Consider the following 109,267-nt stretch of genomic DNA (forward strand, 5'->3'; position numbering starts at 1 on the left):
AATAATGACAATAACAACAACAACAACAACAACCGCAATAATAATTATAAAAATATCCTCAAGGTAGATCTGCACATTCAATTAGGCGTAACGTCGTTTATCTGGATAACGTAGAATAAAAGTCCTTGCTTGGCATACGGAAATGAACATCAGTTTGTGAATTAATGGTAACCCGTGAAACGACAATGTTACTATCTTTCTATGATAAAAAAGCTGACAAAATAAAGGTAAAACTGTGAAAATTAATTTCTGATGCCACGTAATGAAAATACTTTTAAATGTCTTGCCGGTCAAAACGAGACAATACGAATTTCAACATTGTGCAATTATTCTCATGACATTTAACAAAGCAACCATAGACTTTGTCATCTGCATGTGATAAATATTATTGTATTAATGGTTGTAGATGCAATCTGAGGCTAAAAGCTTTTGGCGGCAACGAGGTTCTACTACTGGAAAAAGTTATGACGTTACGAATAAAGGCACTGTCGGGACTGCAAAGTAAAACTTTTTTTTTCAATTAACGCTATTATTTGCAATCCTGTAGTATAACGTATATATTTCCGATATTATTATAATAATTTATGAGCTAAATTACAATTTTTCATCATATTGTTTGGTTTTTTTTTCCTCAAAAAAAAAAAAAAAAAAAAACAAAAAAAAACAAAGAAAAAAAAAACATACTAGGTGTAATACTGTTGTTGATAACTGAGCAATTATCATGATGTTGACGTAAAGTGCGTCAGTATGACTGAAAATCCCAACATGACAAAAACAACGGAACATCTGTTTAACATACTTACTTTAAGATATATTTTCCAGAGTAATCCTCAATGCACGTGAAGTTGTCTATTGGGAATGTGTCCACAGCGTACCCCGACAAGGATGTGGCAGCAAACTGGAGCTCATTTTTATCACTACTCAACCATAAACCACGTAAATAACTAGGGAAAGTGCATGTCCCTGATGAGAAAAGATATAAAGTAGTTGAAACTATGTTCAGAATGTGGAACACGTGAAACACGTGAAAGTAATATGCAGCTGAAACTCGAAATCTCGAATTCCAAGGGACAAACTTTTCACTTCGAGATACCCGAAATTCGGCTTAAGATAACACTTTGTGCGTGTATTTTCGGGACGGGACTTGAACAGTTCTTCGATATAGCCTGAATTATGAGATATGCGATTTCAAGAAATCTAGTTTCATCTGTAATTATGATTTTATTGTAAGAACAACTGAGATAGATTCTTCCATGTCCTACTTGTAAAAGGTTATTAATTACTGAAACAGATGGTAAAAGTTAGGAAATAATTGTAACTATGTTTCCTTTGTTAGACCAAAAGAAAACGTGATAGTCATGCTACTTTTGTGAATATTAAGGGAATGGTATACGACTGTGCTGCCTTCAGGTCATATGGGCATGCTTTACAAATAATGGATCGAGAACTTTTACCCATCAACCACTGTAAAAATGGCAGAACGCTCGACCGTGACGTTTTGTTACCTTTCTCCGTCCGTCTTGGCAGGTCGGTATTACCATAGAACTTTGTTTGAAAACAACAAAAAAAAAGCCGAAGTTTTCAAATACTATGATGTTATTGTTACATTTCTTTCTATGCTTAAAATGAAATGGATCACAGTTGCTAATCATTAAAAAAAAAGGTCTGTGAAAAATGTATGAATGGTGCCTGAAAAAATATCTTAATCAAAATCAAGTGTCCTGTCACAAATGGGAATACTGGCTGTTGTTTTTATTCATTAGGCTCGTGAATTTATATACATTAGAATTGAGCCGCATCATGAGAAAACCAACACAGCGCGTTTGCGACCGGCATGGATCCAGATCAGCCTGCGCACCCGCGCAGTCTGGTCAGGATCCATGTTGTTCGCTAACAGTTTCTCTAATTCTAATAGATTTCTCGTGGTGCGGCTCAAATGTCGAAATGTATCATTTCCTTTTTCTTTGAAGTGAATGGTGATACAGTTCAAAAGTATGCTATAGTAACAGATCTTTCAGGAGCAGGACGGTTCGCAAGGCGACCGGAAGTATGCATATCATTATGTTACTTGGCACACTGCGCCAATATCACTCGAGCAAGTCAACTGGCATTTGTGTAATGAAACTTCTTTTAGTAAAGTATATTATAAATAAATATTATAACCATGTTCATTATGAAAGTTATGACATTGCTATAAGAATAATTACATCGAAAGAAGAGAAAAAAAAAGAACACAATGGTAATAGCACGATTCCTTTTCAAAATATGAAACTTTTAAAGGCCATGTTCGTTCTTTAGCAAATAACGCCCGTCAGTATGAACAATACTAAGTAAACAATATTTTGGTTATATTCATAAGTACTAATTTAGAGATGTACATGTCAGTCGTTCAAGTTTGTATCAAATTATGGTGGTAAATATACAGTTTTTCTTACCTGAACATATAGCAAAAAGACTGCAGAAAATCACAACCAGAACATTGTGAAAGTTTGCCATCTTTAGACAAGACGACACTTTTCGCCATTGCTCATCGTTCCAAACGTAGATCCGCCATTTTTATTTCATGCAACTATGGTGACACGAAACGCCGGAAGTTACAGTTTAGAATGTGCGTTTTTTTTTTTTAAATATTATTAAAATAGGATGCTGTCTTGTTTAAAATTTCACATCCATTTCTTAGTCCATTTTAATATATTTTATCATATTTTTCATGAAATAAATTATTAAAATAAATTGTTTTGTCCTATTTGGAAAATATAGTAACTTAGCGATTAAAAACAGACATGTGTTAATCCGAGTTCAAATATACAAAACTTATGGGATTAACACAAAATTAATCACTGGCCACATTCTGATTATGGTTGCAATAGCCGCCATTGTTAAGATTTTGATCCCCGTTACGTAGGGTCATTTAAATCCCAACATGATCATATTTTTATTTGCATGATATGAAATAATTTGTACTTGCAGACCCGTACATGTAGAACTACGAAGACAGATTTAATAACGTTTCAAATGTTGAGGGTTCTGGGGATAAGGGATGGACAATTTCAATATTCCAAACATTATATAGATGATAATTGCAGATCATTATTATACCATATCATTTTTATGCGTATTCACGTTCAATGGTACTTTTAAAGGCAAGCCAAACTGGTAAGTTAGCGGAATTTATGAAAAATGTCAGTGTCTCGGCATCTCTTTTCTTGATCAGTAAAAAGTTCCATGCATAGAGAGCACTGTACACGCAAAACACATGTTGCCATACACCACGGACAAAGTCTCATGTATACGCTTTATAAATGTAAAAACGAAGTAGGCATTTGCATTTTACTTCTTATAATATGTTATAATTTCAAATAAAAACTATATTATTTATTTTTTTTACATCAGCATGTTTATCATTGCCCTTTTATAATTCCCTCCCAAAATCCTGTAAAAGACAGTCTTTAAAGTTTATAAGTTTAGCGGCGTCAGAGTCGCATTATATCGCACAATACATGACACTTCAGCATGTTATACAAGCGTGTATACAGGAACACTGAACTCTGTCACTCTTACTGATCATTTCGCGTTCTTCTCTTGTTTATTTTTTAAAAAAATAGAAAATTTAGCTCTACATCAGACTTTATTTTTGGTCTGCTAAAACCTTTACCATGCATGAGTTTAGTAAACCTAGCAAATCTCTTTAAAAGGTTATAACCTATAATGAATAGGGATTAAAAGTGTTTTAATTTTTGCTTTGCAGAGGTCATGTATTAAGAAATATATATTAAATTTCTAACTTACATTTAACATTAAAAAAAAACAACAAAAAAATATTTTTTTCACTCTGGAGAGTATTTCTGTAAATAATATTTTGACTTTTTTGCTTAACACTTCGGTATGAAAAATAATGAGTTCTAAATAGTTAAAACAAATATCATGAATGCACTTCCGGTCACGGATTAGTCTCCATAGCGGCTGTGATGTGAACAAAAGAAAATGGTGGAACGCTTAAATTAGCACAGAAATTGATGGTTTAAATTTTGAAGATGTAGATATGACATTCCGTAAAACAGAGAGGAAAAAAGCATGTTGAAAATGATAACAACAGCTAAAAATGTATTAAATGTTTTTATTTTTGTTCAATTTGGACTACATATATCAGGTATGTCAACTGAATCTTTACCTCACGCTTTCTAAATACCTAACTCTTAACATGGTGGACACGATTGATTCTGCCTTTGCGGCCAGTGCAGATCATGGTCAGCCTGCACATCCGTGCAGTCTGATCATGATCTGCACTGTTCGCCATTCAGTCAGTATTGTTTTGGTATGCACCCCTTTTAACAGTTAATGGTACTGTTCTAATTGAAAGATGGACAAGTTCATTAAAGAAATTTAGCAGGGTAAGGGTTAATGATCATGATGATGAATTAATGACAAATTTAGAATCATGATTCATGGAAATCTCTGTAACATATAATGGAGAATAGTTTTGGCGTTGTCATATCAACAGTTTAAAAATTGTATAGTGACATTCCAGCTCCAGATTTATTATTGAACAGCGACTCACTGGAACCTCTTGAGGTTAATTCAAATACGGGAAGGTTCGATCATTTGCAAGTACGAGGCCTCAATCGAGATTCGAACGTACTGTGGTGAAAAGCAAGTTATTCTAATAGACAACTTCTAACAAATAAGTGTGATGTATCAAACACTTCCTTTTGGCTAAGTGGAGGGCTCATAAATTTGAGCTTTGATCGGTCGCCATCAGAAATTGTGTGTAAACAAACACTGAACTTGGCATGTGTGTAAACACACAATGAACTCGGCATGTGCATAAACATACACTGAACTCGGTATAAAGTTTTTCAGAAATAAATGGTTATTGATAATTATCTCAATACTTGGATGAACAGAAATTCAAAAAATGTGTTTGAAAGAAAATGTAAGTGATGCGGAAATATTTGATAGATATGTTTTGAACTATGCTTTTAAAATCTTTACTCAGTACTTTATTAAACAAGAAAAGTACTATACTTTATAATGAAGATATGAGCCGCGCCATGAGAAAACCAACATAGTGGCTTTGCGACCAGCATGGATCCTGACCAGCCTGCGCATCCGCGCAGTCTGGTCAGGATCCATGCTGTTCGCTTTCAAAGCCTATAGCAATTAGAGAAACCGTAAGCGAACAGCATGGATCCTGACCAGACTGCGCGGATACGCAGGCTGGTCTGGATCCATGCTGGACGCAAAACCACTATGTTGATTTTCTCATGGCACGGCTCATATATTTCTGTATATTGGACAGATGGTGCTTGTACATTTCCAACAAACCTTCAAAATGGCACTTGGCAGTCGAGCGATATGGGTGACGTCACTTTCAACTCCACCCACTTTACAGTATCTCAGCTACTAGATTTTGGGTCTCTCACTTTCGAATGCATTTCAATAAACGACAATAGATACTACAGCGAGTAAGTGTATAAGGATGAGCTTGTTTTAAAGACATTAGCTGCTTATTTCTGAGTTTGTCAGAAGCATATTTACCATAATACCCTTGACTTCAGATACTTTTATGGCTCTTTACAAAAATCAAACAATGTTTACGAGCGACTGGAGTACACTATTACGTGAAATCACACTATACCAACCAAACCAATTCATTTTACATGAAGAAAGAAAAAATGTGTATGTATATACATGTATATTATCACAGAAGAATTTGAATAGCCCCGACTCGATGTCTCTAAAAAGTAAAAAAAAAAAATAAAAAAGTAACAGTTTGTTGGAACAAAAAATAGGCCAAACATCAGTCTTTGATGTATCTTCGTTTTTCATTCCCCATTTACCTTGATTTTTGTTAAGGGTTAATATTGGATCTATTTTTTCTGTTATATGTTTTTACAATGTTTTTACAGATCGGAATCTTTCTCCTACTTGGGGATTTCGAATCCGTTTAAAGTTTCATTATGCTTCGAGCTGAGTGAATTGTCTTCTACAAAGTTCATCTATTATCCCCAGACGTGTAAGTAATTAGTTCTACTATTTATTGATTTTAAACATATAAAATAGTGTTTATCGATGATAATTTTTTGTGTTACTTAATTAATACTAAGTACGTTGAAATAGGTACAGTTCTGATACAAAATCTAAGAGGTTTTTTTTAGAGTGTGACAATGGTAAATAATGTGTTTACAAAAGGTATAACGTACGCTCAGAATATGTTAAACATTTTTCATTTGTTATAAAAATTGAATGCATTGTTACATAACGATCGGTCGTTTCGTAGCGATTATTTTACCACAAAGTATTCGATTGTAACATATGCATCTTTGAAATGTGTGAATTTCCGAAAACTGCGGATTTGAAAATACTACTTTCTATAGTCATTTTAACAGGTTCAGAATGATGTTGTTAATATACAGTACAATAAAGGTCACCATTTGACTGCCCAATTTTTTGCTGATAACAAGACACTCTCGGAATGCACGGCCAACTCAGACACTGCTAATTTCTGATGGCTTTTCATACCGTACTGGTTATGTTCTTCTGACCTAAAGCAAGCTCGATGCTCTTTTGAACTGTTCTACTGACAGTCTATACCGTATTTTTACTGATTTTCCAAATAATTGCATGATGGTTTCGAAGTTTTTCCATGCATATTAGACGTTACTTCCTTGCTGACCTGTTCACAAAGGCTGACCTGTTCACAGAGCGTATCATTATCAACAATATTTTCATAAGCCACATGTTTTCATCAAGAAACATAATTATTTTGATCAAAACTTGCAGCTGTCCTAGCGAATACAGATGTGAACAGATTATATTTCAACCAAGCCGCGCATACATTCACTTCCGCTGAGACTTGTGACGATCAGTCAACTAAGATGGACCACGTGAGACTTCTTGTTAAATCAGGTAAGAAGTTTTAACAACAGACAAATATAGCTTTTCTAAGGAATATAATATGAGCCGCACCATGAGAAAACCAACATAGTGCATTTGCGACCAGCATCGATCCAGACCAGCCTGCGCATCCGCGAAGTCTGGTCAACATCCATGCAGATCGCTTTCAAAGCCTACTACAATTAGAGAAACTGTTAGCGAACAGCATGGATCTTGACGCAAGCTGGTCTGGATCAATGCTGGTCGCAAATGCACTGTGTTGGTTTTCTCATGGTGCGGCTCATTATTATAATATCAAGAACTTTGCGAGTTTTTATTGAATCCATGTAAAATTAATAGTTTATGATAGTTTAAAACATATTTTATTTCTCATTCAATATTTACAAGAATACATAACAATTTTACAATCACAAACAAATAAGCAAATGGGTCAGGCCACAAGTTCTTACATCAGATGACGGCCCTCCCCAACAGATATAATACGAAACAAATTGGCGGGAAAAATTGAAGCTTTTGTAAATTTGAAAATGAAATAAAGCAATATATCTTTTTATGAATGAGAGAGAGAGAGAGAGAGAGAGAGAGAGAGAGAGGGAGAGGGGGGGGGGGGGGGGGGGCTGCAGCTCCTTAAAATTAATGGGATATACACCTTTCTCACAGTGATAGTTTAAGTTATATTTCATGTATGTTTAAAGCAAGAAATAAAACAGTTGGGGAAAAAAAACACATTTGCATATTGTTTCTGTTCTAACCAAATCAGTGTATAATGATTTACCTTCGTTTTAGGTTATGCAAACGTTTCTACAGAAGACTGTGCAAACGCAATTTCCGGTATATATACGTATAACGTAACCGGAAGCACGTGCTCTGACACATCACTTGACGTGTGTACAGACAAAAACGAAATGATATTTAACTACACATATTGCTCTGACGTCATGGCATACTCAGGTAAATTTTACATCACTATTTAACACGCTTGTGGCGGACTGCTTCGGAATGTAATAATTTACACGGAAAGATGTATTGAAATTTAAATGCATAATGTAGATCTACATGCATATTTCTGTAGATATGCAGTGCATAACATAATAAACATATTGCGAATTAAATGTGCGTTTTTGCGTTTTACTAGTTTAAATTTCATAGACAACAGAATAGTTTACTTTTTTTCAAATAGGTCATAAAGTTAAGATCAAATCAACCCAAATGATGTCGGTATTATACCATTTTTTTGCAATTTTGAGTTTGCTATATTTGTAAATTTTTATGACGTCTTAGACCCTTATACATTGTGTTCAATCACTTTTTTTCGGGGCAAATGTTTAATAGATATACCCATATACACTATGTCAGAAGGGTTAAAATACTTTAGCAATAAATGGGCACTTTATGAATCGCATAGTTACATTTTGTATATTTTCGATTACCAGTTTTGTATTTCTGTCTTTACAGCTGGAGGTCAACTCAGTTGTTTGTATAACAAAGTCGAAGATGGCGCCACATATACAATACTCTATAACCAGGATGCCACCACGGACGAGACGACGTACTACAGATTTACATGCTTGGTAAGCAGGAAATGACGTATATAATACACGCATGCGCAGCTAATGAAAAATGAACAAGAATCACAAGAATCTTTATTTTCTTCTTCTTTGCCCAAATTCAGTAAACTTTATAAATAAATGTTTGTATATCGTGATGTCAATGTTGGCATTATTTGTTACATTTTTAGTATATGAAAGTAACAGAACTATGATTTTTTTAAAGGTGGCAGATGAACAGTCAGATGGTACAGTGTACGTGACAACATATCCAAGGGCTTGTTTGACCAGTCAGAATACGACTTCCATCGGGTCACCGGGCGTAGCCATTGTGTTTTCAGCTAACAGTGAGTTCAGTAAAATAGGGGAATTAGGTTAAAGTAACAAAGTAATGTCGGATTTTGAGACTATGACTAACTGCATGGAGTATGCACAAAAAGCATTAATCTTTTATGTAGTCGTCAGTACCAATAGATTGGATTTCAGATCAAAATACTAATGAGATATTAGGCAAATACAGTTTTCTTCATTTCAAGATGTTAAATCATTTATATACGAAATAAAAAGGTTGTTTTTTTTCTCAAAGAAATGACTTAAATATTACATCCTATATTTTATTTATTTCGTTGTTTCAGCGACATGTAAAACATCTAGCGAAGATAATGCGGAATCGACATTCAGTGCCGGAGCAGCTGTTGCCATAGTGGTTGCGCTTTTAATTCTCATTGGTGCAGCCATCGTAGTTGGAATCTGGTATTATATCAAAGTTCACAAGATGAAAAAAGTTAACCCTGACATGATTCCTGCCAAATCTCCGCCGTTAGACACAAAAGAAAGAAATCTCGACGGAAGAGTGTCGCCATTCTCACCTTATCCGACGGTAAGTGAACTGGCTGTGGGCAGATTTGGTCCGTCGGAAATTGACGATGACGATGGCGGGATGACTCTCGAAGCCACAACTCCGGGATTTACTGACGGGAGGAGAACGATGTATGGGAAAGATGCTGAGAGGGAATCTCAAGCAAGTTTGCCTGTGTATAGCGAGGTAGGTGGAGACACCCCAGAACCAACGAGACTAAGCGAGGTTCATACTAGAATGAGTGAGATATCTGAAGTCAATATCGCTGACCCAACGCCATTTACTATGACACGTGCCACAATGAATATTCCTGAAGAAACACGTGTTTCTCCGTTGCAAACCCCAGAAAACAGACCAAATGGAGCAGTGACGTCGCCAAGAGAAAATGGAGATGTGAACGATGTAACTCTCTGATAGACGGGCGTGATTTATAGACCTTAATCAAAATGATATTCGTGACGTCACAGTTACAGTTTTCAGATGTTTTATTGTCAATTTATTGATATTGTCACAAATTTATCCTTAAATCTAATTAGAAGGATAATTCGTAAATGTGACGTCAATAAATCAATTTATATTGAAAGCAACACTACTTAATTAATCGATTGCGCACAAAAGAGAAACATATAAAAAGTAGATAGGCCTTCGCTGTATTAAAAATTGTAGAATGTTAATCTATTTCATATTTTCCATTGAAATTATTTCTTCAACCTTATGGAGCGTCTTCGTCGTTTTGTTATTTGAAATTATGGTGTCTATTTTGTAAGAAAAATGTAATAAAAACGTATTTAAAGACCAACTTTAGGTGTATATATATGAAAAATGGTATATTTAATTAAATACTTGTTATTCTCGTACAGATATTATTGTTTCTGCAGCATGAAAAGGATCAAATAAACTGTGATTTTTTAGCGTGATGGCTTACTCGCAGTTTGTGTAGAATAATTGACTGAAACAGAACTAAGGCATTGTCAACGATATAACTGTTAATTAATCGTATGTTTTTTGGCACTTATTTATGCAAAGGGATCCCCTGATACATTAGCACAAAAGTAAATTTTCTGACAGGGTTTCGATGTAGTCCTTGCAAGGAGATGGTATGTGATATAGTACATATACAATAAATTTCATAACTATTTACTTTCTATTAATAGTCTTTGATAAAATATGGAGACTTGCAAAAATGTAGTGTCGCATTTTATTTTTAGAACGTTCTAGTGTGTGAGTGCACCTGTATTTGTTGAAACACAAAGTCATACTGTTTCATTTCATTTTGATATATAGCCGAATATTACATATGAGCCGCGCCATGAGAAAACTGGCATAGTGACTTTGCGAACAGCATAGATCCAGACCTGTTCGCTAACGGTTTCTCTAATTGCAATAGGCTTTGAAAGCGAACATCATGGATCCTTACCAGACTGCGCGGATGCACAGGCTGGTCTTGATCCATGCAGGTCGCAAAGCCACTATGTTGGTTTTATCATGGCGCGGCTCATATTATTGTAATGTGAATGTATTGCATGTGTAATTGTTTAGTTTGTTACTTTTGAAGCACGTTGTCCTTTTTTCTAAAAGAAATATTGAGGAATGTATATGTTACTTAATAAGAACAGTATATACTCGATTATAGCATACATTTTGTTAGATTATCTAATATCATATTAAATGCGTTGAAATTTTTATTTTTTGTTTGTTTTTCGATATTGTAAATCCCTAAAATACACGCTGTCTGACATTTTTATTTTTATTAGGTTTCGTTATAGAGAATAAACTTAATACTTGCATTCAAACCGCTTGCGAGTTAAATAATGTAACAGAGCAAAACTGTTAAACATACACTGTTATACATAAAGTATAAAATAAACACTGAAGTATTGAAAGACTAAAATGATTACATTTTCGGAACATTTTGATATTGCATGGGGTATACCAGTCAAACATACTAACAGATATCTCATGCACATAATTCCACATGTGTTACAAAGGGACTATGTAACATAATTTGCTGTGACGACTTGGCATTATACACCTGAAAAGCGATTACTTAAGTGATATGCGCGCCTGAAAATACAGTTGAAACTCGATATCTCGAATCCATTTATCTCAAAATTCTGGTTATCTCGAATACATTTTCAAGTCCCATCTCGAAAATATCATCGTAAATCGAATTTTTGTTATCTCGAAGTAAAATGCTCGATTCCTTGCAATTCGAGATACGAGTCATGCCATGAGAAAACCAACATAGGATGCGCAGGCTGGTCTGGATCCATGGTGATCGCAAACCCATTATGTTGGTTTTCCCATGGCGCGGCTCAATTATTACCAAGTTTCAACCTTTTTTTTCCAATAGGATAAAAGACTAAGAATATTTCAGTAGCAAACATGTTACGTGGACATATATTCACAAAGTATACCTGTTACCAAAAACTGTTATTTTTGACTCAATGGTTAGTCAGGTTTTGATCAAGTAACGGTTCTGTTCGAAACTTTAATATCTGGTCATTTACACTGGCGCCAGATCAGAAAGAAAATGCCTCTGTACATATTATACCCTACCCCTAGGTATTCTATAAGAACCATGGTCGTGAACGGGAAAATATACTAACCCGTTTCAATCGCGCATTTCATACCTAAAACACGCAGTGGGGTAAATGTGTACTATGGATATCAAACAAGTGGTAATTTATCTTCCATTGTGCACCGGTCACATTTTTCAATACATCTTATCTTAGAAAAACAACGCGTAGTTTATAGTAATTTCAACATTACACAAAAAACTTGCTTGAACTTCCCTGGTGAAGTTCCGTTCTAGATTACAAAACCATTCTGATTGGCTGTTGTAAAAATGTATGTCAATCGTCATTTTACTACACGTGTTCGCTAAAATGTGAAAATGCAGCAAAATGTGCAAAATGAATAAAATATACAGAACAGACGCAGACCAATGTACGATTTCAAATTAAAGATCATATACAAGATGAATTTCATTCATCATTTCGAGTTTTAGTGTAAAATTTTGATTTTTTTAAAATCTGTTTTTGTTTGTTTACGTTTCGCCAAACATGTGCGCACTGCCGTGACATCTAGACCGGATGTTCATTAGGGAAGTTCAAGCAAGTTTTTTCTGTAACGTTGACGAAAGCATAAAATATATTGATAATCTCAGCAATATGGAATATTGAGACAATGTGACTGGTGCACGATGGAAGATAAATTATCGCTTGTTCAATATACTAGGTACCCATTCACCGAACTGCGCGTTTAAGTTGAGAAATGTACAATTGAAACGGGTTAGTGCACTTTCCCGTTCATGACCATGGTTCTTATAGAATACCTAGGGGTAGGGTATAACATGTACAGAGGCATTTTCTTTCTGATCTGGCGCCAGTGGTCATTTAGACTTATTTGTGTTCACTTAGCGCATACTCTAAGTTCGATTTTCACTGGTGATGTTTTTAAAAAATGATTCTCTTATCCAGCCCGCCCGCTTAGCTCAGTAGGGAGAGCGTTGGTCTACGGATCGCAAGGTCGTGAGTTCGATCCTCGGGCGGGGCGTATGTTCTCCTAGACGATTTGTGTCTGAAATCATTCGTCCTCCACCTCTGATTCATGTGGGGAAGTTGGCAGTTACTTTCGGAGAACAGGTTTATACTGGAATAGAATCAAGGAATATTGGTTAGGTTAACTGCCCGCCGTTACATGACTGAAATACTGTTGAAAAACGGCGTTAAACCCAAAACAAACAAACAAAAAACAAACAGATTCTCTTATCCTGATTGGATGACTAAGATAGAGTTATTTTAGCATAAGTATAAATTTGATAAACATACTTTGGGATAGGAATGATATAAATATAAGACCTGTTGTATCATATTTATTAACGTTTCACTTAACAACTGTATATTCAACTGAAATTCATTAAAAATTCAAAAGAAAATTCATTATTACCTCCCTTTGCCTAACTTGGTTGCGTAACAATACAAATAACTAAGAGATCGAAAGTAGATAAACAAAGAAGCTAGACACAAATATAAATCTTGTTTTTATATCATATTGTTAGAATATCCGGGTATTTATCAAATATAAATATAAAATAATTTCAAATAAATTGGTGGCAATTGCACAATTTTAAAAAATTCAAAAGAACATACATTAATAATCGGAATCTAACACTATATAATGGGTCTTTTTTGTTCCTTAGATAAGTCTATAGCAGTATATACGAAATATGATAAATGTCATAATTATGTGACCGATCGCTTTAAAACATTCTTATGGATAATTTTGCTTACATTTTCATTTAACTATAACATCCACATACTTTTTCAATAGAAAGTGTATTGAAACCACCTATTTATATGCCAAACTTATTTCAGAAATGTCTTAAAATACAAAAGATCTAAGAAGTTAACGAATATGGCCCATAGTGTGCAAAAATATGCATTAGTTATTAGTAGGTGCAATATTTGGTGTAGTATTCCTTTCTTTATAATTCAATGACTTGCATGGTGTAAATTCCAAAATTATGCTCACTTGAATTGCACATTTCTTTCCCAATTTTGAGATACATCAGTTAAAATTTCCATACATCTTTGTATAAAAATACATGAAGATGTATTATAATAATTTTGTAGATACGCAAACATTGCAAAAGTCTTTGTCATTGTATGAAGATCCATTAAGTGAGCCGCGCCATGAGAAAACCAACATAGTGCATTTGCGACCAGCATGGATCCAGACCAGCCTGCGCATCCGCGCAGTCTGGTCAGGATCCATGCTGTTCGCTACCGGTTTCTCTAATTCCAATAGGCTTTGAAAGCGAACAGCACGGATCCTGATCTGGATCCATGCTGGTCGCAAATGCACTATGTTGGTTTTTTATGGTGCGGCTCATGGTTTAAAGGGGTGTGGGTGTCTTTAGCCGAATATTGCCCCAACATGAAACTTCTAGGAAAGGCAAAAACAAGTTATCGGGGTATAACACTTAATCCTCAACTGACTAAATCGCGGCATTTAGCAATGAAAAGTTTTGAATGCCTGAGAAATGTCTTCAAATTACATATATTATAGCTATTTGGTCATTTGTTTTTCAGAAACGAGGCGACGCAACGTTAATTTAGCAAAGATTTTCAATCCTTATCGTCTTATATTGTACTGTGCGTTTGCGACAAGCTTGGATCCAGACCAGCCTGCGCATCCGCGCAGTATGATCAGGATCCATGCTGTTCGCTTTCAAAGCTTGTTGCAATTAGAGAGACCGTTAGCGAACAGCATGGATCCTGACCAGACTGCGCGGATGCTGGTCGCAAATACACTATGTTGGTTTTCTCATGGCGCGGCTCATTTAAAAAGCGTATATCATGGATGAAACTAACGTCCTCATTAAACATTTAAAAGATTTTATCCAAACTTTGGAAAACTAGATGACATTTAGATAAATTATATAAAAGTGGTGAATATCTACACTTTTTAAATTTTTTTTTTTTTTTGGTGACATGTATGATATAATCGAAAACGATCAGTTTGATATTTTCACGTGTAGCTGATTAACATACTCCAGCAATATTTTGTACAGCTGATATTTTCGTCTGAATTCATGCCAAGATGGCGAAGACGTTTGCATTATAAGGCACAAACATTTTGAAGCGTTGATTAAGTTTTAGATTATGCATCCAGCTAAATGTATATAATCACTGCTGAATCTGCTTCCTGAGAATGTCACAAAGTACTAATTGCAACTGAGCCAACAGAAAATTTCAGATTACCACAGACATAACAGGAATTTGGCATTATACCAAATGGAACAGCCATGCTGAGGTAATGAGGCCAATATTCCATGCTCTTGTACAGTTAATTAATATTTCAGAGATCGAAATTGACAGCTGAATAAATGGGTATTCTTTTCACGCAGCATTTTATTCCTGCACAAGACAGCGGGATTATGTCAGTTTTTACCAATAAATGTTTGTTTATTTGTTTTGGGTTTCGTTTTTCAACAGTATTTCAGTTATGTAACGGCGGGCAGTTAACCTAACCAGTGTTCCTGGATTCTGTACCAGTACAAACCTGTTCTCTGCAAGTAACTGCCAACTTCCCCACATGAATCAGAGATGGAGGACTAATGATTTCAGACACGATGTCTTTTATCAAATCGTCACGGAGAACATACACCTTGTCCAGGCCTCGAACTCATGACCCCGCGATCCGAAGCTCCCTATTGAGCTAAGCGGGCGGGCTGTACCAATAAATGAGTTGCATGATAGTTGGTCATGTGTCCAAATGTAAATTTGTCATAAACTGTTTTAACATATCGTGCAAATGTAGTATAAATACATATATCTTTTGGCAAATGAAAGGTTTGCTCACGCAAATGCACTTAAACTAATGTAAAATGAATGGAAGTGAACTTTTGAGATCAATTCTTAGTTCAATATTAGGTTCACACTAATTATTGTAAAGTGTATAATTGATTTAACACAATCAAACACATCCTCTCCTGGTATGAATAATGTATATGAACACGTGTATTCGCTAAAAGTTGAAGTCTGCAGAGTTAGGTGTATCACTAATTATACTGTTTCTAGTTACTGGACTCGGTGTCCATGCAGAACTACATCGTAATGACGTCGGCGTCTCTGTCAACTGTATATATGACGTTGCTTCTGACGTAGTTATACTTTCGCTAGAAGTTCCGCGTTGCATAGATTTGCCACTTATTCCTTTTCGTCGTATATTCAGTTTTTGCTTAAAGTCAACTATTCTGGCCTCTACTGATCGTAGACGTTCCTTGTATATGAGCACAATAACTCCAATGAGAAAAGCCACACCCAAAATAGCACTGATGAACGTAAGTACATAGTTTATTGCCCCAAACTCGATCGGCTTTACGATCTCAACAGCTGAAATACAGAAAAAAATGGTGTGTTTATTGTATATATGTAGCATACTGTAAAAGCAGAAATTTCCGCAAGGGTTTAAATTTCGGTATATTCGCGAGGCCCTGTATATCGCAAAAATTAATCCTCGCGTAAATATTCACCATTAGTATAATTCAAATTCAAGTAGGATACCATTTTTACGATTTCGCGATAATAAACCTCGCGAACATATACTCAAAATGTCAAATTCGCGAAATTTTTACCCAACGAAAATATCTGCTTTTACAGTACAATTTCAAGGAGTTTATATAGAGGATATTTGTTTGTTTCAGTGAAATATCAATTTTATTTCACAAGTGAGCATCAAAAACTGATATTTTCACGAGTGGCGTAGCCACGAGTGAAAATGACTTTTTTGGTGTTCACGAGTGAAATAAAATTGATATTTCACTGACACAAACAAATTTTCTTTTTATTTCATGTGTAAAACTCTACTTTTGTTGTGTAATTTATAAATGTCGAAAACAACAGAAAGCATAACACAAATGACGTCATTTTAACGACGTCATTGTAATTATGATCCCCGGTATTCATAACGCTCGGTATACAATTTGACTTAAATCGGGACGGGGGACCGGAACTAGATCGGCAAAAACAGTGAAAAATAAAAATGATAATCTACTCTTTCAAAACGGTGGATTATCACTTTTATTTCGCTGAGAAAACTCTATAATTCACTGGAAAACATAAAATAAAAGAATATGCTGTATTATTCTAAAGATTCAATAAACTAATAAAAATAAGGTAGTTTAATGATAAAATTCAGTAGTTTTATTAAAGATATCTAATGGCTATCTTTCACCAAAATATTTTAAATTTAGAAATTTACTTCGGATGTATAAAATCCTCATCAAATATATTTAACTAAATTAAATATATAAATGAGCCGCACCATGTCTGCGACCAGCATGGATCCAGACCAGTCTGCGCATCCGCGCAGTCTGGTCAGGATCCATGCTGTTCGCTTTTAAACCCTATTGCAATTAGAGAAACTGTTAGCGAACAGTATGAATCCTGACCAGACTGCGCGGATGGTGTCGCAAACGCACTATGTTGGTTTTCTCATGGTGTGGCTCAAATAAGTTGTGTATGTAGAGCTATATTTATAATTAAATGTCATGCAGTAACAGTCGATTGTTAAAAAAAAAAACTTCCAGTTTTTAGTGGCAGTAGATATTCACACTGTGCTGTGCCAAATGCTACGGTGGCATAGAGGGGACATAGGAAATATTTTATTTATCACGTTCGCACGTGTTAGCTACCACGTGCGCACGTGATAAATAAAATATTTCCTATGTGAACGTGATAGTTATCACGTGCGCACGTGATAAATAAAATATTTCCTATGTCCCCTCTATGCCACCGTACAAATGTGTAAACAGCACGTACTATTTTAACCTAATGCATAGTACTGTTATTACACATAAACTTTTAATTTCATGTTTACATACACTGTATGTAGTATTTATTCATGTTTTCAAATATGAAATTTGCGTCTAGTATACCTTTAAAGGAGCAATACGTCTCCTGAAAGCATGCTTCACTGCGTTCGTAACCAGGTCTTGTTGAAAAAACAATCGATGTTATTCTCCTGTTTTTTTAAACTTTACAACGAACCAATATTAAGTTATTTTTCTAATCATCCTTAGATTTAGGACCTAAGTATTCTTTTCAATTCATCAAAGTTCAAGTCCCGAAAAAGCATTTTTTTTAACTTATTGTTGTATCACGATTTTGATGTACAATGTACACCGTAAGTGTTTTAAATGTCACAACATATCAAATGAATGAAGTTTCTGTTAATGGATCGAAATGTTAAATAAAATATTTCAAACTACCATCTGAATTTTTTTTATTAAACACTACTTACTTGGATCAGTAGTAGTTGTCATTCCGGCAAGCCCATATTCCCTGGAGAACTTTCCGCTGTATATTCTAATGATCCTGACAATTATGTAAAAGGCTCCATCACGTCTGATACATTAAACAAAACATTCAGTCTGATTCATAAAGCTATTTACATCCATTCAAAACAACAATTATTTGTTCATATCCTGTCTCACACGTTTTAGCAAAAAATATTAACGATTGTGATTCCGACAAGTGTCAAAATTTCGCAACATATTGACAAATAATATTCCATCACCGTCCGTTTCTATGAGACAGTAAATCACCGTTGGTAATATCATATCAGTTATCGGGATTAATCAATTAAGCACAAATAGAACCGCCCGAGCGCTTCGTTAAATTGTCATTTCAAATAGAGAACCCAGTACTTTATCGACAAAACACTTTCAATGAAGTTTGTACACCTCTTCAAAAGATATTTGCTCGAGCATTCGATCCGCAAAATGTTGGCATATTTGTAAACAGCGATGACAAATATTGTCATATAAATATACAATGCGGACAACCTTTAAAGGGCTTTTCTAACCGAAAATGATGAAGTAGGTTAAAAAGAGCAACCCCACTTCAATCAATCTAGAGCTAGTACGTGACAGTTGAATAAATTTTATAATTAGCTCTTTGTTGAGATACCTGTACTTTTCATTTCATTGGGTTGAAAATGTTTATTTATATAATAAAATGTGTGTTTATTTTTCATAAATTCTTACAATGTAAGGTCAATATTGGGGTTCTGATTAGCTTTGATTACCTATCACTAGATATTTCAAGAAGTACATGAACCCTCTGAGATATTCAACTGACATCAAATTAATACCTAACACAAAATAGAATTAATTCTAAAAGCATTACAATGCAGACTGGCCGATGAAAATCAGTGTGCATGAGTACTAGTATAAAATTCATTAAAGTAGAGAAATAATGAAACTATTCTGAAATCTGTTCATATTAAAGTTACACTATAAAAATAAGATAGCTTCAAGTAATCTTTTAACAGTTACTAAAATACCACATCGACAGACTCGATCCACTGTTTTAAAACAATAAAAAAAAACACGACACGGCTGGCAAGACACAGCTTAGAATGAGGCAGACATGCATGTATAAGGCGGCAAGTGATTTTGCCTTTGCGACCGGTGCAGACCTGCACATCCGTGCAGGCTGATCATGGTCTGCACTGGTCGCTTTTCAGTCAGTAAATTTTCAGTGAACTTCCCTTTGAATAATAAGTGGTACTGCCCAAACTGAATGACGGACCAGTCAATTTTAGAAATATAGCAGGGTAAAGGTTAAGTAACAGTCATTTTTGTAATAAAAACGTTTTAAATACTATTCGCCAAAACCAGTAAAAAGAGTAAGACCATATTAATTATTGAAATTATTGAAATTACTGACTGATTGTAATTTCCGGTTTTAGGAATGTATCATACATTTGTATTGATCGTATCAATTATCAGAAAAAAATAGGGACAATACGGCATATCCGGAACATGCTACAGATTCCCTTCAACCGTACCGAGTTAGATCATTGAACTATAGTGGTATTCAATGACATTTGGAAGTGGAAGCAGAATAGATTTGAGCATTTCTATAGCGCATGTGAATAGTACTTTTCCAAATGAAACTTTGGACTTTAACTTAAACTTATTTATTTATTCAATTATTTGTGTGTTCCCCAAAATACCTTTACAAGATTAAGTTCGAACAAGATAAGCAGGAAGGGATAAGAATGAAAGACTTATAGTCTTATAGTATTTTTTTCATTCGCGGACAAAAAACTTTGTGCAAATATTTGAGCTCGAATTTTGCAGTCCTCTTGTATTTTTTTTAATTGGCTTCACAACTTGCAATAAACATTTTCAAAATTGTTGCGCAAGAATATTGACAACTGTCACCACTAATCAATGGATGCAATCAATAACTAATCAATGATAAAAAAGACTCATAAAACACAATATGATAACTTAGTAACACTCAAATAAATCAATAATGACCGAGAAAGGAAACAAAAATTCTAGTAGAACATGAACTTTCTTAGTAGGCAAGTTTTATCCCTAGTTTCCAATGGGATTAAATTTTCCCATTATTTACGTTTTCCCATGGGAAAAAATCTTAAGCAAGTAATTCCACTACCGTCCGTGAACAGGCCTAGTCTGCAACATTTTCATTTTGTTTTCGTGTTTTGCGACGTACGGAGCTTCCGTTTTCTTCTGTTTTGCACAACTGGCAAGTACGTGACCTTTGTTGTAATTTATGGTGAAAAAAAGAACTGTGGTGGAAAATGGGAAATAAAATATGGAAATGATCTTTGTTTATTTCAGTTTATGATCGAGATATCTTCCAGTGAATAAACAAACAGGACGCAATATGTTCACGAGTAGTATAGCCGCTAATGTAAGATATGGTGTCCCACGTATTAAAGATATTTTATCTTATATGTAGAACAAACAAATATTCTTTTTTTTTATTTAATGTTTTAACGTAATTTTATCCATTTCATTGTTTCTTAACAGTGAAAAGTATGTTTGATGATTTCGCTGTTAAAATAACTTTCACTCTAACACAATAAAGTAAAACTAAAATACACACATAAAGGGGGAGTAAAAGAAAAAAAAATAAAGATTTATTCATGATTGTGTTTCTTCCCAATCGATTTCTCTATAATACTGCAAACTTAACAAATATCTACCTAACTCGGGTATATCTTAAACTGACTTTCAATGGTTCTTTTGTTCTTAATATCTGGACGAGCAGGTATGAATAGGTTCTTCAAATAATAGAAGTCTGTCGTAAACAGTTGACTTTTTATAAATTATTACCTGCACAAATGAGATTTATTGTCAGTACGGTAAGTTTATTTTAAATTCTTACTGTTTTTCATAATTAAAAAGCAATGCAATATTTTGATAATGGCTGAGACGGGTACTTTAACGATATATGGCCTAATGATCGATAACAGGCATCTTTCAAAGAAGAAATGCGTGAGGTCAATGCGGTGCTTCCTGTAACAAAGTATACATGCGTGGTATTTCCTTAATTTCCTTTTTATTCAACTACATTGTCTCTGCGTCTTTAAATATTATTAGAAACCCTTCCACTGAGGCTATTTGCGACCGAAATGGGAAAGAAAAAACTCATAGACGTGGTAACAATTGCTGTTGAAGACAAACTAGATTCTAATGGAGCGCTGCGTAACGTTGCGGTAAAAGATGCATGGCAAAGACTCAGGCAAAATATTGATGTGGTAACAACGTATTCTAACATAATTTCTTGATTTTTATTTATGAAATGGTAGATCTTTTCTGATTATCACGCAGATAACATAAGACTCATTTTGGTATTGATATCTTCCACTTTGTGCATTTTACCGAATAACTGTGTGCACCCGTTGTTCTGCTCTTAAAATTAAAAAAAAAACAAAAAAAAAAAAACATTCGACATGTCCTGGATTGTTTTTCGATTTTCATAAGAAGTACTCGCAAAATGCTATTTAAGATTTTTTTGACCTGAGATTATTTATCAATCATTATTGTATTTCAAGAGTACAGTACGTTGCCTTGTAACGAAAAAGAAACCGTGAAAATTTGATTTTTCTAAATTTAAATTCCGGTTGCATGCCTGTTAACCCAACTAATTCGCAGTTTTCTTTTTTTTACAGAGAGAATGGAAAGATGCAGAGAGCGTTCTGAAAGAATTATCTGATAATCTACAAAAGATAAATATGTTAAAATCTATGACGAGTACATTCGGTAAACTTAAATCAGCCGTTAGTATCTTTTATATATATTTTTTGGTATCGAATTACATCTTTACCTTAAAATTAAACAATGACATTGTTTCTATTGATTTATATTCAGTCATCTTAGATATCACTAAAGTTATGTATATACGTAGTTCAAAATAAAATATAAATTAGTTCTTCCTATGTCTTTCTCACGTGCTCTGTGCCTATCTTCCTCTTCTCGTGTTTCTGTGTGTTGAAGGTTGATTTATGTCATATAAGGGACGAAATATCCTTATAATTATAAATAACTGTACAATATCAATGCCACCATTTCATGAATCTCGTCATCATTGATTTGTACAACTTACGATTCTCTATCAAACATTCAGTTTCAGAATCCAGACCAAATGGTAGAAGAGAATGACTATCTCAGTGCTAAAGATACTCCTCGTGACGACAAACGCCAGACCTTGCAAATGGCAAAGTAAGACACGTAATTCTTACTTAAATATTCTTATTCTAAACATATTTCACTTTCACTTTTCTCTTTGCAATTTGACGCTGTATCAGTGACAGTACACTCCCTTCAGTAGAATCAAACTAATTGCCTTAAAAGTTTCGGGACAGACTGATTGTGTACCCTAGTTGGATACAGACAAACGGACAGCCAGACAGATAAGACAAACTTATTCCAATACACCCCTTCCCACAAAAACACACATTTGATGGGAGGGAGTATAGCTAATGTACTATTGTGTGTCCTTACTTCAAGACATAGAATGTTTTATAGATCTTTCACTGACAAAAGTTTTTATATACCAAAAATAATAAGCGTATTAAATACTATTAGAAATGTTTAGTTTTCATATATTTCCATTTACAACTACACAGCTTTCAAGTTTTCCATGTTACTTATATCACTTGGATTACATTTGCAAATTCTCTGTTTAAGTGACCTAAAGAAGGCACGAGAAGACGTCGATGAGTTTTGTGCGTGCTTACAGAGGGTCAAGGAAACTCTAGACAAAAACAACGATGTTCCTGGAAGAATTGACGTTCCAGGTGGCGCGTCTGCAGAAATACAATCCTGCTATAAATCGTTGTTATTTATTTGCGAGAAATGTAAAAAGAGTCTAAGGTATTCATTTTGATCAAATAATTAATGCTTTACAAATAGTTTAATGCGAAGATTTTACTGTCACTATTCAGTCAATATATAAGGATAACTGTGGTAATAATGTTCTTGGTAATATACACTGAAAGTCTTCTTGGATCAAATTTTCAAATGCATAGATAGGGTGTTTTTAAAGTGATCGAGTGTATAGTATATTAATGAGCCGTGCCGTGAGAAAACCAACATAGTGGGTTTGCGACCAGCATGGATCCAGACCAGCCTGTGCATCCGCGCAGTCTGGTCAGGATCCATGCTGTTCGCTTTCAAAGCCTATTGGAATTGGACAAACCGTTGGCGAACAGCATGGATCCTGACCAGACTGCGCGGATGCGCAGGCTGGTCTGGCTCCATGCTGGTCGCAAACCCACTATGTTGATTTTCTCACATGCACTGCTCATTTAATTGTTTAAGATCTTTCTATTTGCAGTATATAAGACGCAGACGACTGAAAGTAAGTGGGCATTGGTATCTCATTATTTATTAAGCAGCAATCTCACTTGTAATCGCGACTATAATGGCGACTTAGACAATAAAGATTTGTGTGTTTCAAATATAGCTGTATTTTTATCCATTAAAGCACAATAACAATGAATAATGAATTACATGTTTCAGAGAAAATGAGCATCTGAAGAAACGTATTGAAAATACAGAAACACGCAGTAAAGACATGGAAAAGCAAATAAATGAAAAAGAAGATCAAGTAAACAAGTATGTTTTCCATTGTGATATAAGATATAAAAGTGTATATGTACCTCTTAATTACTTTCTTTCCTTCATCAACCATAGTATCATTTATCGAGCTCAATAACCCTTAGCCTGCTAAACTTCTAGAATGGACTGGCCCATCATTCAATACCAGGGGTGTTCACTGAAACTGAAAATTTACTGACTGAATAGCGAACAGTGCAGACCATGACCAGCCTGCACGGACGTGCAGGCTGATCTTGGTCTGCACTGGTCGCAAAGGCAGAATCACTTACCGCCAGCAGGCTAAACGTTAAAGACAGTACCCATATGATATTTACATTTAAGATTCATTCCTTTCGTTCAATGAATTAAATATGTATATCCATGTTTTCACAAAACTGTAACCACACGTTCAAACCTTGATCAGTTGAATTTTAGAATTTGCCAGTAATGGCAGAAGCATATTTCACTGATGTCTGATGGCAAGACTACTGATGGTCTATGAATCATGTTACCATTCCTCAAACAATAGTTTCTTTTGATATAATTTATTTGTATTATTATTTCGTCTGTTAAAAGGCTGACTCAAACGGTCGATCTTTTGGAAAAGAAGCACAGCAGCATGAAAGAAGAGAAAATGGACAATATGAAGGAACAACTGAAAGTTAAAAGTCTAGAAAGACAGGTGGAAATGAAAGATGCGGAAATGGATAAGCTGAAGCAAGATAACGAAAACCTGAAGAAACGGTAATGAATTGTTTATCATAAACGTATCTTGCAGTATAGTTTAGATCGGTGACAGTTATCAGATGTAACGATTTATGAATATATGTAACTGTATTTTCTTAAACAATGCAAATATTTGCCATAGGCTATAGGAAGTTACGAAATACTCATTATACTGTAAGGAAACATAAAGAGTAAGAAAAGAATATTTTTGTCAAAAATATGGGCCATTGCTCGCATTTTGATGCCAGTTGCGATCTTTCATCGTAAGGGTACGTTTGTATATTAGAAACCATCCACGAATATCCATAAATTCAACTCTTTTGCTTCAAAAAGAGTAAAGTCCATTACCATACTTAAATGCAATGGTTTCTGTTGAACAAGAAAAAGTGAAAAAGAAGTAGGTATAGCACAGACCTGTTTTGATGACATTAATTTGTGAACAAGATAAACCATTTTATCAAATTGTAGAATATCTCAAGCTTTCTTGTTTTGGCAGATAAGTGAGAAAATGAATTTTTAAAAAGATACTCCCAAAGAATAAAAACAAATCAAAATAATTCCAGTCTGTTTGTTTCTGTTCATGAGAGGTAATGAAAAGTATAATACACAATACCTCCAACTGAAGCGTATTTGGCGGAGTTCTTTTATAAAAATATTGATTGAAAAATAAACATCATGTACTTAAAAATATGTCAAAAATAATAATAAATGCATAACATTTCTCACACACCTTGTTTCAGAATAAACGAAATAATGGATGAGAGGTAATGAAAAGTATAATACACAATACCTCCAACTGAAGCGTATTTGGCGGAGTTCTTTTATAAAAATATTGATTGAAAAATAAACATCATGTACTTAAAAATATGTCAAAAAATAATAATAAATGCATAACATTTCTCACACACCTTGTTTCAGAATAAACGAAATAATGGATGAGAAGGGATCGGAACTAGCGGACTTATATAATCCATTTCCTCCTGAAAAATTATCAGAACAGTTTAAAGACTTGTTTAACACTCTCTGGAAAGAATCCTTTGAATTCTATAAATCCAAACTGAAGAAGACAGAAAGAGAGTCAGCGGGAAGACTTCTACAAATACTCTGTGTACGATGTTTCACTGTAACATTATAACTCTTAACCTAATCAAGCACCGATAATTACTTTTTAAATATTATGGTTTGAATTATATGAGCCGTGCCATGAGAAATCCAACAAAGTGGCTTTGCAACCAGCATGGATCAGGTCAGGATCCATGCTGTTCGCTTTTAAAGCCTATTGCAATTAGAGAAACCGTAAGCGAACAGCATAGATCCTGACCAAACTGCGCGGATGCGCATGCTGGTCTGGATCCATGCTGGTCGCAAAGCCACTATGTTGGTTTTCTCATGGCGCGGCTCATATAGCTTCAATACAAACAAGACAAAATTGTAAACTATCTTTAAATAATATTATTGCCTTTTCTAAACTAACATTACACGCGTATTTACGACTTATAACTAAATGAATCATGTAATCATATATCTGTTTAATTATCTTGTTGTTGTTGTTTTTTTTTGTTTTTTTTGCAGGATGCTTGTTTATTTTGCACGGAATCTAGTGCAAATCAAATGCAGAAGCTTCTGAGTGAATTCATTTATCCAGGCGATACCCCGGAGGCAATGCATGTAAATGATACTATGTACTACTATTCATATATTTAACTGTTAAATTCATCACGATTATTTCGTATAAATCTTAATAACATTTCTTGGTAATTTTCTTGTAATAGTATTTTTGGTTTCTGGAAATAACATTGAAAAAAAAGTCTTTCATGGATTTGTTTTCCAGCTACTCATGGCTTTAAACATTTTATTCTTTAGGATCTTTCAAAAGTGGAGGAATCTGATGTTAAACAATTGCAGAATCTACGGAAGCAGACATGTCGATTGTCTTGTGAGTTTGTGAAAAATGTGAGTTTTACTTGACACACTGTACATGTATATCGTGAAAAGCTTAGGGACATGACAAAAATCTCATAATGAATTATATAAAAAAGGACGTACTGCCTGCTATATTACAAAATGTTTAACATGCATTTTAAAAAGAAAACTGACCTGTTTTTACTTACTTACGAATAAAAGTACTTGAAAAATTTCGAAAATTTAGACATAAACTTTGGAGCAAGGCTCATTGGTATAGCTATAAAGAATTATGCTGTGGAAAATGACTACTTAAAATAATTCTAATACTGTGTATAACATTTAATATTATTATTATCTAAATAAGGCAACACTGTTTCATATGGCATTGGTTTTAGAAATGTACCAATATCTTTGTCTGCAGACAGTATCATTTTACTGTTTGGAGTGTAGCTAAATTGCTTACTAAACACTTACCTGAGAGTCATCGAAAGTTTATCGTATTGATACTCTTTCTATAAAACACGGGAATGGAATGAAAATATTTGCTTACTTGAACAGATAAGAAACACCGAAATCGCCAACTTTGATGCACTCCCGACCAAAAATGAAAATATTTTTCACTCATTTCTTTTTTTCTACTATTTCATTCAGTCATTTGTGACGAAACTTGAATCTGCAAACGGAGAGACTTACACATTTGATGAACTTACCGTCTGTATGCCATACATAGAACGGTGTATCGAAATATGCTGGTTCCTTAATTTACAAACACCTCCAATGCACATTGGGTTCGAGGACAACGCCTTGCAAGACATTGCTGTGGATAAAGCTAAATATGAAATCACATCCGGAAAAGGAGCTAAAGTTGACATCGTGATGTGGCCACCGTTATACAGAGCTAAAGAAGGACTGTTGATGTCCAAAGGTTGCATCAAGACTAAATAATGTGTCAATTGTATAGGAATATTTTTATATCCATATAAAATAGACACTTCGATTTCATTAAAGTCTTCCATAAAGATGCTTGCATGCTTTATGAATGTTTCAGCAAAATTTGTTCAAAGGTTTGTTCTAAGAATAAGTCGGCTATTTTCGGAACTTTGTCAAACAGTTTTGTCTTTAAAACTAGAAACTGTTTGTTAAATGTTTTTCTAACTGATGTAGATAGAGTTGCCATGTTAACCTGTTCATGTTTGAAGGGTGTTTTAAAATTCTAAGCTAATAAATCAAAACTAATTGCATTGCTTATGACTGAAAATATTTAGTCCAAAAGCTTTTTAAATGTCTTGTTCATAATCAATTTGAGCAAGGCTTACGCCGTTTAAGCACTATAGTTAAGTTGGTTCTATTCGCTTAGACATTTGAGCCGCGCCATGAGAAAACCAACATAGTGGCTTTGCGACCAGCATGGATCCAGACCAGCCTGCGCATCCGCGCAGTCTGGTCAGGATCCATGCTGTTCGCTAACAGTTTCTCTAATTCCAATAGGCTTTGAAAGCGAACAGCATGGACCCTGACCAGACTGCGCGGATGCGCAGGCTGGTCTGGATCCATGCTGGTCGCAAATCCACTATGTTGATTTTCTCATGGCACGGCTCATTTCAACATTTTAATTTTTATGAAAATGATTAAATTATAAAAACCTTTGAAGATTTTAGCCGAATATATTTAGCTACCTTCATGTCATTCTTTCTCTACTTCTGATTCATAAGACACTAACAATTTAATATGTATAAAAATACTCAAAACACACTACTAGTAGTATTTCTAAGAGATATGCACAAAAAGAATGTTTTGCAGAAATTTTGTGTGCACCAAACAGTATTATTGTAATAGATATGTAAAACAGGTATTTACTTTAATAATATTTCATCCCTGCCTTCTTTAAATGTTCTTTCTTGTAAAATTTGTTTAGTTTAAACACATGACTAAGTCAGTGGTTTAATCATCAAAAAGGGCGCTATATAAATCTGGTATAATAATGATAATAATAATAATAACAATCTGCTATTATATTTGCTACTTATCAGTGTATCTCATTACCAGTAACGTGACATGGATGCATGACCGTTTCCTTTCTGACTGCAATCCGACACCTGAGGAAATATTTTACACCCGTCCGCCTTTAAGGAGCTAAGAAAATCGATTCAAGCATTTATTTATGTTACAAAATAAATAATTACTCATTCGTAGAAACGCTTAGCTCTATACACATAATGAATCACTAATTGAATACAAAGGCATATACATATCAAAGCCTTGAGATGTCTGGTGGTTGCGGGTTTTGCTAGAATTATTTTCATTTAAAATGCAAATCTATAAATATACATGTATAAGAAACAAATACTAATGTGCCTCATATCTAAGATAAACTCTGCCTGACCTTACATGAACAGCTGGAAGTCAGAGATGTAACCGTGGGCTGGAATACCTAATCATTGACAGATCTTATATAATCTAAATGGCCAGTGTGAATGGATAGAGGATGAATAAGAACTACTTGATCATTGATAATTCATCCGCATTGTTCATGAATGGGACTACTTTGTGTAGCACATGAACATCCTTCCTTTGGATGTGATTTGGAATCAAATAAAGATACTACATGATTGTCAGAAATACACTTAACTGTGGTAGCGGGATAAATCCCGCAACCAATACCATTCTCTGTTATTCAGAAAACGCTAAAATTCGCTTTATTTAATATGATATAGCCCACGAATGCAAATCTGCATTTTAATGCAAAAAGTGTCGTTGAAAAGAGCATAGGACAAGATCGGTGGGAAGTGAGCAGTTACCAGTTGCAGCAGTTACAGCAGTTAACTGTTAGAACTGCTAGCGGTTACAGCAATTAACTGCTAGAACTTATAGCGTCCAGCCCCGCAACAGTAGAAGAAATTGGGGGGCTACCGGGTGGGCGTTGTAAAGAGGGTGGCCGCCCACCACGCCAAGGTGGTGGCCATCCTGGGAAGGGTCTGGTTTCCGAGCAAGGGTGGACTTGTGTGTTTGGTCAAGAACGCTTGAAAACGCCATTTCGCCTCCAGCAGTAGATTGCCTGGCCGTAGAAGAAACTGGGGTCCCATCGGGTGGCCGTTGTAGAGGGGGTCCGTGCATGCGGATCCGGCATAGCGGCCACCCCGGAGAAGGTCTGGTGTTTTCGTGAGCATGCGTCAAAGTCGGTCCTGAACGGAAAATTGCGAATTTGGGTGTCGGAGTCCAGTTCCGCATCAGTAGAAGAAACTGGGGTGCCACCGGGTGGGCGTTGTAAAGAGGGCGGACGCCCACCACGCCCGGTAGGTGGCCATCCTGGGAAGGGTCTGGTTTCCTCTATAGCTGGTATCAAATATGTGTATGCAATTATTTTTAGTTGATATTAATAATGGAATAGATTCTACTGGAATGATCTTCAGTTATTAGTAAAGGCTATTTATTGTATAAATAATAATTACTTCCCGACATGTATTACCTAAAGTGCAATAAAACAAGGTATCTAACTAAATCATAACTTTTTCATGCATATAGGTAACTTGAACATTCAAAATAAAATTGAGACGAAAAAAAAAAGAAAATATTGAAATCTTGCCCTAAGAGGTAAAGTCGAGTCAATCTGAATTGATTTGGAAGAAAATAAAAAAAATTGCATATTTTTACAGGCTCTTTAAAGAGTACTTACTGTTTCTGTTTTGTTTTTTTCAAAACAATGTGTATGTACAACATAAAGAGGGCGCAATGCAGCCTTCACATGGGAGATTATGATTTATATATGAAACATTAATTATTTTGCTCTGCAAATATATAATTTTACTCCGAATTGATACCGTCACCATGCCCTAACTAATGCACCGAATCGACAATGTAACCCCTCAAATTGTAAATCACAATCTTAACTTCAAAGATATACCTTCAGTGACAGGGAGGGATAAACACATAAGTCACTGTAGGCCGAGATTAAAACAGGCTTGTAATGCGATTTTCGGTCCTGCGTTGAGTCGTATACGGATGCGTTTTGTGAAAGCTGAAAAAAATTAACTAGTGACATGTATCTTAGGTCACAGTAGCATGAATTACTAAGGCTTTTGATATCTTGTGAGGTCCTCATTTACGTTGAGCCCTTTACGGATAAGTTTTGTGAAAGCTCAAAGTAATCACCCGGTACCATATATTTTTTTTATATGCAACGTATAGAAAACATTTGTTCTACAAATATATAATTTTACTCCGAATTTATACTGTCACCCTGCCCTAACAAATGCACCGGATCGGCAATGTAACCCCTCAAATTGTAAATCACAGTCTTAACTTCAAAGATATACCTTCAATGACAGGGAGGGACAAACACATAAGTCACTGTAGCCCGAGATTAAAAGAGGTTTGTAATGCAATTTTCTTTTCTGCGTTTAGTCGTATACGGATGCGTTTGTGAAAGCTGAAAAAAAATTAACTAGTGACATATATCTTAGGTGGTCACAGTAGCATGAATTACTAAGGCGTTTAATATCGTGTGAGGTCCTCATTTACGTTGAGCCCTATACGAGTAAGTTTTGTGAAATCTCAAAGTAATCACCCGGTACCATATATTTTTTCATATGCTACGTATAGAAAACATTTGCTCAGCAAATATATAATTTTACTCCGGATTGATACCGTCACCATGCCCTAACCAATGCACCGAATCGGCAATGTAACCCCTCAAATTGTAAATCACAATCTTAACTTCAAAGATATACCTTCAGTGACAGGGAGGGACAAACACATAAGTCACTGTAGCCCGAGATTAAAACAGACTTGTAATGCGATTTTCGTTCCTGCGTTGAGTCGTATACGGATGCGTTTTGTGAAAGCTGAAAAAAATTAACTAGTGACATGTATCTTAGGTCACAGTAGCATGAATTACTATGGCTTTAATATCGTGTGAGGTCCTCATTTACGTTGAGCCCTTTACGGATAAGTTTTGTGAAAGCTCAAACTAATCACCCGGTACCATATATTTCGAGAATGCACTAGATTGCACCATTTAAAGACACTCGCTGCAGCTTTTTGTTTGAGGGATGGGGTAAAAACTTTCCAGTAACAGAATTTGTACATATTGTATATGGACACAGTTTCATGTTAGAAACAGAAAAATGCAAAAGCAATCATAGATCGCCGTGCATGTTTAGGAGTTATCTGCCTTTAAAACTGAATTCTTCTTCAAATTTGAATATTTAAGGGCAGATAACTCCTGAACAAGCATGGTGACCTATGATTGTTATTTTTTTTCATAATTCTGTTCCTAACATGACACTGTGTTCATATACAAAGTTTGATCAGATTCTGTATGCTACATTCGACCGAAATGGTTGATGTCGCAACAATTAATATTAGAAAAATCGTGTTAGATATGAACCAACATGATTCTTTAAAATTTTACGCTTTTATTGCTGTGCAAAGTTTGTAATTAGGCCTTCTTTGGACATATGTCGCCGGCTGAAAATCCGTCGGCGAAGCAATATGTAATACATATACATATCTAATATGAAAAATCCATGCGAATATTGGGATAACGCATACATTTGCAGAATTCCGAGGGATTGGTTGGTGCCAGAGCCCGGTAGGGTGAGGGTAGCAACGTATCCCGAGGGATTCTATGGTGTTATAATACGAAATGAACATGCGCTAGCGCTATTCTAGCATAAAAACATGTAAAAACTAATATTCTAGCATAAAACTGTTGTTCTTGACACTTTTTGGGGGTGTTTTAACAGGAGAGAAAACGTGTGTTAACAGAAAGATTCTCGCGCTCGCGTGCTGTTATAACACCTTTTTATATATGCGCGTTCTCTGGCAAAGCGTAAACGTCATTCGGCCCCAAAACGGATAATTCAAAACGAAATGACGTCAACGTAAAAAAACAACTCATACATTCCCGCGCATTTCGTGGAAATTAAATGACGTTGTGTGACATTCTAGCATAAAACTGCTGTTATTGTCACTTTTCGGGGGTGTTTTAACAGGAGAGAAAACGTGTGTTAACAAGGAGATTCTCGCGCTCGCGTGCTGTTATAACACCTTTTTATATATGCGCGTTCCGTGGCAAAGCGTAAACGCCATTCGGCCCCAAAACGGATAATTCAAAACGAAATGACGTCAACGTAAAAAACAACTCAGACATTCCCGCGCATTTCGTGGAAATTTAATGACGTTGAGTGACAATGTATTCATTTATCAGTCTTTTTACGCGTTTTATGCTAGAATAGCGTTAGCGCATGTTGATTTCGTGTTATAACATCTGCAGAATTCCTCGGGATACGTTGGTACCCTCGCCCTAACGGGCTCGGGCACCAACCAATCCCTCGGGATTCTGCAGATGTTATAACACGAAAAAACATGCGTTATCCCTACATTGTATTCATTTATCAGTTTTTACGTGTTTTATGCTAGAATAGCGTTAGCGCATGTTCATTTCGTGTTATAACATGTGCAGAATCCCTCGGGATTCTGCAGATGTTATAACACAAAAAAACATGTGTTATCTCTACAAATGAATATTTTATCCCTGAACGCCATTCCATGAAATGCGCGGGGATGTCTACGTTGTTTTGTCATGCTGACGTTATTTCCTTTTGATTTATCCATTTTGGGGCCGTAATACGTTTACGCTCAGCCACGGAAAGGAACGGCAGTTTTATGCTAGAATTTTCGTTCACTTTGAGGTCACGTCGACATATTACAGGCGCCGAAAAAGAATGCTACTATATATATAGAGTATGAGAAAAAATATATGTTCAAACAGTGTCAAAAGTTTAATTATAAACCCGAGCGCTTTCGGCTTTTTAAAAAAGCCTTTTTCAAGGGTAGCATAAATCAAAACAACACAGCAACGGCGTAAATACCGCCTGTATAGTTCGATATATAAATGCTCATTTGAGCATTTATATATCGAACTATACAGGCGGCATTTATATAGAGAATAATAGGTTAGTGCCGTAGATGAGAAAGTTTATCTGGCGTGGTGGAGGAGGTTATCGGGTGAGCCGAAGGCGAACCTGATAACGTCCGGTGCCGAGCCAGATAAATTTCCTCCATCGTAGGCACTAACCTATTATTCTATTTATCTTGTCATTACTTCATTTTCCGATATTTGGCAATTTATTTTACAAAAATAAGTGTGCGACAACCACTTTAATGACGTCATATTCGTAATGACGTCACCTATATAATGACGTGATTACCGGCAAAATCGCAATAACTTCTTCGTTTTTGAATAAAAACTCATTATTTGACCACTCATTTTCTTAGTTCGGACATTTCCAACACAATGATGATGGTTTCGTTGCAAAATTTCTTATGACAACAATATCGATCATAAGGTCACATGATCAACTGACCGTATATCACTGGTCACATGATCAACTGACGGTATATCAAAAAAGATATACGGCACCCTGATATCGGGTCGAAAATACTGCAAGTGACAGGATAAATATCGAACTATACAGGCGGTATTTACGCCGTTGCTGTGTTGTTTTGATTTATGCTACCCTTGAAAAAGGCTTTTTTAAAAAGCCGAAAGCGCTCGGGTTTATAATTAAACTTTTGACACTGTTTGAACATATATATTTTCTCATACTCTATAATTTTATCTTTATGTTCTTGTATCCTTCTGGGATCCAGTGTGTTTGAAAGGCATTTCGTTGATGTTTTTTCTTTAATATCTCTCTTATATATATATATATATATATATATATATATATATATATATATATATATATATATATATATATATATATTATACATTTGATCTATTTCATGTGAAAGACGTGTTACACTTAATTTACTCACAATGAATTAATTATTAGGCACTGTCACACAATAACTCACTAGACATCTACAGTACGCATTCCTAAGTTATACCGCGGGACGTGTTACTTCCCGTATTTTGACGTTGTTAGCATAGTTACACGTCGGCGACATCGACCTTCAGTCGTGATTTGGCGCCGTACATGTGCAATGAAATAGTGCTTACATAAAAGACGTATTAGAATAGATAATATGATATATTGTAGCAGAACCATGTCTCACATATATCCCAACAATACGAATTCGTTACACGCTGCGTGTATAATTCACTCGGGCTACACTCTCATGAAATTCTTCCGCAGGTGTATATACTTTGCGTATTGTTTCGACATATCGAATAAATATATCATTTCTAAAATAAAACAAACAAAAAAAACCAGCTATTTATATGGTTCAATGCATGCCCAAACCGTTGCGAATTACAGTAGTAACATGGATTCTGTTAATGATATAGTTAGTGTTCGTTGTTGCGACATGTGTAGTAATAGAAGAAATAATATATTTTACTGCAGTAATAACAGGAAAACTGCTGTTAATACTCCAGTGCAAACTTCACTCTGGTCCGTAGCTATTACTTGAATCCAGCTTCAAATTGTCTGTAGATGTCACATTACTACTAAAAGTTTTGATATTTTTCAGCTTTGTTGTTGTTCCTATTGACATTTCGTTCATTAGCAATGTTTAACTGCTGTAACTGCTGCAACTGCTAACTGCCAACTTCCTACCGGTTAGGACAAGCTAAACGGAAATACCTATGATTTATCGCTAAGCGAAAAAAAAAAGACCTGGACATTGATGATTGTAATCTTCCAAATATAAAGGAATTTTGCTTTATGAAAAAACAAACTCTTATAAGGCCTAATTCACAAAAACAGTCTATAGACAGACTGGAACTATTAACAGAACGTTTGAATATACGAGGGATGCCGTTACTATGGAAATCAAAGATTGAAAGCTTCGTACGAATATTACAATATAAGTTTACACTTATATATCGAAATCTACATTGACAGTTGTCGTTCTAGTTTGTTGGATTAACATGACGATGCTCACTAGGGCAAACATGCAGAACATTAAAATGCAAGATGGACACCGTCAGCAAAACATACAGGAAAATCTAAATTTAAAACCACGGGGTCAAAGTATCGTAAATTTGAAAATTACGCAACAGGCGTTGACACCATTGTTGATGGGGGAAAATCATAAAATAAATCCAAAATTGAATAATGTCACATAATGTAATCACATACACTTTTCACTTGATCTTATGGCAATTTCAAGTAATTGTTTAGATAAAATCTACTAAAATATTCGTTTCAGGTGACCAAATTGTGAATTGGCTCATATTGCACAATCATTAAGACTTGCAAGTAATTGATCTGTAACGTATATATAATAAAATAGCATAAGCTTTAGATGTTACGAAAAACAATGGCGTTAAGACAAGTGCCTCATAACGATAACGTGCGCTTAATCGAGAATGATGGGTGACCGTTTTCTTTCTGGTGGCATTCCAATACCCGAGAAAATATTTTACATCCGTCCGCCTTTAAGGAGCTAGGGAAATCGATTCAAGCATTTATTTATTTTACACAGTATTTACTCATTCGTAGAAATCCTAAGCTCTATTCACATCATAATTCACAAAATGAATACAATACAATACCTATCTCTTCTATTCAGAAAGGGCCAACATTTGCATTATTTAATATGATATAGCCCACGAATGCAAATGTGCATTTTGATACAAATGGTGTTGTTGGAAAGAGCAAAGATCAGGCTAAATGGAGGCACCTTTGATGTGTCGCTTAGCGAAAAAGAAAGACCAGGACAGACTTATGAGTATAACGCTCTCATAATCTTGGCCGTGTATTGATGATTGTAATCTTCCAAATATGGAGGAATTTTGCTTTATGAAAAACAAACTCTTATAAGGCCTACTTCACAAAGACAGTTCAGAGACCGACTGGAACTATTAACAGACGTTTGAGTATACGAGGGATACCGTTACTAAAGTGGAAGTCAAAAGGCTATATTCATAGATCTTTCTCCAACTCCACTCATTGAGTGCACTCAATTAAATTTCTAAAATATCAAAATGCAAGTTAAGATGATAAATTAACAATCTTTAATTCATTTGGAGGTATGATAACAGTGTCGTGCGAAAATACATATTCGAGAAAGTTTTTTTTTAGTGGGGGAGGGGGTGGGGGAATGTTCTTTTTAATACATGTACATTTTGTTGAGGACGACAAAAACGCAACAAAAAATAACAGACAGTAAATTGATGCAAACTATTTAAAAATGGATATAGGCGAATTAAATATAGATCTAATAAACACCGCCTTACGGGCTCATCAGTCGCTCACGGCCTAGTAACAAGTATTTAAATTGAAAAAAAAAATCAAACTGAAAATTATAAGCATTCCCTCCAATCTCCAATTTAATGTGTCATTAAGAATCCCTTATTAATCAAATCTCATTTTTAATTGGCATCGAGCATATTTATTTTATAAATGTTATATTTGTAATAATTGAAATTTACACGGACTGACTTTCGGAAAACACCAACATACAATTAAAGGCACGTGTATCATTCAGTTGTCATAAAAAATTAAATTCAGCGAAAAATAAACTCGTGTATTTTTAAGGAAAAATTTTCTTTCTACTAATATCATAGCCATTTTTTCATGAAGGTAAAATGAAAATTGTTAGAGTTTTACGATTTTTATCGAATTCATAAAAAATATTCAATTTTTATTACTTATACTTTATACAAATACTTATAGACACATCTTTTATGCCATAGTGAACATCATTTGTCTAATTTCATGTACAGTGACGTTTCCACTATTATATATTTCTGCCAGCCATATAACCAAGTCTACAAGAAGATCTTTTGCAAGCACAGAACAAACACACAAGCAATATAATAGCAGACACGGTTCAACTGAGTCTGTTCATGAGAGGCAAAACCATGTGAAACACATCTCAATTCCCATAGCAACGACTCAAGCAGAACTGTTTTACGACATGCCATTGAAAAAAAAAATCAATGACCCCAAAGGACATGGAATGATAACAACACAGAGTCCAAAACAAAGTCATTTATGGACTTATTACATTGACAGGCATTCAAAAATTTCCTTGTCTATAACTCATCTCGCTCAAGGAAGTTCGGTGGTTCTGCCAACGTGCCTGTCCGTGATGAAATAATTCACATAGGGGCATCTGAGGTCTTCTTCCACCATCAAATCTGGATGGTCTCCACATGACCTATGATTGTGTCGGTGTGACGTTAAACCAAAACATATCACTCATCATTGTAAGACTGAATTGAATTTAAATGCGTGACTACTTCGAATATTAATTATAGCTTTACATGTTTAATGTTTATCCTGCTAAATTTCTAACATGGACTGGTCCATCATTTAATTTGGGCAATACTATTTATTATTCAAAGGGATGTTCAATGAAAATTTGCTGACTGAATAGCGAACAGTGCAGACCGTGATCAGCCTGCATTGATGTGCAGGCTTATCTTGGTCTGTTCTGGTCGCAAAGGCAAAATTAATTGCCGCCAGCAGGCTAAAGGTTAACACAGACTATGCCTCTGAACAATTATCATCTAATGTAAGTCACTAGTAGTAGATTTATCTTGCATACAAAAGATGTAAAATAGCACGAAATGATTTTAAAAAACATTATGAAAATATTAAATATGACCAATACTTATCAAGTAATCTTATAATGGCTCGAGCTTCAAAGAATCTTTCACTGTTTGAAGATGCGGATTAAAATATTCTGGCTAGAAGGTAACTGTTTATACGGTAACGAGACTCTGCCCGAGAGCCAGATATTTCCATATGCACATTCCACCAGTGATAGGTTATTTTTCTTGCATACTGTACTCTTCAAAAAAATAAAAGTAAAATAAAGCGAATACATTTCTTTTAAGCTCTGTTTTATTATAGTAACGTATGAATTTACGCATTCATCTATAAATTACATCACGTGAGTCGTCCTACACCCCGGGATGTACGACGTTTTTTCTTGTATACCAGACAGGATTTTCCTGTGCTTTTGTCGGTACTAGAAAAACTCGTCTTACACCCCGGGATGTACGACGTTTTTTCTTGTATACCAGACAGGATTTCCCTGTGCTTTTGTCGGTACTAGAAAAACTCGTCTTACACCCCGGGATGTACGACGTTTTTTCTTGTATACCAGACAGGATTTTCCTGTGCTTTTGTCGGTGCTAGAAAAACACGTTTTACATCCCGGGATATAAGATGACCCGCGTGCTGCAATTTATGAATGAATGCGTAAATTCTTACGCTACTATAACAAAAAAGTGCTTAAAAGAAAAACACTCATTTGATTTTATTTCTCCTATTTTAAAGAATACGGTATGCAAGAAAAAATATCACTGGTAGAAGGTGCTGATGGAAACATCTTGCTCTCGGGTAACTGTTTTGCAGTAATTCGAAGGAGTTCGTCACCGCCTAAACAGTTACATTCTAGCCAGAAATTTCAATCTGCATCTTCAAACTGTGAAAGATTCTTAGAAGCTCGAGCCATTATAAAATTACTTGATAAGGATTGCACTGGATCGGCGGGTCATATTTAGTATTTTCATAATGTATATATTTTACCGCCTAAACAGTTACTCTTTAGCCAGATGGAAATATCTCCGTACCTTCAACCAGAGAAAGATTTTTATATTCTAGCACCGGCAAAAGCAGGGGAAAATCCTGACAACGGTTCTATATGTCGTACATCTGTTTAGCCGAAAACAAAGTTAGTCTGTTCAATCTTGATGTCAATGGTCTTTCAAAAGCATACTGTTGTATCGATGTAGACTCAATAGTCTTTCAAATTAAGCATCAGTTAAATACAAAACTTGAGGAGCATAAAACGAAATCAAGCGAGGTAAAACTTGAGTCAATGAAAACGGAACTCTGTAATAAGGTAAAATGAAAAGGACTACCACACTGTGACGAAGAATGTCGTTAGACTACTGTTAGCCTTTTTTAATTTCAGTGAATTTTAGATTATTACGAACAAACCTTAATCATAAACTCTTCAGACATTATTTGTTTGTTATTTATATACGGCGAATGCTTTTATGTTAAAATAGAAAGGGGTAATATAGTTCCGTTATCAATAGATCAAAGTTTAAACAAAAGAATGAAGTTTTCAAGCTTTCAGACAATCGTTTGTATTCATTCAAATGAACTAACTATAAAATATTGAAACAATGGTCTTTACATATTGTTTTCAGTTATTCTATTGCTAGTTTAAGCCAGTTTATATGGCCCATTTAGTAAACTAAAAACAAGCGTGTATTACATGTTTATATTTACTATTAATATTAATAAATGATACATGTAAATGATTTTCTGGCATTACTCAGTCGATTTAAATCTTTAAACTTTATAAAATTGTGAGAAGATACCATGGCATATTAATACTGATATAAGATAATACATTGGCAATTTATTTTAAAAATGACGTTCAATGCAAGAAGATTGGAGATAGTATTAAAGGAGGTGAACGCAGATCTTGAACATGAAGGTGTACTTACGGAAAGGTTGACGCAAGATATATGGACTAAGTTGATGTCAAACTTGATGCAGGTAATTCTTTTACGTAACTATGTCAATAAGATGTCGAAATGTTTTATAGAATCAGTTTGAAATATGAAAGAATTATAATTGAGCCGCGCCATGGGAAAACCAGCATAGTGGGTTTGCGGCCAGCATGGATCCAGACCAACCTGCGCATCCGCGCAGTCTGGTCAGGATCCATGCTGTTCGCTAACGGTTTCTCTAATTGCAGTACTAGTAGGCTTTAAAAGCGAACAGCATGGATCCTGACCAGACTGCGCGGATGCGCAGGCTGGTCTGGATCCATGCTGGTCGCAAACCCACTATGTTGGTTTTTTCATGGCGCGGCTCATAGTTTTTAACATAATTACTGCGCATATGTAGAAACTGGCATCTTCACACGGGTGAAGTTGATTGAGGTTGAATTTTTCCACTATAGCTTAAAAGCTTATAATTGACTATACGGACAGAAAGAAAGATAATACTACATCGTGCTTAAATATTATTCTGACTTAGATATACAAAATTAAAAAGACAATTTGGGCACAATTATCGTTGTAAAACACTAATTAATATGTGAAAGCGAAATGAAAGTTTCCGTCTCCTCTAGGTTTTAATATAACATCTAGAAAAAAATTGTAAGCGAGTGTAACCATGAATTCCAAGGTCATCATTCCAAATAATGAAAGATTCCAATGTATTCTTATTACAAATTCATGCATGAGAACATCATGATTAATTACAAAAGTTCAGCGAGGTGTAACAAAGCTTGAAATGCACCTAGTGAAACATTTCAGGCTATTTTGTGTTTCAAAATAATGATATCTGCATACTTACATCTGAAGATAATTACAGGGCGAATATATGATGGCTGTTCCGATAAGACAAGAGCTGCAGATACATATAAGGAAGAAACGACCAGACAAAATCTACACGTTCAATCAAATTATACACAGGCTTGATGAAATCTTAGACAGATATGTAAGTAAATACAAATACGATAAACAAGATAATTGAGCCGTGCCATGAGAAAACCAACATAGTGGCTTTGCGACCAGCATAGATCCTGACCAGTTTGGTCAGGATCCATGCTGTTCGCTTTTAAAGCCTATTGTAATTAGAGAAACCGTTAACGAACAGCATTGATCCTGACCAGACTGCGCGGATGCACAGGCTGGTCTGGATCCATGCTGGCCGCAAAGCCACTATGTTGGTTTTCTCATTGCACGGCTCATTTTTGAGTTGATTATACATACTGACTTAGTGATAAAATCCATAAGATCATTGTTGAAAGTTTAACATAGAACGCAGCCAAATAGAATAAAAGCAGACCAGGTTTGAATGAATCTGTTCATAAGAGGCAATGACTGACTTGTGTAATACTCTTCACTGCCCAACCACCTGTTTTATATGAAACTGAATGGTTCCCATTACTCCAGTGGACCGAAAGGGAAAACGACATTAATTACAAGTAAGGGGAGACATTTTATGGCCAATTTGATTGCAAGTGCGTTTCCTAAAAACACACCAATGTATTTCATACTAGTGCCCAAATGGTAATTACTAATAAGCATCATATTTTATCAGGTATACGTTTCGCACATAAAAAAAAACTCTTCGCAAGAAGAATACGGAGCATTGATATTGTAGAAAGAAATATAATTAGCAGTGTTTACATCCATGTAAATATTGGTTCTGTCCTGTTATGTTGAATGAACACTATACTGCCTTAAATCAGTTGAATATTTAAGATAATTCCAGATCCCTCCACCTGATCTGACAGATAGGAAAAGGGAGAAGAAAGGAAAACAGAAACAAGTACAAATAAAAGAACCAGTAGAACATCTCCCTACTGTGTATGTATAAGTTACACATAACTATGGATACACTTACGGTATGACAGTTGGACAAAAGAAAGTGGTTTTGCTGTAGAGAAATTACAATTACCTAGCTTTCTGCTTTTCTTTTAATTAAAAGGTTACGAATCTCCACAATCAACGCGAAAGACAATATGTTTTACTTCTTATTAATTATAAAATTTCTAAATAATTTGCTAACGGTTTCTCTAATTGCAATAGGGGTTGAAAGCGAACAGTATGGATCCTGACCAGACTGCTGGATCCATGCTAGTCGCAAATGCACTATGTTAGTTTTCTCATGGGGCGGCTCATTATGTTTTATTTTCACATTTACTGTTTGGAGATTGCTTCGCTTGATTTATACCTTTATATGCTGTCCGCTAACGGTTTCTCTAATTGCAATAGGGTTTGAAAGCGGACAGCATGGATCCTGACCAGACTGCCCGGATGCGCAGACTGGTCTGGATCCATGCTGGTCGCAAATGCACTATGTTGGTTTTTTCTCATGGTACGGCTCATTAATTTTTCTTGTTTCACTTGAAGCTTCAGAATAACAATGAGATTTTTTATCCTGTTCAAACTATTTATCTAATTAATGTGCATTTTTGCAGTGAAAAGGCTCCAGAGGCAATGCATGTGGTGGGTCAGAAATCTCAATGGCTTCACACGTTTACCCGGAATATGAATGTACAGATAGAGAGGTAATGCATCTGACTGATCTTAGATGATACATGCAACATTATTTAACAAGTGAATATCCTTTGGAAGCATAGAATGCAACCGAGAAAAAATAATAGCAGGCTAGGTTGAACTGGGTCTATTCGTGAGAGTAATGGATAAGAAACACCTGCCATGACTCCTCTCCTAACATCGGTTTCAGAGGAGGTCTGTTATTCAGATACATTGTATATTAAATAGGATTCATGGTCCCAATAGGCCGGAATATAATATCAGTACCTAGTCCAAATTAAGGCCACCACATGGTTATAATTAATTAACCTGTAATTAGATGCTTTTTTTGAAACATAGAATGCAGCCAAGTAAAGATGTAGTTGACCCAGTTTGATTCAGTCTATTCATGAGAGGTTATGAAATGTGCTTAGTTCTCACTCCCACTAACACCAGCATAAGCGGAACACTACAATATATATATTGCATAGACTCCATGCTCCAAGTTGACCAGAAAATATGACAGCACTGAATTACATATTTTATAAAAGTCACCACGTATTCGGAACTATCCTTAATTTACATAAAACTTTTTATTACATACCCATATAAATTCTGTAAAAATATCGGCTTGCATTTCTCAACTAAATATGAAAAGGCAGAAAAAATCCGTATTGTACCTTCCGTATTGTACCTGCTGGACTACTTTCATTAATATGCATGACCTGACACAATTCTATAAACAGCGCACATAAAAACTTCACTTAGTTCCATTTTGATATCGATAAACATTGAAGATTTCGTTCAATAACAAAACAACAAGCAAAAAGGTAGAGCCATATAATAAAAGGGTCATTATAACAGTAGATCAATCTGGGGTTTTGTATCCGGCTGTCATGGATTTTGCAAGGTCGGATCACACTCGGCGCTTGCGCGCCTCGTGAGATCCGATCTGGCAAAATCCACTCGAGCCAAATACAGCATCCCAGATCGATCTACTGTTATAATAACCCTATTAAAGCATATGTATATCGAATATGTAACGAACATTTGGCACTTCTTTTGTTCTTTGTGTGTGTGTATTTCCAGGCCATTGTTGCGACATTTGCTTCGATTATGAAAAGCATATTTAATCATTTTAGACAAGACGAAAGAACAAAATCAAATAGAGAAATGGCAATCCAAACTTCGAAGTAAGTAACAACATTAGGTCCAAGGTGTACATGTATGTGTTTATCTTTCATATAATAGATTAGGTCATCTGGTATATTTCGCCATTTAAATGACAAAAAAGCATAATTGCGTTGTTAAGAATTAGTGATTCTTGGCTTTTCATTCTTTCGATAGTATATCTTCTCAATTTTTACGATTGTCTGCATTTAAATGTCTCTCTACCAGCGAATATTACCAACCAATTATTTATGCAAGTAAAATCTATGAAGAGGAAATAACCTTATTGCCTGTGCCCTAGTAATCTGCATCCATGTAGTTAAACAATATTAACATTTCTAATCATTCGTCTAGAACAGTCTTAAACGAAGCCACCACACAGATTAAAGGAGACACATTCATCGCCACATCTAGGAAAGATGAATCTGTCGAGGCAGATAAGTAAGTTACATCCAACATAATTATCTTATACTGAAAACTGTTTTTAGAATGTGGGTTGCCTATCTAAATTTTTATCTTTTGATTTGTTTCAATCTAGTGTGGGTGTTTTTGCCGTAGATGTCAGATTAAAATAATTGGAAATAGTCCCCAGAACAAGATATTTGATCGCTATTTAGCGTAAACGAAAACGCTCTCTATGTGAAGCTTCATAGGATAGGAAAAATAGACATGTGCGGTTATTTCAGAAGTTAGAACTCTTGAATAAATGCTTTGGCTCAAACATGGTTGCGTTTGTAGCAGTATCCGTGAATGTTGTCATCCATGAACTTAACTGCAAATGATTAAAATATCTTCAAGTTGTCTCCATTGATGAGAAAACGAAAAACGAAATACTTAAATGTCGCAGTGGTAATATGTATTTTTTTTTTGTTTTAATTCATGTAATATTCCCGTTACTCTCCTGTCCAAGGAAGAAAAATGTCTTTTAAATGATATTTTTTCATTCTCTCTTTTCCGATGCACCCTCAAAATTAAGAGAGGAGAAGTACGAAGAAGACGAGATTTCACGAGAACAGTATTTTACGATGCAAGCAAACGAAAGTGTTCTCAGGACAACAATTGACGACCAGCAGATGAAAATTAAGATGTAAGTGTTTATTCTGTAGTTCAATATCATAGATAGATAGTATACGTGCCTGCCGTTTAGTTGATTTAATGTTATGTACTGTGTCCATGCCTGTCATTTAATAGATTTACTGTTATATACTGTGTCTGTGTACACCGTTTAATTGATTTACTGTTATATACCGTGTCTGTGTCCATCGTTTAATTGATTTACTGTTATATACTATGTCTGTGTCCACCGTTTAATTGATTTACTGTTATATAGTTGTCTGTGTCCACCGTTTAATTGATTTACTGTTATAGACTATGTCCGTTCCTGCCATTTAATTGATTTAATATTATAGATTGTGTCCGTGCTGAACGTTTAATTGATTTAATTCCATGCCTGCCATTTAATTGATTTACTGTTATGTACTGTGTCAGTGTCTACCGTTTAATTGATTTTATGTTGTTAATGTTAAACAGAATGTGACCGTGTACGCCTTTTATATAATATAATGTTATAGACTGTGTCCGTGCTCAACGTTTAATTGATTTGATGCTATTTGGATCGTTTTTTTGCAGTAGGTTTAATTATGTAATTCTTGCGCAAGTAATTTTTGAATTAATTAAAACATTTGTAACTTAACATAATGAATTCTCCCGTTCAAATAAGTTATTTAACGAAGTTTACGTGTGCTTGCAAAGTAATAAGCAAAGTTATTTGTTTCCTCGTTTTACGTTGGCAACAGACGTCTTCTTTTTTTTTTAGAAATGAAAAAGCTATATCCAGAGTGAAACTATAACCGCCCCATCAGTAACGTGTATAGTTTGAGGTAATGAGTACTAGTAATTAAACTTGCATATAAATTTGAATAACAAATTGACTGTACCACTAACCTAATGCTCATTTATTCAACATCTTTAATTCTAATTTCTAGTTTGGAAGAATCTGTAACTCAGCTTGAACGAAAGAATATGACTTTAATGGGCGAAATACAATCTATCGGAACTGAAAAGGGTGAGAAGATCGACGTGTATAATAAGGCGGAGAGGGAAATAAAGTTTCTCAGAAATGAGTTGAAGATAAAGGAGAGAACATTGCAACTGAGTTTGATTGAGAGAAACGAGCTTCTTGATAGGTATACAAGCACGACCACACTTGCTTCATAATGTTTTAATGTCATAGTGATTAAAGAAAAGAAAAAAGAATTTCCAGAACTAACCAAAGTTGAAAGTTACTTTTCAAAGTTATTTCGTATCCTTGTTCGTCCATCGCAGATGCGAAGATGACCGTGACTTCTTCTAGGTGGTTGATTGGATTCTGTGTGTCCGGCGATAACTGATGAGGCCAATCCGGGCACGAAAGTACCTCCCGCACGTCTCATATCTGTGGTCTGTACGTTCGGTTTCAGCTATGGATGAGCTCACTGCCCTCTCTTTGCGAATAGCACGCTTCCTCCTACACTCCTCCATGCGTAACGTTTCTGAGAGTGAGGCCCCTTTAGTAATGTGTGCTCGCCAAGCTGAACGATCTTGCGCAAGACTCTCCAAGGAGTCTGTACACATGCCAAGTGCCTTCAGTGAGGCTTTCACGGTATCTTTGAATCGCTTTCGTTGGCCCCCTGTCGATCTTGCTCCGTTAAGCAGCTCTCCATATAATACCTACTTCGGGATCCTATCATCTGGCATTCGACATATGTGGCCTGTCCATCTAACTTGCGAGCGTTGTAGCATGACGTAAATAGACGTGAGTTTGGCTCGGGCAAGGACATCGGTGTCTGGTATTTTGTCTTGCCACTTAATCTTGAGCAGCTGGCGTAGAGAGGTCATATGGAAGTGATTGGGCTTCTTGGCATGTCTGGCGTAGATAGTCCATGTTTCGCAAGCATACAGGAGTGTTGTTAGTACGACTGCCCTGTAGACACTTATCTTTGTATGAAGTAGGATGCCTCTGCGTTCCCAGACTGTAGCGCGGATTTCGTATATTGTTAGTGCAAGAATAGAATATTTTCAAATCTCCTGCCCAAATGTTAAAGCTATTTCCAATCTTATTGATTACTATTTACTGCGAGAACACAGTTAATGTTTAAAAGAACATGTGTTTTATATCATTATGAATCTCTAAGTGTATATATATATATTAAGGTTAAGCGCTGTAACGTCCACAAAAATGGCAAATGGAAACTCTAACACGACAGAACTTGGTGAGGTACTGCGTCCAACCCAAATTGCTGACAAATACTCAAAACTGTTTGACAGTGAATGGACAGACGCGTTCCATCTTCTAACACTGGAAATGAAAGAAGAAAAAACTGTTATACAATGGTTGCTCGAGATTCTACAGGTAAGCAGTTTTGCAATATCTCGCAGTTTTGCAATATCTCGCAGTTTGCACTACCTCGCAGTTTTGCAACACCTCGCAGTTTTGCAATACAGTTTGCAATACCTCGCAGTTTTGCAACAGCTCGCAGTTTTGCAATACAGTTTGCAATACCTCGTAGTTTTGCAATACCTCGTAGTTTTGCAGTATCTCGTAGAATGAGTTAAAGATAAGCTTACTGGAGATAATAATTTCGACATGAGCTTCTACTTTTTGATCACGTCAAAATATTGCAAGATACTTTTGAAGGAATAAATGGACTGAACATGCGCGTATGTGTGTAGGATATTTGTGTCGGGATTTCATTTTTTTTTTCATTGTTAATTGTAAGAGATACTCTGTACTACAGACTATAAGTATATGATAATTTTTATATTTGTTATCGAAAGTGTACTCGAATATCTTTGTACTAGCAAACCTGTGTTACATGGATACAACATTGAATGTGTAAAATTTAGCCTGCAATATTTCTAAAATGGACTGGTCCATCATTCAATTTAGGCAGTACCATTTAATATTCGAAGGGGTGTTCACCGAAAATTTACTGACTGAATAGCGAACAGTGCAGACCATGATCAGACTGCACGGATGCACTGGTCGCAAAGGCAGAATCACTTGCCGCCAGCAAGCTAAGGGTTAAAAGAAAATGCTCGCTAAGTTCATCTTTCTTTCAAGCTTTGACAAAATAATGATGTAACTGTAAATGATTCCTTTATGGGTTAAAAAAATGTCTACATAATGCAATACATTTATTTGTTTCTTATGACATTTTAGCAATGGGCTGTACCTCTAAAATTAGTGAAATTTGTTTTCGATTTATTTTATTAAAATCACTAAAATCACAGCTCCAGGCAAACGTACACAAAATGTATGATCAGCAGTATAAATCTCAAGCAAACAATTAAGAGACGACATTTACATGTTCGCTTGACATTTTTTTCTTTTTAAAAGTCTAGATAATTGTGTAGTGTTTCTTTTCAGGATTCATACTGGTTTTGTGTCAACACAAACGAGTCACATACGAAACTGCTTATTGACAGTTTGCTTCATCCTTTCAGACGGACGTCTGAAACAAAGGTAAGAACCATGTTTACAAAAATTTATTCATGGTATTTTAACTCATTAAAATTATATGTTTCACCATTCAGACGGACATCTGAAACAAAGATAAAAACATCAAATTTATAAAAATTTACTCATGGTTTCCTTATTCATCAAAACTTTCAATAAAGTATATTTATGAATGATTTTCGTATATGACCATTGGAAAAAAAAGATCCTCAAATAGAGGAATATAATTTTAACTTGAAGAAAATCATATTTTTGTATTGAAATGTATATATATATTTGTGCAGTGCAATTTGCTGGCAATGAAATTATACATTATGTTTACCTTTTACTTGTGTCAGAGAAGTTTATGATTAATATTCATTTTGTATCATAAATTATGCACCATTTTGTATACAAAAAGGTTAATTATTTGTACATATTATATGTATGGTCAAATATCATACAGATCGAATTATATAATATAGGATATCCATTACAAAATTTGATCTTAAAGAAAAGCTCTTTTTGCAAAACAGGCTGCTGACCCGCATTGGCTAGATGATTGTTCGAGGAATCTTCTCACTAATTTGAAGAGATCGGCCGCAAAGGATGTCGTGCCGCAGGTGCAAGTGGTATGTTATTGTTTAAATCCGGTGAAAATCCTTAATAACAGTTCGTGAATTTCATTTCAATCTATTTGCAATAACATCTTGGGTAATTTATGAGCAGTTAGCTATTATGCGAAACAATTTAATTGGCTGGGTTGCGCGATATCATTGATTCAAAAAAACACAACATAATATTATATCATAATTATAATAATTTTTAATGCTTGATAACTGAGTATCATACGGGTTTGTGCTTGTCATTTGCATCTAAAATATGTATTGTTTTTACGACTTGATAAACACTTTGTTACTTTTTAAACACTTGACGGTTGTTACTGAAAACAACAATAGAAATATTTAGATAGATGACCCGTAATGCCGGTCAACCGGCAATTTCAGTTCGATAACTCAATCTCCGTATGCGTTTTCGGCAAACTTCGGAATTACAGTCGGAAAAAGCCGAAATCACATATGGAAAATACTTAAAGGAATGACACTTTTCGATCGTCATTCATTGCGGGGCTCACGTCTTTAATATTTAGCCTGCTGTCGGCAAGTGATTATGCGACCAGTGCAGACCAAGATCAGCCTGCACTCATGGTCTGCACTGCTGGCTATTCAGTCAGTAAATTTTCAGTGAACACCCCTTCGAATAATAAGTGGTATTGCCCATTTTAGAAATTTAGCGGGAAAAGGTTAAGTCTAAATATTTCTGATGTTCAATATTCATGAATTACATCTAGCGGTTTTCAAATATTCACATATATTTTCAGCAATTTTTCCAAACTATGCAAAAAACAAAGAAGATATACTACGAGGACAAAACTGCAAAGAAACTGATGTCATACATAGACAAATGTGTAGAGTTATCCTGGTTTATGGTGAATCAAGATCCGCCTGTGTTTCTTGATGATAAACCTCCAAAAGCAGGTGACGAGTTGGACAGAGATATTTATAGATTTTACACAAAATCTGGTTCAAAAGTAGACTTTTTGGTGTGGCCAGCATTGTACCTTGCCAAAGGAGGATATTTATTACTGCAAGGTGTTGCCCAACCCAAACAAGAGGGCATTGCCTTGAGAATTGCTTCATCAAAGTCAGTTAGATCATATAACCATTTAAACTACGCGTAAAACGAGAAAAATATGTATTATCATAAATTATTGTTAAATAAAAAATGTATATGTTGATAGCAAGCATGGCGAAATCTACACCAGTAATAAAGTTTTGTGATGTCATTTCTATTGCGAATTGTGCCTTTCACGGATATGTAAATGACTTTTAGTGAAATAATGTATGGCTTAGACAGTATATTGGATTCTTGAAGATTAGAAACTGCAATAAAAGTTGAATTATTTAAACTAAGTACATGTAAAAAGGTAATGTACAAATAATATGACAAAGGGTCTGTCAGACTCCCTTACAAAGGGTCTGTCAGACTCCCTTTTGCTTCGAAGATAAAATCTATGTGCTTGATAAAGACTACTGTTTGTGAATTTTATTTATGACATCTGTCTATTACCAATCCTACCTTCTTTCAAATAAGTTTGAACGGTTATGTCTTGTCTTTCCTTTAAGGTCTGTCTATACGCATTCAAAAATACCAAAAATATAGGGTGGCCATAATGCAAGGACACCATGGCCACGTGACTGGGTCACGTGATAAATACACAAATTATCGCATTAGTAGCTACGTCTTGATTTAAAAGTAAATGATACTTAAAGTGGAATTACGGGCATTTTTCAAGTAAAAATCCAACTGAAATAGATGTGTGTGTAAAAAAGGTGGAGGAAATTATAGCTTTTTACCCAATATACCTAACCCTTCCTGTTACCAGTACGAAAAAATAACTTTCCAAATATGACTTTTCTTATTTTGACTGGGGCAGTCTTTTTGAGAAAAGTCAAACTGCACGCAGGAGTTGCTTCCCTTCAACTTCAGAAATCTCTACTTATAGGTAAGGGAGATCACTGCGTAGAAGATTGAAGAAAAGACTATTATTCTATTAGTCCGATTTCTTTATTTATAAAGCACCAACTTCAAATGCTTATGCGGCATCATCGTTAATTTAACACATTTAAATGCACAGCAACCGAAAATTGCTTCTATAGAACATTCACCAAAAACACACTGTGTGCAATAAGATGCGCATAATGCCACTTTAAACGATTTTCACTCTATAACTTAAATCCAGTACTTAAATTCTATCGTATATCATTTTCATAAAGAGCAAAAATGCACCCAATATAAATAGCCTTTTAATTGTGAACTTTGCTCCGGACTGCTCGACACTAACAGCTGAAAAGTGTTTACTGCCTCCTTTGTGTGTGTCTTTTGTATGCAGGGGGAGGGGTGCACGATTCATGACTATAATTCATGACTATAACATGAAGTAATGAAAAACATAAAGATTGTTCATCCGTTCTGTATGTATGAGCATGAACACATATGGGCAGACGATATCAAGTTTATCTTCTTCTGTACAACTGTCTGACCTTGAAAGCGATAAACAAATTTCGACTGTGTGAAATTATATAGGCTAAAGATTTTTAGGTAAGCAGACATTACTAGTTATACAATAAATCTTTGGGTCTGTAATGTTGATAGAATCTTTGTTTATTTGTTTTATATTTGATAAATGATATTACAGTATATTTTAATTTAACACAACTCTAGACCTCATAAGCAAATTTCAGTATATTTTGTTTAACACATTTAGTTGTTTCTAGAGCTCGTGAGTAAATTTTAGAATATTTTAGTTTAACACAGCTTTAAACCACATGAGTAAACTTCAAAATACAAAATGTGTGGGTTTGTAGATATGTATACTGTAAATGTTCAAAAAAATATATAAGCAAAAACAGCAATATTGAAAATGTTTTCTTTTTCTTTTCATTATTAGATTATTTCCCTTTGTTCATTTGACAGGTACCTGTGTATGACCAACAATTGACACCAATATGGTTGAAAGTAAGTGTTTCATGATACACTACATATCATGTATTCTTTCTGTTTATATTTGTTAATTCATTTCGAATCCATATCAAAAGTATTTCAATTAAAATGAACATTTGGGCGTTTTTATGTAGAACTTTTTGAGTCGATGAAACTCTACACGTTTGTCTATGTATGAATCAAAAACAAGTATTTTCAGTCTACACACAAACGTCTTGAAGATCGTGCGTATTATAACTTTATATCACGAATTCTAACACATTTCTTATCAGGCTTAAGGTTTTTTGGTGACCGAATGGTTAAGATTGCAGACTTCGAATTACTTGCCCCTTACCTCTGTGGGTTCGTAACCGTGCTTGTATTGCAGAATTCTTTAATGTGAGGAAGCCATCTCACTTGTTGTAGAATTCTTTAAGCTATCCAGCTTGCTTACGGAAGGTCTGAGGGTTCTACCCAGGTGCCTGTCCATGATGAAATAATGCCCGGGGAAGCAGGTGGGGGGGGGGGGGGAAGCAACTAACGTCTTCCTCTGTCACACTATTTTAATGGAATCGATCATTTCTTCCATGCAAATCATATTAAATATACTCTTTTTCCAATATGTTTTGAATTACTTTTTCGTCACTTACAAATTTTACACACATTTTAAAGATCAGATGTAATCAAGTATTCAAAATTACAGCAAAACTGAATTATGCAATCATATAACTTTATTTATCTTAATACGTCAACCAGTTTTGAAAAGGTCGCAATGTATACTGCATTCATTTAAGTAACTAACGCTTCTGTTTAGTTCATCGAGTATTAATTGCACGATTTTACTTTTACTTCGAAATACTTTCTAGATAAAAAAGATAATCACCGAAAGTGTATGTGAGTATCATAAATGAGCGGAAATTTTATAAACAATGGTGTTATTGTACTCTTTATGTTAAAATAAAATTTACTTGTATATAAGTTTTAAAACACTTTACTTATTTTGTTTTTTGTTTTTTTTTTATAAATGGGATGTGGTAGTTAAACGAATAAAATATCAAATCAATTTTCTTTATGATATTAACAAAATAAATTGTCTAAACGTATGCTTGTGCTACATTTAGTATTGAAGATATTGGCAGACAATTAGATGTTGAATTCTCGCTTGCTTTCACCAAAAGTAACCTTAAATTGGAACCGAATGCCAAATATATCGTTTAAGTCTATGTATGAATGTAACTGGGCTGTCTGTGATGTCCAATGATATCCCATTGTAAAGATTTGTTCAGATATTGAAGAAAGCAGTGTTTGTATTTTCAGTGTTAAAGTTTGATGGTGAATTTAAAATTACCGATGAGATTCAGAAACGTTTCGATGAAGACGGCTTTATAGTTGTCAAGTAAGTGTTTTCCGTTCTGTTTTATCCAATGGCATGTAAACGTAAAACATACATTGACGATATTGCATTGCATTTAAACACATAACAATGTACTTCACATGTACATAGGTAACAAACGTATGACTGCACTGATAACTACATGTGTAACCTTAGTTATACAAACTTGACCACTTCACCTGATATAATGATGTTTAAAGTATTATAGATAAAATGTACGAGTTTCTGGGAATTCAATGACCGATATCACTGGTCACATGATCAACTGACGGTATAATCAAAAAGATATACGGCACCCTGATATCGGGTCGAAAATACTGCAAGTGACAGGATAAATATCGAACTATACAGGCGGTATTTACGCCGTTGTTTGTGTTGTTTTGATTTATGCTACCCTTGAAAAAGGTTTTTTTAAAAAGCCGAAAGCGCTCGGGTTTATAATTAAACTTTTGACACTGTTTGAACATATATATTTTCTCATACTCTATAATTTTATCTTTATGTTCTTGTATCCTTCTGGGATCCAGTGTGTTTGAAAGGCATTTCGTTGATGTTTTTTTCTTTAATATCTCTCTTATATATATATATATATATATATTAATATATATATATATATATATATTATATATATATATATATATATATTATACATTTGATCTATTTCATGTGAAAGACGTGTTACACTTAATTTACTCACAATGAATTAATTATTAGGCACTGTCACACAATAACTCACTAGACATCTACAGTACGCATTCCTAAGTTATACCGCGGGACTGTTACTTCCCGTATTTTGACGTTGTTAGCATATTTTACACGTCGGCGACATCGACCTTCAGTCGTGATTTGCGCCGTACATGTGCAATGAAATAGTGCTTACATAAAACGTATTAGAATAGATAATATGATATATTGTAGCAGAACCATGTCTCACATATATCCCAACAATACGAATTCGTTACACGCTGCGTGTATAATTCACTCGGGCTACACTCTCATGAAATTCTTCCGCAGGTGTATATACTTTGCGTATTGTTTCGACATATCGATAAAATATCATTTCTAAAATAAAACAAACAAAAAAAACCAGCTATTTATATGGTTCAATGCATGCCCAAACCGTTGCGAATTACAGTAGTAACATGGATTCTGTTAATGATATAGTTAGTGTTCGTTGTTGCGACATGTGTAGTAATAGAAGAAATAATATTTTTTAAACTGCAGTAATAACAGGGAAAAATGCTGTTAATACTCCAGTGCAAACTTCACTCTGGTCCGTAGCTATTACTTGAATCCAGCTTCAAATTTTTTTGTAGATGTCACATTACTACTAAAAGCTTGATATTTTTCAGCTTTGTTGTTGTTCCTATTGACATTTCGTTCATTAGCAATGTTTAAACTGCTGTAACTGCTGCAACTGCTAATTACCAACTTCCTACCGGTTAGGACAAGCTAAACGGAAATACCTATGATTTATCGCTAAGCGAAAAAAAAAGACCTGGACATTGATGATTGTAATCTTCCAAATATAAAGGAATTTTGCTTTATGAAAAAACAAACTCTTATAAGGCCTAATTCACAAAACAGTCCATAGACAGACTGGAACTATTAACAGAACGTTTGAATATACGAGGGATGCCGTTACTAAAGTGGAAATCAAAGATTGAAAGCTTCGTACGAATATTACAATATAAGTTTACACTTATATATCGAAATCTACATTGACAGTTGTCGTTCTAGTTTGTTGGATTAACATGACGATGCTCACTAGGGCAAACATGCAGAACATTAAAATGCAAGATGGACACCGTCAGCAAAACATACAGGAAAATCTAAATTTAAAACCATGGGGTCAAAGTATCGTAAATTTGAAAATTACGCAACAGGCGTTGACACCATTGTTGATGGGGGAAAATCATAAAATAAATCCAAATTGAATAATGTCACATAATGTAATCACATACACTTTTCACTTGATCTTATGGCAATTTCAAGTAATTGTTTAGATAAAATCTACTAAAATATTCGTTCAGGTGACCAAATTGTGAATTGGCTCATATTGCACAATCATTAAGACTTGCAAGTAATTGATCTGTAACGTATACTAGTAATAAGATAGCATAAGCTTTAGATGTTACGAAAACAATGGCGTTAAGACAAGTGCCTCATAACGATAACGTGCGCTTAATCGAGAATGATGGGTGACCGTTTTCTTCTGGTGGCATTGCAATACCCGAGAAAATATTTTACATCCGTCCGCCTTTAAGGAGCTAGGGAAATCGATTCAAGCATTTATTTATTTTACACAGTATTTACTCATTCGTAGAAATCCTAAGCTCTATTCACATTAAATTCACAAAATGAATACAATACAATACCTATCTCTTCTATTCAGAAAGGGCCAAAATTTGCATTATTTAATATGATATAGCCCACGAATGCAAATGTGCATTTTGATATAAATGGTGTTGTTGGAAAGAGCAAAGATCAGGCTAGACGGGGACACCTTTGATTTGTCGCTAAGCGAAAAAAGAAAGACCAGGACAGACTTATGAGTATAAACGCCTCATAATCATGGACCGTGTATTGATGATTGTAATCTTCCAAATATGGAGGAATTTTGCTTTATGAAAAACAACTCTTATAAGGCCTAATTCACAAGACAGTTCAGAGACCGACTGAACTATTAACAGACGTTTGAGTATACGAGGGATACCGTTACTAAAGTGGAAGTCAAAAGGCTATATTCATAGATCTTTCTCCAACTCCACTCATTGAGTGCACTCAATTAAATTTCTAAAATATCAAAATGCAAGTTAAGATGATAAATTTACAATCTTTAATTCATTTGGAGGTATGATAACAGTGTCGTGCGAAAATACATATTCGAGAAAGTTTTTCAAAGTTTAGTGGGGGAGGGGGTGGGGGAATGTTCTTTTTAATACATGTACATTTTGTTGAGGACGACAAAAACGCAACAAAAAATAACAGACAGTTAATTGATGCAAACTATTTAAAAATGGATATAGGCGAATTAAATATAGATCTAATAAACACCGCCTTACGGGCTCATCAGTCGCTCACGGCCTAGTAACAAGTATTTAAATTGAAAAAAAATTCAAACTGAAAATTATAAGCATTCCCTCCAATCTCCAATTTAATGTGTCATTAAGAATCCCTTATTAATCAAATCTCATTTTTAATTGGCATCGAGCATATTTATTTTATAAATGTTATATTTGTAATAATTGAAATTTACACGGACTGACTTTCGGAAAACACCAACATACAATTAAAGGCACGTGTATCATTCAGTTGTCATAAAAAATTAAATTCAGCGAAAAATAAACTCGTGTATTTTTAAGGAAAAATTTTCTTTCTCTAATATCATAGCCATTTTTTTCATGAAGGTAAAATGAAAATTGTTAGAGTTTTACGATTTTATCCGAATTCATAAAAAATATTCAATTTTTATTACTTATACTTTATACAAATACTTATAGACACATCTTTTATGCCATAGTGAACATCATTTGTCTAATTTCATGTACAGTGACGTTTCCACTATTATATATTTCTGCCAGCCATATAACCAAGTCTACAAGAAGATCTTTTGCAAGCACAGAACAAACACACAAGCAATATAATAGCAGACACGGTTCAACTGAGTCTGTTCATGAGAGGCAAAACCATGTGAAACACATCTCAATCCCCATAGCAACGACTCAAGCAGAACTGTTTTTACGACATGCCATTGAAAAAAAATCAATGACCCAAAAGGACATGAAATGATAACAACATAGAGTCCAAAACAAAGTCATTTATGGACATATTACAGTGACAGGCATTCAAAAATTCCTTGTCTATAACCTCATCTCGCTCAAGGAAGTTCGGTGGTTCTGCCAACTGCCTGTCCGTGATGAAAATTCACATAGGGCATCTGAGGTCTTCTTTCCACCATCAAATCTGGATGGTCTCCACATGACCTATGATTGTGTCGGTGTGACGTTAAACCAAAACATATCACTCATCATTGTAAGACTGAATGAATTTAAATGCGTGACTACTTCGAAATTAATTATAGCTTTACATGTTTAATGTTATTCCTGCTAAATTTCAAACATGGACTGGTCCATCATTCAATTTTGGGCAATACTATTTATTATTCAAAGGGATGTTCAATGAAAATTTGCTGACTGAATAGCGAACAGTGCAGACCGTGATCAGCCTGCATTGATGTGCAGGCTTATCTTGTCTTTTCTGGTCGCAAAGGCAAAATTAATTGCCGCCAGCAGGCTAAAGGTTAACACAGACTATGCCTCTAAACAATTATCATCTTAGTAAGTCAATAGTGAGTAGTAGATTTATCTTGCATACAAAAGATGTAAAGTAGCACGAAATGATTTTAAAATACATTATGAAAATATTAAATATGACCAATACTTATCAAATAATCTTATAATGGCTCGAGCTTCTAAGAAATCTTCACTGTTTGAAGATGCGGATTAAAATATCTGGCTAGAAGGTAACTGTTTATACGGTAACGAGACTCTGCCCGAGAGCCAGATATTTCCATATGCACATTCCACCAGTGATAGGTTATTTTTCTTGCATACTGTACTCTTCAAAAAATAAAAGTAAAATAAAGCGAATACATTCTTTAAGCTCTGTTTTATTATAGTAACATATGAATATACGCATTCATTCATAAATTACATCACGTGAGTCGTCTTACACCCCGGGATGTACGACGTTTTTTCTGTATACCAGACAGGATTTTCCTGTGCTTTGTCGGTACTAGAAAAACTCGTCTTACAACCCCGGATGTACGACGTTTTTTCTTGTATACCAGACAGGATTTCCCTGTGCTTTTGTCGGTACTAGAAAAACTCGTCTTACACCCCGGGATGTACGACGTTTTTTTCTTGTATACCAGACAGGATTTTCCTGTGCTTTGTCGGTGCTAGAAAAACACGTTTTACTCACCGGGATATAAGATGACCCGCGTGCTGCAATTTATGAATGAATGCGTAAATTCTTACGCTACTATAACAAAAAAGTGCTTAAAAAAAACACTCATTTGATTTTATTTCTCCTATTTTAAAGAATACGGTATGCAAGAAAAATATCACTGGTAGAAGGTGCTGATGGAAACATCTTGCTCTCGGGTAACTGTTTTGCAGTAATTCGAAGGAGTTCGTCACCGCCTAAACAGTTACATTCTAGCCAGAAATTTCAATCTGCATCTTCAAACTGTGAAAGATTCTTAGAAGCTCGAGCCATTAAAAATTACTTGATAAGGATTGCACTGGATCGGCGGGTCATAATTTAGTATTTTCATAATGTATTATTTTACCGCCTAAACAGTTACTCTTTAGCCAGATGGAAATATCTCCGTACCTTCAACCAGTGAAAGATTTTTATATTCTATCACCGGCAAAAGCAGGGGAAAATCCTGACAACGGTTCTATATGTCGTACATCTGTTTAGCCGAAAACAAAGTTAGTCTGTTCAATATTGATGTCAATGGTCTTTTAAATGCATAATATTTTATCGACTGATTGTTTTGGAATTAGACTTACTAGTCTTTCAAATTAAGCATCAGGTAAATACAAAACTTGAGGAGCATAATAAGAAATCAAGCGAAGTGAAACTTGAGTCAATGAAAACGGAACTCTGTAATAAGGTAAAATGGAAAGGACTACATGACCTGAAGGAAAATAGCTACCACACTGTGACGAAGAATGTCGTTAGACTACTGTTAGCTTTTTAATATCAGTGAATTTAGATTATTACGAACAAACCTTAATCATAAACTCTTCAGACATTATTTGTTTGTTTTTATATACACGGCGAATGCTTTATGTTAAAATAGTAAGGGGTAATACAGTTCCGTTATCAATAGATCAAAGTTTAAACAAAAGAATGAAGTTTTCAAGCTTTCAGACAATCGTTTATATTCATCAAATGAATTAACTATAAAATATTGAAACAATGGTCTTTACGAATTGTTTTCAGTTATTCTATTGCTAGTTTAAACCAGTTTATGGCCTATTTGGTAAACAAAAACAAGCGTGTATTACATGTGTATATTTACAATAATATTAATAAATGATATATGTATATGATTTTCTGGCATTACTCATCGATTTAAATCTTTAAACTTTATAAAATTGTGAGAAGATACAAGGGCATATTATTACTGATAAAAGATAAAACATTAGTAATTTATTTTAAAAATGACGTTCAATGCAAGAAGATTGGAGATAGTATTAAAGGAGGTGAACGCAGATCTTGAACATGAAGGTGTACTTACGGAAAGGTTGACACAAGATATATGGACTAAGTTGATGTCAAACTTGATGCAGGTAATTCTATTATGTAACTATGTCAATAAGATGTCGAATTGTTTTACAGAATCAGTTTGAAATATGAAAGAACTATAAAATTATTTTTTAACTTAATTACTCCGCATATGTAGAAACTGGCATCTTCACACGGGTCAAGTTGATTGAGGTTGAATTTTTCCACTATAGCTTAAAAGCTTATAATTGACTATACGGACAGAAAGAAAGATAATAGTACATCGTGCATAAAATATCATCTGACTTAGATATACAAAATTAAAAAGACAATTTGGGTACAATTATCGTTGTAAAACACTAATTAACTAATACGTGAAAGCGAAATGAAAGCTCCCTTCCCCTCTAGATTTTAATATAACATCTAGAAAAAAATATTGTAAGTGAGTGTAACCATGAATTCCAAAGTCATCATTCCAAATAATGAAAGATTCCACTATATTCTTATTACAAATTCATGCATGAGAACATCATTATTAATTACAAAAGTTCAGCGAGATGTAACAGAGCTTGAAATACACCTAGTGAAACGTTTCAGGCCATTTTGTGTTTCAAAATAATGATATCTGCATACTTACATCTGAAGATAATTACAGGGCGAATATATGATGGCTATTCCGATAAGACAAGAGCTGCAGATACATATAAGGAAGAAACGACCAGACAAAATCTACACGTTCAATCAAATTATACACAGGCTTGATGAAATCTTAGACAGATATGTAAGTAAATACAAATACGATAAACAAGATAATTGAGCCGTGCCATGAGAAAACCAACATAGTGGCTTTGCGACCAGCATGGATCCTGACCAGTCTGTCAGGATCCATGCTGTTCGCTTTTAAAGCCTATTGTAATTAGAGAAACCGTTAGCGAACAGCATTGATCCTGACCAGACTGCGCGGATGCACAGGCTGGTCTGGATCCATGCTGGCCGCAAAGCCACTATGTTGGTTTTCTCATTGCACGGCTCATATGGAAATCATTTTTGAGTTGATTATACATACTGACTTAGTGATAAAATCTATAAGATCATTGTGGAAAGTTTAACATAGAACGCAGCCAAATAGAATAAAAGCAGACTAGGTTTGAATGAATCTGTTTATAAGAGACAATGACTGACTTGTGTAATACTCCTCACTGCCCAACCACCTGTTTTATATGAAACTGAATGGTTCCCATTACTCCAGTGGACCAAAAGGGAAAACAACACTAATTACAAGTACGGGGAGACATTTTATGGCCAATTTGATTGCAAGTGCGTTTCCTAAAAACACACCAATGTATTTCATACTAGTTTCCAAATGGTAATTACTAATAAACATCATATTTTATCGGGTATAAGTTTCGCACATAGAAAACTCTTCGCAAGAAGATAATGTAGAAAGAAATGTAATTAGCAGTGTTTACATCCATGTAAATTTTGGTTCTGCCCTGTTATGTTGAATGAACACAATATACTGCCTTAAATCAGTTTAATATTTAAGATAATTCCAGATCCCTCCACCTGATCTGACAGATAGGAAAAGGGAGAAGAAAGGAAAACAGAAACAAGTACAAATAAAAGAACCAGTAGAACATCTCCCTACTGTGTATGTATAAGTTACACATAACTATGGATACACTTACAGAATGACAGTTGAACGAAAGAAAGTGGTTTTGCTGTGGAGAAATTATAATTACTTAGCTTTCTGCTTTTCTTTTAATTAAAAGGTTACGAATCTCTACAACAGACGCGAATGACAATATGTTTTACTTCTTATTAATCATAAAATGTCTAAATAATTTGCTAACGGTTTCTCTAATTGCAATAGGGGTTGAAAGCGAACAGTATGGATCCTGACCAGACTGCGCGGATGCGCAGACTGGTCTGGATCCATGCTAGTCGCAAATGCACTATGTTGGTTTTCTCATGGCGCGGCTCATTATGTATTATTTTCACATTTACTGTTTGGAGATTGCTTCGCTTGATTTATACCTTTATATGCTGTTCGCTAACGGTTTCTCTCTTATTGCAATAGGGTTTGAAAGCGAACAGCATGGATTCTGACCAGACTGCCCGGATGCGCAGACTGGTCTGGATCCATGCTGGTCGCAAATGCACTATGTTGGTTTTTTCTCATGGTACGGCTCATTAATTTTTCTTGTTTCACTTGAAGCTTCAGAATAACAATGAGAGTTTTTATCCTGTTAAAACTATTTATCTTATTAATGTGCATTTTTCCAGTGAAAAGGTTCCAGATGCAATGCATGTGGTGGGTCAGAAATCTCAATGGCTTCACACGTCTACCCGGAATATGAATGTACAGATAGAGAGGTAATGCATCTGACTGATTTTAGATGATACATGCAACATTATTTAACAAGTGAATATCCTTTGGAAATATAGAATGCAACCGAGAAAAAACAATAGCAGGCTAGGTTGAACTGTGTCTATTCGTGAGAGGTAATGGATAAGAAACACCTGCCATGCCTCCTAACATTGGTTTCAGAGGAGGTCTGTTATTCAGATACATTGTATATTGAATGGGATTCATGGTCCCAATAGGCCGGAATATAATACTGAGTCCAAGTTAAGGCCACCACATGGTTATAATTAATTAACCTGTAATTAGATGTTTTTTTTTTTGGAAACATAGAATGCAGCCAAGTAAAGATGTAGTTGACCCAGTTTGATTCAGTCTATTCATGAGAGGTTATGAAATGTGCTTAGTTCTCACTCCAACTAACACCAGCATAAGCGGAACACTACAATATGTATATTGCATAGACTCCATGCTCCAAGTTGACCAGAAAATATGACAGCACTGAATTACATATTTTATAAAAGTCACCACGTATTCGGAACTATCCTGTCAACTTAATTTACATAAAACTTTTTATTACATACCCATATAAATTCTGTAAAAAATCCGTATTGTACCTTCCGTATTGTACCTGCGGACTACTTTCATTAATATGCATGACCTGACACAATTCTATAAATAGCGCACATAAAAACTTCACTTAGTTCCATTTTGATATCGATAAACAGATTTCGTTCAATAACAAAACAACAAGCAAAAAGGTAGAGGCATATAATAAAAGGGTCATTATAACAGTACCTAGATCTGGGATTTTGTATTCGGCTCTCGTGGATTTTGCAAGGTCGGATCACACTCGGCGCTTGCGCGCCTCGTGAGATCCGATCTGGCAAAATCCACTCTAGCCAAATACAGCATCCAAGATCGATCTACTGTTATAATAACCCTATTAAAGCATATGTATATCGAATATGTAACGAACATTTGGCACTTCTTCTGTTCTTTGTGTGTGTGTGTGTGTGTGTGTGTGTGTTTCCAGGCCATTGTTGCGACATTTGCTTCCATTATGAAAAGCATATTTAATCATTTTAGAGAAGACGAAAAAACAAAATCAAATAGAGAAATGGCAATCCAAACTTCAAAGTAAGTAACAACATTAGACCCAAGGTGTACATGTATGTAATATATATTCATATTCATATAATATATCAGGTCATCTGGTATATTTCGCCATTTAAATGACAAAAAAAGCATAATTGCGTTGTTAAGAATTAGTGATTCTTGGCTTTTCATTCTTTCGATGGTATATCTTCTCAATTTTTACGATTGTCTGCATTTAAATGTCTCTCTACCAGCGAATATTACCAACCAACTAGTTATGCAAGTAAAATGTATGAAGAGGAAATAACCGTATTGCCTGTGCCCTAGCAATCTACATTCGTGTAGTTAAATAATATTAACATTTCTAATCATTCGTCTAGAACAGTCTTAAACGAAGCCACCACACAGATTAAAGGTGACACATTCATCGCCGCATCTAGGAAAGATGAATCAGTCGGGACAGATAAGTAAGTTACATCCAACATAATCATCTTATACTGAAAACTGTTTTTAGAATGTGGGTTGCCTATCTAAATTTTTATCTTTTGATTTGTTTCAATCTAGTGTGGGTGTTTTTTACCGTAGATGACAGATTAAAATAAGTGAATCGCCATTTTTGATAATAGTCCCTAGAACAAGATATTTGATCGCTATTTAGCGTAAACGAAAACGCTCTCTATGTGAAGCTTCATAGGATAGGAAAAATAGACATGTGCGGTTATTTCAGAAGTTAGAACTCTTGAATAAATGCTTTGGCTCAAACATGGTTGTGTTTGTAGCAGTATCCGTGAATGTTGTCATCCATGAACTTAACTGCAAATGATTAAAATATCTTCAAGTTGTCTCCATTGATGAGAAAACGAAAAACGAAATACTAAATGTCGCAGTGGTAATATGTATTGTTTTTTTTTAATTCATGTAATATTCCCGTTACTCTCTTGTCCAAGGAAGAAAAATGTCCTTTAAATGATATTTTTTATTCTCTCTTTTCTGATGTACCCTCAAAATTAAGAGAGGAGAAGTATGAAGAAGACGAGATTTCACGAGAACAGTATTTTACGATGCAAGCAAACGAAAGTGTTCTCAGGACAACAATTGACGACCAGCAGATGAAAATTAAGATGTAAGTGTTTATTCTGTAGCTCAATATCATAGATAGATAGTATACGTGCCTGCCGTTTAATTGATTTAATGTTATATACTGTGTCCATGCCTGTCATTTAATTGATTTACTGTTATATATCGTATCTGTGTCCATCGTTTAATTGATTAACTCTTATATACTGTGTCTGTGTCCACCGTTTAATTGATTTACTCTTATATACTGTGTCTGTGTCTATCGTTTAATTGATTTACTGTTATAGACTATGTCCGTTCCTGCCATTTAATTGATTTAATATTATAGGTTGTGTCCATGCTGGACGTTTACTTGATTTAATTCCACGCCTGCCATATTATGTACTGTGTCAGTGTCTACCGTTTAATTGATTTTATGCTGTTACTGTTAAACAGAATGTGACCGTGTACGCCTTTTATATGATACAATGTTATAGACTGTGACCATGCCCAACGTTTAATTGATTTGATGCTATTTGGATCGTTTTTTTTGCAGTAGGTTTAATTATGTAATTCTTGCGCAAGTAATTTTTGAATTAATTAAAGCATTTGTAACTTAACATAATGAATTCTTCCGTTCAAATAAGTTATTTAACGAAGTTTACGTGTGCTTGCAAAGTAATTAGCAAAGAAATTTGTTTCCTCGTTTTACGTTGGAAACAGACGTCTTCTTTTTTTTAGAAATGAAAAAGCTATATCAAGAGTGAAACTAGAACCGCCCCAACTGTAACGTGTATAGTTTGAGGTAATGAGTAATTAAACTTGCATATAAATTTGAATAACAAATTGACTGTACTACTAACTGAATGCTCATTTATTCAACACCTTTAATTCTAATTTCTAGTTTGGAAGAATCTGTAACTCAGCTTGAACGAAAGAATATGACTTTAATGGGAGAAATACAATCTATCGGTACTGAAAAGGGTGAGAAGATCGACGTGTATAATAAGGCGGAGAGGGAAATAAAGTTTCTCAGAAATGAGTTGAAGATAAAGGAGAGAACATTGCAACTGAGTTTGATTGAGAGAAACGAGCTTCTTGATAGGTATACAAGCACGACTACATGTGCTTCATGTTTTAATGTCATAGTTATTAAAGAAAAGAAAAAAGAATTTCCAGAACTAACCAAAGTTGAAAGTTACTTTTCAAAGTTATTTCGTAATCTTGTTCGTCCATCGCAGATGCGAAGATGACCGTGACTTCTTCTAGGTGGTTAACTGGATTCTGTGTGTCCGGCGATGACTGATGAGGCCAATCCGGGCACGAAAGTACCTCCCGCACGTCTCACATCTGTGGTCTGTACGTTCGGTTTCAGCTATGGATGAGCTCACTGCCCTCTCTTTGCGAATAGCACGCTTCCTCCTACACTCCTCCATTCGTAACGTTTCTGAGAGTGAGGCCCCTTTAGTAATGTGTGTTCGCCAAGCTGAACGATCTTGCGCAAGACTCTCCAAGGAGTCTGTACACATGCCAAGTGCCTTCAGTGAGGTCTTCAAGGTATCTTTGAATCGCTTTCGTTGGCCCCCTGCCGATCTTGCTCCGTTAAGCAGCTCTCCATATAGTAACTGCTGTGGGATCCTATCATCTGGCATTCGACATATGTGGCCTGTCCATCTAACTTGCGAGCGTTGTAGCATGACGTAAATAGACTTGAGTTTGGCTCGGGCAAGGACATCGGTGTATGATATTTTGTCTTGCCACTTAATCTTGAGCAGCTGGCGTAGAGACGTCATATGGAAGTGATTGAGCTTCTTGGCATGTCTGGCGTAGACAGTCCATGTTTCGCAAGCATACAGGAGTGTTGTTAGTACGACTGCCCTGTAGACACTTATCTTTGTATGAAGTAGGATGCCTCTGCGTTCCCAGACTGTAGCGCGGATTTCGTATATTGTTAGTGCAAAAATAGAATATTTTCAAATCCCTTGCCCAAATGTTAAAGCTATTTCCAATCTTATTGATTACTATTTACTGCGAGAACACAGTTAATGTTTAAAAGAACATGTATTTTATATCATTATGAATCTCTAAGTGCATATATATATTAAGGTTAAGTGCTGTAACGTCCACAAAAATGGCAAATGGAAACTCTAACACGACAGAACTTGGTGAGGTACTGCGTCCAACCCAAATTGCTGACAAATACTCAAAACTGTTTGACAGTGAATGGACAGACGCGTTCCATCTTCTAACACTGGAAATGAAGGAAGAAAAAACTGTTATACAATGGTTGCTTGAGATTCTACAGGTAAGCAGTTTTGCAATATCTCGCAGTTTTGCAATATCTCACAGTTTGCACTACCTCGCAGCTTTGCAATACATCGCAGTTTTGCAATACCTCGCAGTTTTGCAACACCTCGCAGTTTTGTAATACAGTTTGCAATACCTCGTAGTTTTGCAACACCTCGCAGTTTTGCAGTACCTCGTAGAATGAGTTAAAGATAAGCTTACTGGAGATAATAATTTCGACATGAGCTTCTACTTTTTGATCATGTCAAAATAGTGCAAGATACTTTTGAAGGAATAAATGGAGTGAATAAATGGACATGCGCGTATGTGTGTAGAATATCTGTGTCGGGATTTCATTTTTTTTCATTGTTAATTGTCAGAGATACTCTGTACTACAGACTATAAGTATATGATAATTTTTATAATTGTTATCGAAAGTGTACTCGAATATCTTTGAATTAGCAAACCTGTGTTACATGGATACAACATTGAATGTGTAAAATTTAGCCTGCAATATTTCTAAAACATTCAATTTGGGCAGTACCATTTATTATTCGAAGGGGTGTTCACCGAAAATTTACTGACTGAATAGCGAACAGTGCAGACCATGATCAGACTGCACGGATGCACTGGTCGCAAAGGCAGAATCACTTGCCGCCAGCAAGCTAAGGGTTAAAAGAAAATGCTCGCTAAGGTTCATCTTTCTTTCAAGCGATGTAACTGTAAATGATTCCTTTATGGGTTAAAAAATGTTTACATAATGCAAATACATTTATTTGTTTTCTATGACATTTTAGCAATTGGTTGTACCTCTAAAATTAGTGAAATTTTATAATGTTTTCGATTTATTTGATTAAAATCACTAAAATCACAGCTCCGGGCAAACGCACACAAAATGTATGACCAGGAGTATAAATCTGAAGCAAACAATTAAGAGACGACATTTACATGTTCGCTTGACATTTTTTCTTTTTAAAAGATAATTGTGTAGTGTTTCTTTTCAGGATTCATACTGGTTTTGTGTCAACACAAACGAGTCACATACGAAACTGCTTCTTGACAGTTTGCTTCATCCTTTCAGACGGACATCTGAAACAAAGGTAAGAATCATGTTTACAAAAATTTATTTATGGTATTTTAACTCATTAAAAATATATGTTTCACCATTCAGATTGACATCTGAAACAAAGTTAAAAACATCAAATTTATAAAAATTTACTCATGGTTTCCTTATTCATCAAAAATTTCAATAAAGTATATTTATGAATGATTTTCGTATATGACCATTGGAAAAAAAAGATCCTCAAATAGAGGAATATAATTTTAACTTGAAGAAAATCATATTTTTGTATTGAAATGTATATATAGATTTGTGCAGTGCAATTTACTGGCAATGAAATTATACATTATGTTTACCTTTTACTTGTGTCACAGAAGTTTATGATTAATATACATTTTGTATCATAAAATATACACCATTTTGTATACAAAAAGGTAAATTATTTGTACATATTATATGTAGGGTCAAATACCATACAGATCGGATTATATAATATAGGATATCCATTACAAAATTTGAACTTAAAGAAAAGCTCTTTTTGCAAAACAGGCTGCTGACCCGCATGTGCTAGATGATTGTTCGAGGAATCTTCTCACTAATTTGAAGAGATCGGCCGCAAAGGATGTCGTGCCCCAGGTGCAAGTGGTATGTTATTGTTTAAATCCGGTGAAAATCCTTAATAACAGTTCGTGAATTTCATTTCAGTCTATTTGCAATAACATCTTGGGTAATTTATGAGCAGTTAGCTATTATGCGAAACAATTTAATTGGCTGGGTTGCGCGATATCATTGATTTAAAAAAAACAACATAATATTATATCATAATTATAATAATTTTTAATGCTTGATAACTGAGTATCATACGGTTTGTGCTTGTCATTTGCATCTAAAATATGTATTGTTTTTACGACTTGATAAACACTTTGTTACTTTTTAAACACTTGACGGTTGTTACTGAAAACAACAATAGAAATATTTAGATAGACGACCCGTAATGCCGGTCAACCGGCAATTTCAGTTCGATAACTCAATCTCCGTATGCGTTTTCGGCAAACTTCGGAATTACAGTCGAAAAAGCCGAAATCACATAATGGAAAAATACTTAAAGGAATGACACTTTTCGATCGTCATTCATGCGGGGCTCACGTCTTTAATTTTTAGCCTGCTGTCGGCAAGTGATTATGCGACCAGTGCAGACCAAGATCAGCCTGCACTCATGGTCTGCACTGCTGGCTATTCAGTCAGTAAATTTCAGTGAACACCCCTTCGAATAATAAGTGGTATTGCCCATTTTAGAAATTTAGCGGGAAAAGGTTAAGTCTAAATATTTCTGATGTTCAATATTCATGAATTACATCTAGCGGTTTTCAAATATTCACATATTTTTTCCAGCAATTTTTCCAAACTATGCAAAAAACAAAGAAGATATACTACGAGGACAAAACTGCAAAGAAACTGATGTCATACATAGACAAATGTGTAGAGTTATCCTGGTTTATGGTGAATCAAGATCCGCCCTGTGTTTCTTGATGATAAACCTCCAAAGCTGGTGACGAGTTGGACAGAGATATTTATAGATTTTACACAAAATCTGGTTCAAAAGTAGACTTTTTGGTGTGGCCAGCATTGTACCTTGCCAAAGGAGGATATTTATTACTGCAAGGTGTTGCCCAACCCAAACAAGAGGGCATAGCCTTGAGAATTGCTTCATCAAAGTCAGTTAGATCATATAACCATTTAAACTACGCGTAAAACGAGAAGAATATGTATTATCATAAATTACTGTTAAATAAAAAATGTATATGTTGATAGCAAGCATGGCGAAATCTACACCAGTAATAATACGCCATGTACCCGGATAATCCTAACTCTGTTCAGCGACCCTAACTCAGTGCCAACATGGCTGACAGAAAGACGATGTATGTAGTTAATTTCCTTGTCTTTTTTCATGTTTTTATGTGAGTATGCAATGTTACCTTAAAACTTTTGATTGTCATAATATCCTGTATTAATAACATGTTTTGTGTACTAAATATTTCAATCGAAATGTCACATTATGTAGCTGGAATTCATTAAAATGTACTCAAAAAAGTCTTCAAAATGAACATGTTTTATGTTTCTCACTGTTTTAAAGTACCAGAAATTGCAGTAAGACCTTACTTATTAAATGTATTAGTTCCATAAATATCTCTTTGACAATGTTTAACAGTATCAAAGTTTGAAATTGATTTTTATAGCTTAAAAATTGTATTGATTATGAGGTGGGTTTAAATTTGCGGATAATTCCTAACTGGTATAGGAAACAGTGCTGGATAAATACGAACTTAGAATGGATAAACACCTAACCAAACGAAAACGGCGGTTCGTCTGTGCTTTTTTATGGACTGTTGATGCTCGAAGTTCTTTGATCTACCCGCCCCTGCAGGGATGTGGGATTCCTATGTCCAACTTATCCGACTCGTGATTTTTTTGCCGGCGGACAAGTGCATTTTTCATTCTGTGTGTCCGCGAACAAGCATACTTTTTCAGGTATAAATTGAGAAAACATAAAATATCATTTAGATTGCGTGTTGCTTCAAGTATATGGAGGTGATAAAGATAATGGGTTCTTTGACTAGGTCTCGCGAACACTGTAACTCGGTGACTATGATAAAATATCAGAGAAGATTTAGATACAAGAAGATTTATTTAACGTCGGATAAGTATAAACATATAACACTAGCTTAAAGCTATTTTCCGGCAAACACATGTAAATAAGCTCGACATAAGTAAATCAGCTGTAATAAAATGCAAATAAGTTAAAGCACATTAAAGCAAATAAAGCATCTGGCTCTAAGTAGATAAGAAACAAATCACAAATTATCACATACATGTTACAGCGCATTAAAACAAAATAGCACATAGGTACTAGCAAATAAAAGGAAAAAGTAATTTACCACATACAGATTTAGCACATTTAAAGCAACATAAAAAAGATTAGCTGACACTACACAAAAAATAAGAAGAGTCACATTTTACAACATGCATTAAAAAAAAACATAAAAGAAGAAATCATATACATGCTAAAGGGAACATAAGAACTACTTAAAGTAGCTGAAGAAAAATATTTGCATCATCAGCATATAGCATTCTGTAACTAAAACTAAAAAAGGAAAACAAGGGTTACACACAGAGAACTAAAAGGACATTTAAAGACATCAGAAACGTAAACAACTTAAAAAAAAGTATTATGACAAGTTTGTAAGTAGAATTCCAACTGCTGAGACAATAAGTCACTGTCAAAGGAAATATTTGAGCCAGTAGTCAGCCAAATTAAAATCAAAAGCACACAGAGATCGCAAGTATGACTAAAACAAGCCGGAACGTTTTAAGAGTCTTTCTCTGAATTCATCTGGCTTTGCACCATTGCGTGGGCAGTGTTTCAGGCATGATCTCAAAAGATCCCGAACACTGCTTACGCGATTTCAGACTTTTATAAACGTTAAAAGGCAAATATTTCAACAGCTTATTTTTTACCACAGTTACTGTGATATGCTTTTTTTATTGTCCTAAATAAAGAACTCGATCTCCAGTCTATTTGCGCTTTCATGAAGGTTTGATATTACAAATCAGAGCAAGTGAAATTTGACTATGGACAAGTGGATTTTTAAGTTCCGTGGACAAGCGAAAAATGTAAGGATACCCACACCCCTGTCCCATCAGTCCATGCACCACTCCCTCACCCCACCACACCACACCACACACACACTTTTCTTCCCTATTTACCGTCTGAAAAATATCATATTTAATAATTAATCATAAATCTAATCCCATTTAAACAATTTCAAAAATATTCCATTAGCACCTCTATAAAAATCTCTTACACTATACGATATACAAGATTTGAAACAAACACAATTCTTCTGAAACAGTGTGTGTGTGTGTGTGTGCGTGCGTGCGTGCGTGTGTGTGTGTGTGAGAGAGAGAGAGACAGAGAGAGGGGGGGGGGGAGAGAGAGACAGGGTTGGGGACTACAGAACTTCGAACATCGGTGGTATTAAATATAATAATTTTGACTTTTATACTGAGTTATTTTTGAGGGTTTATCCAGATTTTTCCAAACATTGCTATTTGCATAATATTAAAAATATGAAAAAATATTTGACTGTAGTGGGCATACATATAACATCTTGTAAAATTAATGACAAATTAATTAATGAAGATTTTATCCTTACATTTTTCTCTTATCCACGGAACTTAAACCGACAATACCGCTTATAAAGTAATGTTTACAATAATCACACCATGTACATGTCAACTCATTCATTTCTATAGAATACTAGTCAGTTAGGTGTTTATCCGTCACGCAATTTCGTGTAAGTTAGGTTTTTATCCATTCCTCATGTAAACTGAGTTCGGTTTTTATCAGCTCAAAGTTAGGTTTTTATCCCTTTTCTCGCTGCCAATACATTTGAACATGTATTGTGTCAACATGTAGTGGGTTAACAACATAGTGTAAACGGGCCTATAAAGCAGTATATCTTTGCTTTCAAACAACAAAATACTCGAGGCATCAAAAGCATAGAAGTATTTTTAAAGATTTTTTGTAAAAGTTTTCATTGAAAAAGTTGCCTTGTTCGTCGTTTTTCCACCTGAAAACACAAGGGTTGATATATTTAACATGATGCATTTTGAAATAAATATACACTTGATCAATGGAGATAGATATAACAACAGAAACATTCCTTTATACATCGTAATTACACAGAAAACAAAGTTGTATCGGCTTTACATCCGCCATGTTGGCACTGAGTTAGGGTCGCTGAACAGAGTTAAGATTATCCGGGTACATGGCGTGAGTAAAGTTTTGTGATGTCGTTTCTATTGCGAATTGTGCCTTTCACGGATATGTAAATGACTTTTAGTGAAAAAATGTTTGGCTTGCACAGTATATTGGATTCTTGAAGATTAGAAACTGCAATAAAAGTTGAATTATTTAAACTAAGTACATGTAAAAAGGTAATGTACAAATAATATGACAAAGGGTCTGTCAGACTCCTTTTTGCTTCAAAGATAAAATCTATGTGTTTGATAAAGACCACTGTTTGTGTATTTTATTTATGACATCTGTATATTACCAATCCTGCCTTTTTTCAAATAAGTTTGAACGGTTATGTCTTGTCTTTCCTTTAAGGTCTGTCTATACGCATTCAAAAATACCAAAAATAAAGGGTGGCCATAATGCAAGGACACCATTGCCACGTGACTGGGTCACGTGATAAATACACAAATTATCGCATTAGTCGCTACGTCTTGATTTAAAAGTAAATGATACTTAAACGATTTTCACTCTATAACTTAAATCCAGTACTTAAATTCTATCGTATATCATTTTCATAAAGTACAAAAATGCACCCAATATAAATAGCCTTTTAAGGGGACGCATATTGTTACATTCACAGTTCATACAGAAATGCGGAAGGGGTGCATATTCAAGAAATCGATGGTGGGAAAATAAAAAACATATTCCTAAACTGATATAATACTGATGGACACCTGTAATATTCAGTATTTTGTGGATAAGTATGTGGTACTATTAATGTAATAGGAAAACAGAGGTCTTTGTGAAAGTACATTCAACACAAAATATTAAGCTTTTGTATAAGGAAAAAACAGGTTTTTTTACAATAACAGTGTTCCAAATAATGTTGAAGGGATGAGATTTTCTTTCTAACACACCAGATTTGCTTAAACATGTAAAAATTTAACGCCACGTCATTTCAGCTCGGGATGGACGCCATATTTCTCATTGACAAAAATGTAAACAAAAAAAATCAGAGTGGGATTAGCATTGCAAGGGCATAACATGACATTCTACACAATGAATACCTTAGAGCAGATATCTAAGATGCTACACAGGTCAGGCGGGTTAAATGCATAATGGCGATCACTTGAAATTTATCTTGAAAAGGTGGTTAACTTTTGTTAATTTACATGGTTTTTAATTTTCCCACGACTTCTCGGCGATTCACTGCAAATGTATTACTGCGCCGGACGAAAGGTAACTCTAATAAACAACGGGAGACAACTTAGGTGATTTTTAAAACAACATGTCGATGATTATAATTTCTTCTCAAATAATGAATCCTATTCAGATATTCGTCTTTAATATTAGAAAATTATTAATTTCTGTGGACATTTGTCAAAAAATATTACTTACATTGGACTACTTTGCGCATCAAACTGGTTTCCGCTTCAGTTGTGAGGCACTTCCGTTATACTTTTTGACAACAATAACAAAAACACAAAATGAATCAATAAAGTCACTTATAAACAGACTGCTACTTAAATCAGTGTAAGTAAAATTGTTGTTACAACATTATACATGTTCGTTACGTTATGAGATAAAGTTTATCTTGAACTGCATAATCCAATAATTACGTTTAGATGATATTGCATTTACAACTTATTTGACCCCATTTTTTACGTGAATGACAGCATTCTCGTGCACCTCGTGCAAACAGAGTTATGAAAAGTATGGTGGAGAGAATTCAAGGACAAATTATAAATGACATTAAAGTGAGGATAACTGTATATTCGTCCAGTTTTGATCATTGACATGCCTGCTGTGTATTAGTAACTTTTGTGAACAAGATTAGAATGTTACTTTTGCACATATACACATTGATTGGACCTCTCGACCAAATTTCATACCTTATTTTAGGGATTTTTAAGACAATACATTTTCAAAAGTTTGTTGAATGTGTTTTGATATTTAAGTGCATTGTAGTTCATGAATACCAAGTTAAAAATTAATAATGACAACATTTCTAGGCCCTTATTGTAAGCCACTAGACTTCTGTAACGATAAATGTTTAATGTATGAAGGGGAATATACTCTTTTAGTTTTGGAATGTGGCATTCCTTGACCACCGTATCTTTTCTTATGCACTACTTTGTAAACAAACTAAATAATGTGTTTTAGCTTACATATGCGAAATGAAAAGCAAGACAGTGACCATATTTCACATTCTTTCTTTAAATTAGAATCTGTAGGACATTGATAAATGTTTGGACAAGGTGAAGCACTATTATTTTCGCACCAAAAAGTCTTAATTGTTGACTTTGAATGTACACAATAAGTCTTATGTAATTCAACAATAACTTTCTTGTTTCAGTTTTCTCATTTTTATTTTAGTGAGCAATCCTTTGTGTACTTATAACAGTTGAAACAGTATCCATTTAATGTACCAAAACCTTGTACTTTTTTGCAGGTAAATTTTATCATACCCCACCCACTTTTTTCTAATTTCAAAGTATGCGTCCCCTTAATTGTGAATTTTGCTCCGGCCTGCTCGACACTAACAGCTGAAAAGTGTTTACTGCCTCCTTTGTGTGTAATTCATGACTAAAATATGAAGTAATGAAAAACATAAAGATTGTTCATCCGTTCTGTATGTATCAGCATGAACACATATGGGCAGACGATATCAAGTTTATCTTCTTCTGTACAACTGTTTGACCTTGAAAGCGATAAACAAATTTCGCCTGTGTGAAATTATATCGGCTAAAGATTTTTAGGTAAGCAGACCTTACTAGTTATACAATAAATCTTTGGGTGTGTAATGTTGATAGAATCTTTGTTTCTTTGTTTTATATTTGTTTAATGATATTACAGTATATTTTAATTTAACACAACTCTAGACCTCATAAGTAAATTTCAGTATATTTTGTTTAACACATTTAGTTCTTTCTAGAGCTCGTGAGTAAATTTTAGAATATTTTAGTTTAACACAGCTTAAAACCACATGAGTAAATTTCAAAATAAAAATGTGTGGGTTAGTAAATATGTATACTGTAAATGTTAAAAAATATATATAAGCAAAAACAGCAATATTGAAAATGTTTTCTTTTTCTTTTCAGGATTAGATTATTTCCCTTTGTTCATTTGACAGGTACCTGTGTGTGATCAACAATTGACACCAATATGGTTGAAAGTAAGTGTTTCTTGATACACTACGTATTATGTATTCTGTTCTGTTTATATTTGTTAATTCTTTTGGAATCCATATCAAAGGTATTTCAATTAAAATAAACATTTGGGCGTTTTTATGTAGATGAAACTGTACACGTTTGTCTATGTATGAATCAAAAACATGTATTTTCAGTCTACACACAAACGTCTTGAAGATCGTGCGTATTATAACTTTATATCACGAATTCTAACACATTTCTTATCAGACTTAAGGGTTTTTGTGACTGAGTGGTTAAGATTGCAGACTTCGAATTACTTGCCCCTTACCTCTGTGGGTTCATAACCATGCTTGTATTGCAGAATTCTTTAATGCGAGGAAGCCATCTGACTTGTTGTAGAATTCTTTAATGTGAGGAAGCCATCTAACTTGTTGCAGAATTCTTTAATGTGAGGAAGCCATCTCACTTGTTGTAGAATTCTTTAATGTGAGGAAGCCATCTCACTTGTTGTAGAATTCTTTAATGTGAGGAAGCCATCTCACTTGTTGTAGAATTCTTTAATGTGAGGAAGCCATCTAACTTGTTGCAGAATTCTTTAATGTGAGGAAGCCAACTCACTTGTCGTAGAATTCTCTAATGTGAGGAAGCCATCTCACTTGTCGTAGAATTCTTTAATGTGAGGAAGCCATCTCACTTGTTGTAGAATTCTTTAATGTGAGGAAGCCATCTCACTTGTTGTAGAATTCTTTAATGTGAGGAAGCCATCTCACTTGTCGTAGAATTCTTTAATGTGAGGAAGCCATCTAACTTGTTGTAGAATTCTTTAATGTGAGGAAGCCATCTCACTTGTCGTAGAATTCTTTAATGTGAGGAAGCCATCTAACTTGTTGCAGAATTCTTTAATGTGAGGAAGCCATCTAACTTTTTGTAGAATTCTTTAATGTGAGGAAGCCATCTCACTTTTTGTAAAATACTTTAATGTGAGGAAGCCATCTCACTTGTTGCAGAATTCTTTAATGTGAGGAAGCCATCTAACTTTTTGTAGAATTCTTTAATGTGAGGAAGCCATCTCACTTTTTGTAAAATACTTTAATGTGAGGAAGCCATCTAACTTGTTGCAGAATTCTTTAATGTGAGGAAGCCATCTAACTTTTTGTAGAATTCTTTAATGTGAGGAAGCCATCTAACTTTTTGTAGAATTCTTTAATGTGAGGAAGCCATCTCACTTGTTGTAGAATTCTTTAATGTGAGGAAGCCATCTCACTTGTTGCAGAATTCTTTAATGTGAGGAAGCCATCTCACTTGTTGCAGAATTCTTTAATGTGAGGAAGCCATCTAACTTGTTGCAGAATTCTTTAATGTGAGGAAGCCATCTCACTTGTTGCAGAATTCTTTAATGTGAGGAAGCCTCACTTGTTGCAGAAAACTTTAATTGAGGAAGCCCTCTAACTTGGCGAATTTTTAATGGGGAAACCATCTAAATTTTTCAGAATTCTTTTAAAGTAGGAAGCCCCTCTAACTTGTTGTGAAATTTTTTAAATTTAGGAAGCAAATTCTTTAAATTGGGAAGCCATCTGACTTTTTGCAGAATTCTTTAATGTGAAACCATCCACTTTTGCAGAAATTTTTTTTTTTTTTTTTGTGAGGGAAACCATCTAAATTGTTGTAAATTCTTTTAAAGTGAGGAAGCCTCAATTGTTGCAAATTCTTTAATGTTTGGGAAACCATTCCTTGTTTTGAAAACTTTAAAGTGAGGGAAACCTCTCACTGTTGAGAATTCTTTAATGTGAGGAAATCCCTCACTTTGTAAAACTTTAATGTGAGGAAGCCTCTCACTTTTTAGAATTCTTTTAAAGGAGGAATCCACTCATTGTTGTAGAATTTTTAAGTGGGAAGCCTCTAACTTTTTTGCAGAAATTTTTTAATGTGAATTCTTAATGTGGGAAGCCATTAAATTTTTGTAGAATTTTTTAATGTGAGGAAGCCATTTAAATTTTGCGAAATTTTTAAAGTAGAATTTTTTAATGTGAGGAAGCCATCTAAATTGTTGCGAATTCTTTTTTTGAGAATTCTTTTAAAGTGAGGAAAACCATCCATTGTTGTAAATTCTTTAATGTGAGGAAACCTCTAACTTTTGTAGAAATTTTTTAATGTGAGGAAACCTCCCTTGTCGTGAATTCTTTAATGTGAGGAACCATCTAACTTGTTTCAGAATTCTTTTTGTGAGGAAGCCTCTAACCCTTTTTCAGAAATTTTTTAATGTGAGGGGAACCTCTAACTTGTTGCAGAATTCTTTAATGTGAGGAAAAACGGCGTGGGAGCCCCAAGGGAAACAAGGGGAGGGGCCCTCAACCCCGTTGCAGTTTTTTTAGGGGCCAAGGAGGGCCCCCAAACGGCAGAATTTTTTTTGTAGAAAATTTTTTAATGTGAGGAAACCATCTAACCTGTTGAGAAATTTTTTAAAGTGAGAAGCCATCTAACTTTTTTTTAGAATTCTTTATGTGAGGAAGCCCTTTTAATTGTTGCGAATTCTTTAAATAGAATTCTTAATGTAGGAAACCATCTAACCTTTGCAGAATTTTTTAATGTGAGGAAGCCCTCAACTTTTTGTAGAATTCTTTAATGTGGGAAGCCATCTAACTTGTCGTAAATTTTTAATGGAGGAAGCCCTCTAAGGGCAAACAAAAAAAAAAAAACTTTTTTGGAAAACTTTAATGTGAGGAAGCCACTAAATTTTTTAGATTCTTTAAATTTTGGAGCCCTCTAACTGTTGAAATTTTTAATGTGAGGAAGCCATCAACTTTTTTAGAATTTTAAAGTGAGGAAACCATCTTTGTTGGAAAATTTTTTAATGTAGGAAGCCACTACTTTTTGAGAATTCTTTAATGGAGGAAACCATCTACTTGTTGCAGAATCTTTAAAGTGAGGAAGCCATCTACTTTTTAGAATTCTTTTAAAGTGAGGAAGCCATCTACTTTTTGCAGAAATTTTTTAATGTGAGGAGCCATCAACTTGTTGCAGAAATTTTTTAATGTGAGGAAGCCCTCCACTTTTTTAGAATTTTTTAATGGAGGAACCAACTTTTTTAAAATCTTTAATGTGAGGAAGCCTCTAACTTTTGCAGAATTCTTAATGTGAGGAACCATCTAAATTGTTTAGAATTCTTTAATTGGGGAAACCATCTACTTTTTGCAGATTCTTTTAAAGTGGGGAAACCACTAAATTGTTGCAGAATTTTTAATGTGGGAAGCCATCTAAATTGTTGAAATTCTTAAAGTGAGGAACCATCTCACTTGTTTCAGAATTCTTTAATGTGAGGAAGCCTCTCACTTGTTGAGAATTCTTTAATGTGAGGAAAGTCATCTCACTTGTTGAGAAATTCTTTAATTGAGGAAGCCATCTCACTGTTGTAGAATTCTTAATGTGAGGAAGCCATCTCCACTTGTTGCAGAATTCTTTAATGTAGAATTCTTTAATGTGAGGAAGCCATCTAACTTGTTGTAGAATTCTTTAATGTGAGGAAGCCATCTAACTTGTTGCAGAATTCTTTAATGTAGAATTCTTTAATGTGAGGAAGCCATCTAACTTGTTGCAGCAGAATTCTTTAATGTGAGGAAGCCATCTCACTTGTTGTAGAATTCTTTAATGTGAGGAAGCATCTACTTGTTGCAGAATTCTTTAATGTGAGGAACTTGTTGTAAAATTTTTTAATGTGAGGAAGCCATCTCATTTTTGCAAAATTCTTTAAGTGGGGAAACCCATCTACTTGTTGTGAATTTTTAATGTGGGGAAAAGCCCCCATTGTTGCAGAATTCTTTAAGTGGGAAGCCATTCCTTGTTTTAAATTCTTTAATGTGAGGAACCCATCAAAACTTGTTGCAGAATCTTTAATGTGAGGAAGCCATCTAACTTTGTAAAATATTTTAATGTGGGGAAAGCCATCTCCTTGTTGTAGAATTTTTAAATGTGGGGAAAGCCACCCCAACTTGTTGCGAATTCTTTATGTGAGGAACCCATCTCCTTTTGTAGAATTTTTAATGTAGGAAGCCACTAACTTTTTGTGAATTTTTTATGTGGGAAGCCCCAAACTTTTTGTAGAATTTTTTATGTGAGGAACCCCTCATTTTTGCAAAATTCTTTATGTGGGGAAAAAGCCTCTCATTGTTGCAGAATTCTTAATGTGAGGAAGCCTCTACTTGTCGGATTCTTTAATGTGAGGAAGCCACTAACTTGTTGTAGAATTCTTTAATAAAAAGCCATCCATTGTTTTTTTTAGAAAACTTAATGTGGGAAACCCATCTAACTTTTTGCAAAATTTCTTTAAGGGAAGCCATCAAAACTTGTTGCGAATTCTTAATGGAGGAAGCCTTCATTGTGAGAATTTTTAATGTGGGGAAACCCCTCATTTGTTGCAGAATTTTTTAATGTGGGGAAAAAACCCCATCTCACTTTTTGAAAATTTTTTAAATGTGAGGAACCCTCTCACTTTTTGCAGAATTTTAATTGAGGGAAACCCCATTAATTGTTGCGAATTCTTTAATGTGGGGAAGCCTTTCTCACTTGTTGCGAATTTTTAAGTGAGGAACCCCTCTCATTGTTGCGAATTCTTTAATGTGAGGAAGCTTCACTTTTTTGCAGAATTTTTTAAGTGAGGAACCTCTATTTTTGAAAATTTTTTAATGTGAGGAACCCTTTCCCCTTTGTTGCGAATTCTTTAATGTGAGGAACCATTATTTTTGCAGATTTTTTAAATGTGGGGAAACCCACTCACTTTTTGTAAAATTCTTTAAGTGAGGAAGCCTTTCCATTTGTTGTAGAATTTTTTAATGTGAGGAGCCATTAATTGTTGCGAATTCTTTAATACCAGTTTGCTTAGGAAAGGGTTGAGGGTTTACCAGGTGCCCGAATGTTGAAAAATGCCCGGGGGAAGGAGGTGTTGGGGGGGGGGGGGGGGGGGGGGGGGAAATAAAGTTTTTTTCCCAATTTTTAATGGTGACTTTTCCATTTAAATCATATTAAATTTCCTTTTCCAAAAAGTTTGAATTATTTTTTATTTACTTTTAAATTTTACAATTTAAAAATCAGAAAACGTATTAAAAAATCAAAAATGAATTTAATAAATTTAAATTTTTTAATTTTTAAAAAATTTTTAAAAAAGGGGTTTTTTTTCCCTTATTTTTAAAAAAATAAATTTGTTTTTGGTTTTTTTTGGTTTTTTTATTTTAAATATTTTTATAAAAAATAATACCGGGGGGGGGGGGAAAAAAGCCCGGAAAAAAAAAAAGGGGGGACCGGGAAAATTTTAAAAAAAGGGTTTTTTTAAGGGGGGGGGGTTTTTTTAAAAAAGGGGGGGGGGGGGGCTTTTCCGAAAACGTCAAAAAGGGTGCCTTTTGTAGGGGGGAGCCCGGGGTTGCCCCGGGGGGGCCCGTCCGGCCCGGGCCCTTTCGGTTTGGGGGGGGAAGGGGGGGCGGTTTTCCCGTCCCGAAAAATTTTCGGGGGGTTTTTTTTCCCCCCCCGGGGGGGGGGGGGGTTTTTATGGTTGCCCCCGGGGGTTTTAAACGGGGGGTTTTCCGTTTGTTTTCCCGCTGGGGCCTCTTGCGAATTTTTGGAAAACCAAAATTTTCTTAAGAAAGGAAAAACCCCAAAAACGGGGCCCCCGGGGGGGTTAAAAAGGGGGGGGGGGGGGGGGGAAAAATGCGGCCGTGCGAAAAAAACCCCCGGGGGGGGGGCCCCGGGGGGAAAGAAAAGGGGATCGGTTTTGGGGGGGGGCGGGAAAAGGGTTTAAAAAAGGCCCGGGGATTAAGGGCAGGGGGTTCTTTCTTCCGGGAGCGGGGGGGAAAAAAAAAAGGGGGGGCGGGGAAGTGGTTCCCCGCGGCGGGGCCCCCTGGGGGGAAGGCCGTTTCCGTTTTGGGGTGGCCTTTTCAAAGCAAAGGGGGCGGGGAAAACCGGAAGGTTTCTGTGATGTCCAATGATATCCCTTTTTGTAAAGATTTTTCAGATATTGAAGAAAGCTTTGTTTGTTTTTTCCAGTGTTAAAGTTTGTGGTGAATTTAAAATTACCGATGAGATTCAGAAAACGTTTCGTTTGAAGACGGTTTTTATAGTTGTCAAGTAAGTGTTTTCCGTTCTGTTTTAACCAATGACATGTAAACGTAAAACATACATTGACGATTTGCATTGCATTTAAACACATAACAATGTACTTCACATGTACATAGGTAACAAACGTATGACTGCACTGATAACTACATGTGTAACCTTAGTTATACAAACTTGACCACTTCACCTGATATAATGATGTTTAAAGTATTATAGATAAAATGTACGAGTTTCTGTCTACAAGTAAGCAGTATAAAGACATTATTTCATAGTGAAACATGACTGTGATATTTCTTTATTTGAGTTTTATTTATTTAGGTTTGTGATACACGGTCTAGTAGTAAAGGCTGGGATAATCAAGACTTGAATTCCACAAGAATTGTTCCAAAATGACAGGCTGATCAGGCGCCAAGAATGGTTACCGATTTCTTACTTGCGTGATGCTTGGCACTCACTAAAGGAAATTTTGCGGGAGGTGAATGTTGTCTCATCAGTCAAAATGGCTGACCATTTCTCTGTAGAAGGGAAAGGTTCACTTAATAAAGAAACACTTTCCGTTTGTGTAGATGAAGCCTCGTATTTAACAATTTAGCTATATTTCAGAGACTTGTTGGACGAAGAGGAAATAACTCAAATATGGAAGGTTTTGAATGACCCGAAAGGAATCTTAAAGCATGCTTATGAGGTATTTGTCGTATAACAAATCCTTTTGGGCAATACATTTATACTATTACGGTTTTAATAATTACCAAATGACTAATCTTAAATTTATACCCACTCAGTGTTAATGGTGCATTTAGCAAGTAAAAGTACACGCATATGATATCGAAAGAAAAGTTTACCTTTATGAAGTCTAGTAATAAGAAAAATGAAGTTGCACAGGAAAACACTATATTGATACCATTTGCCTCACCTTAGTTATTGTCAGAAGCAATGGGTGATACAAAATAAATAACGGACTGAAGCTATCAATGGTTGATCCTTCAAAATTAACACAAGAACGTTAGAAACAGCACGAAACAAGGTTTTCAACATTATGATCTTTACTCCAAATAGCCTAAGATGCAATCCCAACCTTTTTTTTCTCCTTTCTAGCTACCAACACACCAACCTCCATTGTCCATTGTAATTTTGTATCTATAATTAGAGTTATTGAGCAAAATATTTTTTTTTCTTCTTAGTTACAGCTTCGTAACCTTGACCTCAGTTGCTAAAACATCAGTCCCATTCTGCAAACCTGCCATTCACTAGATTTGGTGACAAAATGTCAAATCGATCTTGAGTCATTAACGGTAAACCTGTTTGACGATTCAAAAAGGTTACTGACGAATATTGTGTGTGTGTGGGGGGGGGGGGGGGGGTATTTCCAGTAGCTGTGATATTGACCTTGAACCTTTACACCCCAACTGCAATCCAATTGCTAAAAAGGGACGTCCTCACTAGGATAAGAACAGCTATCCGTTCTCTTCCCTGTCAAATATTTTACAGTCAAAAAGATAGAGACAACTGTATTTTTATACAGACGGGAAAGTCTACCATAAAGTTAAGAATTGTGGACCTAAACATTGATCCTTTTAGTCCCATAAGCATTCCCAGCTTGTAGGCAATGTTTCATTACAACTTGACTAAAGTGATTGAGCGGGGTTTTTTATATCTTTTTTGGTAAAATGAACTGTGGAAAATCGTATTGGAACGTCATATAGTTTGATTTTTCAAACCCCCTATTTCTTTCAAATCAGTAAAAACAGACCGCTGTATAGAGCCTTAATGTCTGAATGTATGACGTTTATACACTAAATAGATTATGAAATATTACAATACTAACACTCATTCTTTTTCAACTTTGATACTATTTAAGAAGTTTAGCAATATACTAAGTACCGGTGGTAAAATCAAATGAAATGCAATTTAAATAAGATATAGTTAATTGTCCTCAAGTTTTCAATAACAAAAGAAAAACTGCACAGATCTATTTTTCATTCAGACTCTGGAGCCTGATGGCCATAAAATACAGCGCATTCTGTATTGTCATCCCGGAAATGACGTCACAGGTATAGTGTCACGATCAGAGAAAATTGTCAATGCGTGTGAAAAGGTAAGGGCTAATCTGATATTTTTTGTTAATTCATAATTTTCATCATATAACATCATCCACAGTCTGCATGAATATGAATAACTTGAGTCTTTGCCGCTCACGATTAAACTCAGTTGAAAGTGAAATAAAGTCATGTCATGTTTTTGTTTACATATAAATAATAACACATATATGATAAAATATAATAAAATGTCCTTGTTCATTATTGTATTCTTTTAGTATGTGTATCCGTTAATTATTGTTGAACATTTACGTAAGGCGACATATAGGCCCGTTGGGCCAGATGTTTAAAATTTGTAATATTTCATATGTATATATCGGTGCCATGCACATGTCACTATAATAAAAGATTATCTTACATTATCTTATCTATATGCCATGACATCATAGCCCGAAGCTATTATCTAATTGACCAGACGCCGGCTGTCAATCAAACCAATAAAAAGAAAGCGACAACCCCAAACAATGCGTTTATTGAAAGCACACCCCAACGGTGGTATGTGTTGTACTTTGGGCTATTCTAATTTTGTATTTTTTTTTACAATTTTGCCCCTTTTTCTTTTCAAAAGATACGACACCAGAGCTAAAAGGGACTTTGCTGAGATATTAAAAGCGAAATGAAAAGTTTAGATAAATACTTTTTAACTAGATAAATTATCTAGTCGGTAGTCAGCTTAAGAATGGCCAGTAGAAATTCTCTGTCAAAATAACCTTTTTTCGTTCATATTAACTAATATGGTCAGTCTTTATAAGCATGATTTAAAACAGCATGAATATTGGAAGACATACTAGGTATAAATCCGACTGTTTGGTTGGGCATTTCTTTGCTATTTTTTACAAACCACCGAGTAATAATACAGTTTGCAAGGAAATAATATATCTGTGGCTTTTTTAAAGAATTTACTAGATTAATATACATTAATGACTTTGTGAAAGCCCATTCAAAATTAACACGTTAATTCTTAGTACTAAATCGGCATAATTTACTACAAATTATTCTGTTTAAAAAATATAGCACAGTTAGCTTTGTATTTGTCTGTATCAAAATGGTGAACTTATATTTTTGCCTTCTATGATTATACACAAAAAATGAAATAAAAAAACACTGATAATATACATAAATTACAAGTCTTTGTTAACATTTTGTCAGTTTCATTCGTGTCCAGGTAGGACGTATGTATTAAAGATGCGAATAAATGCTGATCATTCATAAAATGAGCCGTGTCATGGGAAAACCAACATAGTGGGTTTGCGACCAGCATGGATCCAGACCAGCCTGCGCATCCGCGCAGTCTGGTCAGGATCCATGCTGTTCGCTTTTGAAGCCTATTGAAATTGGATGTGCAGGCTGGTCTGAATCCATGCTGGTCGCAAACCCACTATGTTGGTTTTCTCATGGCACGGCTCAAATATTGATGTTTGTTTATTCCAGATGGCCTGCCCTGCATGTAAGAATGGCGGTAGTTGTTTTAAGTGCGACAAATGTGGCGCCTTACAGTGCAAGAATAAATCGTGCAAGAACTTTAGTCCTAAGGCAGCCAGCGGCTGTGCAAGTTGTGGCAAGTCTGGGGGTCAGAAATCTGTATAGATAAGAACTTCTGTTTGTATAAAGGTAAATTTGTTTATTTCTTTAGAAAGAACGAAATGAATATGGAATGACATGAAAAATTTGTATGAGAAATGTTAATTAATTATGAATGCCTTTACGTGTTTGAAACTTCAGTTGATCTTTTATCACTTTTAAACAGTTGCGTTACATTAAAGCAATATAATTACAGTACGAAATCAAATATACGCGTTTAGTCTCAACACTCTTAAAACAATAAAAAATCTTGATTTAGATGTGAAAATGAAAGCAATATGGATGTTAGAGTACAGGTTAACAAAGACCAAACTTAAACAACAACAACAACTACCCTACAACGAAATTGAGAAGAAACGCACAGTTTTACATATTGCAGTTATATCAGCACATAATCACGAGAATTTGGCTGTGTCTTTAGAAATGCAGATTTTCAATTATTGGTTTTGTTTCTTTTTGTAGACTGACCGGAGAATGGAACAAACACGACAGACATCATCCGTCGTTTCATTGCTAAAATAGAATTGTGTCAGTCATGTATTTTTCTTTAAATGAATGATAAATATTTTCACTGACAGCTTAGACTATGTTTAATTCATTGCCATATATTTTCTCGCTTTTATCCAATAAATATTTCTCTCCTTAACAGTTATTTGTTTTTACTCCAAACCAGGGGCAAAGATCAAACAAACAAAAAAAAAAAAAACATCCCGAGAACGCAACCCCCTTCCCCCTCCCACAAAAAAAAAATACTACAGGATATATGTATGAATGTATATGGATGATTGACATTAACACAAACTACAAAGACAAAGTAAAATAGTGAGACAAAAAGGAAAAAGCTAATGAAGGAACACATTTTGGCGCCGCCTTTGAACGGTCTATGGCAAATACACCATCGGAAATTCAAAACCGGTTAATGGTGAGCACAAAACAGCCCGCGTTATCCCAGCATTTTCCAAAGTATAACAGGAAAGTCCATGAAATAAAATTTATCCCCGACAGGAATCCCTAGTAATGTTAGCAGAAAGCACGAGATCAAAATATACACCATGAAATAAAATCTTGAAATAATGTTATCGTTTCTCTTCAGAACATATATACCAAATTGAAGAGGCTTTCTCGAAAGGTGCCTTTGTTTGGAAGTATAATTTTTGCTCTTTATAACAGGCTTATTGACCATCCATAGCCTATTCAATATAGTACATAAAACTTTTTCACAACTATTTTCTTTTTCACAAAAACGTAACTATTGTGGTAGGACCAAATTTGAAGAAATAAAGATGGCAGTGTGTTGAGGAATATAATCTTTATACTTCACGCTTCCATCTAAACATATTTTTTTTGTAAAGAAACAAAGCCTAAAATAATCCATTGGGTAGAAGAATGGACAAATCGAAATTGTCCTTCTAATTTACTTGTCAAGATTTTCGTGCTATTATAAAATTGCGGAGTTATTGTCCTCTTTAAGGCAAAGACAATCCGTCGATTTGTGAAACAAATACGCCGATACTTCAATTAATTACTGATAATAAGGTAGCAGTTGGTAGTTTCCAGCCTTAGATGCGAAAATCTTAAAATAAAGGTAAGTGTCAAAACTGAAGGCCCTGTTTTCATTCAAAATGATATTCAGTGCGGATTTTGTGCTTTGGTGCTGTGTAATGGACATTTAAAAAACTTCTGACAAGCATTTAGGCGACCTTAACGGAATTGGTGTCCTGAAGTTGGTCCGATGCGGATCTGCGAATGTTGCTTGCTGGCTCTATGTGCAAATGTCAAAACAACAGAGGCCTAATTCAATAAGGAGTACTGAAAAAAGTAACCGGTTGACAGATAGTTTTGTTATGCAGAATAGGTACAGGAGAGGTTTGTGTTGAAGGCACTGTGCATTGCTGGACTCCATTGTTGGTCCATATTTTTGCAAACCTATGTTTCACTATTAGCTATACGTATGGACTACACAGTCTTATAAATGGCAAATATTTCTATTGGATTTTAAGAAAGCATACAAATACATGATAACTATATGCTTTATTTCTTTCAAATCACATTGTTTAGCTGATTTCTGCTGAATCGAAGGAAGACGGTCTCCGGCCGGCTTGCGAAAAGTCCCAAAACTGGCATCTGCTACACTGTAAATGGAGAGAACACCGGGCGCGTTGATCTGTGTTCAATTTTGGAACACTACGTGTTATACTCTGAACACCGATGTTTAGTACAAATGTTCTGTGTACGATTGGAACGCTTGATTTGAACGCCAGCATTCAATATTAGATCGCCTTCCAAGAAAAGTCTAGACATATTTTACTGTTTTGAGTTGTAATGAACTAGGGGTAAGTTATTTTACCGGTATATTGTTAATTGAAGTTTCAGTGAATGCATAAAAATGAAATAACTATATAAAAACATTGACAGGAAATTTTATATGAACAGGGGCATTCATTGCATGTTCTATCTGAGAACGCCGGTGTTATGTCTAAAAATAGAATTTTTCAAGAAAGCGTCTATCAGTACCGTGAGTACGTCATCAACAAGCGCCTCAAGTTTGGCGGAAACAGGAAACTGGAAGGATAATCCGGAATAATTTGTTATGAAGTAATTTTTCTGCTATTTGCATATCTTCTTAGCTTGAATACTTTGTTCATAATTTATATTTAAGTTCCACCCGCCAGATCTACAGTATGGTGTTTACTAGATAGATATTCCATGTAAATTCAAACAGGCAGCACTTATGTTGTTGTCGACATGAAATACTTTTAACTTTTATTTTAGGTCACATGTTGAGCAGGTGCAATTGGCTGCTTATTCAAACAATGAAACTGTCTGATAGCTCTACATAAAGCGTATAACGAACAAAAGTTGAAACAAAGTTTGATCGGAAAAAGAAGGGCATATGTCATTTCCAGACTCCTAAAGTGATCACTGAGGTTTGTTTGTTAAAGTTAGATGATATTTCTGTTCTGTTAAACAAACTAGTACGCTAGGATCATTGAACAATACTCTCATTAAGTGCTAGTATGATTTTCTGAACCTTTAGCTGGGACTTGAACCTGCTCTTATAAAACAGTGCCTGGCCTTTGGAAGTTTGAGTTGAATTACTGATTTTCATGAATAAGGTTTATGATATTTTACATCAGCATATATACCTAATTTTAACATAAAGCATTATTTCGCATTTAATAGGTTTATACAACATTCAAATATCCATCTCTGTACCTATTTTAAAACAGCAAATAGTTTTATTAATGCTCCAATATCGAGAAATTTAAATGCTGTTTACATAATGAAATCCATTTTTCTTTTGCCAGGTTGTTAATGAACAGGACTTTAAGGTCATATTGGAGGTAAAAGAAAACACTCCTCCAAAATTAGTGATATTTACCAGAAATGACAAAGCAGAGACAGCCTATTTAGTAGGAAATTGTACTGCCACTAGGTGCAATAGGGAGAGTACAGTGTTATTTGCAGTTCAGTTATTTGCAACATTCTGTGTTTTCGACATTGAATATCATTCTTAAGCAATGTCTTTAGGATTCTTGCAGCATTTTGTATTTGAAGAACAGTATACAAATGAAAGTTAAGAAAATCATTTTTTTCTGTGAGAAGTATAGAACAGTATTTAAATAAATGAGTTACATGGTTAAGGTATTGGGAGGATAATAAAATTAGCAGTCACTCCTTCTTCTGAAATATCATTCTGGTTTGTATTTTGCTGAAGTCAAATGCAGCAGTTCAAGATAGAGAATAGTTTTCAGTAATGCTAATACCACTGGTCTCTTCTGAGCAGAAAGATTGACATTTTTCAAATAATATTACTGGGTTTTTCAAAATAGTGTTTTTGATACTGAGCAGGGACATATTTTACAAAATGGACTTATTGTTACTGAACAAGTTGATTGACATTCTCAAAATGTTACTATTAGTTCTGAGCAGACATGTTGGTATTTTCTAAATGCATTTGGGACTGAGCAGGTTTTTAACATTTTACAAATGAAATTGTATATATATATTATTGCATATTACAGTAATTCATAAATAAATGTGTACTTTCTTATGTTCTGAGCTGTATGCAAGAATAAAATAGTAGTATATCTTTCTATATTATTTTATAAGTCTGTCAAGGTTATGTCTGGTCGAAATGTTGGTTTTGTGCCACTGATGAAATTAAATGTAAATAGTATTTCCAACCTTACCTGATTTATTTGCTTTGGGAAAAAGTCATAGTCATGTGCCAGTGTCTTTTTGTTAAAAAAATATCCTGAATTTTTCTTAAGTACCATTTTATCTTTGAAACTTGGATTATGACCATCGTCTATTTGCAGGAGTACAAAATTCTGTCAATATTTTTTCCATTATGGTAATGTTTTACACAGTTTCTAAAATTTTTAGGACAGGGAATACTTTTACAGGAAATTATGTTCAAAGCATAATATCTTCTTTGATGTTTTTATGACAGTTTTTTTTTCAGGTATGTTTAAAATACAACTAAAGAACACTATACGTGTACATCAAAAGCTTGTAAAATAGTCAGATTAAGTAGTTGCACATGATGTTGGTAGTTTTTCTTCAAAATGTTTTTTGAAATAAAGTTGTTTTTTTTCAGCAGTAAATATTATCATGTATAACAAATATCCTTTAGAAAAACATGTCTCTTATCCAGTGTTCAAAAATGAATGCAGTATGTTCAACTAATGCTCATATTCTTAACGTCCATGTCTTTGAACATGTTCTAGGCGTTCAATATCTGTTGCAATGGAATTGAACACGTCCGGAGTTAAACAAAAGAACACTTCCAAGGGTGTTCACAGACTGTTCATTTACGGAACTGTAGGTGTTACCAATCTGAACACTAACATTAAAAAATAGAACATGTCTGGTGTTAAAAAAGAACACCTGGCTGTTCATAAGGTGTTCCACAACAGAACAGCTGGCTGTTCATCGGGCGTTCTTTCTTTGAGCAGCTAGTGTTAAAAATTTGAACACTAGTATTAGGATTTTGAACGCAAAGACGCGTTCAATATCTGTTGCAAATTGGCGTTCAAAGCGTGTTCAGTTCCTTAACACTTACATTTACAGTGTACCTAATGTGTGGACCGTCGTTGTTTCGCCAGCTCGGCATACAGTATGGGTTAACGCGAGAACACGATGCAATGGAACGAAATCACGATGCGGTCGATTTTTAAAAAGGAAATAAGAATTAAAAAAAATGAAAATTATACTTTACACTCTGTTTCAAATACAATTTACAAAACAGTCTCTTGCAAAAGAGGAATTGCGTGCTTATTATCAAATCGTACCAATTTAACATTATTTTGTGTGTTTGTGTGTATATATATCATTCCGGTGTAAAGAAGTATTTCGACCCCCATAGAATAATGACCCCCCGGTCATTATTCTATAGAAAAAGTGACCCCCGGTCATAGTATTATGACCTCCAGATCATAGTACTGTGACTCCCCCACGTGAAGTAAACTGAACCTCACGAAGAATATTGACTCCCATAAAAAAACGATCCCCGGTCATTTGGTCAAATTTAGTGATAACTCATGTATCTAAGGCCTAATTGCTGCATTTTATGCCTCCACTCGGGGGAGGGGGGCATATAGATTTGCCCTTGTCCGTCCGTCCGTCCGTCCGTCCTTCCGTTTGACCATTAGCCCCAGATACCATCACTTGACACAGAAATCAGAGCATTCCGCAACGGGAAAAGGGATTCTATTTCTAGACGCTGTATCTTGGTGTATACATTTTTTTTCAGGAAAATAACAATTCACAATACCTTCACAAAACACACCAGTGTCAATAATCCCTGCAAACTTCGGTATGAAGTAATTGTTCAGAAGAAAACTGCACAAGAAACTGCTAGCATAGAACTTAGTATTAATAGAAGTTGCAATACTTAGCAGTGGCAGTAAAGTACGGTAGCGGCAACAATAGAAAGTAGTAGTAGTAGTAGTAGTAGTAGTAGTAGTGGTAGTGGCAGTTGCAGTAGCAGCAGCAGCAGCAGCAGCAGAGGAATAAGTGACAGCAACAACAGCAGCAGGAGAAGAAGAGGTAGATGTACAAGACGTATTAGTGGAAGCAGGTATAGTAGTATCAGTTGTAGCAGCAGTAGTAGTAGTAGAAGTAGAAGTAGTAGTAGTAGTAGTAGAAGAAGAAGAAGTACATGTAGTAATAGCAATAGAAGTAGCGGCACCAGTAGTAGTAGTACAATCAAAATGTTAACTATTGGCAATAGAGGGTATTAGAGTTGTAGATCTAGTAAAATTGTCCGTTAGATTTGGTGGGGATCACTTTTCAATAGATATTATCGTCGAAAGTCTTTTTAGGAGCCGGTGTTTTACACGGAAAGAGTAACTTTTTTAAATAGAATAATGTCCGGGAATCGATATTGTATGATAGTTCGTAGTAATTTTGGCAGTGAGTATTTTACATGGAAGGAGTCAGTTTTTCTATAAGACCAAGATCAGCCTGCACATCCGTGCAGGCTTATCATGGTCTGTACTGTTCGCTATTCAGTCAATAGATTTTCCGCGAACATCCCTTTGAATAATAATTGGTACTTCCCAAATTGAATGATGGACCAGTCCATTTTAGAAATTTAGCAGTGTAAAGGTTAAACTGAAATACATTTGTATCTACTGTGATGATAACAAAAACAATTGCAATTTTGTTGGAGATATTTCGAACAATAAACAACAAACCACACCCACTTCAATAGCCCGGCTTCTTAAAACAAATAATCATTTGATAGGGAAACTTTTTTAAGGAAAATTCAAAACAAGAAATGAAACTTATTTTCCATACATTACAGGGGACGTGTTGTTTCAACATTGTAATTTGCTACACACCAGCGATCCAAACGATTCTGACATGAGAAGATGGGCTTTTGTTGCTTGTTATAACAGGCGGAGTAACTCTTCCTTTAAAGAACATCATCACCCGTCTTACAGGCCGCTTCATAAAGTAAATCTGGCGCTTACTATGTACACTTATTTTTCAATAATTATAAAATTTAGTTCAGCTTTTTTATCGTTATCGTGATGGTTTCTTTTATGTATTTGTTTTAGTGATTAACGAGTTGAAGCATTAATGCCCCAGCCATAGTGTCACGATTTGGCCGCCACGTTTAGCTACGTAAAGAAACGTGGCTACAACGTGAGCCAACGTAGAACAACGTGGCTAAAACGTGATCAAACGTGACAAAACGTGAACTGGAATTTTGGACATGTTCAAAATTCGCTCCCGTTTTCCAACAGCATACTACAACATGGCAACAACGTGATGAGAACGTAGTACAACATAATATAACGTAGCAAAATCGTAACAGATCGTAAACTTAGCGCGTCCGGCCAGTTGATATTACCCTAGTCATAGTGTAACGTTTTGGCCGCCACGTATAGTTGGTAATTTAGGCAAGCCAGCTAGCCAATGCATGCCGAGTTTTAGCTGCACGTGATTGCAGCATGGATGCAGCGAGGCATAACGAAGCACAGCGTAGAACAACTTGGCGGCAGCGAGGCAACAGCGTGGCTATCACGTGGCTAGCGCATGGCGACATTTTGGCACATCGTGGCACACGGCTGAAATTTCCACAAACGTGGTTGTCAGAAACGGGACACAACGGCGCGGCAAAAACGTGACACTATGACAGAGGCATTAGTATTTTATTTTCTAGCTACAACTGCTTCAGCTTCACGCATATCAGTCTCGCGTGCCAGAAGACTACCGGCTCGTGACTATGACGAACCTCTGATGGATGAGAATGTGAACATTTAAATGAGTCGGATTAATTTAATTAAATTGAGGCATTCTGACGTCTAACTGGGAGACCTCCGATTCAGTGAACAAACTGGTCTGCCAAGAAAGTCCCTTCTTATTTTTGTCATAAATCCAAAGCAAAAATCAAGCATCACTCGCACGCTTAGCTCAATAGGGAGAGCGCAGATCTACGGATCAATTTTTTATTTTGTTGGGTTTAACGTCGCACCGACACAATTATAGGTCATATGGCGACTTTCCAGCTTTGATGGTGGAGGAAGACCCCAGGTGCCCCTCTGTGCTTTATTTCATCACGAGCGGACACCTGGGTAGAAACACCGACCTTCCGTAAGCCAGCTGGATGGCTTCCTCACATGAAGAATTCAACGCCCCGAGTGAGGCTCGAATCCACATTGAAGAGGGGCAAGTGATTTGAAGTCAGCGAGCTTAACCACTGGGCCACGGAGCTTCACCCCCCCCCCCCCCCCCCCCCCCACCCTCCAGACGCTATGAAGTCAAAAGACGGACAAAACTTTTTGACTTGGTACAATACTCACAGTTATAGGTCATATGGCGACTTTCCAGCTTTGATGGTGGAGGAAGACCCCAGGTGCCCCTCTGTGCATTATTTCATCACGAGCGGACACCTGGGTAGAACCACCGACCTTCCGTAAGCCAGCTGCATGGCTTCTTCACATGAAGAATTCAACGCCCCGAGTGAGGCTTGAACCCACATTGATGAGGGGCAAGTGATTTGAAGTCAGCGATCTTAACCACTCGCCAACGGAGGCCCCTCTACAGGTCAAGGGGTCGTGAGTTCGTTCGCCGGGCGGGCCGTATGTTCTACGTTACGTTTTGATAAAAGACATTGTGTCTAAAATCATTCGTCCTCCATCTCTGATTCATGTGGGGAAGTTGGCAGTTACTTGCGGAGAACAGGTTTGTACTGGTACAGAATCCAGGAACACTGGTTAGGTTAACTACCCGCCGTTACATAACTGAAAACTGTTGTTATCCCCCCGCCAAAGGCGAAGGGGATATTAGAAATGCTCTCCGTCCGTGCGTGCGTCCGTCTGTCCGTCCGTCCGCAACGATCTTTGTCCGGAGTATAACTTCAAAAGTACTGGAGGGATTTTCTTCAAACTTCATACACTGATAGAACATATTGGGAGGAAGTGCAATGTGCAAGAACAATAACTCTACCTTTCTTATTTTTTGAGTTATTCCCCTTTATCTTATTTTCTTAAAAAAAATTGTCCGGAGCATAACTCCAAAAGTATTGGAGGGATTTTCTTCAAACTTCAAACACTGATAGAACACATTGGGAGGAAGTGCAGTGTGCAAGAACAATAACTCTGCCTTGCCTATTTTTTGAGTTATTCCCCTTTATCTTATTTTCTTAAAAAAATTTGTCCGGAGCATAACTCCAAAAGTACTGGAGGGATTTTCTTCAAACTTCATACTCTGACAGAACACATTGGGAGGAAGTGCAGTGTGCAAGAACAATAACTCTACCTTGCCTTTTTTTGAGTTATTCCCCTTTATCATATTTTCTTAAAAAAAATTGTCCGGAGCATATCTTCTTCATGTATGGAGGGATTTTGATATATCTTGGCACAAATGTTCACCACCACGAAGCGGAGTGTCATGCGCAAGAACCAGGTCCCTAGGTCTAAGGTCAAGGTCACACTTAGAGGTCAAAGGATACAAGAATGAAAACCTTGTCCAGAGCATTTCTTCTTCAGGCATAGAGGGATTTTGATATAACTTGGCACAAATGTTCACCACCACGAGACGGAGTGTCATGCGCAAGATCCAGGTCCCTAGGTCTTAGGTCAAGGTCACACTTAGAGGCCAAAGGTCAGATACAAGAATGACTTTGTCCAAAGCATTTCTTCTTCATGCATGGAGGGATTTTGATGTAACTTGGCACAATTATACACCATCATGAGACGAAGTGTCATGCGCAGTTCCCTTTAGAATTACTTCCCTTTGTTGTTACTTTAAATAGCTTTTTTTGTAACTTTTTCATTACTAGTCGTAGGGAAAAATCGAGACCACTTTTCTGTAGCACAACATGCATGCTACATCCAATTTTGAGGTGTATTTTGACCAATCTCTACCTGGTAAAGATTTTTATGTGGACTTACAATTTTTTTTATTTTTTTTTAAAGATTAACTTCCCTTAGTTGTTACTATAAATAACTTATATTGTAACATTTTTATAATTGACCGTAGGGAAAAAACAAGACCACTTTTCTGTGGTACAACATAGATGTTACTTTCCAATTTTAGGTGTATTTTAAGGTATCTCTGCCTGGTAAGGAGTTTTTTTGTGGACTTAGAAAAACAAAAGACTTACAGTGATTACTAAACAACCACAAAATTAAAATTCCATTTGCAAATACAGCTGCTAGAGTAAAGAAATTTGCTGTGACGGGCATATATTGTGACATTCTGGCACTCTTGTTCCCTGTTAGCTTTCCATTCCTTCTTTTTACAGTAGCCATATAGAAAAACATCATAGCTATACTGTTCATGAAAATTAATAAAATTTAGCAGTAAACCACCTCACCACTGACTTATTCTTTCTTCCACATCTTTAAAACCCCTGATGCGGACCACAACTAAACGGTTCTTCAAAGCTTTCCCAAAAATTAATACTTTCAGACACTAACTTGCCATGAACTTTAGCCTTCAATTATAATACGCCCGGCGGGGGGATTTGCCATGTCTAACATGGCTCTTGTTTTTCAACGGCGTTGAAACCAAAAACAAACAAACAAATAAACAAACACACTTACATGTATTATGAACTTTACTCTCTAATTGACACAAATATGTAAGTATGTAATATTAAAGTCTTCTACTTATTACAGGTGGCTGATTCTGAAATAAAAACCTGCAGAAATTACACAGATTTCAGTGGCAAGGAGTTTGTCAATCCAATTGGAAATGAGAAGGATCGTAAACTGTATTCACAATACAGTCTTAGACCACTGGAGAAAGAAGCATAAGCGGATAAGCATGAAACAATTGACAAAGTAAAACGTCAATACAAGTCAGTTAAAAATGTTCGGTTCTTGTATATAGTTATTAAATTTTAGGTTGCTAACCAGAAAGATTGTTTAAAGTTGAATTTATTGCTTTTGAATCATGCGAATATTAAAGAAACTGTTAACACACCAAATTTATTGAATCTAAATGAATACGATGGTATGATGAAATAAGTCACTAAACCGGATTGGTGGGGATAGCATTTATTAAACTGTCTTCTAACTTTGAAAAATGGTGGAGATAAAGAGCAAAGTTTGGTGGAGTGAATGGTCGGCACCCAGAAACAGAAAAACAAACCAGAAACTATTAACAATAACAAATTTATTCAGAAAAGTAACCATTCAAATACCTTAAAAATGTTAACTAGCCGTAAAGTCCAATCTAATGTGCAAGAATAGTCACAAAATCCTGTTCTGGTCAAATTTAAATCCAATCAGTATAATTTCTAAAATATTTCACACACAGTCCAAACTGTATTTAGTATATCTAAAGATTTGATGGATTTACATCAACATTGTGGATTTTTAAAAAAAAACCTTTAAAGAGCTCTGACGGATTTATATTCTTTGGATATACTAAAATCAGTTTGAATACTGTGTGAGGAATTTGGTATTGATACTGATTGGATTTAAAATTGACCAGGACAGGATTTGGATTATTCTTGCTTTTTAGATAGGACTTTACAGGTAGTTAATATTTTTAACTAGTTATTTTTGATAATAAACTTTGTTATTGTTAATAGTTGCTGGTTTGTTTTTTCTAATATCTTTGGTATTTTTAGTCGTAAGTACTCGTTACCATCAGACGTAAAAATGAATATATAAGTACCAAGTCGATGTCCTCCGCTCAGAGGTCAACGTATAGATTCTCCATTATTACTTCGAAGACACGATAGATATTAAGAATCAAGTCGATTACTCCTCTACCACCATGTTTAAAATTTAGAAGTATAAAGCCATTTGTCCCCACTCACGATGTTAACATATCTATGTCTTTTTACTCTTTCGTAATGAAAGCAGAAACATTTTGTAATCATGAAATTGAGAAAAATGATGGGCCGGAGCGTTATTTTCTGTTTCGTTTCGTTTTGTTTTCTTTTTATTTGTTTATTTGTGCATGTGTGCGTGCCGCGCTGATGCTTTTCATACAGCAGATTATAGAGGTTCACATTTCAAGCTACTTTAAATTTACATAAATGAATTCTGGTCCCTTATGTGGAATGTTCTCAGTCGGACAAGGCAGTTACACACATTTATAAAAGCAGTTAATGGAATGATAAATATTGATAAAGTATAATCTCGGTATGTGTTACAAATAAGCTGAGTGGGCATCAGGGTAGCAAAAACAGCCTAAAATAAACAAGTTACTATGACGGTTTGCAGTAAGAATCCGACTTCATTTGTTGACGGCGAGATAGCGTGTTTCGAACATTATCCTTAGGAAATACTTGCTTCATATAAATTATTGTTTTTGGATACCAGCGCATGTTAGTAAGGCCTTCAATGATCTCTTTTATCTTTTTTTCCTTCTTTACCTTCTTTACTATATCGAACGTGGTATGTCGTTTAGCTAGAACTTCCTTTTCATACGCATAATCAGAATACGCTGCAATATCAACTCCGTACATAGGCGTAATTATTAGCAATATATTCCCTTCGGAAAACTCTAGAGCTCTATCGACATCTGTTGTTGTGCTGAGGAACCCATCTTCTATAAATCGATTCCTGTACGGAAAGTTTTCCTTCAGTCCTCTGTAAAGATTCTTTGTGTAAAGCGTTGGTTTTAATATATCCAACGCCTCATCTATCATATTTCCAGCTTTCAGAAAAATGTCTCTCACTCTTCGGTTTCTAGTGTGAAACGTACATCTTAGTTCTTTATTTAAACGGTACGGGAAGATATTTGCATTCTTGTCTTCGATTAAAAGTCTTTTATCAATACTACACTCGCTGGAATACAGGCTGATCCAAGTGATTGCTTCTAACCTATCAGTGTTTCCTGGACGCACTCGTTTTGCTTTATTCCTCGCCTCGTCAAAACATCGAGATATGCCAAGTTCGTCTGAGATATGTCGCAATGCATCACGGGATCGGTAGAAAAAGCTCTTTTTATATGCTGAAAATGTAAAATGGTATAAAGTAAACAAAATATTTATCTATTCATCACGTCACTATATGATACCTAGAAAGCAATGCCGTATTAGCATAAGTTATGTCAAGCAAAACTACAGAACCAAATCCATGGAATAAGTATTACGCACGGTTCTGTGCTCACTGGGTGCAAAGATTTATTAAGGTGGCTATAATTAGTCAAGGTAGTGGTAGTTATAAGAATCGACAATTTTAGTGACATTACGTATCTCCAGTCAATGTCTGGGGAGTTTGGCGGAATATACGTATTTGAACAAAGATTGCTAATTCCCTTTGTCAACTTCCTCGGAAATATGAGAGTAATCAAACTTTTTTTTATCTAGTTAACGGTTGTTAATACTGCTGTAGAATTAAACTGTAAAACTAAAAAATATTGTTGATTTTGTCCGTGAAAATAAATCAACTGGTATGGGTGAACGTTAAGTTAAAACTTGTGTCAAGCGTTTAAAGTACACACTGAAATAATAAACAGTTGACATGGCTTTTAGGGCTTTAGTTTTTACTCACTATGATTTGAAATATACATAATTGAGCCGCGCCATGAGAAAACCAACAGTGTGGGTTTGCGACCAGCATGGATCCAGACCAGCCTGCGCATCCGCGCAGTCTGGTCAGGATCCATGCTGTTCGCTAACAGTTTCTCTAATTGCAATAGGCTTTGAAAGCGAACAGCATGGATCCTGACCAGACTGCGCGGATGCGCAGGCTGGTCTGGATCCATGCTGGTCGCAAACCCACTATGTTGGTTTTCTCATGGCGCGGCTCATATTATGATTTGAGAGAAAAATTAATATAGATATTAGTCACAGCAGTATAACACATGCTATACATTACATAAGGACATTTTTAACATACTAAAGGAAATGTCAGCTTTTTCATAAAGACTTGATACTCAAATGTGCTGCGAAAATGTGCAAGAAATTTAAAGGGTGGCTCACTTGCCTTTCAGTTAATGTTAAATGCTTTAAGAAACACAATATCAAAAGTAATGATAAGCCATAGAACGTGCATACATTTTACTTGACGGGTGTGCTTATAATGCCTATTCACCGAACCATGATTTATTACATTTAAACACTCCGAATCGGTAATATGCCGTGTAGAATGATTCACTCAGACTCATTCCTTGTTAAATTATTCCACAGACGTATAACCTCTACGTCCTGTTAGAATATATCGAAACAAGCCATTTCTTAAATAAAGCATGACATTTTATAACCGTTTGCATTTCGCAACTTTTCGGCGAAAAAAAAGAGAAAAAATTTACCTTCTTCGACCGGGTTTCGCCGTTGTTGCCGATTGTTACCAGTTTGGGGCTGTTCTTTCTCCCCCGTCTTTGCCTCTAAAAGTAAATTGTTATACTATAGTATATATGCATACATTTTTCTTTACTGTTGTACTTTTAAAACTGATTTACTCAACCATTTAAGAATAAATATACGTAATGCAAAACGTTTTACAATTATATGTGCTATAGCGTGGATTTAATTAGAAGTAGCATTATTGTATATAACCGTTTGTTTTCGGTAATTTTTCTTTAAGAAAATAAGATACAATTTACTTTTTTGCCACCACGGTTGCACTGCCTCAGGGACACAAAAAATCCATATTAGGAGCAAATACATAAATGAATGCATTTTGCCCAACACTAGCTGTTGTACGAACAATGCCAAATGAACATCAGCTATTCATAAAACTCATTTATGTATGGTTTAATGTCCCTATTGTTTCGCTTCTCAAGTAGCTCTAAAGAGTTTCAAGTAGATAGGTTTAAGGTAGTAACTCATTTATGTATGGTTCAATGTCCCTATTGTTTCGCTTCTCAAGTAGCTCTAAAGAGTTTCAAGTAGATAGGTTTAAGGTAGTTCTGCACGTTCGGATCCAAATTTTTTCTCCATGATTTTTCGGAACCTCAGAATATACTTAGAAAATTCAGCAAATAATAAAAGATAGGGTTATGTGTTTGATTTTTTGATAGATTGATCTGAAAACTTTGGACATCTCTTTTGTTTTAGAGATACTTGCCAATGATTAAAGTGATCAATATATTTCCAGCTGGCTTTAAGCCATTATTTTGAATTATTTAACGTGTCACATGTTTTAATATTAGGCCTATATTTTAACTTTAGAAAGATACTTACGTTGCAATTGTGATATTTTTACTTACGTGTTGCCTTCAATTCATCAAATGATTTTCATTTCCGTATGCCGATTCTTGGCTTTACGTAATCCGGATAAAAGACGTTACGTCATCACTTCCAGTTTATCAAACGTGCGAAACTACCTTAAAAGTATATTCTAATACGTTTTTCTCTGTTAAAAACACTCTTACGCTAGAATGACGTCACGTTAACGTGCGGTGATGTCAATATTTTTGTTGCGACCAAGAAAGGGCGCTACTATATTTTATCTACTGTTTAGATTAATATAAAATAATTTAAAGAAAACCCGTGTTTTAACACTATTTATGCACTCGGATGGTAATACGTCGTACAAATAATTTCAAACCCACTATGTTGGTTTTCTCATGGCACGGCTCAATTACGTTTCGTGATATTTCATGTTTTTTTTTTGTAATTACCTCCTTTTCAAATGAAAGTATTCAAAAAGCCGATCGTTTCTTTTTATTTCAAGACAATGTCTAGTTCTACATTTAAGAAATGAAATATTTTTTCGGTGTTCACGCGAAATGAACGACACAATAGGGCCGGCAAATGTATCAGTCGCTCTATTTCTTATACATGTATTTAGGCCTACATCATATTTTCTATCCAAAGTTTCTACTAATAGTAAAATTTCGCGGACTCAAACCGAGTCTGCTATTATTTTGTTTTGTTGTGATCTATTCTTCCAAATGATCTTCCTACAAATCTTACAAGCTTAATTTGGTAAGAATAATAGAGCTAATCGAACTAGGCTTTTAAAAGACAATTATATAGGCCTACATACACAATTAGATAAGTACAGATTATGAAAATCTGAGTAAGTGACCAAAATTCAAATACGATGACACTGCAATTGCTAAACCTGACTTAGAAATGGTAGGGAACACATTGCTGTCTATATTTTTTATTATTTAAGTAAAAAAAGATACATGTATGTGAAAATTATAGTAACCATTACTAAATTGGAAGAACTGTATGTATCAAAAAAGAAGTACGTAACAGAAAATGAGACTTAAACTGAAAGTCCTAAAACATTCGAAAGCCTCTTGAAACTCTTATGATATATCATGAACCCGGACAACTAAGTTAAATGAACAATTGAGCAACAGAGACAGAGGTCGTAATCCCGGATTAAAAAACTCTTGAATCTTGAGTTTATGTACTGTTCACTACTTCCTGGAAAAGGAAATTAAAGGTGACACTCTTAACCCATCTCCATTGTTTATTTAATTAGATTTTCGTTCTCGGAGAAAAAAAGTACGGTTTTTCTGAGAAGAAACACAACGCAAAGTGTTTGAAAACGATAAGCTGTTATTTGGTAACAGAATATATTGACATGGACATGCTTTTGATAAAAATAGAACTGATTCAATATCAATCATTGGTTGCAGTTTGGATTGCTACTTTAATACGTTTGTCAGGAGATGTTCATCCAAATCCGGGACCAAACACTCCAGATAATTCTTTCTCCAGTTCATCTTCATCTGTTAACCTTCTCAAAATGGCCTTAGCATAATACATGTAAAAGGTTTTATAATCGAACCATTTCGATTGGTTGTAAGTGTATGCAGAACGGGAATCCCGTGCGATCGGGAAAAAATTAAAGGCGGCATATAAATACTGTTCTGCACACCGGACTGGCGTTTTCGGTTATTTTACCCATGCCGGAAATACCAATCGGACTCTCGTGCTGTTAATGACAGCTAGCGATTCATGCATTGACTATGTATTGTTTATGTAAAATACGAAAAAATCAGGTACCTTGCCAGTTTCTCTCCGTTCATTATAGTATATTTCTCGATTCAAAATACGTTACTTTACGGTAAGAACATACTGTTACGCTACAAACGATAAAAATAAAGTGGAACTTTGTTATTGTGCGTCACTGAAACGTCGTGACGTCATTTCTGCTTACGGACATTAAATTCCCGCGCTTTGTGGACATACTCTTCTATAAGAAAGAGTGCTACAAATAAAGTATTTCTATTTGCTTTATTTATTCTATTACTTGTAAAATACGGTATGCAAGAAAAATAACCTGACAGCAATATGCAAGAAATATGCAAGCCTCGTTATCGTCAAATGCGCAGGTGCCCTTGGGACGGATATTTCTATCCGATTCTTAAACACATGACAGATATTTTTATTAATCTAACGGTCACATAAAGACATGCCGCAAGGATCTATGTATGACCTCATCAAAATGGCGGCCAATTTTAAAAATATGACGTTGGTTATCTTAAAGACGCGCCACAAAATAACTGTATTTTTTTGTAGTTCCATGATGGTAATTATAATTATATGTTTTGCATGAAGAAAATGAGAAATAACAAGTATCTAGTTACAAATTGATAGTGACATATATAAGGCCAAGACAGTGTGTTTAATGTCTAAATATAATATTAAATTAATGTAGTAGTATTCACAGATTAAGGGGAGTTTAGACCACACTTCGTTTCTACAGTGTAAGATAGTCATTATTCTATGTTTATAAAACTATACTGAGAAGAGAATGACTGAAATTGTTTACAGATGAAGTTGTGAAAACACATTAATTAAGGGAGGGCCTAAATTGTCCACCTGTCATCTTGTGGAATAGCTGTATTATACTAATATTATCAGAATGATTTGCACGAAGTTCATGTGGGAGGAAAAAGTAGGACACTAGGTCGTGGGGGTCTTTAAAAGTAACTTAAGGTAATTCTGCACGTTTTTTTCTTCGATATAGAATTTGATTTAACCCTGCTTTTTCAAAACTTCAGCATATACTCAGAAAACTCGGCAAATAAAGAAGACTATAAGATTCTTTCACTGGTTGTAGGTGCTGCCGGTGTAACATTGTAAACTGACCCCCATAGAATAATGACCCCCGGTCATTATTTTATAAAGAATAATGACCCCTATCTATAAAATACTGACATCCCTTATAAAATAATGACCCCCCCCCCCGATTTTATCTATAAAATATTGACCCCCCCACCCCCACCTAACCTAGTACTAACATACTCTTTATCAAATCAAGTCACTGTCGTATTTCTATTGCTTATATTTGTTGTTGTTGTTGTTTCTGCTGCTGTTGCTGCGTCTACAGCTGACACAACAGCAGTATATCTTAGAGGCCCCGCTAAGAAATAAACGTACACCTATAGAAAAATGAAATTTAAAAGGGTTTTCATTTGAATTATCATTGTTGTACATAAAGAGAAGTATTACAATAATAGAAGATATACCTAAGTCGTTTCAAGGTTACTATAGAAATAGAGAGAACCGATATTTAGGCTGGAGGATAATTTGGTTTTGTTTACAAACAGTGTATTATAATCTTTTATTAGTCATCTGAAATGATTCTGGTCATGTTTTCTTGATAGCAATTGAGATCATCCTTTAGAAATAAAGCAAAAGCCTCACCATATAAACTTTGGAGAGAGATTTGGCCTACGGAAAATGATTCAAACCACTTGTCACTTACAGTGATTTTGCTTAAGTGTTTGGTTGGAGTTGCCGAGTGGTTAAGGTTGTTGACTCCTAATCCAGCGGCTCGGGTTCGATTCCCGGGCGGGGAAGCTGGAGATTATGAAACACATGTTTCCCACTCAACTAGAGGAGCTCTGGTAAGCAGCCCAGCGTTACTGGATTGAAACCCGGGCATCCTCGCCGCCTGAAAACTAGCCAATTCTGGCTATCTAAAAGTGGGCGTTAAACTGAATATGAATAATATGGATATGAACAAATTTATGAAATAGAAAATAGGGTTTTTACCGTGATTTTTTTCACCAACAGCAATTACATTAAGATTTTGTAACGTTGAAACTTGTGTTACGTCGGATGACGTTTAGGCTACTTCAGTGATGCACGCGATGCAAATATATACTTCTACCGCATTTTGTGAAATATTTCACGGAAAGAGCCCCTTTTTTATTTCATAAACTAGTTCGGAATTTTCATAGCAAAAAGACTGCGTAAGTCGTTAGTAAATTGAATCGTTTTCCGTCGACCAAATCGTCCACCGAAGCTCGTATGGTGCTACTCTAAGATCAAAAGAATCGCGCATTCTTAGAACATCTAACGCCCATCATAGTGACATTTTATGAAATTTCCGATTGACAACACTGACATATCATTCTGTTTCCCTTGTCAAGAGCATCCGAATGTTGTTTTTGAAATTAATCCAGCGAAAGAAAAGCCATTTTTATTCCAGATACTTCAATTTTTCATAAATTGTAAGAAACAACCCTTTGCTAAACAAAAAAGGAATATAAAAGATCTGAATCGTACAAAATGAAGGAGAGGTGTCCTTGTATATGAATACCAAATATCAGGGCAATATGGTAACTTTACTTTTCGACCATTATTACGTCGACCGGCGTCAAATAAGACTGGCAAGCCACCTTAATTCACTTTATTCTTCGAATTGCGGTGGCATAACAACGCATCTTAAAAACCAACTATCCCGGTTGAGGCCGAATTACGCATCCTCTTTTAAATATACTTACGACTTTTGTGAACCTCGGAGGCGCAAAGGTAGCGCGCTTGCTTGTTAAAGCGGATAAGTCTCCCCAAAGGGATACTTTTTTCGCCGTATCAAACCTTTGCCAATAGAAACAGATGACCGTATGGAAGGGGGATACATAAAGGAATCCTTTTGCAACTTGGAACCCCTGCAACTTTAAAGGTACACGGTAGAACATACTTAGAACATACATGTAGATCACGAAACTCTGCTTTAAAAGGTGCATGACTTTTTGTTTAAAACATGTTTTAGATCTAAATCTTTTTGTTACCTATAAAAGTTTCATGCTTCAATTATTTCAATAGTTTTATTTTTCCAAGATTTTTCCAAGATTCTTTAACAGTACCTTTAATTTAGTACCTTTTACAGCCTCGTAACTTTGCGACATCGCATTATATGCAAGGTATAACGTATAATTATGTTACGCATACATGTAAATAATTATTAATTTACCTTCTGTACAATGTAGTGTAAGCATTCTGGAATTTATAATAATGATGATTTTGTTCGAAATTTTAGAGGAAACATCATTTTGTTATTGCATCCTACATGTTGCACTTATTTCGTAATAACATGGGCTCGCGGGCTCATTACGAAATAATGCTGTTGACGGTAAAATAGTTCATTTTCTGGAGTGCAAGATTGTTAAAAGCAATTTATACGTGGAAAAGCACAATGTTTATGCTACCCCTGAAAGTGATGTCAAATATCCTTAACGTTCATTATGTCACCTATATATCACTCATATATACTTTCAAAAAAAAAGGCGGAACTGGTATGAGGTAGCCCAGTGGTTTTATTACCTAAGATGTTCCTCGTCGTTATAAATTATTCAAATTTCAGTATATTGTTGAAGAGACATCCTTCTTTGCATTTTAGGTATTTTTGTTATTTTTCAGGCGTTTTAAAGTAGAAAAAGTCAACAATTTTATCAATACAAGGCATAAAATATGCAAATCGGTTGTAAGGAAGTCCCACGTTTTGTGACCTGTGACGCCAATGACAATAAGATGTTGTTCAAAGTTCAGTATAATATTGAAATACTGTCATTCCCCTGGAGGTTTGGGTGATTTTTGTCACTTTTCAAGAGCTTTTGCAGTAACACGTATTGAGCAATTATTATACCCCTTTATAACAGTCAAAGCCATTGCATAATATGTTCACTTAGTTTCTGTTACGATACCCGTCACGATTTATATATAAAGTTGTAATGTGTTTTTAAAGAAACCAGGGAAGCCAGGACCACTTCTTAGAAAGAAAAAAACAAGGGCTGCAGTCGAATGACAACCATATCTGCTGCCGATGCCATTTGAAAAAAGGGCCATAACTCCGGAACGGGTTAAGCAAATCCAAGATTTGTTTCTTCCTCCACAACTAAGCATTAATAGTAGTAATTGAAAGTTTGAATCAATTCCGTCTAATAATGAATGAGCAGTTGCGGTCACAAAAATTTTGCACGGACACATGCACGTACGCACGCACGGATGGGTGCAATTACCATATTCTCTTCCGATGCCTAACGGTGGGGGATAATCATGTTGTAAGTGTACCTTAGACGGGTTAGGGTTAGGGTTTGGGTTAGGGGGTCGTTATTCTATAGGGGTCACAATTCTATGTGAGGGTCACTTTTCTACGTGTGGGGGAGTCATAATATTATGACCGGGGAGTCACTATTCATATAAAATAATGACCGGTGGGTCATTATTCTATGGGGGTCAGTTTACAACGTTACACCTGATATTCCCATTGGCATCTACAGCCAGTGATAGAATCTTTTCTTTTTTTTTTTACATGCCAATATAAAACTTGTTCCTTACATTTAAAAATGTCATATTTTCTTTCATTTTATCTGTAAAAGGAGTTTTTTTCTTCAAACTTCAAATAGCTGTTGTACATATTTTTCTCCGACTTGAATGACATCTATTATGAATTCTTAGGGGACGCGCGTCTTTGTCACTGAAGTTGCTGTTTTAAGTAAAAAACACGAGAATTATTACGTAACTACCCTAAACTATTATAAATGCAACTGACATGATAAAACATAGGTCACCTTGGAGATCAAGACCATAACATTATTTCGAGGATGTCACCTAATTAGACCAGATCATAAAAGTTACAGAAGCTAGGTCTTCATATAAGCTTGCGATACACTGAATTTTGTGACAATGTATGCCAATCTGGACTAAAGTAATTGGCGGGAAACTGCTTTTTTGTAACATCAATACTGGCTCTTTCCCAAGTAGCCTCTAAGCTAAGTCTCCTGATATGCTTGCTGTACAAGTTTGATCGGAACAGGTGATTCCAAACCGGAGTTATTGACAAAAGGAAGTCATTTATTCTATTTTTAGTTACACCGACTTGACCCCAGCGGCCACAAATACAGCCCCAGTCTAGCTTGGTGGCAATATGTCAACAATCTATGTTCTATCTCCATGTGACCTCGCTTCATATTACTTTCGATGACAATACATCAATCTGAACTAAAGTTATTAACTGTAACCCACCCCACTCCCGCCCCCTGCTTGACCACGCTCACCCATTCGTTCGCTGGACTGAACGCTACAAACCAATTTTATAACCAGCGTTTTAAAGAAAACCTCATGAACATAGTTACAGTATTGACAAAACGTGTCGGCATGCTAGTCTGTAACAAACGGAAAAGGAACTCTGGAAAATCTCATTGGAACGCCATATAACTTTGGTTTCTTCGAAACCCTTATATCTTTCCTTTCAAATCAGTAAAAACAGCCCAGTGTATACATGTATATACAGTCTGAATATCTGAATGTTTATACACTAAACAGATTATGAAATATTACAATACTAACACTCATTCTATTTCAACATTGATACCTTTTAAGAAGTTTAGAAATACACTAAGTATCGTTGATAGAATTAAATAAAATGCAATTCAAATAGAATGTAGTTAATTATCCAAAAGGTTTCAATAAAAAAAAGAAAAACAACATATTTTATTCAGACGCTGGAGCCTGATGGCCATAAAATACAGCGCATTCTGTATTGTCATCCCGGAAATGACGTCACATGTATAGTGTCACGATCAGAGAAAATTGTTAACGCTTGTGAAAAGGGAAGGGCTAATCTTATGTTATGTTAGTTCATAATTTTCATCGTATAACATCCTACACAATCTGCATGAATATGAATAACTTAAGCCTTTACCACTCACGATTAAACTCAGTTGAAAGTACACGTATGTAAGAAAGTCAAACGGTTTAATGTCAAAGCACGTGCTTCCGTCTAGTGTTGCTTTTATTAAAATCCATACAGGTAATGACTAATTTCCAAGATACAATATAAAACTTTAAAGATACAGTGTTTTTTGTTTTTTGTTGTTTTTTTTTAAATTGACAAGCGACAATAAATAGAGTACTAATTACCCTTGAAAAAGATAGAGATAAAATTTAGTGCATGTTCATTGCCTTTACTTCAATTTCAAGTTCATTGCCTGTACTTAAGGTTCAAGTTACTTGATATTTCTAGTCCAAGACAGAAGTTTAGCATGAAAGCCATATTATCACAGAAGTGAAATAATGTCATTAACAAATATATGCCAAATTGATCATAGCCCGAAGGCTATTATCTTCTTCCAGAGCCATTATCACTTAATTGCACCGCTCTCCCATGCAATAACCTGTTTATTACAGGTTGACCTATAATTCAGCAAGAAAAGTGCAGTAGATAAATGCCATGCATTTACTAAAAACATAATCATATTCAGCCTATATAGGCCAGCAGGTTCGAATATTCAAAACTGTTTAAAAAATCAAATGCCTTCACAGATGTACTCTATTTGCTTATAGTATAGTCTTTATTTAAAATTAGTGTTTTCACAAAAAGACGCATCACATAAGATAATAAAGAACTTATGTCTATGAAAACGATCACGACGTAAATCTCCGTAACGTAAAATGGGCATACGAATATGAAACATCAGCATGTTAACAGAAAATTCCGCTGAATGTTCTGTTTATAGGTACACATGTAATAATCTAGTGTAACACCAAAAATATGTAATGGCTTTAATTTACTCCTTCCGCAACGTCAAACACGTGATAATTCATGTATTTAACAAATCTTGTTCGGGACACTGCAACTTTCTGAGATATTTCTTGCAACCAAGTGGCAAGAACATTTTCTTAAATGTGTGTCGGTGCTCTACAGCAGACACTTTAAAGAACCGGGCTGTCAGTTCACAACGTGCAAGGCTCTGTCAGCCGGGTTTGCTTTCACTGTTCCGAGACTTTCTCTCTCTGGCCCTCTGGTTAAAAGCACTGGAAGACGATGAATTTCGCGCCCTTGAGTGGCTGCGGTATGTATGTAAGTAAAGGACCTTTGCACGTGTTAATCATGGAAAGAGTGCTATATAAATTTGGTATAACATATTATGCTCAAGTATATACTATGAAATATTCTTCAAATTTTCTTGTGTTTTGTAACAGTTGTTGGGCGGGGAGGTGTACCACTACCATGGAAAGTTCATACTGAAGAACGCTCACGAAGGAGGGAGACACGTGTGGCATCAAGACTACGGGATCGGCGTGAAGTTGGCAGTACAGCAGTAGCAGCAGTAGGAGCAGTTAACTGCTGCTACTGCCAGCAGTTACAGCACAGCAGTTACAGCAGTTAACTGCTCCTACTGCCAGCAGTTACAGCAGTTCATTGCGTGTCGCAGTTATCTACCAACAGTTACAGCAATTGATCGAGTGTACTAACACCAGTTAACTGCTACCACTGCCAGCAGTTACAACAATTAATAAAGCTATATTACCTGTTAGA

The 109,267-nt window shown here is 35.2% G+C and overlaps 6 protein-coding genes across 8 annotated transcripts; 4 read left to right on the forward strand and 2 right to left on the reverse strand.

The window, feature by feature from the left end:
- Window positions 1–13,167: 13,167 nt before the first annotated feature.
- Window positions 13,168–18,588, reverse strand: LOC123557223 (uncharacterized). The gene is made up of 2 exons (XM_045348568.2): window positions 18,115–18,588; window positions 13,168–16,205 (listed from the first exon to the last, which is right to left on the reverse strand). Exons 1-2 carry the CDS (start codon window positions 18,134–18,136, stop codon window positions 15,838–15,840), a joined length of 390 nt encoding a protein of 129 aa, XP_045204503.1. The 5' UTR covers window positions 18,137–18,588; the 3' UTR covers window positions 13,168–15,837.
- A 2,295-nt stretch (window positions 18,589–20,883) lies between these two features.
- Window positions 20,884–27,612, forward strand: LOC123559026 (ELKS/Rab6-interacting/CAST family member 1-like). The gene is made up of 11 exons (XM_045350849.2): window positions 20,884–20,997; window positions 21,236–21,393; window positions 21,808–21,915; window positions 22,263–22,357; window positions 22,826–23,011; window positions 23,660–23,755; window positions 24,314–24,481; window positions 25,382–25,571; window positions 26,036–26,131; window positions 26,327–26,416; window positions 27,020–27,612. The coding sequence occupies exons 2-11, from the start codon at window positions 21,268–21,270 to the stop codon at window positions 27,311–27,313; spliced, it is 1,449 nt and encodes a 482-aa protein (XP_045206784.2). The 5' UTR covers window positions 20,884–20,997; window positions 21,236–21,267; the 3' UTR covers window positions 27,314–27,612.
- Window positions 27,613–39,534: 11,922 nt separating this feature from the next.
- On the forward strand, window positions 39,535–50,079 carry LOC123559027 (uncharacterized). Its single transcript, XM_045350850.2, has 12 exons — window positions 39,535–39,846; window positions 40,672–40,797; window positions 41,578–41,672; window positions 42,287–42,376; window positions 43,487–43,537; window positions 43,869–43,955; window positions 44,491–44,601; window positions 45,500–45,700; window positions 46,707–46,905; window positions 47,923–48,018; window positions 48,528–48,623; window positions 49,373–50,079. The coding sequence occupies exons 1-12, from the start codon at window positions 39,718–39,720 to the stop codon at window positions 49,730–49,732; spliced, it is 1,641 nt and encodes a 546-aa protein (XP_045206785.2). The 5' UTR covers window positions 39,535–39,717; the 3' UTR covers window positions 49,733–50,079.
- Window positions 50,080–51,049: 970 nt separating this feature from the next.
- Window positions 51,050–109,063, forward strand: LOC123557226 (ectoine dioxygenase-like). Of its 2 annotated transcripts, XM_053543578.1 has the most exons (6): window positions 51,050–51,153; window positions 51,529–51,570; window positions 52,852–52,930; window positions 81,751–81,832; window positions 83,132–83,242; window positions 108,931–109,063. In XM_053543578.1, the coding sequence occupies exons 2-6, from the start codon at window positions 51,561–51,563 to the stop codon at window positions 109,051–109,053; spliced, it is 405 nt and encodes a 134-aa protein (XP_053399553.1). In that variant the 5' UTR covers window positions 51,050–51,153; window positions 51,529–51,560; the 3' UTR covers window positions 109,054–109,063. The 2 variants fall into 2 exon arrangements, with proteins under 2 accessions (XP_053399553.1, XP_053399551.1); XM_053543576.1 differs by lacking the exon at window positions 51,050–51,153 and having other exon boundaries at window positions 51,415–51,570.
- LOC128557050 (uncharacterized) lies at window positions 58,997–72,328 on the forward strand. 2 transcript variants are annotated; one of them, XM_053543574.1, is made up of 12 exons: window positions 58,997–59,295; window positions 59,886–60,011; window positions 60,787–60,881; window positions 61,517–61,606; window positions 62,685–62,735; window positions 63,074–63,160; window positions 63,706–63,816; window positions 64,654–64,854; window positions 65,856–66,054; window positions 67,040–67,135; window positions 67,645–67,740; window positions 68,488–72,328. In XM_053543574.1, the coding sequence occupies exons 1-12, from the start codon at window positions 59,167–59,169 to the stop codon at window positions 68,623–68,625; spliced, it is 1,419 nt and encodes a 472-aa protein (XP_053399549.1). In that variant the 5' UTR covers window positions 58,997–59,166; the 3' UTR covers window positions 68,626–72,328. The 2 variants fall into 2 exon arrangements, with proteins under 2 accessions (XP_053399549.1, XP_053399550.1); XM_053543575.1 differs by lacking the exon at window positions 62,685–62,735.
- On the reverse strand, window positions 95,377–99,511 carry LOC123557224 (uncharacterized). Its single transcript, XM_045348569.2, has 3 exons — window positions 99,354–99,511; window positions 99,060–99,134; window positions 95,377–97,757 (listed from the first exon to the last, which is right to left on the reverse strand). Exons 1-3 carry the CDS (start codon window positions 99,427–99,429, stop codon window positions 97,009–97,011), a joined length of 900 nt encoding a protein of 299 aa, XP_045204504.2. The 5' UTR covers window positions 99,430–99,511; the 3' UTR covers window positions 95,377–97,008.
- Window positions 109,064–109,267: the final 204 nt, after the last annotated feature.

Source organism: Mercenaria mercenaria, chromosome 5 (assembly GCF_021730395.1).
Source record: "Mercenaria mercenaria strain notata chromosome 5, MADL_Memer_1, whole genome shotgun sequence".
Lineage (NCBI taxonomy): Eukaryota > Metazoa > Mollusca > Bivalvia > Venerida > Veneridae > Mercenaria > Mercenaria mercenaria.

Excerpts from the sequence above, each read along its gene's own strand:
- LOC123557223 (XM_045348568.2), bottom strand. The coding sequence starts at position 18,136 with ATGACAACTACTACTGATCCAA. Across the intron at positions 16,206-18,114 it reads GACAACTACTACTGATCCAA|CTGTTGAGATCGTAAAGCCG; the intron begins GTAAGTAGTGTT and ends TCTGTATTTCAG.
- LOC123559026 (XM_045350849.2), top strand. The coding sequence starts at position 21,268 with ATGGGAAAGAAAAAACTCATAGACGTGGTAACAATTGCTGTTGAAGAC. Across the intron at positions 21,394-21,807 it reads TCAGGCAAAATATTGATGTG|AGAGAATGGAAAGATGCAGA; the intron begins GTAACAACGTAT and ends TTTTTTTTACAG. Across the intron at positions 22,358-22,825 it reads CAGACCTTGCAAATGGCAAA|TGACCTAAAGAAGGCACGAG; the intron begins GTAAGACACGTA and ends TCTCTGTTTAAG.
- LOC123559027 (XM_045350850.2), top strand. The coding sequence starts at position 39,718 with ATGACGTTCAATGCAAGAAGATTGGAGATAGTATTAAAGGAGGTGAAC. Across the intron at positions 43,956-44,490 it reads GAATCTGTCGAGGCAGATAA|AGAGGAGAAGTACGAAGAAG; the intron begins GTAAGTTACATC and ends CTCAAAATTAAG. Across the intron at positions 44,602-45,499 it reads CAGCAGATGAAAATTAAGAT|TTTGGAAGAATCTGTAACTC; the intron begins GTAAGTGTTTAT and ends TCTAATTTCTAG.
- LOC123557226 (XM_053543578.1), top strand. Across the intron at positions 52,931-81,750 it reads GACGGCTTTATAGTTGTCAA|AGACTTGTTGGACGAAGAGG; the intron begins GTAAGTGTTTTC and ends GCTATATTTCAG. Across the intron at positions 83,243-108,930 it reads TTGTCAATGCGTGTGAAAAG|TTGTTGGGCGGGGAGGTGTA; the intron begins GTAAGGGCTAAT and ends GTTTTGTAACAG.
- LOC128557050 (XM_053543574.1), top strand. The coding sequence starts at position 59,167 with ATGACGTTCAATGCAAGAAGATTGGAGATAGTATTAAAGGAGGTGAAC. Across the intron at positions 67,136-67,644 it reads GACGGACATCTGAAACAAAG|GCTGCTGACCCGCATGTGCT; the intron begins GTAAGAATCATG and ends TTTGCAAAACAG. Across the intron at positions 67,741-68,487 it reads TCGTGCCCCAGGTGCAAGTG|CAATTTTTCCAAACTATGCA; the intron begins GTATGTTATTGT and ends TATTTTTTCCAG.
- LOC123557224 (XM_045348569.2), bottom strand. The coding sequence starts at position 99,429 with ATGCATTCATTTATGTATTTGCTCCTAATATGGATTTTTTGTGTCCCT. Across the intron at positions 99,135-99,353 it reads GCAACCGTGGTGGCAAAAAA|AGGCAAAGACGGGGGAGAAA; the intron begins GTAAATTGTATC and ends ATTTACTTTTAG. Across the intron at positions 97,758-99,059 it reads GCGAAACCCGGTCGAAGAAG|CATATAAAAAGAGCTTTTTC; the intron begins GTAAATTTTTTC and ends TTACATTTTCAG.